This window comes from Salmo trutta, chromosome 23 (genome assembly GCF_901001165.1).
Source record: "Salmo trutta chromosome 23, fSalTru1.1, whole genome shotgun sequence".
Taxonomy (NCBI): domain Eukaryota; kingdom Metazoa; phylum Chordata; class Actinopteri; order Salmoniformes; family Salmonidae; genus Salmo; species Salmo trutta.
In genome coordinates, this window is record NC_042979.1 from 16,387,553 (window position 1) to 16,513,320 (window position 125,768).

At 43.7% G+C, this 125,768-nt stretch overlaps 4 protein-coding genes across 4 annotated transcripts; 3 read left to right on the forward strand and 1 right to left on the reverse strand.

Moving 5' to 3' along the window:
• The first annotated feature begins 32,089 nt into the window (after positions 1-32,089).
• ppp2r2ab (protein phosphatase 2, regulatory subunit B, alpha b) lies at positions 32,090-45,062 on the forward strand. Its single transcript, XM_029709240.1, has 10 exons — positions 32,090-32,250; positions 34,467-34,544; positions 41,890-41,987; positions 42,178-42,343; positions 42,458-42,570; positions 42,896-43,073; positions 43,208-43,372; positions 43,582-43,751; positions 44,109-44,200; positions 44,299-45,062. Exons 1-10 carry the CDS (start codon positions 32,244-32,246, stop codon positions 44,576-44,578), a joined length of 1,347 nt encoding a protein of 448 aa, XP_029565100.1. The 5' UTR covers positions 32,090-32,243; the 3' UTR covers positions 44,579-45,062.
• Positions 45,063-48,031: 2,969 nt separating this feature from the next.
• On the forward strand, positions 48,032-64,442 carry LOC115159484 (BCL2/adenovirus E1B 19 kDa protein-interacting protein 3-like). Its single transcript, XM_029709241.1, has 6 exons — positions 48,032-48,314; positions 59,717-59,969; positions 60,629-60,716; positions 61,114-61,217; positions 61,594-61,743; positions 62,775-64,442. The coding sequence occupies exons 1-6, from the start codon at positions 48,182-48,184 to the stop codon at positions 62,821-62,823; spliced, it is 777 nt and encodes a 258-aa protein (XP_029565101.1). The 5' UTR covers positions 48,032-48,181; the 3' UTR covers positions 62,824-64,442.
• Positions 64,443-74,599: 10,157 nt separating this feature from the next.
• Positions 74,600-100,904, forward strand: LOC115159485 (dihydropyrimidinase-related protein 2-like). The gene is made up of 14 exons (XM_029709242.1): positions 74,600-74,949; positions 84,073-84,161; positions 84,376-84,560; positions 85,152-85,316; positions 87,167-87,228; positions 87,984-88,064; positions 94,132-94,200; positions 94,300-94,420; positions 94,576-94,732; positions 94,901-95,042; positions 96,893-97,063; positions 98,040-98,219; positions 98,926-99,100; positions 99,256-100,904. Exons 1-14 carry the CDS (start codon positions 74,902-74,904, stop codon positions 99,345-99,347), a joined length of 1,737 nt encoding a protein of 578 aa, XP_029565102.1. The 5' UTR covers positions 74,600-74,901; the 3' UTR covers positions 99,348-100,904.
• A 10,532-nt stretch (positions 100,905-111,436) lies between these two features.
• LOC115159486 (alpha-1A adrenergic receptor-like) lies at positions 111,437-122,942 on the reverse strand. The gene is made up of 3 exons (XM_029709244.1): positions 122,654-122,942; positions 116,910-118,287; positions 111,437-112,418 (listed from the first exon to the last, which is right to left on the reverse strand). Exons 2-3 carry the CDS (start codon positions 117,841-117,843, stop codon positions 111,868-111,870), a joined length of 1,485 nt encoding a protein of 494 aa, XP_029565104.1. The 5' UTR covers positions 117,844-118,287; positions 122,654-122,942; the 3' UTR covers positions 111,437-111,867.
• Positions 122,943-125,768: the final 2,826 nt, after the last annotated feature.

The following is a 125,768-nucleotide window of genomic DNA, read 5'->3' on the forward strand; positions in this document are numbered from 1 at the left end:
CTGTTCATACAGACTGATATTTCTAGAAAATAATGCATTTACACATTGTGGTATACGGAGCCATTATCAAAGGACAAAATGCAAGTTCAAAGTTACCTGAACTACAACCTCATATTTGATGTCAGAGAGATCAGTTATTTTGTTGAAGGTTCAAGCAAGGTTCTTTAACATGATAAAAGTATGCCAGAGGTTCAAAGGTTTATCAACATTTTTTTTTGCAAACCGATCTGCAGCTTTCAGATTTCAATACATAATTTTCCCTTTTGTGTGGTTGGGTGGGGGTATTCAATTTGTTGCATCATTTTCCTTATTTAACATGAGGGTCTTCAGTTTCAGAAATCTACTGTTGTAATTCAGGCAGCTTTTTGGCGTATGTCTTTATTCCGTGTCTGGTTTATCTTTCTGGGTTGTTTCCCAGAACCATAAAACATGAGCAGTCCGACTGATGTATTATTGACTCTGTTTGACTCCATCCTAGCCGTTTCCTGGTGTGTTTCTTTCTGTCCTCACAGTTTCTCCCCCTGAAGCCTCAGATGTGTCTGCCAGTCACCCCCTCTTTGTCTTGGAGGCTCCAGAGCATGAATCAGTCAGTCTGGGCATCTGGACATCCATCTAGTTTGCACCCTCTGATCTCCCTCTGTGCCCCACTCTTCCTCTATGTCCACTTTCCTAGTCATATGGTTGAAGATAGATACTACTCACCCATATAAGCCATATGTTTTACTCCCCCCCCCCCCCCCACACACACACACACACACACACACACACACGGTTAGAATGCCATATAGCTCAGGCCACCAGTCTCCCATCTCACTCTGCTGTCACCACCAGAACCACGGATCACCAAACACAGAGAGTGTTGAGATGGGACAGAGTGACATAAATATGAACTAAAAAGGAGAGCAGAATTGATATTCATCTTCAACACTGCAGCAGCATAGGCTAATAAAGCAATGGGAGTGAAATTTAACCATTACAAAAAATGGGGAGAACCTGTTATGAAGAGGGATTGTAATGATGCTGTGATGTGTCAAGAGCAAATACTAACTAAATCAAATGTTATTTATTTGTCACATGCTTCGTAAACAGCAGGTGTAGCCTAACAGTGAAATGCTTACTTAAAAGTAATTTTCCAACAATGCAGAGTTAAAGATAAAAGATTTAAAAAAAGATCAAGATAAAAACTCAGTCCATGTCCTCAGAATCCCCCATACACAGTAAGGCTATCAGTCTCGTTTATTGATTAACGTGACAAATATTTTGATGATATTTCAAATGTTATTTGGAGAATAACACACCATCAATCAGACATAAAATTCAAAGTCTGGAGGAATAATTGCTAGAGACATTCTGTTGAACTCGTTGTTTTTTGGGGGGGGCACTGGACTGCTGTTTCTCATTTTCCTTATCGTAAATGGTGTTGCTCAGGGGGGAACATAAATGCAGGGGGTGAAAACAGACATCAAACGCACTGAGAAGCGTTCAGTCACGTCTGCCTGTGTGTTCTGCATTGTGCCAGGCCGCACTATCATGGCAAGGTCTCTCTCTCCAAACCACTGAGCGCTAACCTGCAGAATGAAGATAAAGAAATGGCTTCAATTTTTCCCATCAGAAAAAGTGTGGTTGTTAGAGCGGAGAATCCATCCTCATTTCCCTGGGACCTTTGATCAGGGATTACACAGGGAGCGTGGTGAGGATGGAGCTCATTGTTTGGCCTGGGAAAGCTCATGGAGGTGCCTGAGGTGCACTGTCAAAGCCTCTGAAGTGAACAGTGCAACGTCCACTGTGAACCAGTCAGGGCCAGCACTCACTTTAGTGGATCATTAAACAATTGCCAACTTTCTTGGGTTGGCAGAAAACGCAGTAAACTCAAATTTCTCTGGTAATAACCCACTGATGCTAGATGAGATTTTCAATTACATTTCCTTGAAATCTCTTGAATGAACTATTGGTAGCTTGGCTCTTAGAACTAATATAACACGTTTTCTCATTAAGCTGTTTCTCCTCTATTCTTCTAGAAATTCAGTGTTTACTGTGAGTTTCTGGTGATTTCTTATGTTTTTGTTTACTATTAGTCCCTTGACTCTGACAGCAACAGACAACAAAACTAGGTTTAGCTGATGAATCCCACACAAGATCTGCGATCTATTGTATTCACTGTTATCAGAGATAAGTGTATTGAACAGCAGTCAGAAGACAATACTGTAACGTAGACCAACATAGTAACCAAAGCCTGCCTCTATATTCCTCTGTATTATCCAGCACATCCCAGGAGAAGACTTGTCTGCAGTCAAAGAGGTAAAGGGAACACAAGTGTCCGAATTAAAAAGGTTAACCATCAGGTCTGTAGAGCTTTGGAGATGGATGGATTTCCACTGGCCCACAGGCACTTGTGAATTAAAGGTATGACGGTGAAAACTACAGTGTTTGAATGCTTCCACATGTACTGTGTTACTCCATGAAATCCTACACTCGAACGACAATGTCTGTGTATGTACAGTTGAAGTCGGAAGTTTACATACACCTTAGCCAAATACATTTAAACTCAGTTTTTCACAATTCCTGACATTTAATCAAAGTAAAAATTCCCTGTCTTCAGTCAGTTGGGATCACCACTTTATTTTAAGAATGTGAAATGTCAGAATAATAGTAGAGAGAATGATTTATTTCAGCTTTTATTTCTTTCATCACTTTCCCAGTGGGTCAGAAGTTTACATACACTCAATTAGTATATGGTAGCACTGCCTTTACATGTTATAACTTGGGTCAAACATTTCGGGTAGCCTTCCACAAGCTTCCCACAATAAGTTGGGTCAATTGTGGCCCATTCCTCCTGACAGAGCTGGTATACCTGAGTCAGGATTGTAGGCTTCCTTGCTCGCACACGCTTTTTCAGTTCTGCCCACAAATTTTCTATAGGATAGGAAGTATGCTTGGGGTCATTGTTCATTTGGAAGACCTATTTGCGACCAAGCTTGAACATCCTGACTGATGTCTTGAGATGTTGCTTCAATATATCCACATAATTGTCCTCCCTCATGATGCCATCTATTTTGTGAAGTACAACAGTCCCTCCTGCAGCAAAGCACCCCCACAACATGATGCTGCCATCCCCGTGCTTCGTGGTTGGGATGGTGTTCTTCGGCTTGCAAGCCTCCCCATTTTTCCTCCAAACATTACCATGGTCATTATGGCCAAACAGTTCTATTTTTGTTTCATCAGACCAGAGGACATTTCTCCAAAAAGTATGATCTTTGTTCCCATGTGCAGTTGCAAACCGTAGTCTGGCTTTTTATTGCGGTTTTGGTGCAGTGGCTTCTTCCTTGCTGAGCGGCCTTTCAGGTTATGTCGATATAGGACTCGTTTGCTGTGGATATAGATACTTTTGTACCTGTTTCCTCCAGCATCTTCACAAGGTCCTTTGCTGTTGTTCTGTGATTGATTTGCACTTTTTGCACCAAAGTACGTTCATCTCTAGGAGACAGAACACGTCTCCTTCCTGAGCGGTATGACGACTGTGTGGTCCCATGGTGTTTATACTTGTGTACTATTGTTTGTATAGATGAACGTGGTACCTTCAGGCATTTGGAAATTGCTCCCAAGGATGAACCAGACTTGTGGAGGTCTACATTTTTTTTTCTGAGGTCTTGGCTGATTTTATTTTATTTTCCCATGATGTCAAGCAAAGAGGCACTGAGTTTGAAGATAGGCCTTGAAATACATCCACAGGTACACCTCCAATTGACTCAAGTTATGTCAATTAGCCTATCAGAAGCTTCTAAAGCCATGACATCATTTTCTGGAATTTCCCAAGCTGTTTAAAGGCACAGTCAACTTAGTGTATGTAAACTTCTGACCCACTGGAATTGTGATACAGTGAATTATAAGTGAAATAATCTGTCTGTAAACAATTGTTGAAAAAATTACTTGTGTCATGCACAAAGTAGATGTCCTAACCGACTTGCCAAAACTATAGTTTGTTAACAAGAAATTTGTGGAGTGGTTGAAAAACAAGTTTTAATGACTCCAGCCTAAGTGTATGTAAACTTCCGACTTCAACTGTATGTATTTATTATTTTGTTAATCCAATTAACATTATGGTAAATTAGGCTGTACTATGAGAACGGGTAGCCTAACTACCTCATGAGAAAAATGATTGATCAGTTGGTCATGAGGGGAGGACATTTCCTTCCTTCCACCCCCCTCCGCTCTCTCTCCCCTCTCCCACTCCCCCTCTCCTCTCCGTGGATGCACGTTGTGATGTTATAGGGTTATAAATGGCTTCTCTGGCTGAGTTTAGATTAGATTTGTTTCTATGAGATTCATTTCAGCCCCAACTCTGGTCTCAGCGTTCTCGATACTTGTTTCTTTGATGAATACCTCCTGCCCTGTCAACAGCCATTTGCTAGATCCCTTTTCATAAACTCCTCCTCAGAGAGGCCAAAACTCTTCCTCTCACACTAAATGCCTCCGTCACTTCCACACATTCTCTTGCTACTTTTACAAAGGTAGATAAATACAGGACCTTGGAAGCAACAGTTATACTATAGCATGCGTGTAGATGTATTGTAATTGATAATTAAGAAGGGATTCATGCTCTGATGTATATATTTGGACTCTGTAATGGGACTAGGAGTAGTCTTTGGAGTGAGGCTATTTAATGCCAGTTGTGTAATGTAGAGTAAGTATTGATCAAAGGGGCCTCAGACTACTGTTCGCCACGCACCCTTAGGCCTGACAACATCCAGCATGCTTTAGTAAGATTTCAGTTATTCCCTCTAAGTGAAAGCCTTCTCCAAGATATTGGACAAGTATCTACGTTCTCTGATCTGCCTCAGGGTTGAGCAACATATGGGTTAGACACCCTGAAGGTTTCATCTTAAAGCAGCAGGTACTATACCCCTAATGAGTAAACTCTAACATGGTTTCAGGAAGATTCACAACAGGCAGAAAGATATCTCTACTGTATCAACAATGTTTCGTTCTGATACACTACATGACCAAAAGTATGTGGACAGCTGCTCGTCGAACCTCTCATTCCAAAATCATCAGCATTAATATGGATTTGATTTTGATTTATTAGGATCCCATTAGCCAACGCCAATGGTGACAGCTAGCCTTACTGGGGTCCGACATATTACAAAAAAGGCATTACAGACAAAAGACTTTACAATTCACATATAGTTGGTCCCCCCCTTTGCTGTTCTAACAGCCTCCACTCTTCTGGAAAGGCTTTAATCTAGATATTGGAACATTGCTGCGGGGACATGCTTCCATTCAGCCACAAGAGCATTAATGAGGTCGGGCACTGATGTTGGGTGATTAGGCCTGGCTTGCAGTCTGCGTTGGTCCCCCCCTTTGCAATTCATCCCAAAGGTGTTTGATGGGGTTGAGGTCAGGGCTCTGTCAAGTTCTTCCACACCAATCTTGACAAATCACTTCTGAATGGACCTCGCTTTGTACTTGGGGGCATTGTCATGCTGAAACAGGAAGGGCCTTCCCCAAACTGTTGCCACAAAGTTGGAATCACAGAATCATCTAGAATGTCATTGTATGCTGTTCCGTTACCATGAAAAACAGCCCCAGACCATTATTCCTCCTCCACCAAACTTTACAGTTGGCACTATGCATTCAGGCAGGTAGCTTTCTCCTGGCAGATTCATAACTCGGACTGCCAGATGGTGAAGAGTGATTCATCTCTCCAGAGAGCGCATTTCCACTGCTCCAGGGTCCAATGGCGGCGAGCTTTACACCACTCCAGCTGATCCTTGGCATTGTGCGTGGTGATCTTAGGCTTGTGAGCGGCTGCTCGGTTAACAGTTCTTGTGCAGACATTGCTTCCAGGGGTAGTTTGGAACTCAGTAGTGAGTGTTGCAACTGAGGACAGATGATTTATTCCAGCTACGTGCTTCAGCACTCGGCGGTCCCGTTCTGTGAACTTGTGTGGCCTACCACTTCGCGGCTGAGCCGTTGTTGCTCCTACACGTTTCCACTTCACAATAACAGCAATTACAGGGCAGCTCTAGCAGGGCATACATTTTATGAACTAACTTGCTGGAAAGGTGTCATCCTATGACGATGCCACGTTGAAAGTCACTGAGCTCTTCAGTAAAGGCCATTTCACTGCCAATGTGCTTGATTTTATACATCCGTCAGCAACAGGTGTGGCTGAACTAAACAAATCCACTAATTTGAATGGGTGTCCACATACTTTTGCACATATATCGTATGAAAGGATACAAAGGGGGATTGCTTGCCATTATGATTAGTTCAGAAAGTCCTGTATCAGTAGGCTCAGAGTCAAGGAGAGGCTAGATATTCTGTCTAAAAAGCTATTTTAGACTAATCAAAAGAGAAGGCAGATCGCTCACGAGTGACTTCAAAATTGGATGTCAATCCATGTCCTGTGGACATCGGGAAATGCCTTCAAAACGGTCCACTCGGGGTAACAGTGAGCGCTATCACCATCAAGTCTAATTTTGGGTTTAGCTAGGGAATTGTGGACAGGGGTCTGGATGGGCGTAATCCCATGACTCTGGATCAGAAGGTTGAGTGTTTTGTTTGTTTTAACCCTATCCCAAACCTTTACCTTGTAAATTTGACATTTGGAGCAACTTAGAATTTTGAGTTTTGGAAAAACAAGGATAAACTTCCATTTCTGCAGTGAGACTGTTTTAGCTTGTTGAAAAGAGCAGGGTAGAACAGGTTCTGGTTCACAGGAGGGGTTGGTTGAAACAGTGGTCATATTATAACAAAAAGTCTGGTGGGTGCTGTGAACTGATAAAATTGTATTGGTCAAGTACACATTTTGTAGATGTTATTGCTGGTGCAGTGAAATGTTTGTGATTCTAGCTCCAACAGTGCAGTAATACCAAACAATTACATACAAAGAAATATCAGGACGAGCAATGTCAGAGTCCGGAAAATAATATATATATATATATATACACACACTACCGGTCAAAAGTTTTAGAACACCTACTCATTCAAGGGTATTTCTTTATTTTTACTATTTTCCACATTGTAGAATAATATTGAAGACATCAGAACTATGAAATAGCAAATATGGAATTATGTAGTAATCAAAAAAGTGTTAAACAAATCAACATATATTTTAAATTTGAGATTCTTCAAATAGCCACCCTTTCCCTTGATGACAGCCTTGCACACTCTTGGCATTCTCTCAACCAGCTTCAAGTGGTAGTCACCTGGAAGGCATTTCAATTAACAGATGTGCCTTCCTAAAAGTTCATTTGTGGAATTTCTTTCTTTCTTAATTTCGTTTGAGACAATCAGTTGTGCTGTGACAAGGTGAGGAGTGGGGGGGGGGGGGGTATACAGAAGATAGCCTTATTTGGTAATTCTACAATGTGGAAAACTGTAAAAATAAAGAAAAACTCTCGAGTGAGTAGGTGTTCTATAACTTTTGACCCGGTAGTGTGTGTGTGTGTATAAATATAATATACATGTGACGAACGTCGTAATGAGGAGACCAAGGTGCAGCATGGTGAGTGCTCATGATAAATGTATTTTATCTCAGAACACTAAATCAAAACAATAAACAACAGAACACGAACGTCACGTTCTGCAGGCTAAACTGAGCTGTACAAAAAAAGATCCCACAACCCCAGGTGGAAAAAAAACCCTACTTAAGTATGATCTCCAAATGGAGACAATGAGGACCAGCTGCCTCTAATTGGGGATCATCCCAAACACAACCAACATAGAAATACCAAAACTAGAACATGAACATAGAAATACAAAACATAGAAAAACACCCCCTGTCACGCCCTGACCTACTCTACCATAGAAAATAACATCTTACTATGGTCAGGACGTGACAATACAGTTGAAGTCAGAAGTTAACATACACCTTAGCCAAATACATTTAAACTCAGTTTTTCACAATTCCTGACATTTAATCCAAGTAAAAATTCCCTGTCTTCAGTCAGTTGGGATCACCACTTTATTTTAAGAATGTGAAATGTCAGAATAATAGTAGAGAGAATGATTTATTTCAGCTTTTATTTCTTTCATCACTTTCCCAGTGGGTCAGAAGTTTACATACACTCAAATTAGTATTTGGTAGCATTGCCTTTACATGTTATAACTTGGGTAAAACATTTCGGGTAGCCTTCCACAAGCTTCCCACAATAAGTTGGGTCAATTGTGGCCCATTCCTCCTGACAGAGCTGGTGTAACTGAGTCAGGATTGTAGGCTTCCTTGCTCGCACACGCTTTTTCAGTTCTGCCCACAAATTTTCTATAGGATTGAGGTCAGGGGTTTGAGATGGCCACTCCAGTACCTTGACTTTGTTGTCCTTAAGCCATTTTGCCACAACTTTGGAAGTATGCTTGGGATCATTGTTCATTTGGAAGACCTATTTGCGACCAAGCTTGAACTTCCTGACTGATGTCTTGAGATGTTGCTTCAATATATCCACATAATTGTCCTCCCTCATGATGCCATCTATTTTGTGAAGTGCAAAATAGTCCCTCCTGCAGCAAAGCACCCCCACAACATGATGCTGCCACCCCCGTGCTTCGCGGTTGGGATGGTGTTCTTCGGCTTGCAAGCGTCCCCCTTTTTCCTCCAAACATTACCATGGTCATTATGGCCAAACAGTTCTATTTTTGTTTCATCAGACCAGAGGACATTTCTCCAAAAAGTACGATCTTTGTCCCCATGTGCAGTTGCAAACCGTAGTCTGGCTTTTTATTGCGGTTTTGGTGCAGTGGCTTCTTCCTTGCTGAGCGGCCTTTCAGGTTATGTCGATATAGGACTCGTTTGCTGTGGATATAGATACTTTTGTACCTGTTTCCTCCAGCATCTTCACAACGTCCTTTGCTGTTGTTCTGGGATTGATTTGCACTTTTTGCACCAAAGTACGTTCATCTCTAGGAGACAGAATGCGTCTCCTTCCTGAGCGGTATGATGCCTGTGTGTTCCCATGGTGTTTATACTTGTGTACTATTGTTTGTATAGATGAAGGTGGTACCTTCAGGCATTTGGAAATTGCTCCCAAGGATGAACCAGACTTGTGGAGGTCTACAATTTTTTTTTCTGAGGTCTTGGCTGATTTCTTTTGATTTTCCCATGATGTCAAGCAAAGAAGCACTGAGTTTGAAGGTAGGCCTTGAAATACATCCACAGGTACACCTCCAATTTACTCAACTTGTGACAATTAGCCTATCAGTAGCTTCTAAAGCCATGATATACATTAACATTACATTTACGCCATTTAGCAGACACTCTTATCCAGAGCAACTTACAAATTGGTGTATTCACCTTATGATATCCAGTCGAACAACCACTTTACAATAGTACATCTATCTTTTTTTAGGGGGGAGGGTAGGGGGGGGTTAGAAGGATTACTTAATCCTATCCCAGGTATTCCTTAAAGAGGTGGGGTTTCAGGTGTCTCCGGAAGGTGGTGATTGACTCCGCTGTCCTGGCGTCGTGAGGGAGCTTGTTCCACCATTGGGGTGCCAGAGCAGCGAACAGTTTTGACTGGGCTGAGCGGGAACTGTGCTTCCGCAGAGATAGGGAGGCGAGCAGGCCAGAGGTGGATGAACGCAGTGCCCTTCTTTGGGTGTAGGGACTGATCAGAGCCTGAAGGTACGGAGGTGCCGTTCCCCTCACAGCTCCGTAGGCAAGCACCATGGTCTTGTAGCAGATGCGAGCTTCAAGTGGAAGCCAGTGGAGTGTGCGGAGGAGCGGGGTGACGTGTGAGTACTTGGGAAGGTTGAACACCAGACGGGCTGCAGCATTCTGGATGAGTTGTAGGGTTTTTATGGCACAGGCAGGGAGCCCCGCCAACAGCGAGTTGCAGTAATCCAGACGGGAGATGACAAGTGCCTGGATTAGGACCTGCGCCGCTTCCTGTGTGAGGCAGGGTCGTACTCTGCGAATGTTGTAGAGCATGAACCTACATGATCGGGTCACCGCCTTGATGTTAGCGGAGAATGACAGGGTGTTGTCCAGGGTCACGCCAAGGCTCTTAGCACTCTGGGAGGAGGACACAATGGAGTTGTCAACCGTGATGGCGAGATCATGGAACGGGCAGTCCTTCCCCGGGAGGAAGAGCAGCTCCGTCTTGCCGAGGTTCAGCTTGAGGTGGTGATCCGTCATCCACACTGATATGTCTGCCAGACATGCAGAGATGCGATTCGCCACCTGGTTATCAGAAGGGCAAAAGGAGAAGATTAATTGTGTGTCGTCTGCGTAGCAATGATAGGAGAGACCATGTGAGGATATGACAGAGCCAAGTGACTTGGTGTATAGCAAGAATAGGAGAGGGCCTAGAACTGAGCCCTGGGGGACACCAGTGGTGAGAGCACGTGGTGCGGAGACGGATTCTCGCCATGCCACCTGGTAGGAGCGACCTGTCAGGTAGGACGCAATCCAAGAGTGAGCCGCACCGGAGATGCCCAACTCGGAGAGGGTGGAGAGGAGGATCTGATGGTTCACAGTATCAAAGACAGCAGATAGGTCTAGAAGGATGAGAGCAGAGGAGAGAGAGTTAGCTTTAGCAGTGCGGAGAGTCTCCGTGACACAGAGAAAAGCACTCAGTTGAATGACCAGTCTTGAAACCTGTCTGATTTGGATCAAGAAGGTCATTCTGAGAGAGATAGCAAGAGAGCTGGCCAAGGACGGCACGCTCAAGAGTTTTGGAGGGGAAAGAAAGAAGGGATACTGGTCTGTAGTTGTTGACATCGGAGGGATCGAGTGTAGGTTTTTTAAGAAGGGGTGCAACTCTCGCTCTCTTGAAGACGGAAGGGACGTAGCCAGCGGTCAAGGATGAGTTCATGAGCGAGGTGAGGTAAGGGAGAAGGTCTCCGGAAATGGTCTGGAGAAGAGAGGAGGGGATAGGGTCAAGCGGGCAGGTTGTTGGGCGGCCGGCCGTCACAAGTCGCAAGATTTCATCTGGAGAGAGAAGGGAGAAAGAGGTCAAAGCATAGGGTAGGGCAATGTGAGCAGGACCAGCGGTGTTGTTTGACTTAACAAACGAGGATCGGATGTAGTCAACCTTCTTTTCAAAATGGTTGACAAAGTCGTCCGCAGAGGGGGGGGGGGATTCAGGAGGGAGGAGAAGGTGGCAAAGAGCTTCCTAGGGTTAGAGGCAGATGCTTGGAATTTAGAGGGGTAGAAAGTGGCTTTAGCAGCAGAAACAGAGGAAGAAAATGTGGAGAGGAGGGAGTGAAAAGATGCCAGGTCCGCAGGGAGCCTAGTTTTCCTCCATTTCCGCTTGGCTTCCCGGAGCCCTGTTCTGTGAGCTCGCAATGAGTCGTCAAGCCACGGAGCAGGAGGGGAGGACCGAGCCTGCCGGGAGGATAGGGGACATAGAGAGTCAAAGGATGCAGAAAGGGAGGAGAGGAGGGTTGAGGAGGCAGAATCAGGAGATTGGTTGGAGAAGGATTGAGCAGAGGGAAGAAATGATAGGATGGAAGAGGAGAGAGTAGCAGGAGAGAGAGAGCGAAGGTTGCGACGGCACAATACCATCTGAGTAGGGGCAGAGTGAGTAGTGTTGGAGGAGAGCGAGAGGGAAAAGGATACAAGGTAGTGGTCGGAGACTTGGAGGGGAATTGCAGTGAGATTGGTAGAAGACCAGCATCTAGTAAAGATGAGGTCAAGCGTATTGCCTGCCTTGTGAGTAGGGGGGGACGGTGAGAGGGTGAGGCCAAAACAGGAGAAGAGTGGAAAGAAGGAGGCTGAGAGAAATGAGTCAAAGGTAGACGTAGGGAGGTTAAAGTCACCCAGAATTGTGAGGGGTGAGCCATCCTCAGGAAAGGAACTTATCAAGGCGTCAAGCTCATTGATGAACTCTCCAAGGGAACCTGGAGGGCGATAAATGATAAGGATGTTAAGCTTGAATGGGCTAGTGATTGTGACAGCATGGAATTCAAAGGAGGAGATAGACAGATGGGTCAGGGGAGAAAGAGAGAATGTCCACTTGGGAGAGATGAGGATTCCAGTCCCATCACCCCGCTGACCAGATGCTCTCGGGGTATGCGAGAACACGTGGTCAGACGAGGAGAGAGCAGTAGGTGTAGCAGTGTTTTCTGTCGTAATCTCTGTTTCCGTCAGCGCCAAGAAGTCGAGGGACTGGAGGGTAGCATAGGCTGAGATGAACTCTGCCTTGTTGGCCGCAGACCGGCAGTTCCAGAGGCTGCCGGAGACCTGGAACTCCACGTGGGTCGCGCGCGCTGGGACCACCAGCTTAGAGTGGCAGCGGCCATGCGGTGTGAAGCATTTGTGTGGCCTGTGCATAGAGGAGAGAACAGGGATAGACAGACACATAGTTGACAGGCTACAGGAGAGGCTACGCTAATGCAAAGGAGATTGGAAAGAAAATTAACTAAACAACTGGGGAAGCGAGAGAGCAGGGCCTCCCTCAATAACCATTCGCTGAAACACTCAAACACTTAAATATAACTATTCCAACTTCCACTTAGAAATTATAATTGATGTAAACTACAGTGGTTCAATGTTTCCAGGAATAGGCTCAAACTTAGTTTATTCAGCTAGATAACTTGGTACAGTATTCTTCCGTGAAACCCACCCAGTGCACCGTGTCTTATGTGTCTTATGACGCCGTAGCTAACTAGAATGCTAGCATCTAATAACACACGGTTAGCACCAATACTTGGTTACAACAAACTATCAATGGATCATTCGTGTCCGTGTTTAGTTCCTTTCATAACACAGAAGTAATTAAACGTTGGCTAGCTAACACAAAGTCAGTCCTGCTAGCTACACAAGTGGACTACACAACTCGAAAGCTTACATTGCAAAAATCTAATTGACTAAAAATGATACAGTACTGCTAGCTGGTAGCTGGTAGAGTTGGCTAGCTAGCAGTGGCAGTGTTTACCTTTATCTTTGATACAAAGACAACTATGTAGCTAGCTAACGTTACACTAATCAAATCGTTCCGTTGTAAATATAATTGTCTGGAATTATCCAAGCTGTTTAAAGGCACAGTCAACTTAGTGTATGTAAACTTCTGACCCACTGGAATTGTGATACAGGTGAATTATAAGTGAAATAATCAGTCTGTTGTCAGATGGTGGGTGTAGCTGGTGCATGAAGTCAGGCGCAGGAGAGCAGAATGAGTGGGCAACGTACTTTACTCAAAATAAAGGCACAAGGTAAACATACACTTGACCAACAATAAACGATAATCAATTATGCACAGGTGAAAACAGCACCCGTCGAAAACCAGTCACAACGTCCCGAATGAACATAGAAACATTCAAGCACAAAAACATGGGGGAAACAGAGGGTTAAATACATGAACATGTAAATGGGGAATGAAAACAAGGACAAAACACATGGAAAATGAAAGGTGGATTGGCGATGGCTAGAAGACCGGTGACGTCAACCGCCGAACGCCGCCTGGACAAGGAGAGGGACCGACTTCGGCGGAAGTCGTGACATCTGTAAACAATTATTGGAACAATTACTTGTGTCATGCACAAAGTAGATGTCCTAACCGACTTGCCAAAACTATAGTTTGTTAACTTCTTATGGCTCGATTTGACAACATCCGGTGAAATGGCAGAGCGCCAAATTCAAATTAAATTACTATAAATATTAAACTTTCATGACATCACACATGCAATACACCAAATTAAAGCTGCACTTGTTGTTAATCCAGCCAATGTGTCAGATTTCAAAAAGGCTTTACGGCGAAAGCAAACCAAGCGATTATCTGAGGATAGCACCCCACCAAACAAACACAGACAGTCATAATTTAACCTGCCAGGCGTGACACGAAACTCAGAAATAAAGATATAATTCATGCCTTACCTTTGACGAGCTTTTTCTGTTGGCACTCCAATATGTCCCATAAACATCACAAATGGTCCTTTTGTTCGATTAATTTCATCGTTTTATATCCAAAATGTCAATTTATTTGGCGCATTTGATCCAGAAAAACACCGGTTCCAACTCGCGCAACATGACTACAAAATATCTCATAAGTTACCTGTAATCTTTGTCCAAACATTTCAAACAACTTTCCTAACACAACTTTAGGTATTTTTTTACTAATCAATAAAATTTAAGACGGGATAAACTGCGTTCAACACCGGAGGAAAACAAAGTGGAGCGTGCTTTCAGGTCACGCGCCTCAACCACAACAGTACACTTCCCTCGACCCTCGTTCTGAACAGGGCTACTTCTTCATTACACAAAGGAAAAACATCAACCAATTTCTAAAGACTGTTGACATCCAGTGGAAGCGATGGGAACTGGAAGCAACTGCCTTAGAATTCTAGATTCCCATTGAAATCCCATTGAAAAGAGAGTGACCTCAAAAACAAATCCTGGATAGTTTGTCCTCGGGGTTTCGCCTGCCAAATAAGTTCTGTTATACACAGACATCATTCAAACAGTTTTAGAAACTTCAGAGTGTTTTCTATCCAACTAATAATAATATGCATATCCTAGCTTCTGGGCCTGAGTAGCAGGCAGTTTACTTTGGGCACACTTTTCATCCAGACGTGAAAATACCGCCCCTAGCCTAGAGAAGTTAACAAGAAATTTGTGGAGTGGTTGAAAAACAAGTTTTAATGACTCCAACCTAAGTGTATGTAAACTTCCGACCTCAGCTGTATATATATATATATATACACTACCGTTCAAAAGTTTGGGGTCACTTAGGAATGTCCTTGTTTTTGAAAGAAAAACTATTTTTTGTCCATTAAAATAACATCAAATTGATCAGAAATACAGTCTAGACATTGTTAATGTTGTAAATGGCTATTGTAGCTGGAAACGGCTGATTTTTAATGGAATATCTGCATAGGCCTACAGAGGCCCATTATCAACAACCATCACTTCTGTGTTCCAATGGCACGTTGTGTTAGCTAATCCAAGTTTATCATTTTAAAAGGCTAATTTATAATTAGAAAACCCTTTTGCAAATATGTTAGCACAGATGAAAACTGTTGTTCTTATTAAAGAAGCAATAAAATTGGCCTTCTTTAGACAAGTTGAGTATCTGGAACATCAGCATTTGTGGGTTCGATTACAGGCTCAAAATGGCCAGAAACAAAGACTTTCTTCTGAAACTCATCAGTCTATTCTTGTTTTGAGAAATGAAGGCTCTTCCATGCGAGCAATTGCCAAGAAACTGAAGATCTCGTACAACATTGTGTACTACTCCCTTCACAGAACAGCGCAAACTGGCTCTAATAGAAAGAGGAGTGGGAGGCCCCGGTGCACAACTGAGCAAGAGGACAAGTACAGTAGTTTGAGAAACAGACGCCTCACAAGTCCTCAACTGGCAGCTTCATTAAATAGTACCCGCAAAACACCAGTCTCAACGTCAACATTGAAAAGGCGACTCCGGGATGCTGGCTTTCTAGGCAGAGTTCCTCTGTCCAGTGTCTGTGTTCTTTTGCCCATCTTAATCTTTTATTTTTATTGGCCAGTCTGAGATATGGCTTTTTCTTTGCAACTCTGCCTAGAAGGCCAGCATCCCGGAGTCGCCTCTTCACTGTTGAGACTGGTGATTGTCATAAGTCTTGTGTCTGAGCCGTTGAGTTCTTACTCCACTTTGTCTCTGTGCTGTACTGATGTGGAGGGCATAGCTGATTTTCACTTTCACTCTGGAACAGAGTGGTTTGGAACAGAGTAAAAAGTGTCAAAAGAACTAGACCCTCATTCCCAAATTGTAAGATATTTTCTTCTCAGTGCCATAGCAACTGATAGAGTGAAATTACATCTTGTCCAAACACAGAACATTCTGTACACAATACAAGCAATCCTACGCTCTCTGCTTTATTGTTCCCTTATGACTGATGAAAAATAAAACCTATGATGGAAAATAACATCTGTGCATGCGGTGAAAAAATAAGATTCCATTGTGATGCCTCTGATTGCATGGAATAGATTAAACAAATCAAATTTTCACTGCAGAAAATGTATAAAAGATGGATAATGCATTTTTGATGTCTTGTCTAATAGCACGTCATATTTGATGCAAGGCGATGAGCCATATTAAGAAGAACCGTCTCTTTATGTTGGATGGGAAATGATGGTTACTAATATGAGAGTAGAGGTGAAGTTCTTCAACCCGTCTTGCATAACCAATGACACCTCTTATCAACGGCATGATGTGCATAATGACTGTCAGTGATGTGCTGGATTTAGTCAATCGTAAAAACATAGATCAGTCGTCATTGACTACAATAAAGTCACAAGACTGCAAAAATCGCATGGCTCAAATCAAACAGAGGGAAAAGACAGTTGTGTGGCTTGTAAGTTGTGGTTGTAATTATGATTTTCTCCTTGGTTTAGAAATTCTGTGTCTTTTCCAGAGCTATGTGTTTGCTGGCATGTGTGCCACCTGATTGGCTCTGTTGTGTTAATGAGGTTATGAGGGGCGGCCTGCCAAATCTCCATGTCTACGTGATGGCAAATAAAACATTTTCACCATGCTGACAGTATCTGAAATGTTGCAAATCTCATTGTCCCCAAATGGTTTCCTTTCTATTCTCCATCCCAATCTTACCCACTGAAATTGGATGGCATACCCTCTTAATATGATTGATGTCCCTGACAATCTTATATGAACTGCACCATAGTATAGTGTGTGTCTGCGCGTGCGCCATTGTTCCCTGACAAATGTTTGTTTACCACTAAGAAAATGCAGTTCACATATAACAAACACACACACACTTTGTGCTGCCTTCAAATATATGTCCAGAAGGCAAGACACAAATCCTTGATAATCAGTCTAGTTTATGCATCTGAAACTGAAGAGTCCCTTGCAACTGTATAATTTAACAAATGTGCAGCACAATGTTCAATTTAGACAAATTATACAGTTTATAATAAATGCAGTTTTGATAGGGGAAAACAAGCATTAGAACTGTGATATCTACTGAACAACAGTAAACAAACAATGCATAAAATATACAACTAGATGCATTTGAAGCAATTAGGAATAGCCTAGTCAAATAGTGGGATGAATCTCTACCAGTGTTGCATATTATTTTGTAGCATGTGGCTAAACTGGCTATCCTCCTCTTTTAGGTGATTTGCCCAGCTTGTCCAACTTGAATGATCTGTATGTTGCAGTTGATGAGATCAAATGACTAAGCACAGAGCTGACGAACTCTGACACCACAGAGAGCTCTTCAGCATCAGAACGTGGGATCAGTGACAATTGGATTTCTGTAGGAAAGCTCAAAATGGCATATAGAGCTGGGGGTTACAATCTAATAGGCCTCTTCCATACTCTCCCCCCTTGCAGAAAGCAGATCCCTGCCTGAGAAATAAGCAGCATGGGTAGGATGTTGGTTGCAGAAAGACCCTCAGAGAATGAAAGCATTAAGGTTTGTTCTTCTCTGTCTGGTGTCCCTAGGCCAAAACTCATCAAATGACATGGAAAGAGTGGGCTCAGAGATGGCTGAAAGAACCCTACAGTATATGACTCTTCATCTGTGTCACACCAATTGGCTCCCCCTCTATGTGTAACAGACGTCACACTGTTTGCTTAGTGAGTACCGCTTTCTTCCTGATTCGGCTCACAGAGGATTGAATCCAGGACCTCCATCGGCGACATTTCAAGCTAGCTGTGGAGTGATTTTACAGTATGTTCATAACACTGTTAGGCTACAAGTAGACAGATGCTCCCTCACATACAAGTTTTGACAACCTGAATTACATGTAGGATAGATAATGAAGATATTTATACTTTAGCTGTATTCACAGCATTGAATGATGAGGTATTTATATCCCTCACCAAGAGACTGGAGATGCATGTCATAGACAGTGCATTATCCCATAGACTTTATACAGCCAAAAATAAATTATCATAATCCAACAAATCTGATCCACAGAATATTCTCTGTAACCCTCTAGATCCTGACAGTCAACTAATCACTTCACTCTTACGGGAAAATATCCTCACAGGAATAGCTCTATGAAGGGTCTTTGTAGATTAAGACGTGTTAAGAATTCCTGTAAGTTTATAAGATCATTCATGCATACAAAAATAATTAACCAAGACTGAAATGCCCATTCGGGTATACGCTGGCCGTTGCGGACAAGCTATTTATACAGTCATGTCTTCATCTTGCCTTCACGAGTAAAGAGAGAACACAAAGAGTGCTTCTATGTTTACAGTAAATTGCTAATTATGGGTTGTGTGATCTACTACATATCGGTGAACTGTTTGAACTATACTCTCACTCTTGAGCCTATGCTCTTGAGACTACAAGGTGAGCTGCCTGTTCTAGAATGCTTATTGTGTGTGTTGTGCTCAGAGTCTTGTTTCAGTACCATTTAAATCTCTGGTAGGTACATCTAATATGGGCTGTTCCAGAATGCCTATTGTATTGTGCTTTCAGTCTTGTGTCGGTACATCTAAGGTGGGCTGTTTTCATTAACCTCGTCCGGTGCCATAAACGCATCACCACAAACGGGTCACCACTCAGGGGAGGTGATTAGGGAAAGGGGAAGGGAAAAGGGGGATACCTAGTCAGTTGTACAACTGAATGCATTCAACCTAAATGTGTCTTTCACATTTAACCCAACCCCTCTGAATCAGAGAGGGGGCTGCTTTAACCCCCTAAGGTTGATGTCCGTAACCGCACGGAAACCTAATTAGCATACTAAACAAATCCCCATAAAATCTGTCAGTTTAAGCTAGAGATATGTTTTTGGGGGGGCTCCCGAGTGGCACAGCGGTCTAAGGCACTGCATCTCAGTGCTAAATGTGTCACTACAGACTCTGGTTCGATTCCAGGTTGTTTCACAACCGGACGTGATTGGGAGTCCCATAGGGCGGCGCCAGGGTAGGCCGTCGTTGTAAATAAGAATTTGTCCGATCCTTAAGAGGTTACTGACTTGCCTAGTTAAATAAAGGTAAAAAAATGCTAAATGCTTTTTTTGCATTGGATGAGTCCCAATCTATCGCATCAGCTTATGTCACACTTCCGTATCTGCGGTGAAAGGTGTCAGAACAAGATCTGACCATGAGACATCCCGAAAATCGGTCTTCTCAAAAAATCATCTGTAGTGTCCGAACGGTTTGAAATACAAACTATTATTAATCAATGTCCACGTCACAGTGCCCGGGGAGCAGTTGTTGTTGGGGGTTAAATGCCTTGCTTAAGGCCAGAACGGCAGATTTTTCCACCTAGCCAGCTCGGGGATTCGAACCAGTAACCAGCCTAATGCTCTTAACCTCTAGGCTACCTACCTATTATACTCTAGCCTGGTTAATGGTCCTTACTGACAGCACTTAATGAAAATAAATGGAGGGCTGAAAGACTACACACAAGGAAGGAAGAGATTCTCCATCACTATGTGTTTCACCTTGTTTTCATGTTTAAGTAATCCCTTTTTACACTCAAGGGAATTAGGCCTAACACAAACAGAGTGATCAGATTACTATGGAACCACAGGGGAATCAAATAGTAGGTCCTAGGCATACAGTGCTTCCTTTCCTTTTTTAGCTTTCAATTGTACCACAGTGTGCTGGAGAAGGGCTTTCTTTAATGTGACTGTAGTAGAGACAATAAGGGCATCTCCAACACTTCATTAGTTTTCCATTATTATATTTTGCATTAGGCGTATCAGCCAGAGTGAGTGCAATGATTAAATTTGCTTATTTCCATCAGACATAAACAGACTGAAAAATTACACGAGTGGGGGGGGGGGTTCATTTGGTTAATTGTGACTTAACTTGCCAATCATCCTTGGATTGAATGGACACCATGGGCATGGTAATACATACGAGGTACATAAAAAGCAAGCACAACAACTTCTGATTTGCTTTTAGCCTTTTGTTTTCTGTCTCCTCTGTCTTCATTTCTGTATTCTGCTTAATGTACATGAGAAAATGTCTGTTGGCATAGCACTTAAGCTTTGAAATAGATGTATTCCTGTGTAATGAGTGTTGGAGGAAAAGTAGTAAGGGACTTCTGCAACAGATCTTCACATCAACTGACCTGCTTATGATAAATAAAGTCAGGCACTTGGCTAAACTGTTTGGGGATGATAAATAACAAAGTCAGGCACTTGGCTAAACTGTGACTATACCCTTAGCTAACACACCACCGGGTGACTCTCACAGTGTAATTAAAAGACATTCCCTTGAAATCCTGTCGACTAGGGAAGCTGTCTAAGAGATCATATGGGTGCCAGATAAACAACCCCTCCCTCAGCGAGCCTAGCTATGTTGCATCCTCTTCTCTCCAGCTCTCTTTCCTAACTACTCTCCTCTGCCAACCCCATCAATCGCTGTCGTTCCCACGCTCAACACCCCCCAAGCCCAACTTCCATCTCTCCCTCTCTTCTGCCCACACCCCAACAGCCCTGTGCATTATCTCATCCCTTCTCCCGGTCTGGTATAGTTGGGCAAGACTGCCCTCTAGTCATAACATTGGTTTCCTTCTTTCCTCTCGCTTGTCAGTCCATCCCCCTCCGTGCTGCAGTCCCCGTGTGTTTAGTTTGGTGGAGCCAACTGTGTCATGGAGAAAGACTGCCATCTACTGTCTTTAGTATTCTCTGGTTGTTTCTGAGCTGTTCTCTTTGCGATATGGCGTCAGTAAGGTAGGACAACACTGCCACCTGCTGCATTAAAATGTGACTAAAAAAAGTAGGTAGTCGTTTCAATTGAAAACCCCCATTTAGTGGCTCTGCTTGTGTTAAATACTTACCTATAGCTAGCTACACAATGTCTGTCTTCATGGGGCATGTTTCATTGCCTGTAGATATATTGTTGCAACAAACTTGACATGGATGTGATTCACATATGATAATTACATTGCTTTTTATGGAATATTTTATATCTTATGGAATATTTGCTTTCCATTATTATACAATACACTTACATAATTAGCCTAATCTGTAAAACATGTGCATCTTATTATAACTGTAGCTGCAAGACTCCCTCCACCCCCATCTCACTCTGTTTTTAGACTGTCACAGCTGTTCCTGACTTTTCTAAACAGCAGCTCACTCACACAGCTACACCTGTAGGCAGACACTCTCACACAGTGGTTCCATTAGTCTTCTCTTTATGTCTCCTTCTCACCATATCTCTCATATTTGTACTCTGACTCACATGGCTCTCTGCCTTCCTCCCACATATACAGTCTTATTCAATACATTTTCACGTAATCTCACACACACACAGACAGATGGGCCTATGTCAGAACTGGTAATACCCAGTGTTTATCAGTCTTAATCTACTTACATTGTGCTAATTAAAACATTGTTCATCGAGTGATATTTTGGTTCACTGTCAATTGATTAATCATTCTATAAACCACTGAGTTTTAATGAGCAATGTTGTGATTTCTGACAGTGAGATGAAAAGTTGTCCGAATGCTTAGCCTACATACCACAGCCATCAGGTGGGGGAGCTAGACCTATTTTGATTGTTGGCTGCTGGGAGCACTAAACAACAAACACCACTGATTGTCAGCACGCCCCACAAAATGGAATCCCGTACCCCCAGTCAGAGGCACATTACAGCTAGCGAAGAATGTGCCTGAAACAAGATGACTTGTGCACATTGGTATATGCGCTTATGCCTGGGAGGCCACCCAGTTACAAAACCAATGCAGTTCTGCTAACCTGGTGAACTTGTGTATGGGCGATTCCATGGAAGATGAAAATATTTTTTGTATCTCAGATTGTTCTGGCAATTCTCACATAAAAACTGAATTAGGAGGAAGGATGTTTGAAATACTTTTTTACATTTGTATCACAAATTCTTTTAGAAAATCATGATGAAAGTGGCCATTTTAGAACATTTTTAGACCTATGCATGTTTCCTGTAAGACCCAGACAACATATTGGTGTCATTGTACTCCTTATAGTGTGCTCTAAAATATGGAGTATGTCTTGATTCAAGAATTTAACACTTTTAAATACAAAATGTTTTGTGTTTCAAGCACAAATCCTTTAGTATTTAAAATGTGTTGTTTATTTGCTCAGTTGGAAATGTATGGGCCTATTGCAACCATCGATGACCAGATTAATGCCAGCTGATCTCTCATTACACCATCAATACGCGCTAAAATCAGCCGAACTGCTTCTTCCTCTATGGTATTATTGCGGTCAGAAAACAAATGATAGAGGTGCATGACTGTGAAGCTGCCATGTACTGTACTGGAGTGTGTAGTCAATCCCAGTTCACAGACTAAATGAATAAAGAAACAAGCATTAAGAAAAACTAAACATTTCACATTTTAGCAGACGCTCTTATCCAGAGTGACTTACAGTAGTGAATGCATACATTTCATTTCATGCATTTAAAAAAAAAAAAATGTTGTTGTATTGGCCCCCTGTGGGAATCAAACCAACAACCCTGGCGTTGCACACACCATGCTGGTGTTGCAAAGACCATGCTCTACCAACTGAGCAAGGTCCTACCTAATCCTGTACAACTAAGAAAATAAGAAAAGAGCTCTACTAACTTCAATCAAACCCTCCCCCATCACCCAAATCCCTTCCAACCAGATTTTCATGCGAATATTCAAAAATCTGCATAAAACAATATGCGCATTTCCCCACCAGAGTTTTTGCAGAAAAAAAATAACTTTTACAGTAAATTCTGATATACCGAATGAAAAATAGAAGTTAAATGGGTTTCCATTGCATTTTCAACTCCACTGATGGTTTTGTCACAAAAACTGTTGGGTTATATAGAAAATGTGCCCATTGTGGTCTTGACACATGCGCTCTAGTCAACAGCTCACAGATAAGAGCAATATTATTTGTAAGCATCAATCATCATGTCACCAGAATAATCGCACCATGTCGACGTAAATTTGGAGTCACGCGATGATATGATGTGTGGTCCTTCCACTACAACTCAGGAAACCATGCAGTTTATTATGAGGAGTTTGACAGCATGGTTTAAATGCATGGTGATGAGCTTGATGCTCCTTTCCAATAAATATTGAGGATCTTATTCTGGTGACATGATGATCGATGCTTGACTGCCGTTTGACAAATAAAGATATTTTTGCTCGTATCCATATTAATCTCATCGTGTAGACTAGCCAAACCACACATTTTGTTATTTAAAGCAACAGTTTTTGTGACAAAACTATCGGTAGAGTTAAAAATGCAACAGAAGCACGTTGAACTATAGATTTTTATTGGGTACATGAAAACTTAAGCAAAAAAGTACATTTTGTGTGCATTGTGTCATCACGCACTGATTTAAATCCACAACAAGTCCATTTGGTGGAAACACCAGTGTTGGGAAAATGAGCATATTTTCTTTATGCGGATTCTAGAAGATTCGCATGAAAATCTAGCTAGTAACCAGGTTTCCATTCAACCTTTTTATGGGACTAAAGTACATGATGGAAACAGAAAATGTTTCGGCAAACTATCCAAATGTCGACAAAACAAAATAATCTAGAGAAGGTGGGCTCTTTTTGTGTCTGTAGAATTAATTTTGAGAGAAACACCAGTGGAAACGCTTTTATGCGCAAATATTGATATACTGTAATAACCATCATATGGAAGTAAACTTGGAGTCACGCGATGACATGTTGTGTGGTCCTCCCACGACAACTCGTCAGGAAAGCATGCAGTTTACTAGCCTACAGATTAAATAAATTATGAACTTCACAGGGTGGTGAAAGTGCAATGTGATGAGCTTGATGCTCCTTTCCAAAAATATCGAGGGTCTTATTCTGGTGATATGATAATCGATGCTTGGCTGCCGTTTGACACATACAAATAATCTTGCTCTTTTGTCCATTATAATAACCTCATCATGTAGGATATACGTGCGTACTAGATTTCTTCTTCAATGAGTCGGATGCAACGGACATACTGCTCTTCACAGAACAGGCCCAAATCCACCCATCTGAGAAGAAAAAACCGACACCAAGCTAAAGATCGACTTACAGAGATAAATCCCCAGTGGTGCCCGTGAGGGGGTAGGATGAGCACCCCAGCTTGACGGACCAAAGGACACCGACACTTGGCAAAAGAATAATGACTACGAGTACAGAATGTGTTTGCGGGAAAGACTGCAAGAACCCGCGTGGCCTCAAGATCCACCAGGCTAGGATGAAATGCGTGCAGGTGGTGCATGAGACAGTGCACAGGAACCACTCTGGTGAGACGCAGGAGGAGTCATGGCCTGGAGTTACCCCACAGCAGTGGTGGAGTCACGGCTACGGCACAGCATGCTGGTGTGTACAGTGACTCCCGGAAGAGCAGGCCTTGGTAGCATTACAACACCATGCTACGACAAGGCCCAAGAGAAAGACAGGCGGAAGCTGGTGCAGGAGGAAGTGTGAGCAGTAGTCGAGGAGGAGGGAGCCAGCAGGATGGTCGGAATGTGGCAACAAGGCAATAAGATGGTCCGAGCTATGGAAGGCCAAGCCCTATCGCATCAAGTTCTTGATCCAGGCAGTCTACGATGTCCTGAAAAAGAAAATGAGAGCCGCTCTAGGACCTCAGATGCAATAGTTCATTAACCAACGTTTCAACAGCCAAGTTGTCTTCATCAGGGTATAGTCTATGATGTCCTACCAAGCCCATCTAACCTGTTCTGCTGGGGCAAGGTTATTTCACCATCATTCTCTCTGTGTCTAAAATGAGGAACACTTGAGTACATCCTCAGCTGTTGCTAAAAAGCCATAGGTGAGGGTCGCTATCGCTTGTTCTACAACTTGGTGCTTAAAGCCATAATGGATACCATTTGCAGTGGGATCAGCCACTGCAAGCACCTCCAACCAGCGAAGCAGGCCATCGCATTCATCAGAGCCAGGGAAAAGCCAACACCAGCTACCAGAACCTCCACAGGTCTTATCACAACAGCTTAAGACTGGGAGCTGAAAGTCGACCTGGGAGAGCAGCTCAAGTTACCAGACATCATCACAGCGATGACACTGAGGCCAGATATTGTGCAGCTTTCCGAAACCTGCAAGCAGGACATCTTATTGGAGAAATGACTTGTCCTATCTGGCCGGCCGACTGGTCCTATCCGGCCGGCTGGTCCTATCTGGTACTGGGCCGGTCCCATCCAGCAGGCCTCAACCGCCGGTCAACCGGTCACATCCGGTTGGTCGACTGTACCTATCTGGCCGGCCGGGAGGACCAGACCTACCTATCTATCTGGCCAGCCAGGAAGACCGGACCTACCTATATGGCTGGACCAAACCTACCTAACTATCTGTCTATCCGGCCACATAGTTAGTTAGGTATGGTCCGGCCAGCTGGCCTCACCTATCTGTCCGATCTGGTCGGCCGGATCTACCAAGCTCTCTGGCCAGACCTATCTGACCGACGGACCGGGCCTATCTATCTGACCGACGGGCTGGTCCTATCTATCTGACCAACGGCCGGGCCTATCTATGTGACCAACGGGCCCGGCCTATCTATCTATCTGGCTGGCTGGCCGGCCGCACCAGACCTACCTTCCTATCTGGCTGGGAGGACCGGACCCACCTATCTATCTGGCCGGCTGGCCACACCAGACCTACCTACCTATCTGGCCGGGAGGACCGGACCTACCTATCTATCTGGCCTTCGGCCAGGAGGACTGGACCTTTCTATCTGTCGGCAGGGAGGACCGGACCTATCTATCTGGCCAACCGGGAGGACCAGAGCTACCTATCTATCTGGACAGCGGGGAGGACCAGAGCTACCTATCTGTCTGGACAGTGGGGAGGACCGGACCTATCTATCTATCTGGCCGTTCGGGAGGACCGGACCTGTCTATCTGGCCGGCCAGGAGGACCTGACCTACCTACCTATCTGGCCGGACCAGACCTAACTAGCTCTCTAGTCGGACATATAAGACTGACCGTCCAGGCCTATCTAACTGGCCGGCTGGCCGGACCTACCTATCTGGTCGGCTGGCAGGACCAGACCTACCTAGCTCTTTGGCCCGCCGGCCAGATGGGAGCCACCTTACTATGTGGCCGGCAGGCTTGACCGGACATACCTATCTATCTGGCCGGACCGGGCCTAGGTAGGATCTACCTATCTTGCCGGCAAGCCGGACGGACCTATCTGGCTAACTATCTGGCCGAACCTACATATCTGGCCGACCAAACCTACCTATTTGTCTGACCGACTGGACCTACCTTTCTGGCCTGCCGGACATACCTATCTGGCTGGATGGCCTGCCGGACCTAGCTATCTCGTCGGCCGGACCTACCTTTCTGGCCGGCAGAACCTACCTATATCTATTTGGATGGCCGGACGGCTGGACCTACATAACATGAGATAATTAGTACAATTACCTTTCCTAATAAACAACTATGGAAAGGTACATCTCCCTTGTCTCACATACCCTTAATATATAAAACAATAAATCCCTAATATATACAAGACAATCACAATATGATAAACAACAGGCACCAAAAGACAGACCATATGCTATCTCGGGCATTTCCTTCTCATCAATGTAATATAATCTTACGACTCACTTTTGAGACATGCTACTATTTTTTCAGTGAGAACTTGAAACTTACCTATGGAGGTTATAAGATTCAAATTCTTCAGAAGACTATTCCAAAGAATGGCAGCTGAGTATAAAAAAGTGTATTTCCCCATACCACTTTTAAATCTAAAAGAAACAACATCAGTTTCACTCCTTCTAGTGGAATAGTTACTGTTATCCCGTACCAAGTTAAAGTAGTTACAGTACATAGGTACCTGGGGACCATACTGTGGACAATCTTATGTACAAGACACAATTTAATCTGAGAGACTCTTTCCTCCACTTTGAGCCATCTAAGGCTTTCAAAGTGAGAATGGTCAAAATGCGTAAGTTTTAAGTATAATCCTGACTAAAATGTCTGGAATTTATTTTTGAATATCTCGGGGGTGCTATTGTACCAGGAAGAGCACGCATAGTCAAAGCCATACCTATTGCTGACAGGTGTATAAAATTGAGAACGCAGCGATGCAATCTCCATAGACAAACATTGGTCGTAAAATGGCCTGAAGAGCTCAGTGACTTTCAACGTGGCACCATCATAGGATGCCACCTATCCAACAAGTCAGTTCATCAAATGTATGCCCTGTTATATCTGCTCCGGTCAACTGTAAGTGCTGTTATTGTGAAGTGGAAACATGTAGGAGCAACAACGGCTCAGCCGCAAAGTGGTGGGCCACACAAGCTCACAGAACGGGGCCGCAGAGTGCTGAAGCGCATAGTGCCTAAAATTCGACTGCCCTCGGTTGCAACACTCACGACCAAGTTCCAAACTGCAACTTCAGCAAAATAACTGTTCGTCAGGAGCTTAATGAATAGGGTTTCCATGGCCGAGCGTCAGCTGGAGTGGTGAAAAGCTTGCCGCCATTGGACTCTGGAGCAGTGGAAACACGTTCTCTGGATTGATGAATCACGCCTCACCATCTAGCAGTACGAAGGACGAATCTGGGTTTGGCGGATGCCAGGAGAACGCTACCTGCCCGTTTGCATAGTCCAAACTGTAAAGTTTGGTGGAGGAGGAATAATGGTCTTGGACTTTTTTTCATGTTCAAGCTAGGCCCATTAGTTCCAGTGAAGAGAAATCTTAACGCTACAGTATACAATGACATTCTAGATGATTCTGTGCTTCCAACTTTGTGGCAACAGTTTGGGGAAGGCCCTTTCCTGTTTCAGCATGACAATGCCCCTGTGCACAAAGCGAGGTCCGTACTGAAATGGTTTGTCGAGATCGGTGTGGAAGAACTTGACTGGCCTGCACTGAGCCCAGAACTTAACCCCATCGAACATCTTTGGGATGTTTTTGAAATATTTAGGACTAACTTATTTCTCGCTACCTATTCTGAAACTGACTGCAGCTCTTTATTCAATTTTGCAGTAATTTCAGTCGCTGTAGTAGCTGACCGTGTATAGTGTTGAGTCATCCGCATACATAGACACACTGGCTTTACTCATTGTGTCTCTGAGTAGTCGTAATGCTGCAGCAAATGTACATTATCCCAGGGGCGTTGAAAGTCACAATGTAAGTAACCTAATATTTGTCCCTCTAACTCCCCTGAATGCCTCTGTCGGTCCTATTGCTATTGCATACAGTAATCATGTGCCAATGAACCAGAGTTACACTGTTAGCACTGAGGCGGCGTGCCCTAGTAGGAAGTCCACTGTATGCAGCTCACCCTGCCCTATCAGCTCAAACATAAATAATATTGTCATGTCTACTTCTGATAACCTTCTCAGTAAAGCAATAAAAACAATCCCTGAAAACCAAAGTTCCAATGGCTGTGCCTAATATAGTGTATAAGAGGTCAAACAATAAGTTATGTAGTGATTCCTATGTTTATGATGTAAAGAATATTTGCTGGTCTGTGGTGTGTAATGAGGAGCACCAGGCGCTGCACTTGATACATTTATGAAATTGCTTATTCCAGTTACTAATAAGCATGCCCCCATTATGAAAATGACTATAAAAACTGTTAAATCCCTGTGGATTGATGAGAAATGTAAAAAATGTATGGTGGAGAGGGATGAGGCCAAAGGAATGGCAAATAAGTCTGGCTGCACAACCGATCGGCAAACATACTGCAATTGAGAAATCATGTGACTAAACTGAATAAAAAGAAGAAGAAACTATACTATGAAACAAAGATAAATTATATAAAGAATGATAGTAAAAAGCTTTGGAGCACCTTAAATGACATTTTGGACGAAAAGGCAAACTCAGATCCATCATTCAATGATTCAGATGGCACATTTTTATCACAAAACCCACTGATATTGCCAACTACTTTAATGATTTTTTTAATCTGCAATGACATGCCAGCAACTAACGCTGAAACGACACATCCAAGTATAACTGAACAAATTATGAAAGACAAGCACTGTAATTTTGAATTCCGAAAAGTCAGTGTGGAAGACATGAAAAACATATTGTTGTCTACCAACAATGACAAGCCACCTGGGTCTGACAACTTGGATGGAAAATTACTGATGTTCATACCTTCGCTTGGGTACTGGAACTATCGTGGACATCTTGAAGCAAGTGGGAACAGCAGCCTGGGATAGGGAGAGATTGAATATGCCCGTCACCACTCCAGCCAGCTGGTCTGCACATGCTCTGAGGACGCGGCTTAGGATGCCATCTGGCCCAACAGCCCTGCGAGGGTTAACACACTTAAATGTCTTACTCACGTCGGCCACGGAGGACAAGGTCACAGTCTTCGTGGGTGGCGGTGCCCGCGTCGGCAGCACTGTGTTTTGCTCGAAGCAGGCGAAGACGGTGTTAAGCAGGACCCAGATAGTGGGTGCACAGGAGCAGGCATTTAAATTCATGAATTTAATGTGCAGATACAGTATGTAGAAGACTAGCAGAGGAACTGTCAGTATACTCAGTTGAGAAGATGGCGATAGGACATTCAACCTGTCAGAATGATAGTATACTCAGATTCCCTGTCTGTATTGACTAGTTTATCATCTGGAAAATCTAATGGGAGTGACCTACTATTGGACACATTAATATTATTATGGAGAATTGAGAGACTGGGTGTAGTACTGAGATTCTGCTGGGTCGCAGCCCATTCTGGTGTGGAAGGGAAGGAAATTGTAGACCAGATAGCCAAAAGAGCTTTAAAATTAGATACATTTGATATTAATGTTCCACTGGGTAGAGGTGAGGTCAAATGTAAGATCAGAGCCATTTTGATAGATGTGTGGCAGAAGAGATGGGACTCTGAGCCCAAGGGCTGTCATTTATATGCTCTCCAAAGAAAGGTCGGTGAACCAAGATTCAAAGGTCAGATTAGGAAGGAAGAGGTGGTGTTTGCTCGATTGCGCTGAGGACATTGAACTCATCATTAGAAGTAAGTCGGGCTCTTTTTTTTCAGAAGTTGTCACGCCTGCGCCCGCTCCCCCTCTCTGGTGCTCGAGGGCGCCAGGCTGCCCATCATTACGCACACCTGTCACCATCATTACGCACATCAGTGCTCATTGGACTCAGCTGGACTCCTCCACTTTGTTGATTTCCCCTTCTATATCTGTCTGTTCCTCAGTTTGTTCCCTGTGTCAGCATTATTGTCGTTATGTTTTCCCCTGTTCAAACGCTGTCCTTGTTTGTTTCTTGTCAGTTATTTATTACATGTTCACTACCTGTACTTGCTTCTCATCTCCCAGCGTCTGTTCTTACACAAGTACCGAGTTAAGTAGGATGATTTAGAAATGTGGAGCTAATGTTGTAGACCGTGATTGACCACAAACTTCCAAAACAGTAGGTGACGGCAAGCACCTTTAACATTTGTTTGCGGACCACCATTATATAATAGAAGAATAAGAGGAAGAAGAAAAGGTGTTTAGCTTGTCTGGGAGCACAGGTGTCGGTGTCCACGACCTGGCTGACTTTCCCTTTGTAACCCGGGATTGTCTGGAGTCCCTGCCACATACGTTTTGTGTCTGAGCCGTTGAATTACAACACCACTTTGTCCCTGTACTGTTATTTTGACGGTTTCATTGCCTGGGGGGCATAGCTGGACTGTTTATACTCATCTATGTTCCCATAATATACTAATCAAGTTAAATGTCCTACCTGTGATTAGATGTTTTCCACACACTTAGAGCTCTAGCTACATTATGTGTAGCCTACTTGGACACCGGCTCCCCACAATTTCCATCTCTCCCATGCCAAATAGCCTGAAGCCACAGGGCTCTTCTTCCAGGCTCTATTTCCCTACGTGGGAGCATTTGCAACTGTAGATCGGGATTTATTACATGGTTACATGTACATTGAACATATATATGTGTATATCAAACAAATCAATGACAAAGTTGGCTCTTTTACACTGGAGGTCAATGGGAAATAATGCTTGTATTCCCCAATTGGTGGGCGTGGTCGAGGGAATTCCTTATTATTATGGGAATATCTACTCAGAGTATATAGTATTTGTTTACATTTACAATGTTTACAAACATTGGAGAAAAATAAGCTTATATTGTGGGTTCTCATGGGGTGTGAAAGTTGAACTAAGCTCATGAGGCATTTATAAGTTATATTCTTCAAGAATCAATTGGTGCATTCGGAAAGTATTCTGACCCCTTGACTTTTTCCACATTTTGTTACGTTACAGTCTTATTCTAAAATGGATCAACAACAAAAAAATCCTCATCAATGTACACACAATAGGGAAAGGGACAGGAAAAGGGGGATACCTAGTAAGTTGTACAACTGAATGCCTTCAACTGAAACGTGTCTGTGAATCAGAGAGGTGTGGGGGGCTGCCTTAATCCACATCCACGTCTTCGGCGCCGGGGGAACAGTGGGTTAACTGCCTTGCTCAGGGGCAGAACGACAGATTTTTACCTTGTCAGCTCGGGGATTCGATCCAGCAAACTTTCGGCTACTGGCGCATTTCTCTAGAATACCCCATAATGACAAAAACAGGTTTTTCGAAATGTTTGTAAATTTATAAATATAAAAAATAAAAATAAAACTTATTTACATAAGTATTTTGACCAAATCATGGTTTTAGCCGCCCCCAAAATAGGACGTTTTGAGTAAAGTGAAAATGTAAAATGTGCTATTTTTATAGGCACCCTTTCTGTTTTTTACAATCCATGATCTTGTCTGTCTAACTGATGATTTATGGTGCTTTCAAGACAACTAAGAACTCTGGGGAAAAAACGAGGTCAAATCATGACATCAGTGATTCTCAGATTGGAAAGTGGAGCTCTAGAGAGTGGCCTGAGTTTCCGAGTTGAAATTCCGAGTTGGATGAACTTTCAAAATATGATCATATATTTAAAGCCCATATGTAAACGTGACATACATATTCAAATATATGATCATATATTTTAAGAACATATATAATAATCACTTTGAATCTGATTTTGCCCGACCTCAATTCAACCTATCAGAAAACTGGGCTTGCCCATCTTGGTAAGGGGCCGGCCGTTGCCCACTGATCAGCCAAAGGCTCATTATAGATTGGGGCAATGGGTAAGGTTATGGACGTCACCAGGATGCTAAATAATATATATGATAATAAGAACCGTGCGTCCCATCAGTGGGTGTGTCCCCTCTGGTTATACGCCCACCGTTTCCACTCAAGAAGAGGCGGTTTATGATGATGTCATGTGGGATGCGATAGCGCCATTTTGAACTGTCTGTGTATGGTGGGTGTCGGAAGGGTGGGAAGACTTGTCGGGGAGGGTGTGAGTGAACAAGCCAGAACGTCTCGGGATTCAGTTTCTTCATTTGAGAGACCGCTTGCACGAGTCAAAACCTGACAAACAAGCCCGGGAATCCCTCTAGCCATGGCAGGTAAATGGAAATAGTAACGCGTTAGCTAACTAGCTGCTAGTAAATCTACCGGCGGTAATAACGTTGGCTAGCGACCTTAACCAGCTAGTTATATACAATGCTGTATTTAGACGTATATGTAAGTCTAGCTAACTCATTGTTAAAGCTACCTAACTCATGTGTCACTGGGCCTCACCAATCACCTTCGCTGGGGACGTCCAACTTCACAGGCTAACGTTAGCTAGATGTGGCTAAGTTATAGTTAGCCCCACGGTCCTCTCAGTCACATAATATTCATCGCTGTTATTTAATGCAAACTGTTAGTTTGAAGCTGTAACGTTAGCTACCTAACTATGCCAAAGCCCATACTTTCCTTTTAGTGAGTTAGCCAGCCAGCCAAGTAGTATTTCTGGTAATACTACTGGTAGCTAAATTATCCCTAATGTGGCACTGTCGCGCTAGCATGACCGGCGAGTTGAGCGGGAGTCTTGATGTGAAAGATGGTGGGGTGGGTGGATGATGACTGGCTTCTTCCGAACGGCACCTTGCACCTGTAACGTTACGATGTCCACCTTTAATGCCACACCACCAACATCATCGATTTAGCCATGAGTCACGGTTATATTGCTGGATGTGGGCTTTGCTTTAATATTTATGTGTGCTTGAACATGAAGATCACCGTGCCATTTCCCTCAGGCTGGGATTGCATTGCTAGGTGGGCCAATAATGACTTGGCTGAAATCAATGCTAACCATCTATGACTCAGTTTATGCATGAGATTCAGTGTGTCGAAAGTATACAGCGCTCTAAATATAGAATTGTCTACTTTCCAGCTTCTATTGCAGTGGTTGTCTAATTTATTGTATTTAACCTTTTAACTAAGCAAGTGAGTTTTTTTTTTTTGTTTTTTTTTTTTCACCTTTATTTATACAGGTAGTTAAGAACAAATTCTTATTTACAATGACGGCCTAACCCGGACGACGCTGGGCCAATTGTGCGCTGCCCTATGGGATTCCCAATCATGCCCGGTTGTGATACAGCCAGGAATCGAACCAGGGTCTGTAGTGACGCCTCTAGCACTGAGATGCAGTGCCTTAGACTGCTGCGCCTCTCAGGAGCCCTAATGATGGGATAAGGCATTACTTGTTGACAGAGGGCTCCATGGTGCTTGTATCACTTTTTGCAGATGACAACCTAATTTAGCACTCTTACAATTGTGATCACTTGTAGTCAGCCAATTTACAAGCTAGATGTATGAGGTTTCCCATTGTCTTTTATTGATGGGACATTTAGGCTTCACCCTCTACATTGACAACATTCTAGTCATACCTGCTCCTCCTGCAGTTAACACACACCCAACCACACTACATCCCAGACATGTTTTATCAACAAATCTAACCAGTTCCATTGTGCAATAACATAAATTATTACTTGTGGAAATGTACAACTCAACATGTTTCACTGTGCAGTTACTGTTTATTATTATCGAGAACCTGTCGGGATGCTTTACCTATAATAACCCAGCCAGAGAGACGGGCTAGCACTAGTTAACCTGTTTCAATGGTTATATATGCCTCTGTGGGAAATGTCTATTCCTTATCCATTATATAGTACTGTAGTAGTATTTCCCCAGCCTTGACCTAGTGTATGATGTTTGACGTTAACAGCTGTTGAGGGTGGCAGGTAGCCTAGTGGTTACAGTGTTGAGCCAGTAACCGAAAGGTCGCAAGTTCAGATATCCGAAACGACGAAGTGAAAAAGTTGTCAATGTACTCTTGAGCAAGGCACTTAACCCTAATTCCTCCAGTGTTGCTGTTGATAATGGCAGACTCTGGCCTTGACCCCACTCCGAGGGTTTCTCAGGGTAAGTTGGGATATGCAAAAAACAAATTTCTTGTAGGGCAAATAAGCACCCACGTAATTATTTATTATCTTATTAAGCTGTGCCTGAGAGGGGTCTCTCTTAACAAGTGTATTATCAAGAGACTGTGGAAGTACAGTCATAGGTCTCCAAGGACTCCTAAGGCCCTTGGTGTTCATTTTGACTGTTGTCAGTCCATGTAGTATCAGATGTTATGAAAGACAAATGAGCTTAATGCACAAGATGGGACCAAGACACCTCATTTTGTGTCTGTCTGTACACAGAGTTTTTCGTGGCAATAGTCAGGTCACTGTCAGATTTGTAACATAACCAGTCATGAAATATCTCGATCAGTAAATGTAATTCTGCCATTCAGGAGCTGGAGGTGGGAGCAGTGATGTGCAGTGGTGCTTCTCACAGGTGAAGGGGGCCATTGATGACGACGTTGCCGAAGGTAAGAGCTCTTCACAGGTCATAGACAGTGGCAGTAGTTGTTGCAGAATCATCATGGCTTCCTAGTATTTATTCATATTTCACAATAAGTTATGTTGTGCTGGATAAATAGTACTCAATGCAACACGCTTGTCCAGTTATCTTTCATTCCCTGGCGGTCACCCATGACTTCTCTTCTCCCTAAATGTTACACTGCTAGCCTCGCAGACAGTCCAGTGCTATATGTAAGAGTGGCTGCGTAGTCAATTTCTGACACAATGGCTTGCTTGCTGCTTTCTCTTGTCTTTTGTCCTGTAGCCTCATGCTGACATAGTCTTTCTGAACATCCAGTATGGTGCACTGTACGCTAGGGCTGGAAATTGCCAGAGACCTTACAATGCGATATTGTCACGATACTTAGGTGCCAATGGGATATGTATTGCGATTCCATACTGTGATTTCTATTGTGATTCGATGTTCCAAACACATTGCTTACCATATGTCTGCTGCAGAGGGACAAGAGAGCCTTGAGAAAACGGGTTTTGATCAGTCAATGAAATAAGTGCAGAAGAAAAATTGGCTCCCTATTTAAAAAGATGGAGAACAAGCTATGAAGGGGAGAACAAGCTATGAAGGGGAAAACACTGGAGTTTTGGTGCAGGCACAGCCAAGTAGTGGAAAAATAACATTATGTTATATTTGAGATTCTTCAAAGTAGCCACCCTTTGCCTTGATGACAGCTTTGCACACTCTTGGCATTTTCTCAACCAGCTTCATGAAGTAGTTAACAGGTGTGCCTGTTAATTTATGGAATTTCTTTCCTTAATGAGTTTGAGCCATTCAGTTGTTGTGACAAGGTAGGGGTGGTATACAGAAGATAGCCTGATTTGGTAAAAGACAGAGTCCATATTATGGCACGAACAGCTCAAATAAGCAAAGAGAAACGACAGTCCATTACATTAAGACATGAAGGTTAGTCAATCCGGAACATTTTCAAGAACTTTGAAAGTTTCTTCAAGTGCAGTCGCAAAAACCATCAAGCGCTATGATGAAACTGGCTCTCATGATTACCGCCACAGGAAACGAAGACCCAGAGGTACCTCTGCTGCAGAGGATAAGTTCATTAGTTACCGGCCTCAGAAATTGCAGCCCAAATAGTTCAAGTAACAGACACATCTCAACATCAACTATTCAGAGGAGAGTGTGAATCAGGCCTTCATTGTCGACTTGCTGCAAAGAAACCACTACTAAAGGACACCAATAAGAAGAGACTTGCTTGGGCCAAGAAACACGAGGAATGGACATTAGACTAGTGGAAATTTGTCCATTGGTCTGGAGTCCAAATTTGAGATTTTTGGTTCCAACCACTGTCTTTGTGCAATGCAGAGTAGGTGAACGGCTGCTCTCCGCATGTGTGGTTTCCAATGTGATGCTTGGTGGTGTGGGGGTGCTTTGCTGGTGACACTGTCTGTGATTTATTTAGAATTCAAGGCACATTTAACCAGCATGGCTACCACAGCGTTCTGAAGCGATATGCCATCCCATTTGTTTTTCAACAGGACAATGACCCAAAACATACCTCCAGGCAGTGTAAGGGCTATTTGACCAAGAAAGAGAGTGATGGTGTGCTGTGTCAGTTGACCTGGCCTCCACAATCACCTGACTTCAACCCAATTGAGATGGTTTGGGATGAGTTGGACCGCAGTGAAGGAAAAGCATCCAACAAGTGCTCAGCATATGTGGGAACTCCTTCAAGACTGTTGGAAAAGCATTCATCATGAAGCTGGTTGAGAGAATGCCAGGAGTGTGCAAAGCTGTCATCAAGGCAAAGGGTGTCTACTTAGAAGAATCTCAAATATAAATATAGTTTGATTTGTTGAACACTTATTTATTTTTTTATTTTTGTCAGGGGATTACTGTGTCATTCCATGTTATTTCAAGGTTTTGATGTCTTCACTGTTATTCTACAATGTAGAAAATACTAAAAATAAAGAAAAACCCTGGCACTGGGCATATGGATGGATGGCAGGGATCAACAACTAGATTAGCCACAGGGTGAAATTTTCACTGGTCAGGGGCCCGGAACATGATTTGTCAATTATTTGTAGACTGCAAATTGACCGAAGAAGCCCAAACAGATATATTTGACTAAAACAATAATTTCAAACCTTGAGGTGGCACCGGAGGAGAAGGCAGACGTTTAAGTGCCCCTGCCGATTTGTGTTTTAAAGATATATATTTTGTTTTGTTGCATTTTACTTTTTGAACTTATTTTGTACATAATGTTGCCGCTACTGTCTCTTATGACTGAAAATAACTTCTGGACATCAGGACTGCGATTACTCACCATGAACTAGCAGAATCCTTATTTTAAAAAAAAATTTAAAAAATGTTTATTCCTTTCACGACTTTGACGAGCCCGACGTGAAGGATATACTGCTTCCTCGGGAACAGACCCCAATCCTGTGATCTGCATGGAGACAGAAAGAGGGGCCGAAGGGCGGGCTGCCTTCTGAGGAGTAGGAGGCGATCAAATGAACACCCCACTTCCCTCCATTCTGCTAGCAAATGTGCAATCTTTGGAGAATAAAATCGACGAGTTACGCGGAAGATTAAACTACCAATGGGACATTAACTGTAACATCTTATGCTTCACGGAGTCGTGGCTGAACGATGACAATATCAACATACAGCTGGCTGGTTATACGATGTGCCGGCAGGATAGAACAGCGGCGTCTGGTAAGACAAGGGGCGGCGGACTATGTATTTTGTAAACAGCTGGTGCGCAATATCTAAGGAAGTCTCGAGCTATTTCTCGCCTGACGTAGAGTATCTCATGATAAGCTGTAGACCACGCCATCTACCTAGAGTTTTCATCTGTATTTTTTTTGTAGCTGTTTTACGTACCACCACAGAGGCTGGCTGGCACTAAGACCGCGTTGAATGAGCTGTATTCCGCCATAAGTAAACAGGAAACCGCTCACCCAGAGGCGGCGCTCCTAGTAGCCGGGGACTTTAATGCAGGGATACTTAAATCAGTTTTACCTCATTTCTAACAGCATGTTAAATGTGCAACCACCATTACTCTACACACAGACACGTACAAAGCTCTCCCTCACCCTCCATTTGGCACATCTGACCATCATTCTATCCTCCTGATTCCTGCTTATAAGCAAAAATGAAAGCAGGAAGCACCAGTGACTAGATCAATTTTTTAAAAAGTGGTCAGATTAAGCAGATGCTAAGCTACAGGAGTGTTTTGCTAGCACATACTGGAATATGTTCCGGGATTCTTCCTATGGCATTGAGGAGTATACCACATCAGTCATTGGCTTCATCAATAAGTTAATTGATGACATCATCCCCACAGTGACCGTACGTATGCTTCTGGTTCTACGTACCAGAAGCCATGGATTTACAGGCAGCATCTGCACTGAGCTAAAGGCTAGAGCTGCTGCTTTCAAGGAGCGGGACTCTAACCCGGAAGCTTATGAAATCTGGCTATGCCCTCTGACGAACCGTCAAACTGGCAAAGCATCAATACAGGACTAAGTTCGAATCGTACTACACCGGCTCTGATTCTCGTCTGATGTGGCAGGGTTTGCAAACCATTACAGACTACAAGGGGAAGAACAGCCGAGAGCTGCCCAGTGACACGAGCCTGCCAGACAAGCTAAATTGCTTCTATGCTCGCTTCGAGGCAATGCAAATAACACAAACATGCATCAGAGCACCAGCTGTTCCGGACGACTGTGTTATCACACTCTCTGCAGCCGATGTAAGACCTTTAAACAGTTACATTCACAAGGCCGCAGGGCCAGATGGATTACCAGGACGTGTTCTGCGAGCATGCGCTGACCTACTGGCAAGTGTCTTCACTGATATTTTTCATCCTCTCCCTGTCTGTAATACCAACATGGTTTAATCAGACCATCGTAGTCCCTGTGCCCAAGAACACTAAGGTAACCTGCCTAAATGACTACCGACCCGTAGCATTCACATCTGTGGCCATGAAGTCCTTTGAAAGGCTGGTCATGACTCACATCAACGTCATCATCCCAGAAACCCTAGACCCACTTCAATTTGCATACCACCCCAACAGATCCACAGATGATGCCATCTCTATTGCACTCCACACTGCCCTTTCCCACCTGGACAAAAGTAACACCTATGTGAGAATGCTAGTCATCGACTACAGCTCAGCGTTCAACACAAATGCCCTCAAAGCTCATCAATAAGCGAAGGACCCTGGGACTAAACACCTCCCTCTGCAACTGGATCCTGGAATTCCTGACAGGCTGTTCCCAGGTGGTAAGGGTAGGTAACACTTCCGCCACGCTCATCCACAACATGGTGGCGCCTTAGGGGTGCGTTGCTCAGTCCCCTCCTATACTCCCTGTTCACTCTTGACTGCTCGACTCCAACACCGTTACATTTGCCGACTACACAACAGATGTTGGCCTGATCATAGACAACGACGAGACAGCCTATAGAGAGGAGGTCAGCGACCTGGCCGTGTGGTGCCAGGACAGCAACCTTTTCCTCAATATGATTAAGACAATGGAGACGATTGTCGAGAGGTTTGAGCACGCCCCCATTCTCATCGATGGGGCTGCAGTGGAGCAGGTTGAGGGCTTCAAGTTCCTTGGTGTCCACATCACCAACAAACTAACATGGTCCATGCACACCAAGACAGTTGTGAAGAGGGCATGACAAAACCTATTCCCCCTCAGGAGACTGACAAGGTTTGGCATGGGTCCTCAGATCTTCAAAAGGTTTTTTTTTTTTTCTATTTACCTTTTTTAGATTTTATACATTTTGTTACATGCTTAATTGAAAAATGTGCACAGGTTCTAAATAAGGTACTTACTCATTTGATTTATTTTATTTGTTGAGTAATTCAAAGTAATAAGAAATAGGCCTTTACATGTGGTCATTTTATATAAACTATTTATTCATTGAATTTACAGAAATATGCTATATTGTGCTATGTATCGTTATCGGGATATGAAATGACCTATATCGGGATATGAGATTTTGGCCATATCGCCCCGCCCTTCTAAAGAGGGTAGTGCGTTTGGCCCGATACATCAAATCAAATCAAATCAAATTTATTTATATAGCCCTTCGTATATCAGCTGAAATCTCAAAGTGCTGTACAGAAACCCAGCCTAAAACCCCAAACAGCAAGCAATGCATGTGAAAGAGGCACGGTGGCTAGGAAAAACTCCCTAGGAAAAACTCCCTAGAAAGGCCAAAAACCTAGGAAGAAACCTAGAGAGGAACCAGGCTATGAGTTGTGGCCAGTCCTCTTCTGGCTGTGCCGGGTGGATATTATAACAGAACATGGTCAAGATGTTAAAATGTTCATAAATGACCAGCATGGTCAAATAATAATAATCATTGTAGTTGTCGAGGGTGCAACAAGCACGTCCGGTGAACAGGTCAGGGTTCCGTAGCCGCAGGCAGAACAGTTGAAACTGGAGCAGCAGCATGGCCAGGTGGACTGGGGACAGCAAGGAGTCATCATGCCAGGTAGTCCCGAGGCATGGTCCTAGGGCTCAGGTCCTCCGAGAGAAAGAAAGAAAGAGAGAATTAGAGAGAGCATATTTAAATTCACACAGGACACCGGATAAGACAAGAGAATACTCCAGATGAAACAGACTGACCCTAGCCCCCCGGCACATAAACTACTGCAGCATAAATACTGGAGGCTGAGATCACTGGGGCCAAGCTTCTGCCATCCAGGACCTCTATACCAGGTGGTGTCAAAGGTCATAAAAATTGTCAGACTCCAGCCACCCTAGTCATAGACTGTTCTCTCTGTTGCCGCACAGCAAGCGGTACCGGAGTGCCAAGTCTAGGTCCAAGAGGCTTTTAAATACCTTCTACCCCCAAGCCATAAGACTCCTGAACATCTAGTCAAATGGCTACCCAGACTATTTGCATTGCCTCACCCCCTCTTTACACCACTGCTACTCTCTCATCTATGCATAGTCACTTTAATATCTCTACCTACATGTACATACTACCTCAACTAACCGGTGCCCCCGAACATTGACTCTATCGGTACCCTCAGTATATAGTCTCGCTATTGCTATTTTACTGCTGCTCTTTGATTACTTGTTACCTATTATCTGTTATTCTTATCTGTATTTTTCTGAAACTGCATTGTTGGTTAGGGGCACGTAAGTAAGCATTTTACTTTTACTTTTACTTTTTTTTTTTTTTTTCACCTTTATTTAACCAGGTAGGCAAGTTGAGAACAAGTTCTCATTTACAATTGCGACCTGGCCAAGATAAAGCAAAGCAGTTCGACAACATACAAAAACACAGAGTTACACATGGAGTAAAACAACATACAATCAATGATGCAGAAGAAAAAATAATTACTAAGGTCTACACCTTTTGTATTCGGCGCATGTGACTAACATTTGATTTGATGACATTTCTATTAGGCGTGGGAATAGTTTGAATGGATTTCCAATTAAAATCACTTGGAGCTGGTGTTTTTAGTCTGTCTAATACCAACAAACAAAAAATTGGAGGTAGCAAATAAAATCACTGGTGGCGATATCAATATTCACCATTATCGTGGTTCTATATGTATTGTGATTCGATATTCCAAACATTGCTCAGAGGAACCAGAATGTCATGAGAAAACAAGTTTTGATCAGTCATGGAAATAAGTGCTGAAAACATGTTGGGGTTCAGGGCATTAACAACGTGGTGTGTCCATGGCCTCCTTAAACACGATACACACACTTATATGCCCCAGGGGGTTTAGCCCAGTCTATGGCCTTCTGCTGCAACCTTTCTCAGCATTGTCTTTCTGCTCGAATGGGCAACAATGGGTTAAAGTGTCAGCTTTTGTCTAAAAAGCCTCCATACTGCTGTTGGGGGAATGTGCTGCAGCCTGTAGGAACTTGGTTACTGATCATTGTCTGCCATCACATCCTCAGTGGAATGCTATGGCCTACATCCACTCAGATACTCATCCAGCCCTAAGACTCCAGCTCCTGGATAGCCGATAGACCTCTAAACAAATCCAATGCTAGTAATGTTAAATGCTAACTGCCGTCTCATGCTAACTGCCGTCTCTGTTGTGTTGGGTAGAATTTGTGTTTTATTTAACTAGGCAAGTCAGTTAAGAACAAATTCTTATTTACAATGACCGCCTAGGAACAGTGGGTTAACTGCCTTGTTCAGGGGCAGAACGACATATTTTTACCTTGTCAGCTTGGGGATTCGATCTAGCAACCTTTCAGTTACTAGCCCAACGCTCTAACCACTAGGCTACCATATTTTGATTTTCTCATGACTTATAAAAGTCAAATCGAAATTAATTGCAGCTGTTTTGTGTTCAGCCGACATCATATCTACCGTGGAGTTCAACCACTCAGGGGAGCTGCTAGCCACAGGAGACAAGGGTGGCAGGGTCGTCATCTTTCAGCAGGAAATAGAGGTAAGACTGGAAGTCCGGAAGTTTGGAGTTTTTAAATTCAAAATCAGCATTTTATATTTTTATTTGCTTTTGAATGGAAAGGAGTTGTGGAAAACAAATGAAGCTAACATTTTCTACCCTCCCCTCTGCCTCCTCCATTCCTTACACCTTTTTCTTTCTCTTCATCTATTCCCTTTCTCTCCCCCAACAGAATAAGAGTCAGCCACAGTGCCGTAGTGAGTACAATGTTTACAGTACTTTCCAGAGCCATGAGCCCGAGTTTGACTACTTGAAGAGTTTAGAGATCGAGGAGAAGATCAACAAAATCCGCTGGCTGCCCCAGAAGAACGCAGCTCAGTTCCTGTTGTCCACTAACGGTCAGTCGGTTTTCACTCTGGTAAACTTTCACTTTTATACGTGCATGCCATCACATCACTGAGCTTTGTTTATCTGTTAAATATATTTATCTAGTCCCGTGTTCTGATTGGCAGACAAAACCATAAAGTTGTGGAAGATCAGTGAACGAGACAAGCGACCAGAGGGCTACAACCTGAAAGAGGAGGATGGACGCTACATAGACCCCAACACTGTCACTGCACTTCGAGTACGTGCTTAGCTAATTACATGCCAGGGGCTAAAGTTGGGGCCCTGTGTTCTGCGCAATCATGTGACAGTGTACATTTTTTTTAAATTATTTTTATTTTTTATTCTGTATTTTAAGATATCAAGAAATGAGTATTGCACGCACCAACAACAAAAAATCTGAGGATGGTGCTGGACCAGCTGACAAAAATAAAGGGGGACATGTCAAATAATTGCTTAAAAAAAAAAATAGGGCCCTAGTTATAGTATAGAGAAACACTAGTCACTGTGGGTGTAGTCTATACCCTTAGAGCCTCACCCACTGACTACCCTCTGTACCCTTGCAGGTGCCTGTGTTTAGACCCATGGACCTCATGGTGGAAGCGAGCCCTCGCAGGGTGTTTGCCAATGCGCACACCTACCACATCAACTCCATCTCCATAAACAGTGACCATGAGACATATCTATCCGCAGACGACCTGCGCATCAATCTCTGGCATCAGGAGATCACCGACCGCAGCTTCAGTATCCTCGACCAGCTGTTAATTATAGGATGGTTGAGGGAAGGGACAGAGGTGTGTGTTTACGTTTACCCCCGGTGTGTCCCAAATCTCTTCTCAGTAGGTGTGCTAGTCCCCCTTGACTCTAGCCCCTCCCAGACATTGTGGATATAAAGCCAGCCAACATGGAGGAGCTGACAGAGGTGATTACAGCAGCTGAGTTCCATCCACACCAGTGCAACACCTTTGTCTACAGCAGCAGCAAGGGCACCATCCGCCTCTGTGACATGAGGGCATCAGCACTATGTGACACGCACTCCAAATGTGAGTACCTAGTGGCCACTGCAACAACCTCTGTATAAGGGGTTTTCACATCTGACCATTAGAAAATGGCTTGACTGAATTCACATCGCTGCATAGTTAGAGATGTGGGAATATCTTTTTCACATTAGATGGGGGGGGCTAGCTAGCACAGCAACATGCACCTTATTATCTCTAATAGCAGTTAACTTGAACTAACTTGACCTCTCCAGTGTTCGAGGAGCCGGAAGACCCCAGTAACCGCTCCTTCTTCTCTGAGATAATCTCTTCCATCTCAGACGTCAAGTTCAGCCACAACGGGCGCTACATGATGACTCGGGACTACCTGTCTGTCAAGATTTGGGACCTGAACATGGAGAACAGGCCCGTGGAGACGTACCAGGTGAGACTGGCAGAGGGAGTGTGGAGACTTGAAGTTTGAGAAAGTCAACAGGCTGTTTTAGTGCACGTTTTTATCAGGGACTGACCACAACTCATTTCCTGCATGTAGCTTCAGATAATGTCCACTAGGGGGACTAAGTCTGTTCTTGCCAGACTGCTGCACTATCACACCCTGAAATGAGAAGCCAAAAAAATGTGTTTTACTTTGAACTTGTTTTGTAGGCCATTTCAATCATCTTAACGCTCCTATTCAGAATATTTTACCCAAAATAACTCATAAATACCGAGTTGACCGCTGAGGTTAGTGTATGTGACACCATGTTGATTAGCTCTGGCCTGTCTTTTTCCCTCATGGCAGGTTCACGAGTACCTCAGGAGTAAGCTGTGCTCGCTCTATGAAAACGACTGCATCTTTGACAAGTTTGAGTGCTGCTGGAACGGAAATGACAGGTTAACGTTCATTGCCAAGTTCTCAAATTGTATTCATAAAAATAACAAGCCCTAGGTTTTTCGTTTCCTTGTTTTAATCCTCTCATTTTCCTTTCCAGTGTGGTGATGACGGGCTCATACAACAACTTCTTCCGGATGTTTGACCGGGGCCAGAGGCGGGACGTGACCCTGGAGGCGTCCCGGGAGGGCAGTAAGCCATGGCAGGTCCTGAAGCCCCGCAAGGTGTGTGCCGACGGGAAGCGGAAGAAGGACGAGATCAGTGTAGACAGCCTGGACTTCAACAAGAAAATCCTCCACACCGCCTGGCACCCTCAGGACAACATCATCGCCGTGGCAACCACCAACAACCTCTACATATTCCAGGACAAAGGGAACTAGGTGTTTTCCGTGAAGGCAGACATCCACTACCTTCAGCCTTTAATTTTAGTCAAGAACAAAATGTGTGACAACATCGCCAACAACAACTAACCTGTTATTGGACAAAACAGACTTTGCCAAGTTTCCAGGTATGGAAAACTGAAACCATATTCTTGCCCACCATCAGCCTCTGTGGCACAGTGACGCTCACTCACCATGATATTTTGGTGGTGATGTGCCAATATCTGTGCGTCGCCGGCCCAGTATCGCCCAGCCCCAGGGCAACTCGTTTAATTTATATGCATGTCTGACAAGCACGCTTTCTTTGGGGGGGGGTCGAGGGCTAGTAGAAAAACCAACACACCAAGAACCATCCCTACCCCTTCAGTACCTCCTCTCATTGTCTGGTGCCATAGTCATATTTTTTTATTAGTCAACTGCCAAACTGTTCTGTTTTAATTCAATTACAAGAACTGGTGTTCTGTTTCTATTGTTTCTCATACCACATACTTCTCCAAGAGCCTCCATCTCTTACATACACACACACAGAAATATTCAGACACACATTTATCAAAGAGCCTAGCTGTTGCTGCTGTTGGTGTACTGCTGCACCTCAGAGGAACAGTCTAAAACATCTATTGAGAGCATGTAGTATGACTGGTCCTACACTACATGACCAAAAGTATGTGGACACCTGCTTGTCAAACTTCTCATTCCAAAATCATGGGCATTAATATGGAGTTGGTGCTATAACGGCCTCCGCTCTTCTGGGAAGGCTTTCCACTAGATGTTTAACATTGCTACAAGGACTTGCTTTCATTAGCCACGAGCATTAGTGAGGTCGGGCACTGATGTTGGCTGATTACGCCTGGCTCGCAGTCCGTGTTCCAATTTATCCCAAAGATGTTTGATGGTGTTGATCAGGGCTCTGCCGGCCCGTTAAGTTTTTCCTCACCGATCTCGACAAACCGCATCTGTATGGACCTCGCTTTGTGCACGGGGGCATAGTCATGCGCAAACAGGATAGGGCCTTCCCCAAACTGTTGCCACAAGTTGGATGCACAGAATTGTCTAGAATATCATTGTATGCTGTAGCGTTAAGTTTTCCCTTCACTGGAACTAAGGGGCCTAGGCCAAACCATGAAAACAGCCCCAGTCCATTATTCCTCCACCACCACCAAACTTTACAGTTGGCATTATGCATTAAGGCAGGTAACATTCTCCTGGCATCTGCCAATCCCAGGGTCGTCCGTCGGACTGCCAGCTGGTAAAGTGTGATTCATACTCCAGAGAACACGTTTCCACTGCTCCAGCGTCCAATGGTGGCAAGCCTTACACCACTCCAGCATTGCACATGGTGTTCTTAGGCTTGTGTGCAGCTGCTCGGTCAAGGAAACCCATTTCACGAAGCTCCCGACGAACAGTTCTTGTGCTGACATTGCTTCCAGACACAGTTTGGAACTTGTGAGTGTTGCAACCGAGGACATACGATATGTACGTGCTTCAGCACTCGGCGGTCCCGTTCTGTGAGCTTGTGTGGCCTGCCACTTCGCGGCTGAGCTGTTGTTGCTCCTAGACGTTTCCACTTCACAATAACAGCACTTACAGTTTACTGGGGCATCTCTAGCAAGGCAGACATTTGACAAACTGACTTGTTGAAAGGGTGGCATCCTATAATGGTGCCACGTTGAAAATTACTGAGCTCTTCAGTAAGGCCATTCTACTGCCACGTTTAAAATCACTGAGCTCTTCAGTAAGGCCATTCTACTGCCAATGTTTGTCTATGGAGATTTGCTCGCTGTGTGCTCGATTTTCATATACCCGTCAGCAACAGCTGTGGCTGAAATGGGCAAATTCACTTATTTGAAGGGATGTCCACATACTTTTGTGTGTGTGTGTGTCTGCACACACTACTAGATCCACAACCAGTCTGTCTGGCCCAGTGAGGACTCCTTACAACTGCTTGGGAGAGACTTTACTGAGTCTGGCAACCAGGGAGTTCTTGCTGTCTCTTTTTAAAAAATAAATTTAGAAAATCTTGGTTTTCTGTTGTCAGAGACATTCTGAGATTTGTCATATTTATAAATGGAACAAATGTAATATCCGTTTTATTCGTTCTCTTTTTAAGGTAAAGTGAAATCTCTCTTGACGTATTTTATATTGTCGGGAGTATCCCCTTTTCATACCTCGCTTAGTGATCTTTCTATTGCAGAAAAGCAATACTTCATTATAGGAAAACCTCAATCATTCCAAGTGCTATACAGTGTCGTACTTGATCTGTGTCATAGTACTCCCAATATTATACAGAAAATTGCATAGTGAAACGCTAAAGGTGTGTGTAGCATTTCATGAAGAACTGCCATGAATGTGGCAATGTTCAAAAAAATGATCTGAATCGTAGTGAAGTGGAACTCACTCACCAATACCATGCTCTGATTTTGCTCATCAACTTATGTCTACACACAGTGCAATTTGACAGTTTAAATCACAATGCCTCCAATCATGTTTGACAATAATTACAAATATAATACAGCTGTTGTAAATCTATAGTGACAATGACAGGAATAAAGTACTTTTTTTAATATATTTTTTACTAATGTGTCACGCCCTGGTCTTTACATTTTAATAGAGAGCAATAGTAATGGCGTATTTTTGTAGGCACTAACTGCCAGGGTTCGTCTATGTTTTGGATAAATGCTGAAAATGAGGTCTATGGTAAACACAGGCTTTGGAGATCATGTTTTGTTCTATGACGATCTTCAACTGTCTCTTTTTGTGAATTTTTAAGTGTTTGTAGTCAAAACAAGCACAAAGGCTTTCCTAATTCATAAAGATCACGTTAACAGATATATAACATATAAGATCGCCTAAACACTGAAATAAGGTCTAAAAGGTTATCCCAAAACCCTATTAATTCCCCACCTCCCCCATAGGAATGGCCAAACAAGCAGAGGTAACTCATATTCATGCCCTTGTTTAGTCCAATGTTGACATCCCTCTGATAACACCCACTTTGAAATAGGAGTGCTGGCTATTTATGCCCCAGGTACATAAAGTTCTTGACATTTTTATTTTTTTATATAAACAAGTGCCAAACTGTTAAATAAGTGTGAGGTGAACTTAAGTTGTTTTGAGGGTCTTATTGCACAATGCAACATTATATCCCCATGCATAGGAGTATCCTTTGCTCTACTACACACAACTGGGTATTGAGGATTGGCATTGGCATCTTGGGGTACGTGCCGATGTGCGCGTTCTCAAATGAAGATTTTCTTTCACGTCTTGTAAATATACAGATGATGCCTTTACAGAGTTGTGAAATTAGTGAACTACAATTTTATAATTTATTCCAGTTATTTTCTCACGATGTGGTGTCACTGAGGTATAATACGAACGGGGGTGGTCAATTTCCAGCACGTTACGTAATGTTAGTCTGCCTATGCTTTTTGCCTGCCTTTGTTACTAAAGAACTGGCTCATTTGACGTCATCACAGAGCTCCAGGAAGATTGCAGTGCTCCTAACCACTGGTTCCAGATCAGCTAACAGAACACATATTTTAACTGTGTTGGCGGTAGCTATTCTGCAACAAAGTAAAGGCGACTCAGGTCAGTTTTGGTACGCGGATGCGCGCACGTCCGAATGTTTGGAGGGAGTGTGCGTGTTCGATTGACAGTCATATGCAAGCCACCCTGCACACAGGCACGATGTCTGAAGCTGCTGCTGTAGCGGAGAACAACGGAGACGCTGGACTAAATGGTATGGTTCGTCGAAATGTTTAGCTATATTTTACTGTTATTGTTTATTAGAAAACTTGTCAGGTAATTTGAATCATTGTCTTTTGATACTTTACTATTTGGCTTTGAGTGCATAAACAATATCTAGTGAGTTTTGGGTTGGTTTTCTATGTAGTCATGGAGAAGGGTTGTGGAAGGACCTACATTGTGCTATTTCTGTTTTCTGTATTGACAGTATCATGGACCAATGTGATTTTAAGAGGCGGTATAAACCGTAAGATTGACCAACAGTAAAACCAATGGTTGATGCACGTGGTGCTGAATAGGCGGGATAAAGTGGATGTCAACAAGACGAGATGGAAGAAGTCTGAGAGCTCAAAAATGGGGTTAGGTTAGATGTTCGTAAATTAACATTTTAATGCACATACCCGAGTTTTGAGGAAAGAAGTATTACGAAAACCTAACGAAACATACTTGGAATATATGAAGTGTTTTTATTGAATGCATAGTCAGCCAATTGTGTAACAGTGTAATAGATATGTCTTCTTGCCGTCGATGTAAACATAGCAAACTGGCCTAGTTAATCTGAGTGTGGGTTTAAATATAGACCAGCAAAGAGTAGCCGATAAAACTACGCGTGCACCTCTAAACACACCTGCTGCACTCAGTCTGGTCAATTTGTATATAGCAGCCTGATACTTCTGGAGAGCCTGCTACTGTGAAAATAATAATACAATATGATCAGTCTAATGAACTGTTATACCAGGTATATGGTAATTTACTTGATTATAGGTGTATTCACTATCAACCCCTAACAACAATGTAAACACAATTTAGTGCTGAACAATTTAGTGATATTTTGGGGGGTAGATCGGTTATTAAAACATAATCATGGTTTTCAATTTTGTTTTATTTTTATACATTCAATGTATTATGAAATAATGGAAATTCCAAAGAACAAAATAATGAACATTCAATTACCAGTACATTACAACTACTCTATTGCCTCTGTCAGGTCCACATTAGGTAGACATCAATAGAAAAATATGAAATTACAATCAAAGAAAATATTCTCTTAATTCTTCTTGGAAAGTTAGTTTTGCTGTATCGCGCAAGTTAAATGTGCCGCTGCTCTTGTTTTTTTGGGTTGCACCTTCCCAGGTGCTGGTAGGGTAAGCAAAACTCTGAGTTGTGTGTACTGTCAGTCTGTCACCCAACAGCCTGTGACCTATGGGTCAGAGTGCAAAATTCACCCTCCAAGGATGTGTGACAGCTCTCCTCTACCAAGCCCTTTTATCGGAGGATATTGGGATTCCTTGTCTTGTGCTGATTTAGCCCACCAGCTAGTGTGTGTGTGTTGGCCACCGTAGCCTGGCGCTAACCTTTTCAAGATATCCGCCACTGCTTTGCTCGTTATCAAGGCCACCGGGCGCTAGTCATCCTTCAACTATTTAAAACTCAACCGGGTCACTTCCCTAGATAACCGCGTCTAAGAAGGTTGTTAGCCTAGCCAGCTATAAAACATGCGGTTCGGATTGCATCCCTCTCCCCTAGCTTGTTTACCAACTCCACCTAGCTGTCACTGTGTGTTGTCAGCTTGGTTTACCATAAATAAGCCTACGTTTAAACATCATTTTCCTGCTCCAGCCCTGTGGTCATAGCTAGGCTCACCTGAAATGATTTGTGGGTGCTGTACAACTCCCACCAGATTATTGTAGCTCTCTACCTTTACTGTGTATTGTGGTAGTTGTTGTAATACATTCTCCAATTACTATTGTTAGTTAATTTGATTAATCAGTATATTGCATAAGAAATGTTATATTAATGTCCTTTTTAACCGTCATGTTCTGAGCTGAGAGAACACCGCATCACCATGATGCTGGGCGTTCAGGGCTGTTCCTCTTGTGGAGCTGAACTACAAGTAGAAGATGGTCATGACCTGTGCCCTGCTGCCTACTCGTTGGCCAGCTGTGTGAGGCCCTTTTAGACCTCTGCATTAACTGCGCCATCCTGCCTGTGAGGGAAGTGCGGCTAGGCAGAGTTGAGGCATCTATACCGTTCAGTGTGCCACCTTCACCGGCTTTTCTTACAGAGCTTCAGAGATGCTGGGCCAACCCATGGGCTCTCGCCCACCACACCAAGGATAGTAGGATGCTATCTGCCATGCGCGATGCAAAACATTGGCTGGACCATATGCCTAAAGTGGATGAAGGCATAGCAGAGCTGATGCTCTACCCCAGATGAATCCCTGAAGGATGATGCCCGCTGCCCCAGACCTCCGTGCAAGGATGAGCTACTGTCATGGGTCTACGACACAGCTGCCCACATTTGGAACTCTCTCTGTGTTTATGCTAGCACAGAACAGGATGCTCCAGCTAGACCATGCAGACCTGAATCTCTGCAACCTGAATGATGCATTGCATCAAGCTTTTGCGTTCATGACCAGAGAGCTAGGCAGACTGATGTTCACCCTAGTTGTGACTCGTCACCAGGTCTGGCTCGCTCAAACAGGTCAATGTTTTCCTAAAAGTTCTTTCACATGTTGCGGATGGTTTATGCTTTCCAGACCGTAGCCGCAGGGGAATGGTTCACGTCCCTGGATTTTAAAGGATACTTACTTTCACGTTCCTGTGTTAAAGGAACACAGGTGTATTTTGTGGTTTGCCTTCCAAGGCCAGGCATACCAGTTTGTGGTATTATCCTTCGGCCTTTCCCTGTCTCCTTGCATCTTCACAAGATGTGTGAGCGCAGCCCTGAGCTCCCTCCACCTGCAGGGGATCTGCACCCCCTCTTGAGAGTATGCGGCCGAGGGCACAACGCTGACACTGACACACATCACCACACTGGCTCTTAATGTGAACAACGAAAAGAGCAACTTCACACCAAGCTAAAAGGTCACCTTTATTGGCATGGCTCTGAACACCTGCACTATGAGGGCATGTATAACACCTCAGCGTGTGGACAGCATTCTTCTGCAAAAATTCCAGTTGAACGCATTGGTGAAAGTACAGATGGCCTCCGCGGTTACACCGTTAGGTCTACTGTCTTTAAGACCACTACAAGTCTGGCTCAACGACCTCCCCCTTGGACAGAAACATCAAAATACGGGTGACGAGGGTGTGCTACTCTACTCTGCTGCCGTGGAGGAAGAGAACCTACCTGACTACAGGTGTCCGCCAAGGCAGGACGTAGTGATGACCGACATTTCAGTAACAGGCTGGGGAGCAGTGTGGCAACACAGGTCTGTACGAGGAGAGTGGTGCCCCCGCTGGAGGAAAGAGCCCATCATCGTTCTAGAACTTCAGACAGTTTACCTTGCCCTGAATCACTTTCTGCTGGTTCTCAAACACAAACATGTCCTGATATGATCAGACAATACATTGAGTGTTCCACATCAACCATCAAGGGAGAACGAAGTCTGTATCCTCCCTACAGGTGGCCCAACAAGCCATACGAGCCATTCATCTCTCAGGCAAGTTGAACTAGGTGGCGGACTTCTTGTCGCGAGAGAAACCAGCCCCGCGGGAATGGAGACTTCATCCGCGAGTAGTGAAGTTGATATAGCAGCGGTTTGGAACAGCACATGTGGACTTGTCCGCCTCAGAGCAAACATCCCACTGTTCCCTCTGGTTCTCTCTGGCAGAGTCCAAGTGCTCCCTGGGCATGGATGTCTTAGCCCACACATGGCCAGAGGGCCTACTGTATGCTTTCCCTCCGACCTCCCTGATCTTAGCAACGCTGCACAGGGTCTCTCGGGCTCAGCACAGGCTGCTGCTTGTAAACCCCAGATGGCCAGCGAGACCCTGGTTTCCAACCCTCCTCTGTCTTCTGGCGGGAGAACCATGGCAACATCTCAGACAGAACCTGCTCTCACAGTTGGACGGCAGGATATGGCATCCCAGACCAACTACAGTTATGAGTGTGCCTCTGAAGAGACGGATCCTCTACTGATCTGCTGTGATCTTGCTATTATCGAGAGGTTAAAGAAAGCCAGAGCACCATCAACCAGGATGATGTATGCTTGTCGCTGGAAGCTGTTTACCGAATGGTATTCTAATAGGGTGGAGGAACCGGTGTCCTGCTCTGTACCTGTTAAACTGAGCTTCCTTCAGAAACTACTGGAGTCAGGTCTCTGCCTCTACCTTGAAAGTGTATGCCTCAGCCATATCGGATAACAATTTACACATTGTTGGGAAATGGTCAGGGGCCCACTACCTCATCTGCCAGTTCTTATAAGGTGTCCGCCGGCTGCATCACCCCCAGGGCTGTCCGCGTGGCATCCTGGGATCCGCCACTAGTATTGGAGGCTTTGATGAAACCTCTCTTAGAGCATACAATGGAGCCGTAAACAACTTTCCTCTTAGCTATTTCATTAGCGAAATCTGTGAATGACCTCCACGCTGTCTGAGTCCTGTCTGCCTACGATGGAAGGCAGATGACCTAGGTGGGACCTTATTGCCCCCCCCCCCCCCACACCTTTCCAGAATGTGGAGGAGGAGCGAGCAAATTTCCTGTGTCCAGTCCATTCCCTCAAATGCTATATGCAAGCCTTGGAGCACTACAGGAAATCAGACCAGCTATTTCTGTGCTTTGGTGGGAGGTCAAAAGGCCTTGCCTTGTCTAAGCAGAGGCTTTCACACTGGGTTGTGGATGTCATTGCTCAGGTCTACCAGGGTGTAGGGCTCCCTGTCCCAGAAGTTTTGATAAGTCACTCGGTCCTCTGGGCCTCGCTGAGAGACATCACCCTGAATGAGATATGTGCAGCTGCTACCTGGTCATCACCATGCACATTTTCAAGATTTTACAAGGTCAACATCGTATCCAGCCATACCATGGGGTCTGCCATTCTTCCAATGGCACTGGCGCATTCAGGTTAGTTGTGCTATTCCTCCCGACCTTGTTGGTATGAGTCATCCATACTTTCAACCGTACTGACGGTCTGAAAGGTATGAAGTAGAACGGAAGTTACGAATGTACAGTTGAAGTTGGAAGTTTACATACACTTTAGGTTGGAGTCATTAAAAAAAAAAAAGCAACCACTCCACAAATGTCTTGTTAACAAACTACAGTGAGGGGGGGAAAAGTATTTGATCCCCTGCTGATTTTGTACATTTGCCCACTGACAAAGAAATGATCAGTCTATAATTTTAATGGTAGGTTTATTTGAACAGTGAGAGACAGAATAACAACAAAACAATCCAGAAAAACACATGTCAAAAATGTTATAAATTGATTTGCATTTTAATGAGGGAAATAACATTTTTGACATGTGTTTTTCTGGATTTTTTTGTTATTCTGTCTCTCACTGTTCAAATAAACCTACCATTAAAATTATAGACTGATAATTATAGATGGCATCACGAGGAAGGAAAATGATGTGGCTATATTGAAGCAACATCTCAAGACATCAGTCAGGAAGTTAAAGCTTGGTCGCAAATGGGTCTTCCAAATGAACAATGACCCCAAGCATACTTCCAAAGTTGTGGCAAAGGTCTAAGGACAACAAAGTCAAGGTATTGGAGTGGCCATCACAAAGCCCTGACCTCAAGCCTATAGAAAATGTGTGGGCAGAACTGAAAAAGCATGTGCGAGCAAGGAGGCCTACAAACCTGACTCAGTTACACCAGCTCTGTCATGAGGAATGGGCCAAAATTGACCCAACTTATTGTGGGAAGCTTCTGGAAGCCTACCCAAAACGTTAGACCCAAGTTAAACAATTTAAAGGCAATGCTACCAAATACTAATTGAGTGCATGGTAACTTCTGACCCACTGGGAATGTGATTAAATAAATAAAAGCTGAAATAAATCACTCTACTATTATTCTGACATTTCACATTATGAAATAAAGTGGTGATCCTGACTGACCTTAGACAGAGAATATTTACTAGGATTAAATGTCAGGAATTGTGAAAAACTGAGTTGATATGTATTTGGCTAAGGTGTATGTATACTTCAACTGTAACTATGATTCTACGAACACCTGGAAGACCGTCAGTACTTTCCTGTCACTTGTAATCTGTTTACGAGAAGATTCTCAGAGACAGTTCGTGGTCTGACGTACGGTTTTATATGAACCGTGGGCACGTCGTCCCATGCTGTCACATCACAGGCGTGACTTTGTTGTTAATTTTACTCGACCTGCACGGAGCTCAAGGGATATACTGACGTTCTTTCAGGTATTTGTACAACCATAGATACATTCGTAACTTCTGTTCTTCAAAGTAGATAAGGTATACTTTCACAAACTGTCTCTGTCCCTCTCGTCATTGTGTTGTGTACATTCCTCTCTCATGCAGTCTGGGTGTGTAACGGCCAAGATCCTTTTAAAGTGTAAATTTGGCTAGCCAAGCTTGCTTCACCTTCATGTTGGTGCTAGCCTGCTTGTTAGTTGCTATGCATCAAAAGCCAATTCAGTAGGGCCTGGAAACGATAGTGAACTTCGATTGGTCAATAGCAACGCAATGTTGCGGATTATTTGCATAATGTTCAGCAATGGGGCTCCGTTGTTTAATCGCCCCCAATGTGTTAGGTGGATTTCCGGTTTAGTCACAAGCTCTGCTTGTTGGCTACTGCAACATAGCAGGCTTTCTACGGCAGACCAGGTCTTTTGGCACTATGTCAATTACTATCGCCAGAACGGCCAAACTTATTTATATTTTTTATGGCAGTTTCGGGGTCTAAAATTATTTGATTATGATCAAGTTAGATCCACACTCAATTATTTTAAAGTCACTACAAATCGAGATATTTAGTTAAATAGTGATCCATTCTGACTACTAAATTTGTTGTCACACAGGAGCACGTGCTGTCACAGACCAATCACGGACCGGCAGGCTAAAAGTAGTCTCCATAGACTTTTTTATTTAACCAGGCAAGTTAGTTGGGAACAAATTCTTATTTACAATGACGGCCTAACCTGGATGACGCTGGGCCAATTGTGCACCGCCCTTTGGGACTCCCAATCATGGCTAGTTGTGATACAGCCTGGAATCGAACCAGTTTCTGTAGGGGCACCTTCAGCACTGAGATGCAGTGCTGCACCAGAGTCAGATTAACTTGTGGAGGCCATTTTAATGTGTCTCTGCAGTTTGAAGGGAATTGCAAACTAGCACTAGCACAACTGGAAATCTATATGTAACACTAATTAGCATTGGCTCACAAAACTACTTCTAACCTCCTTCATACTGGACACATAAGAAATGGCATGCATGAGTTAATCTGACTCTGGGGAAGTAGATAAATGGCCTCATTGCTAAAACCCTGAGGTTGACACTCAGGCAGGGTGAAAACGACTACATCGACCATGATCCTTCGCTAGTTACGCTCACTTTCACCATGATCCTTAGCGTTAATTATTATTATTTTTTTGTGCCATTCAGCCCCATTCAGCAATATGGCACGCTTCAAATTCAAATACTTCCAGCTTCGTGCGCCATCAAAGTTTTTTTCATAGGAATACATAGAATTGTAGAATAATAGTGAAGAGATCAAAACTATGAAATAACACATGGAATCATGTGGTAACCAAAAAAGTGTTCCAAAAATATATTTTAGTTTCTTCAAAGTAGCCACCCATTGCTTTGATGGCAGTTTTGCACACTCTGGGCATTCTCTCAACCAGCTTCATGAGGTAGTCACCTGGAATGCATTTCAATTAACAGGTGTGGCTTGTTAATTTGTGGACCTCCACTCCCATACCCCCTCCTCCCCTCCCCCCACCACCATCTCTACCGTCCCCTCCAACCCACCCAAAACATGCGCCAAACAACCAACAAAAAGAGAGGAAAAACAACAATGCAAGAAACAATAGACATCAAGGAGAACGCACATCTAAATAGCAAGGCCAACTGTATGCGTTTGAGTGCATGTGTGACACTGTGTTTGTTTGTACATGTACCTGCGCGGCATCAGCCTCAGGCAAACAGGCATTGGATGTAACAGCGTTCCCCCTTTTGTCATTCAAGCTAACTTTTTTAATTAGATTTAGATTTTTTTTATGGTCATTGTAGTTAAGCACCATGTTTCTGCACTGAACTCGGTGTTTTAAAATTAGTAGAAATGTGTCGTTTTCACATGTAGACACTGATATTGTGCTGGCGATAAGGAAAATGAGGTTGAAAAGTGGTAGAATTGCCCTTTGCATTGTGATCTTCCTTTGTCATAGCCTTCTAATCAACTTTGTCATTATGACTGTCTGTATGGATATATCCTGTTAGCAAATATTGATGGAGTATGTGCTCAGTCTGGAATGAACTGAGGGATGTATATTTAAAGACCTCCGTGTGCATGGGTTGCAAAGGGAGCAAAAGGCATGTTTATCAGTGTCACACATACAATGCCTCTAGAGGAAGTACACAGTCAGCACTGTGTTGACCTCCCTTTATGGGGACTGCTGGGTATGGGCAGATGTGATAGAGCATTACCAAGCCCTGAACTGAGTGAGTTGGCATGCTGTGCTATTTATGGACACAGTGACATGTGGAAAGTGCAGAACGTTTTTCAGGACACAGTAGGGTGGAGTAGGAAAGTGAGGGTGAGGATCAGGAGCCTTTCATTCGGACGTTTGAGCGTGCATGTTGAGTCAGTTACATTCCAGCTGCAGTGCTAGCCAGGGAGGGAACAAGGTTCGTTATTGTTAGAGACAGCTTACTCACTCAATAAGTAGATACTAATTTTTGCTGTGTAATTCTCAGAATTGAGTAAAGCTTTATGTCCACTGCAGTGTCATTGTCTTGGATAGAATATCTCAGTCCCATCCACACAATGGGTATATTCAGTTTACCTTACTCTTCTTTGGTGATTATGTGAGTCTGGAGCCGTTGGTTAGGCTATACATACTGGTTTTTATTACCATAAGATATGTTTCCATACAACAGCTGATAACAGCTCCACGACAGAGCGAGGAGCAGCCAGAATGTTCGGCTCACCACTGGCGTCATGGCAACCTTGTTTAGGCCATGGAGCACGGACAATGGACTGTTGACAGTGGCTTTGCTCAGGCCACTGTGTAATCCTCGGGATGAGCCTGGGGTGCTGAATTGGACTTGGGGGAGGGGTAGGGGCTGCTGTCATTCAATGTCTGGCCAGTGAAACCGACTGAGAGACTGTGTCACATGACCAGTGTGTTTACTCTCTCTGCTATGAGATCATGTGCTCTGCTTGTGAACCCTAGCTTCCTAACTTCTGGGAGTATGTGAGACATTTTAAGATGGGGAATCCAGAGTGAGAAAGAGACTGGATGTCTCCAGTGTGACTCCCTATAATTTGTATCCTAGCTGTGATTGGCAGTCTCCCCTGTAGCGAGTCCCTGCCTGGGCTCATGTAGTAACATGGATCAGCCACGCTAGGCCATGGCTCGTATATTACAGCAGGTGCTGTAAACTGACAGCACAAAGAGCTATTCACTATCCTGTCATCATGCAGTAAATAGAGACTAACAGAACCACTGGCTTAAGGAGGGGTAAAGGTCCAATGCATTATCTTAATATGAAATAATTTCTGGCTAACAATTAAGTACCTTACTGTGATTTAAAAAAAAAAAAAAACATTTTTAAATGGTCAAAAAGAAGCAAAAACCTTCTTAGCAAGGACCAATTTCTCAAGCAAGAACTTTGCTGTCTGGCTGGAAGTTGTCTGAGTGAGGGGCCTAATTCGACAAGCTTAATGGGAGGCATATGTAAACTGAACTAGCTGTTTTTGGCAGAAAGGTTTGAAACTCTGTTATTGGTCTATTAACTTACTTGTGGCCATGTAACGTATGTGGACAGCCCTTCAAATGAGTGGATTCGGCTATTTCAGCCACACCCGTTGCTGGCAGGTGTATAGAATTGAGCACACAGCCATGCGATCTCCATAGACAAACATTGGCAGTAGAATAGCCCGTACAGAAGGGCTCAGTGACTTTCAACGTAGCAGCGTCATAGAATGCGGTGAGTTCGTCAGTTCGTAAAAGTTCTGCTCTGCTAGAGCTGCCCCGTCAACTCTAAGTGCTGTTATTGTGAAGTGGAAACGTCTGCCGCGAAGTGGTAGGCCACACAAGCTCACAGAACGGGACCACCGAATGCCGAAGCGCGTAAAAATCGTCTGTCCTCTGGAACTGTTGTAAGTGTTGCAAAAAACTGCCTCTGGAAGCAACGTCAGCACAAGAACTGTTCGTCGGGAGCTTCATGAATGAGGGTCCATGGCCGAGCAGCCGCAATCAAGTCTAAGATCACTATACGCAATGCCAAGCGTCGGCTAGAGTGGTGTAAAGCTAGCCACATTTGGACTCTGGAGCAGTGGAAACGTGTTCTCTGGAGTGATTAATCACGCTTCACCATATGGGTTTGGTGGATGCCAGGAGAACGCTTCCTGCCCCAATGCAAAGTGCCAACAGTAAAGTTTGGTGGAGGAAAAATAATGATCTGGGGCTGATTTTATTATTTTTATTTTTTTGTGGTTCGGGCTAGGCCCCTTGGTTCCAGTAAAGGGAAATCTTAACGCTACAGCATACAATGACATTCTAGACGATTCTATTCTTTCAACTTTGTGGCATCAGTTTTGGGAAGGCCCTTTCCTGTTTCAGCATGACAATGCCACCGTGCACAAAGCGAGGTCCATACAGAAATGGTTTGTCAAGATCGGTGTGGAAGAACTTGACTGGCCTGCACAAAGAGCTGACCTCAACCCCATTGAACACCTTTGGGATGAATTGGAACACCGACTGCGAGCCAGGCCTAATCGCCCAACATCAGCGCCTGACCTCACTAATGCGCTTGTGGCTGAATGGAAGCAAGTCCCCGCAGCAATATTCCAACATCTAGTGGAAAGCCTTCCCAGAAGAGTGGAGGCTGTTACAGCAGAAAAAGGGGAACCAACTCCATATTAATGCCCATGATTTTGGAATGAGATGTTCGACAAGTAAGTGTCCACATACTTTTAGTGTATATCGCCTGGTGATGTCACCAGGCAGGCCAAAACTCCATCCCACCTAGACAGACACATTTCAGGCGGTCTTTTCAAACAGCTCTTACACTTAAAGGGCATTATCATTTTCATGGTGATAATTCACAATTATTCCAACCTGGAAATATACATACAATTTTTGTAAAACAGGATAATCAAGTTTTTGATTGCGCTGGGCCTTTTTAAACTTTGTGGTTGTGTGTCTCTGCCAGTCTCTCTGACTGTGTGTTTCTTTATCCCCCTCATCATATCATTCTAGGTATAATGTATTTTAATCATTAGGCTATTAGTTCAGCATAGAGGCACACTTTCCCATGGACTACAAAACATTTTGACAGAAAACATACTAGATATACAAAAACATGGAAAGTAATCATGTACATATAAGTGGTAATAAGTTGTGAAGTTTGATAGATTCGCTAAGTATCCTAACTGACAAATGTGACCAATGTCATGTTCTGTATGTACGTGTCCTGCAGGGTCCTGGGTGGAGTTGGAGATGAACAGAGCTGCGGCCGCAGCTGCGGCGGGGTTGTCCCAGTCTACCTCCACCGTTGGCCAGGCTCTGGGTCTGCTCCCCCTGCCTCAGGTGGAGGAGGAGGAGGTGGTGGAGGCCATTGTGGGGGGCTTAGAGCATGTGCCCTCCTCATCCTCCATCCATAACGGAGACATGGAAAAGATTCTACTGGACGCTCAGCATGAGTCTAGCCGCAGCAACTCTTCCTGTGACAGGTAGGGGGTGCTACAATGAGGAAGAACACAGTTCAGCTTGGCCTTGAAAAAACTAGGTACAGATAATACTAAAAATCTAGAACAATTCTTAAAAATCATCTAACTCTTTTCAATTCACTGTTGAGGTCACATACTAGCCCAAAATAAATGTAGATTTAATCTCTGGATTGATATAGTACTGTATGCTGTTATGGCTCTGTAAATATAATCCGTTTGCAATAGTAAACAACATCTTCATCACCTGTGTGTGCACAGGGTGAGGTCATTGGACTTAAATCCACTCACACCTCTGCTTTCCCTACCCTCTGAGCCATGTCGCCCGGTCAGCTGAGTCCGTCAGCTGTCAATGAGTCACCTGAGAATGTTTACCAGGAGTGTTTCTACAACAGCCTACTAATGGTAGAGCTCACAGACAGACTCATCCATCCACTTTGAGGTTGCAGGCTGACAGGCAAAGTGAAAGCCTAATAGAGGCATGATTCATATGCACATTGAGCCATCAGAGGCGAGGTCTCTTGCTTAATGCATTGGGAATTTGAGCAAGCCCCAAATCTTCAACCTGGTTACTGCATACAAGTGTACATTCCTATGCACCAAGGGAGAGAAGACTTGGAGTGCATAAATACTGTTTTTATTTTGTTGTTTGATCCTCCCCACAGTCCTCCCCGGCCTCCTAGTCCCCAGGAGGATGATCATGATGGACAGATCATCTTTGATGTGGACGTGAGCAGCAGAAGAGACGGCCAAGTAAGAGTTATTACTCAGTGTGCCTGTGCTACCTACGTCACCTATGTTTCCATGGTAACATAACCTGCTGCTTCCCTCAGTCTCTTGTGAATGACAACCGTAACCTTTGTTACAATGGCGATGGCGACAGGAAACACTAACCCGGTGGGTTTGAATCCATGGACACGGCAGTAGCCTCAGCTTTAGGTTCCATTACAGTTACACACACACACTCTGTCAGTGGATGACATGGCAAAGCCACATTTTTATGTTGACGACTGACTCTTTGTGGCTGTAACCATGGCAGCCTCACACAGGGTTTATTGTATTGTATGGGCGGTCAGCCATATTGTCTCTGCCTCCCCCTGTTGTCTGTATTGAGATCAGTGTCCTAATGCGCAGCATGTGTCCCTTGCAGTCAGAGGAGGATACCCTGGAGAAAGAGAGGGACATGGATATCCTGATGAAGGACTCAGACTGGGTAGCAGACTGGTCAAGTCGGCCCGAGAACATTCCTCCTAAGTGAGTGATGTACACAGTCCCATTGCCACTAAAACATACAAGTCTTAGTGTATCTGGTCTTCTAGGTAAATCCTAGTGTGTTGTGCATACAGTAATACTACTTATGGCTGAATATTTCCACATGATAAGGAGAAGATGAATAATACTGTAATGAATCCACAGGAGGCTGCTGAGAGGAGGACTACTCATAATAATGTCTGGAACGGTGCACATGGAATGGCATCAAACACTTTGGAAACCATCTGTTCGACGTATTTGATACCATCCTCCCCAATTAGGGTGCCACCAACCTCCTGTGGGACAATGTTGATGAGGAAGATGGTAAAGTGGATGGTGACGTTACTGTATGATAACCATAATTTGTCCTTGCCTGTAGGGAGTTCCATTTCCGCCACCCCCGGCGTTCAGATACACTCAGCATGAGAAAGACGGGGGCGATGAAGAAAGGAGGTGTCTTCTCTGCAGAGTTCCTCAAAGTGTTCATCCCCTCACTGCTACTATCACACATCCTGGTCCTGGGACTGGGGTAAGAGCAAACCTAGGACACTTTTGCGAGCAACCTTAGTTAGGCAATCATTTGTGTTATAAGTAGGATAATAGCACTTTTTTTATGGAAGTGAAAAAGCCAAGTGATGACATTATGGAAGGCTTGTTTCAACCCATCAATGGATCTGCTGGGAGAACAACATTTTCATTATTTAGCCATTAGCTGGCTAAGTAAACACTTCCTTCACAGATTAATGTAGACAATTCCCACATGGAATCTCCTGAACAGCTTTCAATTTCCTTCTGTTTACATACAATTAGAAGAACCCCAATCAGATCCAATATATCATGTCGTTTTGTTTACTAGGAATCAGATATCCCTGGAACAAACTGCATGTACAGAAAATAATTAGCCACTCTATATTTATTTTACCTTTATTTAACTAGGCAGGTCAGTTAAGAACAAATTCTTATTTTCAATGACGGCCTAGGAACAGTGGGTTAACTGCCTTGTTCAGGGGCAGAACGACAGATTTGTACCTTGTCAGCTCGGGGATTTGAACTTGCAACCTTTCGATTGCTAGTCCAACGCTCTAACCACTAGGCTACCCTGCCGCCCCGTATATGTATATATATGCACACTTCCATGCATATTTCTCTCTCTGTGTGTGTGTGTGTGTGTGTACATGCATACATACATACATACATACATACATACATACATACATACATACATACATACATACATACATACATACATACGGGGCAGCAGGGTAGCCTAGTATATGTGTATGCGCACACTTCCATGCATATTTCTGTATAAACCAGCAGAGGGCGTGTGGTAGCATCAGACAGTGGGCAGCTGCAATGCTGGAGCCCTGTGTATAAGTCTGGGTCTAGATAGTAGAGCAGCTGCTGCTGGGATGGATAGACACCTGCTGCACCACACCCTTAACACACACTTTGACAGCACACATGACACGGCAGGGACAATCCACAACTCCATCTATCACTTATCAGCCGACTAGTTAATGACTCGGGGTGTAACTGCTCTCACTCTCTCCCCCTCAGGGTGTACATTGGGAAGAGGTTGAGCACGCCCCCTACAAGCTCTTTCTGAGCAAGAAGCTGAACGAGTGCCTGCGGGAAAAATGACGCTGTTGTATGAAGAATGCCCCTCTCTCCTCAAACTATCCCTTTCCTTTTCCCCCTCTTTCTCTCTCTGCTCTCTCCCACCTCCTAAAAAATGTCCACCTCCTGTAACCTGCGCGGACCTGAAACGTGCTGTGTTCTCAGGACCGATGCGTTGCCTCCAGCCCCCCCCTTCCTTCCTCATTTGTATTAGCTTTTCAAGGAAAAAGTGAGGTCATGTTCCCTTTTCCTCCTGTTTTGGGTGTAATTGTTTATAAAGGGTGTTTTTTGGGGGAGGAGGCAAAGCATAAAACCAAACCAAACTCTTCTACTCACTAGCTCCAGCACTTTGTCATGCCTGGTACAAGAAAGAGCTGTCTGCCCCACAGATTTACAAGATAGAAGTAGCCCAAGATTGTGCCATCTACAACAGTGGTTGGGTGAATCTCTCAAGCCTGTCACTTGACCCTGAAAGGGTCTAACTAATTTCAGAAAGAAAGAAGCTAACCTGAAAATGTGAGCATGCCTTTGAAAGTAATCATTTTGTCTATAACTATAAATACAATTTACTGTAGATGTTATGGTCTTTTTTTGAAATATTTTTACCACCATAATAAAGCCTGAGTTTTGATTAAGGGTGTTACCATTGTGGCCATGTCAAATCCACAACCACCAGACGCTGTGCATTGGAGAGAGTCTGCTTGGCCTGCCAGATGAGATGTGTCCAGTATGTGTCATTGTCTTGTTTCTGTCTTGAGTTCTTTACAACATATCATGGGCCTAGTTATTTAGGCCTGGTTCAATGGGTAAACCTCCGATATGCCTGCACAACTGCGATAGGTCATCTTACCACCTTACACACTTGTACAGCATGCATGCAGACATTTAAGAACCAGTTTATGTAGGTTGTTAGTCCAGCTGGAGATTAACCCTGATGTTTCACCACACTGATAGCTGGAGTTGGAATGGAGTCCAGAGGCAGATTAGTTTTAGAGGCACAACCACATGGATAAATTCAAGCATGCTCTGAATGTCACTGTGACCTACAGTATGTCACAGTGCTCAAAGAGGGACCGCAGTGTTTCAAAGTTGAGATTTAAGATTAACTTAAGATGGGGCTGTTTGTACTAACACTCCACCGTTGGATATTGCTGACATCAACCTCTTTATTTCCCTCTACACAACTGCCAAACGGAACTGAGGTCCACCTTGAACCTCAACTCTTCTCAGTAACCACGTGCCTCACCTCTGTTCCCAAGACTCCATTGTGGTTCTGTTGGTCAGTGTCTGTCTGTGATCTGACACCGGGGCTACTCTATGGTTTGTTTCAGTGAGTTTTATTGTCTGTATTGTGACATTGGAGTCTGAACACACAGAGCAGGAGGTATAGCTATGATAAGACTGAAATCATCAGGGATTTAATGAAGATTATGTTAGAAATATACACTTCAAAATGGGCCCTGCAAAGGAAAGTTTAAAAATGATTCCCCTCAGACTGCTATGGTAACAATAGTTATTGTAATCATACACATCATTTTGATTTATTTTTGTTTTTTCCCCTCATTGTAAAATGGAAAAAGGTTTTGTCATTAAAATTTCCTCAATCAAGCTGAATTGTTAAGAATTCTTTTGTATTAGTTTCACTGATTAACTATGCAAAGGGAAGGGATCACCTATTTCCCACCAAGGTGCATGAATTGAGGAAAAAAGTGGATAGGAGATTCAGCAACTCTTGCAGGACAATGGATTTTTTTTTTAAGCGCATTAAGTAGAAACAACATGAAAGGCTTTTGGCCTTCAGGGTTTTTTACCTGAAGAAGGCCAAAAGATGTATTGCGTTGGTTCTACTTTTGACTGATTACCCAGAAACACACACAGACTAAAATGCATAATCTCACACTGCATCAGATCAGAGCCAGCAGGGAGAAGGGAGGGTGGTAATGGCTACTAGCCAGTCCTCATACCTCAGCCTATAACATGCAGTCAGTTCTCATATTCCAGAGCCTTAAAACACCAAATGTTTAGCCGAGTGTGTGCCTGCACAGTCATTTGTCATGCAATGGAGCTTGTCCTGTCACTGAATGTCCCCAGGGAGGCCACAGGCCTGGTTCTGCTGACTGGCACTTCAAATCAAACATTATTTGTCACATGCGCCGAATACGACAAGTGTAGACTTTACCGTGAAATGCTTACTTACAAGCCCTTATCCAACAGTGCAGTTCAAGAAGAAGAAAATATTTACCAAGTAGACTAAAATAAAAAGTAACGAGTCTATATTCAGGGGCACCGGTACTGAGCCAGTGTGCGTGGGTACAGGCTAGTTGATGTAGGGGGTAGATGTTGGGGGTAGAAGCTGTTGAGGAGCCTTTTGGTCCTAGACTTAGCGCTCCGGTACCACTTGCCGTGCGGTTGCAGAGAAAACAGTATAACTTGGGTGACTGGAGTCTCTGACAATTTTATGGGCTTTCCTCTGACATCAACTATTGTATAGGTCCTGGATGGCAGGAAGCTTGGCTCCAGTGATGGACTGGGCCGTTCGCACTACCCTCTGTAGCGTCTTACGGTCAGATGCCGAGCAGTTGCCATACCAGGCGGTGATGCAATCGGTCATGATGCTCTCGATGGTGCAGCTGTAGAACCTTTTGAGGATCTGGGGACCCATGCCAAATCTTTTCAGTGTCCTGAGGGGGAAAAGTTTTTGTTGTGCCCTCTTCACTGTCTTGGTATGTTTGGACCATGATAGTTTGTTGGTGATATGGACACCAAGGAACTTGAAACTCTCGACCCGCTTCACTACAGCCCCATCGATGTTAATGGGGGCTTGTTCGGCCTACCTTTTCCTGTAGTCCATGATCAGCTCCTTAGTCTTGCTCATATTGCGGGAGAGGTTGTTGTCCAGGCACCACACTGCCAGTTATTTGACCTTCTCCCTATAGGCCGTCTCATCGTTGCAAACTTAATGATGGTTTTGGAGACGTGTTTGGCCACGCAGTCGTGGGTGAACAGGCAATACAGGAGGGGACTAAGTACACACCCCTGAGGGGCCCCAGTGTTAAGGATCAGCGTGGCAGACGTGTTGTTGTCTACTCTTGCCACCTGGGGGCGGCCCGTCAGGAAGTCCAGGATCCAGTTGCAGAGGGAGGTGTTTAGTCCCTGAGTCCTTAGCCTAGTGATGAGCTTCGTGGGCACTATGGTGTTGAATGCTGAGCTGTAGTCCATGAACAGCATTCTCACATAGGTGTTCTTTTTGTCCAGGTGAGAAAGGGCTGTGTGGAGTGCAATTGAGATTACGTCATCTGTGGATCTGTTGGGGCGGTATGCGAATTGGAGTGGATCTATTGTGTCCGGGAGGATGCTGTTGATGTGAGCCATGACAAGCCTTTCAAAGCACTTCATGGCTACCGACGTGAGTGCCACGGGGCGGTAATCATTTAGGCAGGTTACCTTTGCTTCCTTGGGCACAGGGACTATGGTGGTCTGCTTGAAACATGTAGGTATTACAGACTCGGTCAGGGAGAGGTTGAAAATGTCAGTGAAGACACTTGACAGTTGGTCAGCGCATGCTTTGAGTACACGTCCTGGTAATCCGTCTGGCCCAGCGGCTTTGTGAATGTTGACCTGTTTAAAGGTTTTGTTCATCGGCTCCCGAGAGGGTTATCATACAGTCATCCAGAACAGCTGGTACTTTTGCCTCTTCCTGAGGGGGTGTACTACAAAGCAGGATCAATAAGTTAGCTTGCTAACATGCTTAAATATTCTTAAATAACTTTACATTTTTTAGAAAGAGAAGCTTTCATGGTGTAATTGACTCAACAACCAATAACACATATGTTTAGCTTTCTTAATTTCTTAATGAACCAGAAAATCAATAGTTATTTCTGGTTGTTTATTAAAGTTAGCTGCCTAACTCATTGAACCTACTTTGTAGTTTACCCCTCTGGACAATATCCCACTCATGTTGTTTCTCATATCGCTGTGTTGATGCTTGTAACATGATTGTGGATCTCTTTTTAAGCTCCATGACTGTAAGATAACTACCCTGAGACCTTCAAAACTCAGATACTTTCATGCCCCCCCTTCTCTTTCTCTCACACACACACACATACTCACACACATCCTGTCTGTCACTAAAATGATTGGACTTAAATTATCCAGCCTGGTCTCATAGACTAGATGTAACATATTTAATGTAACTCCGGGACACTCAAATTAGTATGAAATGTAACGCTTGGTGTGGTTACATAAGACAAAAGGAGGGTGGTTGGTTGGGGTGGATGAGTAGACATATAACACGAACGTCTAGCAGCAACTCAAGGTTGCGTGTTCAAATTTCATCACAGACAACTTTAGCATTTTAGCTGAATAGCAACTTTGCAACTACTTGCTACTTAGCATGTTAGCTAACCCTTCCTTTAACCTAACTCCAAACCCTAACCCCTAGCCTAGTTAACGTTAGCCACCTAGCCAACGTTAGCCACAAGAAATTGAAATTCTTAACATAAGTTTTGCAAATTCGTAACATTTTGTACGAGTTACAATTCGTAGCATATTGTACAAATTTCAATTCGTAACATATCATACAAATGGATGAAGGACAAATTAATACATACCATATGAAAAGTAAGATCTCATACTAATTGGATTGTCCCAGATTTACGTTTACTATGTTACGTCTACCCAGGTTGAATTATCAATCAGTGAAACCCTGTTAGTGGCCTCTGGCTTCCTGTAGGCACAGCACAGATATAGAGATCTCACCAACAACTGGTGAACAACACTCACCAAGAGCTGCTGTCAGTCAATACCCCATGCTCCTAGCTCAGTCATTCTGACCTTTAACCCCACGGCCATGATACTTCCCGGCATGTAACTGGAATAGAACCCCTGCCTGGGACACCAATGGGAAGCATTGATTTTGTGCGATTTGAAGCAGCTCACGGATGCCACACAGGAATTAGCTGTCTCGGTCTGCATGTGGTTTAGCAATAACTCAGGAATTAAACAGCTCCAGTGACAGACGTTTGATTTGTAGCTCAGACTAAGCTGAGGTTTACATCATTTCTTGTTCAGTCCCTATAAAGAATAGCTTGCTGTCCTCTAGTGGTGAAGATATATATGAGGCATGCCTGTGCTTTGTGTGTTTGGGAAGGCTGGGGACGTGTAGTGTGTCTATGTATGCTTGTTACCTATATGAAATCAATGTTCAATAGAAATTACTTCTATGTATCCAGATGGTTAAGTTATGCAATCCTTGTACACTCTGACAATACAAATGACACAGACACTGAGAGTCAGACTGTAAGGTGCAGTGTAACTTGATCTTAACACAATTGCACTGAACCCGTTGATCCTCTGTCTGGCATGTGGCAAAGTGGCTGAATTGGATAAACAGTCAGGATGGCTAAATGAGTCAGAATGCTGTTGAGCAGTATCCAAGAAAAGTCCACCCTCACTCCCATTCCTCTCTAACCAGTGGGACATGGGGCAGAACAGTAATTGATGGTAGTCAATGAAGGGGGGATTTTGTTTGGCATTCCAGAGATACAAATAGAGATTATCCTAGAATTTAGTTCTGCATGCTTTGTAATGATGCATGCATACACATCATTAGTCATTCAAAATGTGCATGTACATCCTCCTCCATTTTTTTATTTAGATAATATCAGTAAAAACATGCATGAATGTATTTTGAGTATGTTGTATGAAGTCTGGTCTGTTGAGATGGGGAGGGTTATGTTTTTTTTCACTGGAGAAGGACACACAGAGCCGGCCACCACCCTATAACCCATGGTAACGCCACAAGCTGCAATGGGAGGAGCTGAGGAACTTGCCGCCTCTGGATTGGCTGGAAGCAGGTGTTCTGAGGTTCTGTATGGGGAAGGAGGAGAAGATGGGATGGAAAAAGAGAGTGTGTGTGTGTGTGTGTGTGTGTGTGTGTGTGTGTGTGTGTGTGTGTGTGTGTGTGTGTGTGTGTGTGTGTGTGTGTGTGTGTGTGTGTGTGTGTGTGTGTGTGTGTGTGTGTGTCTGTGTGTGTGTGTTTTTACACCAAAAGAAAGCTGTGCACTACCTGTTAATCCAGACACAGAAAATACATTCTCTAACCACTGGGGGATTGGATGCAAGTGCATCAACTTCAGAGTTGTGTTTTCTGTGACAGTGTAAGGAGCAACAGTGCATAAAATGGATTTACTACTCTTTGAACCCCATCTGTTTCGTAATGCCAGGACCAGAAGGCAGACATGGGTCCAAGTGGCCGTCTGTTTTTGGGCAACTTCGTTATAGACCTAAAAGTTCAACATGCAATTAGTCTTCAGAATCTAGTTGAGTAATGTTTTTTTTACATGTGTGAGCAAGGGAGAAAGAATTCAGAACATGAGCAACTCCTGCGGCAGACTTGCCCAGTCACACAGAATGGGGTGGTGCTGAAAGGATAGCTCCCTTCATTGTTGAGCTGGGTGTGAAGTAGCAATCTGTGAGATATGCTCTGACTGCCTTTTGACCCCATTCTGCAGACTTGTTCAGAATTAAAGTTTTCATTTAGCCACAGTTTAACGCAATACAATAGTTACATTTATTAAAGTCGTTTTCTCACCACTAACCTCTCAGGTGCAAATCATAGTAGGAGGCTTTTGATTGACACCATAGTGACCATACCCCTCTAAGTAGTAGGCTACACTTCATCGATAGGGGCAACAGATGAGCTTTGATGAGATTTGATTGACAAAGCATTGTCCTATGCCAGTGAGTTCACTGTTCATTTTTGGGCATCACTTCCAGACATATGGCTATACTCTGATGTCCTCCAGCCATATCTGAGCGCCAGTCACTGTGGAGGAGTTTGCTTGCAGCTTAAAGGTATACCTTCTCAGCATCTCTCAAACACATTGCCCATTGGGATAGGTTAGTGAGAAATTAGGCTATACTAGGTTGGGCACATTATAGGATCATTTGTTCATGTTTTGCATTTAGGCTACATTTTCTATCTACATGAGTACAGGTAGGCAATTATCTGAGTGTAACAGACTACACCTAGTCTCAAAATCGTATGGTGCTATGAAAATGATAGAAGCTGGTGAACATGTTGTGCAGTCTGAATGTACTGTATCTCTGAGTCATTGCTTGAGATGAGCTAAGCAAATAATTGTACTTGAAGATTTTTTGTTTTTTACAGATTAAATCATTTCTAATTTATTATGCATGTTTGTCTCCCTTTCAACACTGCATACAGATACAGCATTTTCATTCAGCACTGATGTCACAGCTGTCTTCAGAAAAGGACCAAAATGCAGCAGAGTTAGTATTCATCCTTCAATTTAATTAGAACGAACACTATACAAAAACAAGGAAACTGACAGCCAACAGTCCTGTCAGGTGCAACCACACTAAACAAGAAACAATTACCCACAACCCCAAAGAAAAACACACACTCCTATATAGGACTCCCAATCAAAGGCAACTCAACACACCTGCCTTCAATTGGGAGTCCTAATCACCAACACAACCATTCACACACACAAAAACCCTGCCACTTCCTGACCAAAACTAATCCAATTGCTCCCTCTGCTGGTCAGGATGTGACAGTACCCCCCCCCCCCCCCAAGGTGCAGACCCCGTAATGCACCTTACAAAAAGAAAATACAACAAAAAATCCCCAATACCCCAACAAAACCAATAAACAATAACCCCTAAACAATAAGGGAGGGAAGGGAGGGTGGCTGCCGTCAATGACGGCACTGTGCTACACCCTCCCTCCCCAACCCACCTATCCTGGAGGTGGCTCAGGTGCGGGACGTGGACCTCTCTCCACCTTCGGCGTCGCCCACTGGGCCGGAAGACAGGCGGGCCACTCGGGCTGGGCCGGAGGACAGGCGGGCCACTCGGACAGTCGGGCCACTCGGGCTGGGCCGGAGGGCAGTCGGGCCACTCGGGCTGGGCCGGAGGGCAGTCGGGCCACTCAGGCTGGGCCGGAGGGCAGTCGGGCCACTCGGGCTGATCCGGGCAGTCGGGGCACTCTGGCGACTCCTGACTGGCAGGCAGCTCTGGCGACTCCTGACTGGCAGGCAGCTCTGGCGACTCCTGACTGGCAGGCAGCTCTGGCGACTCCTGACTGGCAGGCAGCTCTGGCGACTCCTGACTGGCAGGCAGCTCTGGCGACTCCTGACTGGCGAGGCTGGGCTGACACAATAGACGCCTGATGCGTGGGGCTGGTACTGGACGTGCCAGCCTGGAGACACGCACCTCCATGCTAGTGCGGGGAGCTGGCCTGGGGCTCCATTCTTGCCCCGCAAAACTGCCCTTGTGCCCCCCCAAAAAAAATTCTTGGGGCTGCCTCTCGAGTTTACTAAACTCTTCCATAGCCCTGGAAACGCTCCTCCTTATCTCTGCCCACATCCATCCTTCCTCCTCGTTCCTCTGCTGCTTGGTCCTGGTTTAGCGGGTAATTCTGTCACAGCTGTCTTCAGAAAAGGACCAAAATGCAGCAGAGTTAGTATTCATCCTTCAATTTAATTAGACCGAACACTATACAAAAACAAAAACAAGGAAACTGACAGCCAACAGTCCTGTCAGGTGCAACCACACTAAACAAGAAACAATTACCCACAACCCCAAAGAAAAACACACACTCCTATATAGGACTCCCAATCAAAGGCAACTCAACACACCTGCCTTCAATTGGGAGTCCTAATCACCAACACAACCATTCAGGCCTACCACCGTCGTGTCGTCTGCAAACTTGATGATGGTGTTGGAGTCGTGGGTGAACAGGGAGTACAGGAGGGGACTAAGCACGCACCTCGGAGGAGCACCTGTGTTGAGGGTCAGCATGGCAGAGGTGTTGTTGCCTACCCTCTCCACTTGGGGCCGGCATGTCAGGAAGTCCAGGATCCTGTTGCAGAGGGAGGTGTTCAGACTCAGGGCTCCAAGCTTTGTGATGAGTTTTGAGTGGACTATGGTGTTGAATGCTAAGTTGTAGTCTAGGAGCAGCATTCTCACATAGTTATTACCCATCTTTTCCAGGTGGGAGAGGGCAGTGTGAAGTGCAATTGAGATTGCGTCACCTGTGGATCTGTTGGGGCGGTTTGCAAATTAGAGTAGATCCAGAGTGTCTGGAATTATGGTGTTGATGTGTCATGAGCAGCATTTAAAAGCGCTTCATAATTACAGATGTGAGTGCTACAGGGTGATAGTCATTTAGACAAGTTACCTTTGAGTTCTTGAGAACATGGACAATGGTGATCAGGATGAAACATGTTGAGATTGGTACAAAGAGATATTGAAAATGTCTGTGTAGACACTTGCCAGCTGGTCTGCGCATGCTCTGAGAACATGCCTTGCTATTCTGTCTGGCCCTGCAGCCTTGCACGTGTTAATCTGTTTAAAATCTGTACTCACATCAGCCACGGAGAGCAAGATCACACAGTCATCAGGAACAACAGGTGTTTTCATGTAGGATGGTTTTGTTTTCCTTGAAGGAAGCATTAGTAATTTAGCTCATTTGAAAGTTTTTATTCATTGGGCATCTCACAGCTGGCTTTCATTTTGTAATCCATTATCGTCTGCAAGCCATGCCACATCTGACGAGCATCGGAGCCTGTATAATAAGATTCTAGCCTTCCTCCTATATTCTCCTTTTGCATGTTTGATGTATCGTCGAAGTTCGTAGCGGGCTTTCGTGTATGCGTCCGGGTCCCGGTCTTTGTAAGTGGAAGCTCTACGGATATTGCTTGTAATCCATGTTTTTTTTATTTGGATAAATTCCTATAGTCACTGTGCGAACAACTTCGTCTATGCACTTATTGATTAACCTCTCTTGGGGAGGTGGGACGCTAGTGTCCCACCCACGGTTCACACTATTCAACAGCCAGTGAAAAATCAGAGCGCCAAATTCAAAACCACAAAATGTCATAATTCAAAATTCTCAAACATACGACTATTTTAAAGATACACGTCTCCTTAATGTAACCACATTGTCCGATTTCAAAAAGGCTTTACGGCGAAAGCATAAAGTTAGATTATGTTAGGACAGTTCCAACACAAGAAAAACCACACAGCCATTTTCCTAGCAAGGACAGGCGGCACAAAAAACCAGAAAACCAGCTAAAATTATGCACTAACCTTTGACGATCTTAATCAGATGACACTCCTAGGACAACATGTTACACAATACATGCATTTTTTGTTCTATCAAGTTCATATTTATATCCAAAAAACCCATTTTACAATGGCGTGTAATGTTAAGAAATGTTTTGCCTCCCAAAACTTCCGGTGAATGAGCACATCAATTTACAAAAATACTCATCATAAACGTTGATAAAATATTAAACTGTTATTCAAAGAATTATAGATGAACATCTCCTTTATGCAACCGCTTTGACAGATTTCAAAAATGCTTCACGGGGAAAGCACACTTTGCAATAATCTGAGTACTGCGCTCAGAAAAAGACATCAAGCAATACAGATACCCGCCATTTTGGAGTCATCTAAAATCATAAATAGCATTAGAAATATTCACTTACCTTTGATGATCTTCATCAGAAGGCACTTTCAGGAATCCCAGGTCCACCATAAATGTTGTTTTGTTCGATAAAGTCCATAATTTATGTCCAAATAGCTCCTTGTTGTTTGCGCGTTCAGTAAGCTTCTCCAAGTGTAGGAAGCGCGGCCAAAATGTCACGACAAAAAGTCAAAAAAAGTTAGATTTACGTTCATTCAAACATGTCAAACATTGTATAGCATCAATCTTTAGGGCCTTTTTAACTTAGAACTTCAATAATATTCCAGCCGGACGATTCCAATGTCTTGAAAAACGTTTTGGAACACAGCTACCCCTCATGTAAACGCGCGCCAATGAACTCATGTGCTTTCCTGAGTCAACAACTTCCATGTCCTCTTGTTCGCTCTCTGTTCACCATAGACGCCTCAAACAACGTTCTAAAGACTGTTGACATCTAGTGGAAGCCTTAGGAAGTGTCAAAATGAACCCTAAGTCACTGTGTGTTGGATAGGCAATGACTTGAAAGGACTTCAAGCGCCAGATTTCCCACTTCCTGGTTAGATTTTTCTCAGGTTTTTGCATGCCATATGAGTTCTGTTATAATCACAGACATCATTCAAACAGTTTTAGAAACTTCAGAGTGTTTTCTATCCAAATCTACTAATAATATGCATATTCTAGTTCCTGGGCCCGAGTAGTAGGCCGTTTAATTTGGGTACGTTTTTCGTCCGGCCGTGAAAATACTGCCCCTACCCAAGAGAGATTAAACCCGCGACTGATGTGCCCTCCAAATATCCTCTGATTTACCTTCCATTTCCTGAGTAGACTAACACACTTATTTCTGTTAATCCCTTATTGTATAGGCTACAATCAATGGTTTATCAATATTAAGGGATTTAATAAATCTAAAGTATAATTCTTTATATTGTTCATTAGCTATTACGTAATGTTATAAATGTATGGTGTTTTTATACCTATACATCGCTTCAGGATTGATCTATGATTTTTGTATGGTTATCATGACGTTTTTAGGCCAAATTCTTCAATGACGACATAACCAAAATAACTCAAGGAAATATGACGTCATACCATAGAGAATCAAAAGCTAAACCGTGCACATGCCGTGGAATTTATATTCAGGGGAGGCAGCAGGGGTGTAGCTGTAGCTGTAGACTACTGTACTCCCTAATTCAAGGTTGAGAAATGCATAGCATCGTGCCATGATTTCTCAATGGATCAGGGCGGGGCTCTACGCATGCACGTAGAGCTTCGTCAAGAGGGTCTGTCCCTCCCTTCCTCCGTGTGTGAGTCAGTCTGGCAAGGTTTGGCGCATCAGCGGAGAACAGGAGCGAGAGAGGACGTGCTTTGGAGCTGCAGTTCTTTCCCTAGATTCTGCGAGCGGTGGCCTCCGCCTTTAGGACGCACGACTCCTTTTGGAATTGTACACTCTCTTGGCTGCTAACTTCTCTGCCTATTCCACACCGGCCTTATCCACCCGGCAAACCGCACTATTCTGAACACCCATTCCATTGATAGCGGTCCATTAAGCGCAGCAAGAACAGAACAGCGAAGATGTCTGGGCAAGGCTATCAGGGCAAGAAGAACATTCCCCGCATAACAGTGAGTTAGGAAAACATGTATTGATTCCATTGAACATTGTGCATGTATTGCTACAACTATCCGTTCACCAGTCAGGCAAAGACGTGCATCGCTAAAATGAGGCTTGTGATCCGAATTAGTTGAAGCTCTCTCGGGTAGCTTTAGGCTACAGCTCAGAGGTGAACGACCTGTTTGCATAAACTGTGAAATGCATTCTGCACGAGCTCTTAGTAATACTTGTGTAATTAACGGGGTCTTTAGGATTAACATGGCTAGAGGCCACATTTTTTAGACTATGTAAAGAAATTATCTTTCAAATGACAGTGGGCTAAAATAGGCTACTACAGTTTTGCTTATCTGGTCAACACGCGTGATCGTTCAGAGCATAGGTTATCTTTCAAGGACTTAATGTATCTCAATTGTCTTTATTTGACAAGACGAGAACCTGAGGCTAGCTGTCCACCTTTGGATAGGCCAAATCACATTTGGCTCTCGTAAGACTCTCCTTGAAATCAATGTTGTCCTTGAATCATTTCCACATCTACAGTAATTCAGTCGCACGGCTGTGGTTTCGCCCTCGCGCATTATAGGCTACATTTCCATGCGGATCTTCTTTGTTAGAGAACGGTATCTGGCCGGTTATCACCGTTCGCCAACGGGTGGAGCAAATGCATTAGCTTTCTCGCCTGTGCCCATCCGCCGCAATGTCGGGTTAGTTTTTCTGGACAATTCCAACTCCGGTAAAATTGTTATTTATATATAGGCGGGTGTAGGACATATAGCCCGTTATTGTTGACGGATTTTGTGTGACTTTGGGCGAGGCAGCAACCATGTCTTGCACCAGATTTTAAATCATGGCGAAGAGAGAATATCATAGGATAATGGAATGAGAAGGAGAATGAAAGGGGGGCGGCAGAGGCTCCAGTTTCCTGCCTTGTCTCTCAGCCTCGTCTCTCAGCCTCCATACTAATGAAGGGGCAAAAACGACTATAGACTCCCGCATGTGTTTCCATATTTCTATTGCTGAACTGGATCATTTATAGGTTTTCGTCTCCAGTGGTCTATATGAACTCCCCAACTATTCATCCAACCCTCATGCTTCCCAACCACATTGCAATGAACCTATGCTTCAATACACATTTGAAAAACACGTTTAGGCCTTTGTCATAAAACCACAGGCCTACTTCTCCATGTAATGGATGTCCTGAAGATCTATAATAGTCTAAGCTTTTATGGGGAAAGTGCCTCTCTCCTCATTGCATGTGCATGTGTGCTTTTTTTGTGGACAAAGAAAGCAATTTGAAAGGGGCTTTGGCTGGCATCCCGGGTTGGTTACTCCAGCAGGCTGGCTGAGTCTGACAAAACTGATGCAGGTTTGGCCTAAACCCTGTCACATCCCACAGCCTGCTCATATGGATACGGCAGCCACCAGCCATGACCCGGTGAAGGGAGCAGGCTAGGGCTACCCCACCTAATGATCTATTCACATAGTCACACACACACACACACACACACACACACACACACACACACACACACACACACACCACACACACACACACTATCATTCTGCGGTGCTCAGGCCCTTCTACTGAGCATGCACCCTTCCTGTCCTCATCCCTCTCTGAGCTCCTGTTGCTAAACTCAGCCATTGCCCAACATGAGGATGACGGGAGAGACAGCGAAAGAATAGAGGTACGCCTAAAGTAGCCCATCTTTCAGACTGTAAGAGATGAAAGAGCAACATGGATAGACAGACAGATAAACAGGGGTGACTGGGAGTGCAGTACCAAGGGTGACTGAGAGGGCAGTACCAAGGGTGACTGAGAGGGCAGTACCAAGGGTGACTGAGAGGGCAGTACCAAGGGTGACTGAGAGTGCAGTACCAAGGGTGACTGAGAGTGCAGTACCAAGGGTGACTGAGAGTGCAGTACCAAGGGAGCAGCCGCAGTGTGTGTACGTGTGCCACACCCCTGTGGCAGGGAGCAGTAAGCACACTGTGTTGTCTGTCTGTCTGTCTATAGACAGCCTGTCATACACACATTTATGGAACCAAACAATCCCCTTACAGTCCAACAATCTTCTGCTTATCCAGGTCATATCCTTGTTATTTCATGCATTTATCAATTATCATAACATAGGATCAGCAGCCAGGGAGTGTCACTGTTTCAAGGCAGATGTATATCATATGTGTGTGAATGTGTTTGCGGTTTTATATCAGTTTATCATCCTCACGCTCCAGGCTTTGCTCTGTCTTCACCCAGTCCTGGAGTAGATTCCGTGAAGAGCGTAACAGTTAGTGTTAGATCAGAGGATCAGGAGCCGTAGTAGCCCTAACGGGGATGAAGCTAACTCAGAAATAGAACATATACTCTGTACCCGGGAAAGAGAACATGAGGGCAGAGAGAGAGAGATGAATGAAAAAGAAACAGAGAGAGTAAGAACAAAGTACAGTCCATCTAACATACAGTCCATCTAACAATTCACTGTATAACCAAACACATGATCACTATAGATACACACAAAGAATGTTCTTGTATGCTACTTTCTGTCTTTCAATTTAAGTAAATTGTGATTTTTTGGGGGGGGATTATGACAAACACCCCCACAGAAACATAGGCGTACACACACACACACACACACACACACACACACACACACGCAGTTGTTGAGATTGGAAAGTCAAAGAGCAGCAGGCAGGCTGCAGTACGATGCTGTCGTCACCAGCTGGAGTGGTCAGCTGCAGACTAGGAAGCAGCACACCTCAGAGACGCCTCATAAAATATGAATGTCATCCTAAAATCACCACCTGGGGCTGCATTCAAAAAATGACTCATCCAACTCTCTCATGGATATGATTAGGTTCATTTACAGTCACACACTCACTCACTCAAAGTTACCGTTGGAAAATGCGCAAACAGAAATAGATTTTTGGATTTATTGTTATTTAAGGGGAGGACTCATAAGGGTTCCTGTATAACACTGATGGACTTAACTGCAGGATGAACATATCATGAATACTTTAATGAGAGAGGTTTTCCTGTTGTTCCCAGGCTCTGGGGTCAAGAGTTCAGGAGCCAGTGGAATACCTGGTATTGGCCACCGTGGATGCCATTTTATCCAGAAGCCTCTGGCCGTGTCCGAATACCCCTACCAGCATTCTAAATAGTATGCATTTTGGGTATGCGAAAATACAAGTTACAGTATATAGAATGTGAAATTCAGTGTGCTTTAAATGCCATGATTTCATACTCATTTCGGCTTTTAATTTAGTTGAATTTGCTGCACGTTATTGAGGAAGAGAATCGTCTTTCAAGACTCACGTGTTTTTGACAACCGCCGATAATCAGACAAAGGGACGCAATCTACCAAAATGAACAAATGGTGGGATTCAATGCAATTGCACATTATATGACACCTTCACAGTATGGAAGAGCCTAGTATGTTGATATTTGTGTGTACTGCATTCGTTTTTTACTAAACGGTACGTTCTAAATAGTACGATTAGTACACAGTATGCAATTGAAGTAAGCAGTAGGCAAGCCAGATTTTAGACACAGCCCCTGTTATCTTCCTGTTAGATCAGTCTCTTTTACTAAAGACAGTCCAGCCTGGCACTGCTCATCTCCAGCCCGCCATTCTCCCACAGTAATCCCATAATGCACTGCGGCCCGGGGAATTCCGTGTTCACACATTACACAAAGCACACTCTTAGTTCTAAGGGACACCGACTGCCTGCCAAGAACGCTTTTTTTCCTTCTACGCTGTGAGATATAATCCAGCATATCCCCATTCATAATCCCTTCAATGTGAGATGGTGTTTATTTATGTCCACTTCAGCAGCTGGACACAGGAAGATAGGGGAAGGAATGGTGCCCCAGTGCAACCTGGGATTTCTCCCTGACAAGCGAGATTTCCTTTTTCTTTAAGAGGATCCGGCGGCCGCTACACAGTACATATTCAGCCAGATTGTTGGCTCAACAAAATCCATGCTTCTAAATTGGAGCGTCTGTACAGTAGCAGTCATAGTCTGTGTGTCTTAAACCAGACAGCCACCCAGCAGCTCCTGCAGTCTTTGATCAGGGGGGGCTGTCTGGCTATTCCAGGTCCAGGAGACATAGAGCTGACGGGGCTTGAGGGCAGTTTCCTGTTCACCCGTCCACTGGAAAGAAACTATTGGATCAGTAACTATTTGGATTAGGCGTGCGTGCTTGATGCTTCTCCACCCCAGCTCCAGCTCATGTTCCCTGGGAGTTTTCCACTGGGAGAGAACAACACATGCTGTTCCTTGGTTACCTCATTTGACAGCATTTGTCTTCGATCGAGGAAGGTTGCTCAGGCCCTGTCTATTGCTTCCATGCAATGTGTGAATAACATCTTTGCCTAATGGTGTCAATTGTAACGTTTGATGTCACGTCTTTAACTACACGTCAGTAGTCTTTAATTCGAGCCCTCTAAAACATGATACATTGGATTGATCTGCCACACAGCGTGGAGAGAGGATGGATCAATGCAACATCAATCCACCAGTCTATCTCTCTGATTGACCTCTAACCTATCCAGGCTCTAGTTTGGTGCTGGGCTTGGTTCAGATTTGTTTTTGCAGTTTAGGGAATTTCTGAAAACGCCTTCTACACTTAAATCTCAATTGAATAAGTTGTATTAGGGCTGTATTAGTTGGTCAGAGATGGATTACCTGTTGTTGATATTAAACGTTGACCAACACCCTAGGCATATTATTTGTCTAAGAGTTAAAACCTTGTTCAATTGAGTCAACATCCTGTTTGTGTGTGGTTCTCCTCCAGGGAAGGTCACTGTCATGTTTGGCTCAGGTCCAGAACAATCAAAAGATAGATGCTCTCCAAAACCATGATGCCTGATTGACGATCACAGGCCAAGCAGATTGGGTACTGACTTTGACCTGCAAATGCTTCTTTAAAAACAAGAACCGCTAAGTAGGTTAAAATAAGAAGAAACATGAAATAGGCACATTTATAAACTGAAATAGTCCACAGTAGATTGAGTTTAAAAGCACTTGACTGTTATCATTGGACCTTTACTAAGAGTGACAGAGAATGACTTTCATTGTAATCCTGACACAGTACCACATTATTCTGTAACCTTTCTTGACGTTTTTGGTAATGTACGAGTATCTAAAAATGTAATTAAAGTTTTTAGATCATGGCTGTCTCACACATAGTTGGATGAATGTTTATGAATGGATTTCTGTAAAGGCCTCCAATTTACAGTGCATTTGGAATGTATTCATACCCCTTGACTTTTTCCACATTATGTTACAGCCTTATTTTAAAATGGAATAAATTGTTTTTTTCCCCCTCATCAATCTACACACAATACCCCATAATGACAAAGCAAAAACAGGTTTCTACAAATTTTTGCAAATGTATATATATATATAAAAATGATATTTCACATTTACATAGGTATTCAGACCCTTTGCTCAGTACTTTGTTGAAGCACCTTTGGCAGCGATTACTGCCTTGAGTCTTCTTGGGTATGACGGTACAAGCTTGGCACACCTGTATTTGGGGAGTTTCTCTCATTCTTCTCTACAGACCCTCTCAAGCTCTGTCAGATTGGATGGGGAGCGTCGCTGCACAGCTATTTTCAGGTCTCTCCAGAGATGTTAGATCAGGTTCAAGTCCAGGCTCTGGCTGGGCCACTCAAGGACATTCAGAGACTTGTTCCAAAGCCACTCCTGCATTGTCTTGGCTGTGTGCTTAGGGTCGTTGTCCTGTTGGAAGGTGAACCTTTGCCCCAGTCTGAGGTCCTGAGTGCTCTGGTGCAGGTCTTCATCAAGGAAATCTCTGTACTTTGCTCTGTTTATCTTTCCATCGATCCTGACTAGTCTCCCAGTCCCTGCCGCTGAAAAACATCCCCACAGCATGATGCTGCCACCACCATGCTTCACCATAGGGATTGTGCCAGGTTTCCTCCAGACATGAAGTTAGCATTAAGGCCAAAGAGTTGAATCTTGGTTTCATCAGACCAGAGCATCTTGTTTCTCATGTCCTGAGAGTCCTTTAGGTGCCTTTTGGCAAACTCCATGCGGGCTGTCATGTGCCTTTTACTGAGGAGTGGCTTCCGTCTGGCCACTCTACCATATAGGCCTGATTGGTGGACTGCTGCAGAGATGGTTGACCAAGGCCCTTCTCCCCCGATTGCTCAGTTTGGCCGGGGCGGCCAGCTTTAGGAAGAGTCTTGATGGTTCCAAACTTTTTCCATTTAAGAATGATGGAGGCCCCTGTGTTCTTGGGGAACTTCAAAGCTGCAGACATTTTTTGGTACCCTTCCCCAGGTCTGTGCCTCGACACAATCCTGTCTCGGAGCTCTACGAACATTTCCTTCAACCACATGGCTTGTTTTCTGACATGCACTGTCATCTGTTGGACCTTATATAGATGTGTGTACCTTTCCAAATCATGTCTAATCAATTGAATTTACCACAGGTGGACTCCACTCAAATTGTAGAAACATCTCAAGGATGATCAATAGAAACAGGATGCACCTGAACTCAATTTCGAGTCTCATAGCAAAGGGTCTGAATACTTATGTAAATAAGTTATTTCAATTTTTTATTTTTATGCATTTGCAAAAAAAAAAACATTTCAAAACCTGTTTTTGCTTTGCCGTTATGGGGTATTGTGTAGATTGATGAGGAAAAAAATCAGGTCGCAATTGTAAATGAGAACTTGTTCTCAACTTGCCTACCTGGTAATATAAAGGTGAAATAAAACAAATAAAAAATAAAATGTTTAGATTAAGGCTGTAACGTAACAAAATGTGGAAAAAGGGAAGGGGTCTGAATACTTTCCGAATGCACCGTATATGTGAAATGGCACTGTCAGTGTCCGTGTAGTGGAGATGAGAAATAGAGTCAATCGCAGGACACCGAACTGAGTAAAATATACGTATTTACTCCAGAAAAGCTCATCATACAAAATCCACACAGGGATAAAACAATAATTACGAACACAACTAACACGACCAACAGTAAAATAATAACACACAAAACATCATGATAACCAGAGGGTTTAAATAGGGAAATAATCAGAATGAAATGGGAACCAGGTGTGAACAATCAAGACATAACAAATGGACAAAGAAACATGGATCGGTGGCAGCTAGAAAGCCGGTGACGATGACCGCCGAACGAACAAGGAGAGGCACCAACTTCGGTGGAAGTCGTGACAGGCACGACAAATAATGATATAGTGATAGTCAACCACATGATTTTTGTTCAATGAACAGTTGCCAAAACAGGATGGAATCATGTAGATGTGAGAATGGACTGGGTTCATCACTCCTGTCACACGAGTTATTAAAAATGTCCTGACATAGTCATCACTAACAATACATTCTTTGGGGGTTTGTTCGAAAGAGAGGAGAGAAATGTGTGTGCGCATGCGTTTCTGCGTGTGTCTTTGTTTTATAGAATCTTTGTCAGTTGGCAGGGAACAAGTAACCACTTTTGTTGGGAAAAAATATACCAAAGTATGTCAATGTCATAGAGATGGGTTTTCTATTCTTTAGTCCAAATGCATTTCGGGCGGGGCATTGTGAACCCCGTTGGAAAGCATTTCTTCTTGAGGCCAGGGCTTCCAGGGAAACACGCTAGAGGCTGAAACTCAAACAGAGCAACCTTTGTTTTTGGAGGGGGCTAAATGCCTCGTGACCAGAATTGTGCCTCTCCACTTTTGGAGAGTAGGCCGTCGCCACTGGGGCAACACAGGGAGGTGCCAGGGGGCCGGGTCTCCCCCCTCTCAGTCTCGCACAGAAACAAGTGGCCTGGTGACAGAGGTATGGATGACTGATTCCCAGTGAGGATGCCGGAGGGGCGTGTCCTGTGACATGCTCTGCTGCTTGTCGTTGTTTCATCAGTGCATTCCTCACCCTCATTTTGAGCCATGCTGGTATCATCCTACCTAGTAAATTATCCATTCAAAGATGCATATTCCGTATGTTGTTCCTGGTCACGACGTGCTGTATTCAGCCATCTATAATAAGCACACTGTACATCTGTGTTCCCTTTATCCCTTCCTGTATTAGGATGTGCATGAAGCATTGATCACGCAGTCTCTCTTTAAGACTCTGTCAAAGCAGTCATCCTGCTTTCATTCCAGGCTGCTGCTCAACTCAGATCCACCCCCGCTGCTGTATCTCTGTGTCTTTGGTTCCTATTTAACTCCCGTTCCCTCTCTCCTATTGCTCTGCTTCTCTATCTCTCTCCTTTATTCTTACAATCCCAAACACTTTCTGTCCCATTCTCTGTCTCACACACATACTGTAATGGTTGAACAAGCTTCACCCAAGACCTGGTGCTGATCCAAACGATCCCTGCATGGAACTGCTTATTCCTCTGTGGTGTGTGTGTGTGTGTGTGCGCGTGAGCGTGTGTGTGTGTGTGTGTGTGTGTGAGAGAGAGAGACTTAGAACACAAACCATCCATAATCAAATAGATCATGCCAGCTCAACACAACCAGTTGGGGCAACCATAAACATTGTGGGAGGATAAGTTGTTCCTTATCATCACAGAACTCACTTGGACAAAGCCTAATATCCCCATGACGCAACAAGGCAGAACATCAGATAATGCTGTGATAGTGACACATGATGTGACACTGCCCAAAACAGCAGAGAGGCAGTCGGAACGTCCCGCCATGGTGGGGGTGATGGAATGGCAGGGACATGTAAGGGGGTTAAGTCTTTTGGCTTGTCTTTAGTATTTTACGTGTCTGTATTTAGTATATTAATAGCACAGTGTTAGCTGATGCTTCCTGTAAAGAAAGTGGCTGGTACTGCGGTGGTGCCAAATACAATACTCACCATCATGAGCTCATTTTCAAAAGGCCATATAAATGCCCAGGACGTTTTTTGTGCGTTACATTCTGGTGTCTGCTTTCCCACACTGACATTAAAGGCTTTTCCTAAAGGAACGCTTACTTCACTGTGTTTAACTCTGTGAGGATGAAGAGAACGGGACATGTGTATACTAACTAATGAATGAATGAATGACAGTTGGTAACCTGTCCCTTACAGGATTAATTGACACATAAAGAAACATTACCATGATTCACAGCGAATTCTTCATCTAACAATACATTTTTTTAAATGATCTTGTAGAGCGATCGTCTCCTGATCAAAGGGCCGATAATCGTGAACGATGACCAGTCCTTCTGTGCTGACATCTACATGGAGGATGGTCATATCAAGTGAGTTTCGCGACGACGACTACATGCTCTACTTCTCAGAGGTTAACTACCTCTGCACCATCCTTACCATGCGTTGACTTTTAACACTGGTCGTTGTTTGCTTTTGCAGACTAAATTGCAGTCGTAATGATAACTCTATAACAACGCTCTCTTTTTTTCTCTTTCTCACTCTCTCTCTCTTGCTTTCCCTTCTCTCTCTTCCTCTGACTGCCAGACAAATTGGCGAGAACCTGATAGTGCCCGGTGGGGTGAAGACCATCGATGCCCACGGGCGCATGTTGATGCCAGGGGGCATTGATGTGCACACACGCTTCCAGATGCCCGACCGGGGCATGACCTCGGTGGACGACTTCTACCAGGGCACCCGCGCCGCTCTGGCAGGGGGCACTACCATGATCAGTATGTACACTACCACCTACCCACTTTCTGTCCTCCCCCTCTCAAGAGTCATGGGCAGGGCACAGTGCCAGCTCCATCTATGGCAGCACCAGGTCCTGAGCCCATAAAGTCTCATCTGCTACAGACTAGCGTGCCACCAAGTGCTGCTGAGTGCTAGGGAGGACGTTCAAAACTGTTTTCAAGTTGTTTATCCACTCTCCTCCTAATTGCTCAGTAATAGCATGGCCTGCCTGTAGCGTTCCTAGAGTTCTACTGAATATCCTAGCTGCCTCAGTAAAGGTCCATCTCCCTGCTCAGCCGTTACACAGACTCCTGAAGAGTAAGGTGGCTTTATCACATCGGGCAGAATGCTGACTCCTGCTGACAGCACTGCAGAGTCCACAGAGCCATCTCTGTAAATGGGTCACGTCACGAAACAGAGGCTTACTGGGTCACAGTGCAGTACAGTACAATCTGGTTGAAGAAACATGATGCAAGATCCTGATCTAGGCTTTTAATCTGACCTATTGCATTTCGTAGTTGAATGCGACCAGAACAATAAGAATGAACCAATTTACTAAACAATTGTGTGTGTGTGTGTGTGTCCACTAGTTGACCACGTGGTTCCGGAACCCGGGGTCAGTTTGCTGTCTGCCTTTGAGCAGTGGCGTGAGTGGGCGGACAGCAAGTCGTGCTGTGACTACTCTCTACAGGTGGACATCACTGAGTGGCACAAGGGAGTCCAGGAAGAGATGGAGGCCCTGGTCAAGGACCACGGTACAGACACATCCACATTAACATCTCATGATGTCATATAGTACATTTTGATTGGTTGTGTTCATGTTTTCTCTTTCTGTATGGTTGCTAGATTTCCTACATGTACAGTACCAGTCAAAAGTTTGGACACACCTAGTCATTCAAGGGTTTTTCTTTATTTTTGCTATTTTCTAAATTGTAGAATAATACTGAAGACATCAAAACGATGAAATAACACATATGGAATCATGTAGTAGTCAAAAAAGTGTTACAAATATAAAAATATATTTTAGATTTTAGATTTTTCAAAATTGCCACCCTTTGCCTTGATGACAGCTTTGCACACTTGGAATTTTCTCAACCAGCTTCATGAGGAATGCTTTTCCAACAGTCTTGAAGGAGTTCCCATATATGCTGAGCACTTGTTGGCTGCTTTTCTAAACTCTGCTGTCCATCTCATCCCAAACCATCTTAATTGGGTTGAGGTCAGATGATTGTGGAGGCCAGGTCATCTGATGCAGCACTCCATTACTCTCTTGGTCAAATAGCCCTTACACAGCCTGGAGGTGTGTTGGAACATTGTCCTGTTGAAAAACAAATAATAGTCCCACTAAGCACAAACTAGATGGGATGGTGTATTGCTGCAGAATGCTGTGGTAGCCATGCTGGTTAAGTGTGCCTTGAATTCTAAGTACATCACCTACAGTGTCACCAGCAAAGCACCATCACACCTCCTCCATGCTTCACGGTGGGAACTACACATCCGTTCACCTAGTCTCACAAAGACAGGACGGTTGGAACCAAAAATCTCAAATTTGGACAATTTATACTCATCAGACCAAAGGACAGATGTCCACCAGTCTAATGTCCATTGCTCGTGTTTCTTGGCCCAAGCAAGTCTCTTCTTATTATTGGTGTCCTTTAGTAGTGGTTTCTTTGCAGCAATTGGACCATGAAGGCCTGATTCACGCAGTCTCCTCAGAACAGTTTATGTTGAGATGTCTGTTACTTGAACTCTGTGAAGCATTTATTTAGGCTGCAATTTCTGAGGCTGGTAACGCTAATGAACTTGCCCTCTGCAGTATATGTAACTCTAGGTTTGCGACTGCACTTGAAGAAACTTTCAAAGTTCTTGAAGTTTCCGTATTGACTGACCTTCATGTATTAAAGTAATGATGGACTGTCTCTGTTTCTCTTTGCTTATTTGCACTGTTCTTGTCATAGCCATATTTGGAAAAAGTCCATACTATCTTCTGTATACCAACTCTACCTTGTCACAACACAACTGATTGGCTCAAATCCACAAATGTACTTTTAACATTTACATTTAAGTCATTTAGCAGACGCTCTTATCCAGAGCGACTTACAAATTGGTGCATTCACCTATAATATCCAGTAGAACAAACACTTTACAATAGTGCATCTAAATCCTTTAAAGGGGGGGGGGGTTAGAAGGATTACTTTATCCTATCCCAGGTATTCCTTAACAAGGCACACATGTTAATTGAAATGCATTCCAGGTGACTACCTTATGAAGCTGGTTGAGAGAATGCCATGAGTGTGCAAAGCTGTCATCAAGGCAAAGGGTGGCTACTTTGAAGAATCTCAAATCTAAAATATATTTTTTATTTGTTTCACACTTTTTTGACTACTTCATGATTCCATATGTGGTATTTCATAGTTTTGATGTTTTCACTATTATTCCACAATGTAGAAAATAGTAAAAATAAAGAAAAACCCTGGAATGAGTAGGTGTGTCCAAACTTTTGACTGGTGTACTGTATGTTCATATGTTACTGGTCTCTTCGCCTCTCTTTGTTTCTCATCCCAACTCTCTGTACCTTCCTTTGACACGTGCTCTCTTTCCTCAGGTGTCAACTCTTTCCTTGTCTATCTGGCTTATAAGGATGTTTTCCAGCTTACTGACTCTCAGGTATGACTTACCTTATCATATCGTAGCTTTTTTTAACGTTGGCTCCCTGTTTGTCTTACAGGAAACACACATCGATCGCTACCGCCACAAAGGACATGAATGGTTAAAATAATCTTTAAGAAATAAGTATGGAGGGAATTCACCTCTTTTGGGACGAAATCATACTGAATGCTCAATTACATGCACTGTAAGACTTTATATACTGTAGCTCTCCAGCCTTCCCCTCCCAGCATATCCCATGGCCTGCTCTGGGCTGAGTTGAGGAGGGAGGGTGGGGGAGGTTGAGGCATTAATTGTGTGTCTCCAGTGGGAGTAAGGGATGATGAAAGAATGCACCAGTCCAAGTCTTTGTGTCTGACTCATGGTTAACAGATTCATCTTGGACTGGGGGCTCCTTTGAAAACGGCCCGCATTGGTCTTTGCACCTGTGTGAGGAATGCATTCAGGCTGCTTGGCCAGAGCATTTCATTCTATTTTGTGCAGGTCTCCCAAGGCAACCTATGGTAGCTCTTTATTATATTTCTGGCTTTTGGGAGATGACTCATACAAGACTCACACATCGCTCATACATCAGTAACAGGTTCTCCTCTACCACTGTTGTATTTGAGACCTTCAGAGTGAGTTTTGCATGGTGTGAAATTGGCATTATTGTTCACTTTGCTCAGCTATCAGAGTATCCTCAATGAACTTTACCTGGTCTGTTCTATGACCCATCTGTGGTTGTCTGAGGCTGCTGACATGGTTATTTCCTGTAGGTCTATGAGGTGTTCAGTGTGATCCGGGATCTGGGGGCCATCGCTCAGGTCCATGCTGAGAATGGAGACATTGTGGCTGAGGTAAGACCTGAGGCTAATAGGGTTGAGCGGTTTTCTCTCTCTAAAATGGCGCCGGAAGAAATGGCAGCAGTTTTACGGGCGCCCAATCAATTGTGCTTCTATGTGTTTTTTTCGTGTTATTTGTAACTTATTTTGTACATAATGTTTCTGCAACCGTATCTTACGGCAAAAAAGAGCTTCTGGATATCAGGACAGCGATCACTCACCTCGGATTAGACAAAGATTTTTTCTTCAACAAACTGGACATTCTCCGAACACCCGACAAGGCCAACATCCCAGTTATTGGCAAGAGGAAGAGACGCAGGTATAGAGGACACAGAGTGTGGTGCCTCGTAAGGATTCGCAAAAGGCGAGTGGGAAAGCTGCCATTACCGTCAATGTTACTCGCCAACGTGCAATCATTGGATAATAAATTACACGAGGTACGATCACGAATATCCTGCCAACGGGACATCAAAAACTGTAATATCCTATGTTTCACGGAATCGTGCCTGAATGATGACATTTATATTCAGCTAGCGGGATATACGCTGCACCGGCAGGATAGAACAGCACACTCCAGTAAGACGAGGGGGGGCGGTCTGTGCATATTTGTAAACAATAGCCAGTGCACAAAATCTAAGGAAGATTTCTCTAGATTTTGCTCGCCTGAAGTAGAGTATCTTGTGATAAAATTCAGACCACACTATTTGCCTAGAGAGTTTTCAGCTATACTTTTCGTGGCTGTTTATTTACCACCACAGACAGATGCTGGCACTAAGACCGCACTCAGTCAGCTGTATAAGGAAATAAGCAAACAGGAAACCACTCACACAGAGGCGGCGCTCCTAATAGCCAGAGACTTTAATGCAGGGAAAATTAAATCAGTTCTACCTAATTTCTATCAACATGTTAAATGTGCAACCAGAGGGAAAAAAATTATAGATCACCTGTACTCCACACACAGAGACGCATTCAAAGCTCTCCTTCGCCCTCCATTTGGTAAATCCGACCACAATTCTATCCTCCTGATTGCTGCTTACAAGCAAAAATGAAAGCAGGAAGCACCAGTGACTCGGCCTATAAAAAAGTGGTCAGATGAAGCAGATGCTAAACTACAGGACTGTTTTGCTATCACAGACTGGAACATGTTCTGGGATTCTTCCGATGGCATTGAGGAGTACACCACATCAGTCACTGGCTTTATCAATAAGTACATCGAGGACGTCGTCCCCCAATGACTGTAAGTACATACCACAACCAGAAGCCATGGATTACAGGCAACATTCGCACTGAGCTCAAGGTGCGGGACTCTAACCCAGAAGCCTATAAGAAATCCTGCTATGCCCTCCGACGAACCATCAAACAGGCAAAGCGTCAATACAAGGCTAAGATTAAATCATACTACACCGGCTCCGACGCTCGTCGTATGTGGCAGGGCTTGCAAACTATTACACACTACAAAGGGAAAACCAGCCGCAAGCTGCCAAGTGACACAAGCTGACCAGACGAGCTAAATAACTTCTATGCTCACTTCGAGGCAAGCAACACTGAGGCATGCATGAGAGCATCAGCTGTTCAGGACGACTGTGTGATCACGCTCTCCGTAGCCAACGTGAGTAAGACCTTTAAACAAGTCAGCATTCACAAGGCTGCTGGGCCAGACAGATTACCAGGACGTGTGCTCCGGGCATGTGCTGACCAACTGGCAGGTGTCTTCACTGACATTTTCAACATGTCCCTGATTGAGTCTGTAATACCAACATGTTTCAAGCAGACCACCATAGTCCCTGTGCCAAAGAACATGATGGCAACCTGCCTAAATGACTACAGACCCGTAGCACTCACGTCCGTAGCCATGAAGTGCTTTGAAAGGCTGGTAATCGCTCACATCAACACCATTGTCCCAGAAACCCTAGACCCACTCTAATTTGCATACCGCCCCAACAGATCCACAGATGATGCAATCTCTATTGCACTCCACACTGTCCTTTCCCACCTGGAAAAAAGGAACACCTACGTGAGAATGCTATTCATTGACTACAGCTCAGCGTTCAACACCATAGTACCCTCAAAGCTCATCAATAAGCTAAGGATCCTAGGACTAAGCACCTCCCTCTGCAACTGGATCCTGGACTTCCTGACGGGCTGCCCCCAGGTGGTGAGGGTAGGTAGAAACACATCTGCCACGCTGATCCTCAACACTGGCGCCCCTCAGGGGTGCGTGCTCAGTCCCCTCCTGTACTCCCTGTTCACTCATGACTCTATGGCCAGGCACGACTCCAACACCATCATTAAGTTTGTAGACGACACAACAGTGGTAGGCCTGATCAACGACGAGACAGCCTATAGGGAGAAGGTCAGAGACCTGGCCGGGTGGTGCCAGAAGAACAACCTACCCCTCAACGTAACCAAGACTTAGGAGATGATTGTGGACTACAGGAAAAGGATGACCGAGCATGCCCCCATTCTCATCAACAGGGCTGTAGTGGAGCAGGTTGAGAGCTTCAAGTACCTTGGTGTCCACATCACCAACAAACTAAAATGGTCCAAACACACCAAGACAGTCGTGAAGAGGGCACTTCAAAGCCTATTCCCCCTCAGGAAACTAAAAAGATTTGGCATGGGTCCTTCGATCCTCAAAAAGTTCTACAGCTGCAACATCGAGAGCATCCTGACTGGTTGCATCACTGCCTGGTACAGCAATTGCTTGGCCTCCGACCGCAAGGCACTACAGAGGGTAGTGCATACAGCCCAGTACATCACTGGGGCTAAGCTGCCTGCCAGCCAGGACCTCTATACCAGGTGTTGTCAGAGGAAGGCCCTAAAAATTGTCAAAGACCCCAGCCACCCCAGTCATAGACTGTTCTCTCTACTACCACATGGCAAGCGGTAACGGAGTGCCAAGTCTAGGACAAAAAGGCTTCTCAACAGTTTTTACCCCCAAGCCATAAGACTCCTGAACAGGTAATCGAATGGCTACCTGGACTATTTGCATTGTGTGCCCCCCCAAACCCCTCTTTTACACTGCTGCTACTCACTGTTTATCATATATGCATAGTCACTTTAACTATACATTCATGTACATACTACCTCAATTGGCCCGACCAACCAGTGCCCCCGCACATTGGCTAACTGGGCTATCTGCACTGTGTCCCGCCACCCACCACCCGCCAATCCTTCTTTTACGCTAATGCTACTCTCTGTTTATCATATATGCATAGTCACTTTAACCATATCTACATGTACATACTACCTCAATCAGCCCGACAAACCGGTGTCTGTATATAGCCTCGCTACTGTTATAGCCTTGCTACTGTATATAGCCTCGCTACTGTTATTTTTCAATGTCTTTTTTACTGTTTTTATTTCTTTACTTACCTATTGTTCACCTAAGTAAGCATTTCACTGTTGTATTCGGCGCACGTGACAAATAAACTTTGATTTGATATTGTCATACCGACCTTCTCAGTATTACCGGCTTAGTACACAAGGGGGCGCCAAAAAACACAGAATGCTAACAAAATTAGCACAAGTAGTACCGAATTTCCAAGGGGGTTGCTAGCTAAATATGCTAACGAGCGAAAACGAAAATAAGCGAATTGCAAAGACAGTCAATCCAGCTCATATATATATATATGTGTATGTATGTGTAATTTTTGTAGAGTTTGGACATTTAAAAGTGAATGTGAACAAGAGACATTGTGCAAATTGTGGCAGCCCAGGGGAGTCAGAGATGAAACACAATAAATAAAACAGCGAGAGTCGGTTTTGCAGTGCTTAAACAAAAGTTGTTCTTTAATAAAGGTTGGGGGGAACGGGGAGGGGAGAAATACAACTGAAAGGCTTCTCATGTAACGGGTGGGTCACTGTGTCCAGTGTGGCTGTTCCTCGGACCGCCTGTGTTAATTTTTACATTTAACATTTTTATTTCACCTTTATTTAACCAGGTAGGCTAGTTGAGAACAAGTTCTCATTTGCAACTGCGACCTGGCCAAGATAAAGCAAAGCAGTTCGACACAATCAACAACACAGAGTTACACATGGAGTAAACAAACAAACAATCAATAATACAGAAGAAAAATCTATATACAGCATGTGCAAATGAGGTAGGATAAGAGAGGTAAGGCAATAAATAGACTATGGTGGCAAATTAATTACAATATAGCAATTAAACACTGGAATGGTAAGATGTGCTGAAGATGAATGTGCAAGTTGAGATACTGGGGTGCAAAGGAGCAAGATAAATAAATACAGTATGGGGATGAGGTAGATTGGATGGGCTATTTACAGATGAGCTATGTACAGGTGCAGTGATCTGTGAGCTGCTCTGACAGCTGGTGCTTAAAGTGTCCATATGAACAAAAAAGAGAGCGAGAGTGATGAGTCTGGGGTTTCAATACTTGCGCCGGGAGTCGTTGTGTCTGGGAATGGGTCCTCTTGCTTTGGGCCCAAAGAAAAGGAAGAGAGAAAGTTGAGTCAAACATTACCTAGTATCTTCTTTGTCGTCTGATCGAGGTGCTTATCATACTCACTGCTGTTCTTCTGGGGTCTAGGAGTACCCTCTGCCTGTCTACCCAAGCGCCCGAGTGACTGCACCTCTACTTATACCCATTTGGGGTAACGAGGGAATGGTGGGACCAATTCCAGGTCCAATTGGTTGCAACACCTGGACTAGGTAGTATGGGTGTTGAATCACCAGCCCCAGTCGGTGCCTGTAGAGCTGTCCATGGTGCTGACTCACCTTGGCCTCTGGAGCCCTCTGGAGCTGACTAAGGTCCTGCTCTTTGCTTGTAGCTCCCTGCTGGCAACCGGGTTGCTACAAAATGAACAAAGTTTTGACGCATGCTTGTCTAAAGGACAAACTGTACTTGTGTACACACTGTGTCTGGAGTTGCTAGGGCAATGGGCCTGTCTGCTCAGAGAAGAGGGGGGGTAGCTGACGGAGAGGAGAAAAAAATGCAAGGAAATTAAGATAACTCATCCAAAGGGCTTTGACTTCTCAAACACGGCAGAAAGCTAACAAGAGGACCCATGATACCCCGTCACCTTATTAATTCAGCCACTTACTTAGATAACTAGCAAGTTAAACTTAGGGGTCGCATTAACTCAGAATTCAGCATTTTTCACGCAGAAAGAAAAGATAAAACACAATAAATATATTGCTGCGTTTTGTAAGTGCACATCTAAAATGCTTCTTATTGTAATTTCTGCTCGGCATCTGACAAATGTTGTGCTTCAGTTGCACTTCTCTACTCGGATGAGAATTCACAAACAGGCATTCTATCACCAGACAGCACCGACTGATGTGTAGCTACTTTTCTCCGGTACTTTTCTCTGTGTAGACAAGTTTCACTTTAAACAAAACATTAGCAAATGTACCTGGCTACATTCTTTCTATGATAAACATTAGAAGTATAATGGCCATGCATCGTTTTTGCAAAACATACCTTGTTTTTTCATTGTAAGCTTATTTACTTGTGTGGCTGCCAGCCAAATAGCTTTGCACTTATGTTGTCATCTGATGAAAATGAAGCTATATTCTGCCGAATGTGTTGCACTAATGTATTTTTTGTTAAGGAAAACTATTGTTGCACGTCCCTGATCACTCTATTGAAGCAAAAAAAACACTGTTGACTTTCAAAATAAAACACAACCCCTGTCAATACACAGCCCGACTATACAGCTGGGCTCACCTGCACCCACTTACATTTTACATTTACATTTTAGTCATTTAGCAGACGCTCTTATCAAGAGCGACTTACATTTCATACATTTCATTTTTTTTCGTACTGGCCCCCCGTGGGAATCGAACCCACAACCCTGGCGTTGCAAACACCATGCTCTACCAACTGAGCTACAGGGAAGGCCGTTGTGCTATTTACAAACAAACAGGTGACTGGCTTTCAACGGTATTGACGGTATGGAAAAACCATCCCGTGGCTATTCCCAAGTACCCCGGTATATGGTATATACAGTATACCGCCAAAGCCCAGCTAACAATACACCATTTACTGGACTATCAAAACCCGATCTAAAATACCTAACAGTGGACATTTTTTAAAGCGTGCCTGTTCTGTCCATTCAGGAGCAGCGTCGTATCCTGGAGCAGGGCATCACTGGGCCTGAGGGACACGTCTTGAGCCGTCCTGAAGAGGTATAATGCATCAGCATTTGACCTCAGAGTTCTTACCTCTATTTTCAAAATGCATCCTTGCATGGTCACCTTGACCTCTGAACCCTGGGTGTCTTTCAGGTGGAGGCAGAGGCTGTCAATCGTTCTGTGACAGTAGCCAATCAGACCAACTGTCCCCTCTACGTCACTAAGGTCATGAGCAAGAGTGCTGCTGATGTCATCGCTCAGGCCAGGAAGAAGGGTGAGAGACTGTTGCTAGGCTGTTGCTAGGGTATAAACATACAGAAAGATGAAGGGAAGATGCACATGTGTGAGCCAAAAGAAGGGAGAGGCACCATAATAGGTCAATAACATCATTCATTTGTTATCACATGATGTTTCTGATTGGCCTTGCAGGCACGGTGGTGTACGGGGAGCCAATCACTGCCAGCCTGGGCACAGACGGCTCACACTATTGGAGCAAGAACTGGGCCAAGGCCGCCGCCTTCATCACGTCCCCGCCCCTCAGCACAGACCCGACCACGCCCGACTATCTCAGCTCCCTGCTCTCCTGGTGAGAGTACTAACTCAGCACAATTACACTGGATTGGGCCATATGGACAAATATCCATATTCATATGGTGTAAACTGTTATCATGGTGACAATATAGAGTAGGACAATCATCCCACTCTGAGTCCAGGTGGCACAGTCTAATCTCTTGTCCTGTGCCTTCCTCTCCAGTGGAGACCTTCAGGTGACTGGCAGTGCCCACTGCACCTTCAACACTGCCCAGCGCGCCGTGGGCAAAGATGACTTCACCCTCATCCCCGAGGGTACCAATGGCACTGAAGAGAGAATGTCCCTCATCTGGGACAAGTGTGTGGTGAGAGACTACATGTTATTATATAATGTGTATATATATATGTATATAGAACAGTATACTCATATACAGTACATAGTATATACAGTAGAACATACAGTGTACGTCATGTGTAGAATTTGTATGCATTGTGTGAATTTGCACATTCACATAACAATTGCGTACACACTCATCTACAGTGAGGGAAAAAAGTATTTGATGCCCTGCTGATTTTGTATGTTTGCCCACTGACAAAGAAATGATCGGTCTATAATTTTAATGGTAGGTTTATTTGAACAGTGAGAGGCAGAATAACAACAAAAAAATCCAGAAAAACGCATGTAAAAAAATGTTATAAATTGATTTGCATTTTAATGAGGGAAATAAGTATTTGACCCCCCTGCAATACATGACTTGGTACTTGGTGACAAAACCCTTGTTGGCAATCACAGAGGTCAGACGTTTCTTGTAGTTGGCCACCAGGTTTGCACACATCTCAGGAGGGGTTCTGTTCCACTCCTCTTTGCAGATCTTCTTCAAGTCATTAAGGTTTCGAGGCTGACGTTTGGCAACTCGAACCTTCAGCTCCCTCCACAAATTTTCTATGGGATTAAGGTCTGGAGACTGGCTAGGCCACTCCAGGACCTTAATGTGCTTCTTCTTGAGCCACTCCTTTGTTGCCTTGGCCGTGTGTTTTGGGTCATTGTCATGCTGGAATACCCATCCACGACCCATTTTCAATGCCCTGGCTGAGGGAAGGAGGTTCTCACCCAAGATTTGACGGTACATGGCCCCGTCCATCGTCCCTTTGATGCGGTGTTGTCCTGTCCCCTTAGCAGAAAAACACCCCCAAAGCATAATGTTTCCACCTCCATGTTTGATGGTGGGGATGGTGTTCTTGGGGTCATAGGCAGCATTCCTCCTCCTCCAAACACGGCGAGTTGAGTTGATGCCAAAGACCTCCATTTTGGTCTCATCTGACCACAACACTTTCACCCAGTTGTCCTCTGAATCATTCAGATGTTTATTGGCAAACTTCAGACGGGCATGTATATGTGCTTTCTTGAGCAGGGGGACCTTGCGGGCGCTGCAGGATTTCAGTCCTTCACGGCGTAGTGTGTTACCAATTGTTTTCTTGGTGACTATGGTCCCAGCTGCCTTGAGATCATTGACAAGATCCTCCCTTGTAGTTCTGGGCTGATTCCTCACCATTCTCATGATCATTGCAACTCCACGAGGTGAGATCTTGCATGGAGCCCCAGGCCAAGGGAGATTGACAGTTCTTTTGTGTTTCTTCCATTTGCGAATAATCGCACCAACTGTTGTCACCTTCTCACCAAGCTGCTTGGCGACGGTCTTGTAGCCCATTCCAGCCTTGTGTAGGTCTACAATCTTGTCCCTGACATCCTTGGAGAGCTCTTTGGTCTTGGCCATGGTGGAGAGTTTGGAATCTGATTGATTGATTGCTTATGTGGACAGGTGTCTTTTATACAGTTAACAAGCTGAGATTAGGAGCACTCCCTTTAAGAGTGTGCTCCTAATCTCAGCTCGTTACCTGTATAAAAGACACGTGGGAGCCAGAAATCTTTCTGATTGAGAGGGGATCAAATACTTATTTCCCTCATTAAAATGCAAATCAATTTATAACATTTTTGACATATGTTTTTCTGGATTTTTTGTTGTTGTTATTCTGTCTCTCACTGTTCAAATAAACCTTCCATTAAAATTATAGACTGATCATTTCTTTGTCGGTGGGCAAACGTACAAAATCAGCAGGGGATCAAATACTTTTTTCCCTCACTGTGTATCCACAAAAATGTGATTTTCTCCCAAAGTTAACTGCCCCATTTTCTATGTTCCCCTGGCTCATTCAGGTGACAGGTAAAATGGATGAGAACCAGTTTGTGGCGGTCACCAGCACCAACGCTGCTAAGATCTTCAACCTGTACCCCCGTAAGGGCCGCATCGCTGTGGGCTCTGACGCTGACTTGGTACTCTGGGACCCAGACGTCACCAAGATCATCTCAGCCAAGAGCCACAACTCGGTCAGTCAGTCACACACTCACTACGCACAAACATTATACCTTCAGAAAAGCGCAATCTACTGTATATCCAGCCGTATGGTATTACACATGTGGTATTACACCACAGATTCATCTTTGGGAAACTGTCCAAAATTAAATAGTTAAACTTTGAACATTCAAGTGTACTTGAGGTTAAATTGCAATGGTTCTATGAAATTACCATATTGGTATTTTTATGGTCATCTGACTCCTGACCACATATGATTGGTTGGGTTCCCCAGTTCTAGGGCGTGGGCCTTATAGTAACTCAGAGGAGTGATGTCACCCCCAAACTCTGCCAGAGTACGGGAACATGTCATTTCTGATTGTTAGCAGCCAAATCACAGTGTGCGTGCGTGTGTATGTCCATGTGCCTGTGTGTGCTTTTGCAGTCTAATTGCTCTACCTCTCTGTGTTCAATGGTTTCTTTCTTTCCATTTGGTCAAGAAATTGAGTAATGTACATGGGGAAAATTGGTAATTCAGAGAGGCATAGTGTGTGTGTGTGCTGGGTGGTCCAGCCTCTTGGTGATCTCATGCTTTTTCTAAGCCCTGTGGAGCCCACTAAATTGCCATGACCTCAGTCCTAGTCAGCCAGTAGTTTTTACGAGGGTGGTCACACTCCACACTGCTTTCCACTGCCCACACCATCCTTGTAAGAGCCTGGTAACTCTGCTCCTCGCTGCCTGGCTAAATCAATGGTCTGTGATGATCAATGATGCTATCTCAGGAGGGGTTTTCAATTGCCATTTATCTAACCTTTGAAAAAACCCTTAGGGGACACTTAATAATTTGAACATTGGCCTACTATAAAACAGCAGCTCACTGGCAAAGGATGGAGGAGGAGGGAGGTCCACCACACTAGTACTAAAACCAATCAACTCACACAAATCATAAGAAAAATAATCTATTGTACAACATTCTGCCTCTCCTCCTCTCTCCCCCTGTCACTCTTCCAGAATGTGGAGTACAACATCTTTGAGGGTGTGGAGGTGCGTGGCGCCCCCCTGGTAGTGATCAGCCAGGGTAAGATGGTCCTGGAGGACGGGAACCTCCACACCACCGAGGGGTGCGGCCGCTTCGTGGGCCGGAAGCCCTTCTCTGACTACGTCTACAAGAGGATAAAGGCCCGCAGCAGGGTAAGGCACTGTTTTGGAACTGTGTCATCGTGGTGTGCTGTCTTTTGTATTGATGTGTTTTATTTCCAAGGGTGGGTTTCCTTTTCAAATACCCTGTATTATGTTAAGCTGTTGACTCATGATAAGATGAGGGTATTTTCTGACAAGTTAGTGGAACGCAACATCTATCAGTAGCAGGGTAAAAGTTCTGTCACTGCATCGGATTTCCATCATATGGATTTTTTGGTTTTACAGTAGTTATTATATATTTTTTAAGGTGTGTATATATATCTTCTTTTTTTAATCAAATTGAAAAGGACTGGAGCTGGTCAAACTTGCAGTTTAATGTACAAAATGATCCTCTTTCCCTAAAAGCTTTTTACATGAAAGGGGAAGTTAATTTACAAGAAGGGGAGGTTAATTTACACGAAGGGGAGGTTAATTTACATGACATGGGAAGTTAATTTACATGAAGGGGAGGTTCATTTACATGACATGGGAAGTTAATTTAAATGAAGGGGAGGTTAATTTACATGAAAGGTGAGGTAAATTTACATGAAAGGGTAAGTTCATTTACATGAAAGGGTAAGTTAATTTCGCCCGGCAGACAATCGATCTGAGATCGACTTAAGTTTTAGTCATGGTTTTTTTTCGGGGGTTTAACCCATGCAGTAGGTTCGGGTTGTTTGATCTTGACTCTTGATTCTGCCTCCTCCCTGTTCTCCAGCTGGCTGAGCTAAGGGGTGTTCCCCGGGGGCTTTATGACGGGCCTGTTTGTGAGGTGTCAGTCACACCCAAAACTATGACTCCTTCCTCCTCTGCCAAGACCTCTCCAGCCAAGCAGGCAGTAGCCGGCGCCCAGCCTGTCCGCAACCTGCACCAGTCAGGGTTCAGCCTATCTGGTGAGGAGCACTGGGGTGGATCCCTGGATCCATTCACTAGAGATAACTGACATTATACCTATCATAGTTTTGATGATAAACTATGATATGTTCATAACAATGAAAATGTCATAATACAGTGATATTGACTTCCTCCTCCTCTTCTGTACTTGTAGGTGCTCAAGTTGATGACAACCTTCCTCGGCGTAACACCCAGCGCATTGTGGAGCCACCTGGTGGCAGGGCCAACATCACCAGCCTGGGTTAACCCCTCCCATTGGCCACCAGGGGAAACGAGGGCTTGAGGAGAGGGGTATCAGGGACTAGGGGCCATTCCACCAGGAGCCAAACCAATTCTCCCCTCCTCAATCTCTCTCCCTCATCTGCCGCTCCCTACATCTCTCCCCCACTCTCTCTCTATAAAAAAGATTTGCCTCATTTGAAGAAAAAAAGAGACGAAAACAACAGCCCTTATTTGAGCACTTTTGATTGTATTATTTAGTGTTCTCTACTGTACTTTCTTCCTGCCATGTATCATTCAGTTTAGTTTCTGATGTTCATGTTATAGTAGAGGGGTCAAGTAGACTGAGCAGTTTTAAAACGGCCAGAAGGTCAAGACAGTGCATGTCGCATTTGCATGGAGGGAGTCCAATCTGTTTCCGTTCGTCTTTTTTCATTTTCAATGTAGGGTAAATGAAGTATGGAGACACATGGGTAACATGTTCTACATCAGATTAGTTGTACTAACATTATGTAGTGAACAAACATGGAGGAGATACGTTGCTTATGCTTTCCTCAATATTGATCTTTTCATCTTTTCACTGGTTTGTGTTTGTTCTCTACTGTTTATACAGCCTTGCCCTCCACTGTGCTTTTCATCTCTCACACTGTTAAGATCAGTACAGCACTGGCTACGATCAACACAATTTATTGACTTGTCCATTGTTATTGTTTAAAGCTGGTAGTATGCTATCCTCGTCCTCAGGTTACGGGATGAGGCATGAGATTAGTAGTAAACTGAACCACTGTTGAAAACCTTAAAGGAACTTCTCACTGGTGCTCATCTCATGTCATCCCACCAGTAGCTTTGTTTAAAGGAATAAATGGAATGAAAAAACATGGTCCATATTTGGAAGCTGCTGGTGAGCCAGGAAAGTCAAGTAGATTAGGATAAGGAGTTTTGGCAGGCGGTGAATAGAGCGGTGTATTAAGTCTCCCAGGGAGAGGCCATCATGGAACTTAACGGCCCATGAGAGGAGATGTGACTCAAATTTAGGATGTTGGGAGGAGTGTAACCGGGCGGCAGCGAAAGAAGGAAGATTTGTCAGAATACTAGGGAATGCCCAATTTGTCATAGCCTCATTCAACTCACCCTCTTTGCAAGATGGTGCCACACTCGTACTCAGCTAAGCTATAGTACAGTATGTGCCCATATACCTCGCCTGAAGGGGATTGTGATCTATCACTGTAATGGGATCTTTGAGATTCATACACCATTTAATTGACAGTGTTGCAGGCAGCATCCCCTCCCTCTGTTCTAGAATGTTCCAGTACCAACCAGTGCATTCAGAAGACTGAATGTCTTTCTGCTCCCGGCCTCCTCTTTTTAATTCATGCACTCCCCCTTTTCCTTTTTAACTCTTTATGTGCCTGAACCCACAGAAGTTGTACTGATAGTTCGATTTTGTATTATTCTTATTATGGTAAGAGAAGGATGTAAGATAAAAATGTAAAATAGTCGATGTTAACCGATACAAAGGTGCCAGATTTAGTTATTTCGTATTCCACTGATGGTGCTCCTTTAAAAACAACAATGCTTACTTAATATGTTCTAATGTTTTACTTTTTAACTGTTGTTATTGCTATTTAGTGTCATTCTGTAAGTAGTGTCCTGAGGCTGAACACTTCATTTGAGCTTGAAAGTAGACGTGGAGTAATGTATATCTAACTAGTGTGCAGTGTTAATGTGTAAGGGATGGGACACACACTGGTCCCAGTGCACCACTCCTTGGGTCTCAGACCTGGAGTACTGGTAATGGCCCTTCGTTTTGCATGGTCTGGTTTTCATTAAGGCAAAGCAGTCTGGCAGCTGTTTTTCTACCTTCACTCGCATGTCAGCGAGTTCCTGGCCTAAAAGTCGCTGTTCTGCAGTGTTCGCCTTTTCCTCTCCATGACTCAACCCAGAGCAACACACTCACTCACACTGTTACAGACACACTCACTCACACTGTTACAGACACACTCACTCACACTGTGACACACTCACTCACACTGTGACAGACACACTCACACTGTGACAGACACACACACTCACACTGTGACAGACACACACACTCACACTGTGACAGACACACACACACTCACACTGTGACAGACACTCACACTGTGACAGACACACACACTCACACTGTGACAGACACACACACTCACACTGTGACAGACACACACACTCACACTGTGACAGACACACACACTCACACTGTGACAGACACACAAACTCACACTGTGACAGACACACAAACTCACACCGTGACAGACACACAAACTCACACCGTGACAGACACACAAACTCACACCGTGACAGACACACAAACTCACACCGTGACAGACACACACACTCACACTGTGACAGACACACACACTCGCACGCATGCACTCACAGAACAAGTGGTGTCTGTATGTCCTTCCAGCACTGTGCTGTGGCTTGGACCCTTCGTTTTCCTGGCTGTGTTAAGGTCTCATAGGAAGCCCTTAGAAGGTAGAGTCTCTTTCAGGGTAGTAATGGTATCTGTGTTTAAGGAATCCATAGCAGGGGAATGAAAGTTTGACACTTCAGTGTGACTGCCTACAGGGAATGAGATTAGACAGGGATGGGAGTGAGGACTGCTTGTTAGTGTTCAATCACTCAGGTGAAAGGGTCACTCCAGTCAGGGTTTGGATGATCTAATGCAGCCAGATGACTAGATCTCAGAATTGTGCATATGCATACAGTACCAGTCAAAAGTTTGGACACACCTTCTCATTCAAGGGTTTTCTTCATTTTTACTATTTTCTACATTGTAGAATAATAGTGAAGTCATCAAAACTATAAAATAACACATATGGAATCATGTAGTAACCAAAAAATATATTTTATATTTGAGATTATTCAAAGTAGCCACCCTTTGCCTTCTTGAAAGTTTTGCACACACTTGGCATTCTCTCAACCAACTTCACCTGGAATGCTTTTCCAACAGTCTTGAAGGAGTTCCCACATATGCTGAGCACTTGTTGGCTGCTTTTCCTTTACTCTGCGGTCCAACTCATCCCAAACCATCTCAGTTGGGTTGAGGTCGAGTGATTGTGGAGGCCAGGTGATCTGATGCAGCATTCCATCACTCTCCTTATTGGTCAAATAGCCCTTACACAGCCTGGAGGTGTGTTGGGTCATTGTCCTGTTGAAAAACAAATGATAGTCCCACTATGTGCAAACCAGATGGGATGGGATATCACTGCAGAATGCTGTGGTAGCCATGCTGGTTAAGTGTGCCTTGAATTCTAAATAAATCACAGTGTCACCACCATGCTTCACGGTGGGAACCACACATGCGGAGATCATCCGTTCACCTACTCTGCGTCTCACAAAGACATGGCAGTTGGAACCAAAAATCTCACATTTATACTCATCAGACCAAAGGACAGATGTCCACCAGTCGAATGTTCATTGCTTGTGTTTCTTGGCCCAAGCAAGTCTCTTCTTCTTATTGGTGTCCTTTAGTAGTGGTTTCTTTTCAGCAATTTGACAATGAAGGCCTGATTCACGCAGTCTCCTCTGAATAGTTGATGTTGAGATGTGTCTGTTACTTGAACTCTGTGAAGCATTTATTTGGGCTGCAATTTATGAGGTTGGTAACTCTAATGAACTTATCCTCTGCAGCATATGTAACTCTGGGTCATCCTTTCCTGTGGCCCTCATGAGAGTCAGTTTCATCATAGCGCTTGATGGTTTTTGCGACTGCACTTGAAGAAACTTTCAAAGTTCTTGAAACTTTCCAGATTTACTGACATTCATGTCTTAAAGTAATGATAGACTTGTCGTTTCTCTTTGCTTATTTGAGCTGTTCTTGCCATAATATGGACTTGGTCTTTTACCAAATAGGGCTATCTTCTGTATACCCACCCCTACCTTGTCACAACACCACTGATTGGCTCAAATGCATTAAGAAGGAAATACATTCCACAAATTAACTTTTAACAAGGCACACCTGTTAATTGAAATGCATTCCAGGTGACTACTTCATGAGGCTGGTTGAGAGAATGCCAAGAGTGTGCTAAGCTGTCCTCAAGGCAAAGGGTGGCTACTTTGAAGAATCTCAAATATAACATATATTTTGATTTGTTTAACACTTTTTTTGGTTACTACATGATTCCATATGTGTTATTTCATAATTTTGATGCCTTCACTAATATTCTACAATGTAGGAAATAGTAAAAATAAAGAAAAACCCTTGAATGAGTAGGTGTGTCCAAACTGTACTGTCTGGCACGTAAGATTAAGGCTGGGACAAATCTCCGTCCTCACATGTGAAGAGTAGGCTACATGGCTGAGCAAAAACTCTCAAAAATGTTCTCTTTGCCTCTTCACTTTTTTATCTTTCTCATTGAGATATTATGGTCATCATTATTCCGATTTTGGTTATTATCGTGGTTATTTTTGTCATTATTATTTTACTATGATGACTAACAATATTTAAGATTTTAGATTCTCCAGTTGTTCTTCTCGATCCCATGGAAAACCCTGGCCATTGTATTGGTATTTTTTCAGCGTGAGTCTCCCACTTGCTTGCTTGGTGTTGGAATGCATTTCTCTCAAACGGAGGGGGACGCAGGGTTAAAATGATTCATACCTCTTTTCCCATAGACTGGAGGGTGGAGCAAGGGGCCTGCCAAAGCACAAATAAGATCTGTCAGCCAGGAGTGCATGAGTCCTCCTGAGACTCAAAGTATGTCTGCTCGTTTCTATCTCTCTCTCTCTCTCTCTCTCTCTCTCTCTCTCTGGCTCTCTCTCTCTCTCTCTCTCTATCTCTCTCTCTCTCTCTCTCTCTCTCTCTCTCTCTCTGGCTCTTCCATTGTTGCCCTCTGTTGCCTTGACTACGAGGCCCTTGAGTCACCCTAGGCCCCGATTTTTGTTTGTCATGGCAACACTTGTAAGATCGGAATTTGCCCATAGCAACCCCTCCGGACCTGGTGCTACTAGAAGAACAAGGTGTCCGTGGCAGACTAGCTGTATGGAAGCCATGCACTCTATAGAACTCCTTCCACACACACGTTTTCTTCCCTACCCTGCTTTTCTAAAATGAACTGCTTCTGCAGAATCACACTGTTTCAGTGTGTCACCGTCTGTATATAAGCTTTTGGTTAATTGGGTGGGATCCACATACCTCTGCTGACCCAGGATTCGTTGGCCCTTGAGTTGCGTCTTTAAGAGAGCACCACAAGCTTCACATCAATTACGCAGAGCTCCTCTACAAGGCCACAGATATCTACCAATCACCCAACGTTGTGGTGGAGCACCCATGCCTAAAGCATTGACTCTGATATTATAAACCAGCTGTCAACGCTGGCGCTGCCATCGTGTCCCCACAATATACTGTATACACACAAGCCCCGTTTATACCTGGTTCTAACTTTTGTCCTTTGTCCTGATCTTGTACACATTCAGATTGTGCTCACATTTTTTTATATCCAGGTGTCTGGATATCTTACAAGTGTATACAGATCTAGACAGGGAAACCATTTAAATAATTATTCCGCCCTCTAAAATCATTGACAGTTGGCAGCATTGACTGATTACATCAATGTGTCGTACAATAAATACATATTATTTTTAAAGAATAGCTGTGGAATAATTTGCATAAAGTAAGGGACCAGGAAATCTTGTCACAATGCAGACACAGTGGACGGATAACAGACACATTGTAATACCATGTGTAGACACATGTCTGGAAATGTGGGCACAATCAAAATGTAGACAAGATCAGGACAAAGCACCATGTTAGCTCCAGGTATAAACAGGGCTGTAGACACACATGCAAGCATTCACACAGACACACATTCCTTCTTCTTGCTCTGTCAGTTTGGATGTTTTTCTATGCCACGCTAATATGTGATGTAAGCGAAACGCAGATTGTGAGTTTTAGGTTGGAGGTTGATAATGCTGTTGAAATCCCACCCCACACCCCCGTCCACCCCCTCCACCTAACCCCTCCGGTTGTGAAAGGGAAACTGTGATGGTGTTTGTCTTGATGGCTGTGGGGCTTTGAGGATGCTTGCTCTCTATGGAAAGTGTCAAATCCCATGGATGGTGATGTAAAAACAATAACCAAAACAAATAAAGATCAAAAACAAAACTCAGCCTCTGGCTTTTTTGGTGATTGTTGTGTGCTGACCTTAGGAGGTAGAATGGGTCCCCTCTCTCCACTCCTCACCCTTGGTAATAGCGCATCACATGGCCACTGATCATGTTTCACAAAACATGTTTTATTTTTATTTAACTAGGCAAGGCAGTAAAGAACATATTCTTATTTACAATGATGGCCTAGGAACAGTGGATTAAATGCCAGGGATTTGATCTAGCAACCTTTCGGTTACTGGCCCAAAGCTCTAACCACTAGGCTACCTGCCGCCCCGAGATTTGATTTGTGTGTAGTGTTTAAGTCTAGCCCTATAGTGCCCTGTGTATTAAGGTTACTGCGCCCCCCAATATTAACAACAATATTAAAACCTTTGTGTAGGAAAGACCATATGAATAGTAAGGCTAAACATCCAAATCGGTCAAACAATTCCAAACAATTATACTGTAAATTACAGTGCATACAGAAACATAACTGAATGTTCAATACTCTCCAATGGGCCTCTTGCAAAGATACAGATGTCAATGTTGCCTCTACTTATTCAGCTCATGTAGGACGTCATTGTCAATAATAATTTGTTCTTAACTGACTTGCCAAGTTAAATAAAGGTTCAATAAAATAAATAAATGTAATGTAGGCCAGGTTTTCCCAAAGTCAGTCCTGCCCCGTGCACGTTTTAGTTTTTGCTGTAGCACTACACAGCTGATTCAAATAATCAAAGTTTGATGATGAGTTGGTTATTTGAATCAGCTGTGTAGTGCCGGGGCAAAAACAAAAACGCCCCCGGACCGACTTTGGGAAACTGCTGTAGGCTCATCATTAAATCCCCACAGAAAAAATGGTCTGCTGAGTCCTATGAGCGCAAGTACACTCTCATGACACAGGATGGCAGTATGTCCCCTAGTCTGTTTACAGTTTTTTACGATTGCTTACACATTAAAATGTAACTTTTCCCACAAAACCTTACACTCATGGAGCAAAACACAAGGCTAGATTTGCACAACTGTAAGCACATTGTCAGCTTCACACTATTTGCAAAACATTACACACAGTGATTTTCAAAACACTAAACACACTTGTATACATCAGACACAGAAGTATATCATGATGTCACTTCCTTGCAATTCCAAAGCACTGACTGTCAAATTACCACACCTATGAGCCAATCTGTTAAACACAGCCATCAGGTGCACAAACACATGATTGCTAAATTGTAGACACACCAATCAGGTTTAAGCACTATAAAAATGCAGCAGGTAGGTTCATCTGCCTTCAACCAAAATGGAAGGAGTCAGAAGAAGAGTGAGGGTGAAAGGAGGAGAAGAACACAGAGGAGAAGAACACAGAGGAGAAGGAGGTAGAGGAGAAGGAGGTAGAGGAGAAGGAGGTAGAGGAGAAGGAGGTAGAGGAGAAGGAGGTAGAGGAGAAGGAGGAAGAGGCAGAGGTGGAGGAAGATCTGAAGCTGGAGGAGAACGTGCACAAAGAAGAAGAGGACCAAACTTGTCAAATGACATTCGTGCAACACTAGTGGACCATGTTGTGAACCACGGATTGACGCTGAGGGAGGCTGGACTGAGAGTTCAGCCTAATCTTAGCAGATATACAGTGGCATCTGTCATAAGGACTTTTCGACAGGGAAACAGGTAAAAGATCTGTCTAGTTACAGTAATCAGCCGCTTATTGTATGCACCAAATCAGCACTTGTGATACCCCTTCCTGTGACATTGTACAGTAAGTTACATGTATTATTCTCTACATAGGATTGAGGGTCGGGAACGACAAGGAAGAAGGGGGCCCATATTCACGCAAGAACAAGAGAGAGATAATAAACATGGTTTTGGCCAATGCTATCAGGCTCAGAGAACTACAAGCCAACATTATCGGTGACCATGCCATTTTCAATAATGTCCATCAGGTCTCTCAGTCAACACTGGCACGCATCCTGAAAGACATCAGGTTCAAATGAAACAACTTTATCGAGTGCCTTTTGAGCGGAATTCAGAGAGGGTCAAACGGCTGCGGCATGAGTATGTGGAGGTTTGTATTGTTCACTTTAGCACTGTGATGTTGCATACTGCACACATGACTTGTTTACATTGACTGTATACTAGACCTATCCTGAACTACACAATCTTGTCTTTCACTGTATTTCAGGGCGTTTTGCAGATGGATGCTGAGGAAATCCTGCATGGATTCATATATATTGATGAGACAGGGTTCAACCTCACAAAAGCAAGAAGGAGAGGCAAAAATATCATTGGCCACAGGGCTATAATCAATGTCCCAGGGCAACGTGGGGGTAACATCACCCTTTGCGCTGCCATTTCACAGCATGGGGTTCTCCTCCGTCATGCCAAAATGGGCCCTTACAACACAACTCACATTCTCGCAGTTTTGGACCGATTGCGTCACAGCAGGTAATGAAATGCACCAGAAGCAATACACTGTCATCTGGGACAATGTGTCATTCCACCGCTCTGCTTTGGTCCAGAACTGGTTTCAACACCATCCACAGTTGACAGTACTATACCTTCCACCATACTCTCCGTTTCTAAACCCTATCGAAGAGTTTTTCTCTGCATGGCGGTGGAAGGTTTACGATCTCCAGCCCCAGGCTCAGGTACCCCTCATTCAGGCCATGGAGGACGCCTGTGACCAAGTCGACGCCGCAGCTGTGCAAGGATGGATTCGACATTCAAGACGGTTCTTCCCACGTTGTCTTGCTAATGAGGATATTGCTTGTGATGTTGATGAAATTCTCTGGCCAGATCCAGCTAGGCGAAGAGATAATATATAGTATGTTTACTGTAGTATTTTCTGTACAACATTGTCAGTTTTTTTCAGATTATTTTTTGTTTGTTATTTACTGTAATGTAACCTGTACTGGATACAGTATTTTACGTTTGTCTGTTTGCTGAGCTAACAGTGTTATGCACACTACTGTAGTAGCATGAAAACTGGGACGTGTTTTGTTGTGATTCTCCATGTTGACATGTTGACTGATTTGGGTATATGGAGAGAAATAAATTATATTTTCCTCAGTCTGCAGCATTGGTCTTGTGTAGTGTTTGTATAGTTGCACTTTCTCTGAGTACTTCATTTACAGTACTCTAATCACTGACAATTAGACTTGCTAAAAGTGTTTTAGGTTAGCAACAGCAGTGACTGGTTCAAAAAGATTGAAGTCATATGAAATGTGTTTCGAAAGGTAACAAAATATAGTTTTTATGAAGTCGTGTATAGTTTGCCTTCCCTGTGGTTCAGTTGGTAGAGCATGGTGTTTGCAATGCCAGCATGGTGTATGCAACACCAGGGTTGTGGGTTTGATTCCCACGGGGGGCCAGTACAAAAAAAGTGCATGAAATGTATGTATTCACTACTGTAAGTCGCTCTGGATAAGAGCATCTGCTAAATGACTAAAATGTAGTTTTGACAAGTGTTCCATTTTGCAAATGATCTGAAGTGTTGTGCTAATTGCGTGTAGTGTTTTGACAAACCGGGTCCTTTTTTTCAAGATTGTGCTTAAACTAATGGAGTAAAATACCTATCCAGGCGTTGTCATCCTATTGTGTTTTATCATTTAATCTATTTTTATTGGATAATTTGTCATTTTTGAGTTTCTCTTTTCCATATCACTTTAGAATCTTATCTGAATTAAAATCATTAACCAACCCTGGAACTGTGTGACTAACAACTAGATTGTGTATTAACGAATGCTATGACCATTACAATCAAATCTCAAGTTGTTTATTGGACCGATTGGATTAATGGGAAATAAATTAGAACCTACCTTTTATTTTGGCATCTAACAAGTGGCTATATGGATATTTGAAGTCATAACATACTAAATAAACTGAGTGTACAAAACATTAAGAACACTTGCTCTTTCCATGACATAAACTGACAAGGTGAAAGCAATGATCCCTTGTCACTTGTTAAGTCCACTTCCATCAGTGTAGATGAAGGGGAAGTGATGAAGGGGAAGTGGACTGATGAAGGGGAAGTGGTAGGTGCACCTGGCACCTACTACTGCACCCCTACTACTGCACCCCGTTCAAAGGTACTTCATTATTTAATCTTGCCAATTCACCCTCTGAATGCCACATATACACAATATATTTTTAAGCCTTGAGACAATTGAGACATGGATTGTGTATATGTGGCATTCAGAGGGTGAATTGGCAAGATTAAATAATGAAGTACCTTTGAACGGGGTATGGTAGTAGGTGCCAGGTGCACCGGTTTGTGTCAAGAACTGCAACGCTGCTGGGTTTTTCACATTCAACAGTTTCCCGTGTGTATCAAGAATGGTCCACCACCCAAAGGACATCCAGCCAACTTGACACAACTGTGGGAAGCATTGGAGTCAACATGGGCCAGCATCCCTGTGGAATACATTCGACACCTTGTAGAGTCCATGCCCCAACGAATTGAGACTGTTCTGAGGACAAACGAGTTGGGGGGATGCAACTCAATATTAGGAAGGTGTTCCTAATGTTTTGAGTTCTATGTATTGAGGGCTGACTAACAGCTAAAAAGGCCATGCATTCCTGATTATAATTATTCATCACACAGGCAAAACAACAGGTGACATGTCTAATTTTCATTGAGGATTGGTGCAGATACAGTGAAATATTCAAATATGATTGGAGAGAGGCATAATAATAAAGATTTTCTGTATTTTACACAATTTCCATTGCATTTAAGATTGAAATGGTTTATACAGATGCTTACAGACTTTATCTTTACTGATCAATGAACTAAAACATCCTACAATGCATAGCAGCTTTTGGCTCATTCTCTGGGTCTAGTGTGTCGGAGTATCTAGCTGTGCATGTGTTTGATGGACATGTTCTTCTGCTATTTGAGTAGGTAAAGAAAGAGACCACTGTCACAAGACACAAGCATACACACCAGCAGCACAGTAGCTACTTTACATAGTAAGAGCTGAGCACGCGTTACATTTTTTCAGTACAAAGCACCGTGAAAACTGCACATGTCAGATGGTAAGCTTGTCATAAATATTGTCAAAAAAACATAGCAGTATGGACTGTAAATTTAACCAATGTATGGACATCATTCGGTGACCTGAAAGCACATTTTCATTCAGTCTCTGTCGGGGTTGGGTAGGTTACTTTCTAAATGTAATCTGTTACAGTTACTAGTTACCTGTCCAATTGTAATCAGTAACGTAACTTTGCGATTACCCAAACTCAGTAACGTAATCTGATTACTTTCAGGTACTTTTGGATTACTTTCCCCTTAAGAGGCATCAGAACAAGACAAAAAGGATCCATCAAACACATTTGGTGTGTCATCATAGTAGTCTCTAACTTGTGGTCAGACTCGCTCAGTTGGAACGATCTTAAACTTGTACCTTTTTATCGATGCTGAATTGAATGTCAGAGGAAGGCCCTAAAATGGCCAAATACTCCAGCTACACCAGTCATAGACTGTTCTCTCTGCTACCACACGGCAAGCGGTACCGGAGTGCCAAGTCTAGGTCCAAAAGGCTTCTTAACAGCTTCTACCCCCAAGCCATAAGACTGCTGAACAGATAATCAAATGGCTACCCGGACTATTTGCATTGACCCCGCTACTCGCTGTTTATAGTCTGTCCAAAAGTCACTTTACCCCTACCTACATGTACATATTACCTCAATTACTTCGACTAACCTGTACCCCCGCACATTGACTTGGTACTGGTAGCCCCTGTATTTACCGCATTATTGTTATTTTATTGTTACTCTGGTATTTTTTAAACTTTAGTTTATTTAGTCAATATTGTCTTATTCTTATTTTTCTTAAAACTGCATTGTTGGCTAAGGGCTTGTAAGTAAGCATTTCATTCGGCGCATGTGACAAATTCAATTTGATTTTATTTTGATTTGAGAAAACAGAAAGGTGTCATGATGTATTTTTTCGCAAACATCCTTTCTGAATTTAAAAGTAATCCAAGAAGTAATCTAGTTTTTCTAAAGTATCTGTAATCTGATTACAATATTTCAGCTGGTAACATAATTGATTGCAGTTACAGTTTTTTGTAATCAGATTGTGTGTAACTGATTACATGTAATCAGCTACTCCCCAACCCAGGTCTCTTTACTGACTCAGTACTCTTTATTCAGTTTCTGTACTGACACTGTGTATCCTTTTGATTCATACTGTACATCAATCTACAGTGCAGCAAATACTGTACAGTACATCTCTACCTCCAGGTGTGTGTACTCTCTCCCATTTCCCAAAACATGAAGACACATCAGCATTATGTCAATAGCTGGACTGACTGATTCCAGCAGATCTCGAGAGATGTCTTAACTTCATGCCAATAAGTGACACATCTTTTCCCAGAACTTGGGGGAATTTTAATTACCCAGAATCCTTTCGTTTTCCCAGTCAGACAGCCTCCCCTCTTGATCCCAGGGAGTGGCAATGGACTTTCGTTTGACATGTAGCACCAGGGGCTGAGGGGCTCAGACAAGCAGCACCCTGTTGGGATGGGTTCTCCCCCGCTGCAAAACACCACACCTTCAGCAGACTTTTACTGTGAACCCGGGTACTTTGGGTATGGCCTGGCACCCCCACAGAGGAAGAGGAGCCAGAGAAGGTCCTCCAGCAGCCAGAGGAGGAGGCGTGAGCATCTGGGGAGGCGGCTCTGCATGGCTGGGTGGAGGGGGTGGAGGAGCTGGAGGAGGAGGGGTGAGGCTGGGATCTAATAAGAGACGATGGACCAGGACTGGGAGCATAGGAAGGAGCAAACCCCAGAGACTTGGAGCTCCTGCCACCCTGTCTGAGGCAGCGTCCATGCAGAATGTTGAGGAAGGCCCTCTGGAACTCCTGGCTGAAGCAGGGATAGATAATGGGGTTGATACAGCTGTTGAGGTAGCCCAGCCAGAAGGTGATCTTAAATATGGTGTCAGATGGCCTGTACAATGGGAATATGGAGCCTGTGGAAAGAACACAGACAGAAATCACACACAAACACACAGACGGATCTGTCAATATAGCAAGTACAGCAGTTCACAACGTCTATATGAATCATGAATCATTTGCATGTCCTATTGACCCTTATTTGTATTGAATAACAGCAATAGGATGAGCATTGGCAGCTCAGACATTCTGGTGTTCACTGTGTACATTCAAGGTTATCTGATAAGATGTATGTAAGACCAACATACACTACCAGTCAAAGGTTTTAGACACACCTACTCATTCAAAGGTTTTTCTTTATTTTACTATTTTCTACATTATATAATAATAGTGAAGACATCAGAACTATGACATAACACATATGGAATCATGTAGTAACCCAAAAAGTGTTAAACAAATCAAAATATATTTTATATTTGAGATTCCTCAAATAGCCACCCTTTGCCTTCCCTGTGGCTCAGTTGGTAGAGCATGGTGTTTGCAACGCCAGCATGGTGTGTGCAACGCCAGGGTTGTGGGTTCGATTCCCACGGGGGGCCAGTACAAAAAAAAATAAAAAAATGCATAAAATGTATGCATTCGCTACTGTAAGTCGCTCTGGATAAGAGCGTTTGCTAAATGACTAAAATGTAAATGACAGCTTTGCACATTCTTGGCATTCTCTCAAACAGCTTCACCTGGAATGCTTTTCCAACATTCTTGAAGGAGTTCCCACATATGCTGAGCACTTGTTGGCTACTTTTCCTTTACTCTGTGATCCAACTCATCCCAAACCATCTCAATTGGGTTGAGATCGGGTCATTGTGGAGGCCAGGTCATCTGATGCAGCACTCCATCACTCTCCTTATTGGTCAAATAGCCCGTACACAGCCTGGAGGTGGGTTGGGTCATTGTCCTGTTGAAAAACAAATGATAGTGGGACTAAGTCCAAACCAGATGGGATGGCATATCACTGAAGAATGCTGTGCTAGCCATGCTGGTTAAGTGTGCCTTGAATTCCAAATAAATCACAGTGTCACCAGCACAGCACCCCCCACACCATCACACCTCCTCCTCCATGCTTCATGGTGGGAACCACACATGCGGAGATCATCCGTTCACCTACTCTGCATCTCACAAAAACATGGCAGTTGGAACCAAAAATCTCAAATTTATACTCATCAGACCAAATGACAGATGTCCACCAGTCTAATGTTCATTGCTCGTGTTTCTTGGCCCAAGCAAGTCTCTTCTTCTTATTGGTGTCCTTTAGTAGTGGTTTCTTTTCAGCAATTTGACAATGAAGGCCTGATTCACGCAGTCTCCTCTGAATAGTTGATGTTGACATGTGTCTGTTACTTGAACTCTGTGAAGCATTTATTTGGGCTGCAATTTCTGAGGCTGGTAACTCTAATGAACTTATCCTCTGCAGCAGAGGTACCTCTGGGTCTTCCATTCCTGTGGTGGTCCTCATGAGAGCCAGTTTCATCATATCGCTTGATGGTTTTTGCGACTGCACTTGAAGGGAACTTTCAAAGTTCTTGAAATGTTCCGTATTGACTGACCTTCATGTCTTAAAGTAATGATGGACTGTCGTTTCTCCTTGCTTATTTGCACTGTTCTTGTCATAGTATGGACTTGGTCTTTTACCAAAGAGGGCTATCTTCTGTATACCCCCTACCTTGTCACAACACAACTGATTGGCTCAAACACATTAAGAAGGAAAGAAATTCCACAAATTAACTTTTAAGAAGGCAGACCTGTTAATTGAAATGCATTCCAGGTGACTACCTCATGATGCTGGTTAAGAGAATTCCAAGAGTGTGCAAAGCTGTCATCAAGGAAAAGGGTGGCTATTTAAAGAATCTCAAATCTAAAATATATTTTGATTTGTTTAACACTTTTTTGGTTACTACATGATTCAATGTCCAAACTTTTGACCGGTAGTGTATCTCTCTATCTGAAGAGCTTTGTCTCTAAAGGTCTAAAACGTTCAACTCTTTCATTCCTATAGTCTGAGAATCTCAGGGGCATTAGCTTTGACATTGAATATTGTGCTCGCAGGTCTGAAGTTCTGTTTCTATTGAAATGCATGACTCCAGTAATGCTTTGCTGCCTTGGAAAGATGAAGGGTGATTGTGGGGCGCCGGCTTACTGCGCACAACGTCGTGCCCTTTATGCTTGTTGTTTATAATGGCTTTGGCATAAAAGAATGAATAGTGTTTTTGTTCATTTCATCTCTTCCCTGAAGTATAACCCTATACGGTTCAGCACTGGTATTTCATTTGCTCGGCTTCTCCATGGCAGTAATTGAATTCCTGATGTACAACTAAAGAAAACACAGACAAGTATACGGAGCATTCAAGAGGGGAGACCAGGGTCGTAGACTCTGTTGTTATACATACAATAAAACACAAATAAATCAAAAGGCTATTCCAACATCGGACTCATTGAATTTCCATCAAGAAATTGTGTATAAATGAATTCTAAAGTAGGATTAGAAGTGCACATAATCTGAATGGATTCAGCTACACTTCCCAAGACCAAAGGAGGTGTATTCGGAACCAGACCATCAGCAGGCCTTTTGATAATCTGTTCATTTACAGTAAATTAGTTCAACCCCAATCTCCATATAATCTTGAATTACAGATCTGTCGGATCCTTAATCAAGGATATTAAAGTCTGCGTAGCCATTATACGGCATTTCATTAATCACATTCTCACAGGCTTGTGGGGGTATTATGTTGATGACAGCTGTGAGGCAATGTTGGGTTTGACTGTACATCTATCATCACATGATCATATGTACTGAGTGTACAAAAACATGTTTTTTTTTGCCCTCAGTACAGCCTCAATTCGTCAGGGCATGGACTCTACAAGGTGTCGAAAGTGTTCCACAGGGATGCTGGCCCATGTTGACTCCAATGCTTCCCACAGTTGTGTCAAGTTGGCTGGATGTCCTTTGGGTGGTGGATCCTTCTGTGGAATTTGTTGAGTGTGAAAAATCCAGCAGCATTGCAGTTCTTGACACAAACCATTGCACCTGGCACCTACTACCATAACCTGTTCAAAGGCACTTAAATATTTTGTCTTGCCCATTCACCCTCTGAATGGCACACAAAAACAATCCATGTCTCAATTGTCTCAAGGCTTAAAAATCATTCTTTAACCTGTCTTCTGCCCTTCATCTACACTGATTGAAGTGGATTTAACAAGTAACATCAATAAGGGATCATAGCTTTCACCTGGATTCACCTGGTCAGTCTATGTCATGGAAAGAGCAGATGTTCTTAATGTTTTGTACACTCAGTGTATAGCTCTTATCTTTCAAATCACTGAACAACTGTTATATGTGACTCATCCCATGGCCATGCTAACACCAGTGATTTTGTAGCTGAATTTCTATAATAGTAGAGGGTTGCATTTGTTTACGGCTCCTAACATTGTTTTTGGTGCACTGTAGCAGGAAATATGCAGAAAATAGGTCCTGTGGCTTATTCCCCCTCTTTCAGTCTCAAAAACATTAATTTCCATTCAATTTTGTGCTTTTCCATTGAGAGGTTAAGATTTACATTTCACAGTTCAATAGAGTTGAGTAGTGGGGTTGATTTTTAAGAGATTTGGAAAGGAAGCTTCCCTGACTATAAAATGACACATTGTGAGTCAGGCATTGGCAATCACACTCTATCCAGTAAAGGGGCTTCATATGCTGCTATGGGAAATCAGTTCCAGGGATTATTTTCTTGAGAAAAATGCAAATTCATTCAGTGATGTTATTCTAGTGATGGGGGAAAAAAATATATACAGTAGAGTATCGCAAGATTATTTTTGACGATATTATATTGATTCTATGACTCCAAGTATGTACAAAAAAAAGAGGTAGGTAGTTAACATTAGCTAGCGCTAGTCGGCTGTACAGATGTATGATCGTAATTTGATCTCCCTGTTGCAGGAGAACTTTACTGCAATGCAGGACCTAAAACTTGTAGTGTATTTGAAGGCTTATGAAGTTTGTGATTTTCATTTTGAAATTTCAGACTTGATTTTCCCTTACGTATCAATTTCAAATCTCAGGCATTTCTTCTTCTCTAGCTTCTCATTCATCTTCTTTTTAAATGGTGAGCCAACATGTTTTTAGCGCTTTTATTTCCATGACTGATCAAAACTTGTTTTCTCATGACTCCTTCTTGTCTCGCTGAAGCAGCCATGGTGAGCAATATGTTTCGAATATCAAATTGCATAAAATCGTAGTATCGAATCGCAATACATATAGAATTGTAAGAATCGTATCGGCACCTTAGTATCGTGATAATATCGTATCGTGAGGTCCCTGGCAATTCCCAGCCCTATGTTACTCCCTATGATACTGTTATTCAGCAGTTGATTAGACTTACGTTTTTTCATATTAAACGTCTCTGTATCTGCTTTCGTTTTCATATGGCATTCTCTTTTTCATTTCCATGCAATTCAAAACAAAGGCATGCATCAGCAGATAGGGAGAGCAAGGAAAGGCATTGTGGGATACCCACCAATGGGCATAACCAGGAAGAAGGGCAGCCAGCAGAGAACGAAGCAGCCAACCACAATGCCCAGAGTCTTGGCTGCCCTCTTCTCTCGGGAGAATTTCAGCAGGTGCATGAGGGCGAAGGTGGTGCGTCTCCGCCTCAAGATGCACTTCTCTCCCTCCTGCTCTTGCCTCTCTGGCTTAGCAGGGGCATTTCCCCGATGGATCCTCAGTGTCACTCCCTCTCCCATCATGTCCATCCCCCCCTCCCTCTGCCTGCCCTCCCTCAGGTCCCGAGTCTTCCGCTTGGCCACCACATATACCTTGCAGTACATGGCCAGGATGACAGCTAGTGGCACATAGAACGACCCCAGGGCAGAGAAAATAGCATAACCTGGTTCCTCTGTGATACGGCACTCAGTCTCGTCCTCTGGGTCGGGCTCCTTCCAGCCAAAGAGTGGACCTACGGATATGGCTGCCGAGAGGCCCCAGAGAGCTGCCACTGCGACCAGGCCACGCCTCCCAGTGGCCATGGCAGGGTAGTGCAGCGGGTAGCTCACTGCTAGGTAGCGGTCAACAGAGATGACACACAGGCTGAGGATAGAGGCAGTGCAGCAGAGAACATCCAGGGCGGCCCAGGCACTGCAGAAAGACCGGCCAAACACCCAGCGGCCTAGGACCTCCGAGGTGGCAGAGAACGGCAGCACGGTAGAGCTCAGGAGCAGGTCGGCCGCTGCCAGGTTGGCGATGAAGTAGTGTGTGACGGAGCGTAGGTGGTGGTGGCACACCACAGACAGGATAACCAGGATGTTACCGAGAACCCCGAAGATGACAAACACCCCCATCACCAGGCCCAGGGTCACCGCCTTAGTGATATCCACCTCAGCGAAGGAGGAGGAACTGCAGTTGGGACAGCTTTCTGACACAGGGAACGTGATGTTCTCATCTGAGGGAACCATTTTGGGTTTATTTACGGTTCATTCACTAGTTGAATGTCTTTGGGATTGACTGTTATGTTTTGTTAAATCAGAATTCAGCCATGCAAACTTCAGCACAGGCGTTGGGAGTCCATAATTTGTATCGCCCCTTCTTGTGACTCAAGACTGGAGAAGTTGGTACCTCGTCAATCACAGATCTTTGATGCTAGGAGGCATGAGCCCTTGCCAATGCCTGCACAAATCACATGTCTTTGGCTGCAACATTTAAAAACACTGAGAGGTCAGGATAGTGAATCTTCAGCACTGTCACTGCTTGTTGCGCCATCTGTCTTTGGAGTTTGCCTGCAGGGCTTTCTGGGTCACGAAGTCAAGATCCAATATGTTTATGGTGTCTTTTTCACGATGGGACTGAAATGGCATGATAGAAACTTGCTGGAGGGATGTTTTCATTGAACAGAAGTCCCACTAAAAACATAGTAGAAAGAGAGCAGTTAATAAAAAAGCCATCCCCCAGGCTCCATCCCTGTTTTACAGAATGGCAAAAGCTAAATGTAGTCACTGTTGCAAATAAGACTTAATAAGCCTGAGACTGAGTAAGCATTCGTCATAGCACAGCCATATGCCAGGCATCCATTACATTAAAGGATATTCAACATTTTGATAATAATCCTAAATAAAACCACAACACAACAAAATATATATATATATATAAGATGATGGGCGTGCTTTAAATATGCATTAGACTGCCAAATATCTTCTTCCTCAAGAGTGAGGTTCTCTGTAAAGATTTCCTCACCTCACACATCATTACAATGCCGCCAGAGTAAACAAGAGGTCCCGCTTCAAGAAACACCGCATTTTCTATTTACTTTTCATCCAAATAACATCGCCTCCTGATACATAAAACCATTAACTTCAAACACCAGCTCCACTGACACAGAATCATTGGTAGTCAAGACATAAGTTATGAGGGAAACCAACAAAGCATAGAGGTTAAGAAAATAAATAGATATATAAAACAAAAGCACATTTTCATAAGTCAGGCAACAAAATGTGCTGGTCTCTGTAACGGGCTGTGTGTGAGTACTGAGACAGGCTAATTTTCCCACACAGCTCCTTACAGTTACTCAGCAGCTAGATGACAGGCCAGGGATTGAACTGCACAGAGGGCAGTGCATTAAAGTTCTGAAGGGCAGCGGACTGATAATTCCACTCAATACCACTCTGGGTGTACGTGTCGGAGATTTCGCATGTCATTGGATGAGATAAATGTTGGTGTAGCAGGAAAGGGGATAATGATAGAGCCATCGCAATGCAATGCCGGTCAAATGGTCCAGCAGGATCAAAGACAAGCAAAGAGATGGGTTGTTATGCCAGGTTCACTAATATGGAATGAGTATTGTCATTTTTCTTTGAGCTGTTGGACTTAATAAGTGTCTGGTTCTGACAGTTCGGGGAGTTGGTACAGTATGCCTGCCTGCTCCTTAGTTTGGCGCCCGATCTGGGTGTTGGCAATAGAAGGCTGAGAGGTGGGCCAAAAGAGGTTGTTTTGATGCCCAGACGGTTTGATATCAGATAAAAAGCACTGGCTGTGGATCTAAAGCTGGCTGTGCCTTAGACGGATGATTACATGACCATACATATGGGAGACCTAACCTACCTCTAGGTGTGTGTATGACTCAGTATGACTCAATACGAGGATGACTGTCATGATCATGAAGCAGTCTGTAGAACAATACATACTACTGGTGTATCCACAATGTACCCTTACATATACGGTACAGTATATTTAAAGAACTGGAGTTAAAACAGCTAAAGGACAGCTAAACATTCAAAGACAGTTGATGTACAGTAAAGATGATTGATTAACCCGAGACCCACAAACACTAAAGACCATTCAATGTAATCTCTACTCACTAGAGAAATGCAACCTTATATCTTCAGGGACTTCAGGGCACCATTTCAAACAAAGACCACTGAAACGTCTAGTTGTGTCCTGTTCATTGCTCCCAATCGCAACATTTCTTCAGTTATCTTATTACTTGTGAACTTCCAATACATTTCATAAGGCTGTCACATATTGCTGAATTCTCTTGTGCTATAGTAAGATTAGCATCTCACATTATTCTTTACATAAATCTAGGTTAACTAGTTGGCTAATGTTAGCTGGGTTAGGGTTAGGGTTAAGGTTAGGGTTAAGTTTAGGAGTTAGGTTAAATGTTTAAGGTTAGGGTTAAGGTTAAGGTTAGGGGAAGGGTTAGCTAAAAAGGTTACATTTAGGGTTAGGGGAACGGTTTGCTAATATGCTAAGAAGTTGCAAAGTAGCTAAAAAGTAGTAAGTAGCTGGAAAGTTGCTAATTAGCTAAACTGCTGAAGTTGTCCGTGATGAGATTCGAACTCGCAATAGGTCTCATGGGACATTCAATTTATTGGTGGATGAATACATGGCTACTAGCAGCGGATTAGCAATCTAGTTATGTGTTTTAAGTTTACACTTCCTCGGGTGTCCAACCCCAACATAAATGTACATAAAGATGTAATTCATCTCGATTGAAGAAAAAAAATCTGGAAATTATGAAGTCCTAAAATATAGCAACTATAGTCTAATTGTTAAACCAACATTCCTGAAAATCATTGGATCAGGTTGCATATCAAAATATTTGAACCATGCATTCCTGCTTGGACGTGTTCGATGAAAAAATGTATTTCTTGAATACCTCAGTAGTTTAAATATTATACTTCTTAATAAAGCACTTTGAATGACTTTATAAGATGATTAGTCATGATTTGGGTCCGACCAAATCATGGGCTGGTGCCACCAGCTGTAAAGTAAGTGGCACCAGTGACACCAGGGAAATAGGAGGCAAACAAAATGGCTAGAGACGAGTTGTATCTCCAGTGGTGTTTTTACATGTTGTATTTGTTTTAGTTGACGTCGGACTGTGACGTGGGCAGGTGTGGATGAAATGCCAGGGCCGAATTCTTGTGACTCTTTGTGAAGCAGGATATCAAACTCTGCTAGACAGCTAGTGCTGACGAGTGGGCAACGTCAATCTCCAAATAATTATCCTTAGACACTACCTGAAAATACATGCATGTTCACAAAATATATGTCCTCAGTATCATTTGAGTGCCAGTCTGTTCTATCATGTTAACTCTGCCACTCATAGTCATGCCAAATGTTTGACATGACAATTCCATAAGTAGTTGTCAAGAGAACAGAAACAAACTAGCACTGCACCCAGGCTTTATAGAATTTAAAGTTATCATCATGGAAGTTATTATTATAGGCCTATGTTTCATTTTCCTGTGGCCATATGTTGTTTTGTCAGCTTCCTTTGTCCAGGCCAGCATAATGATAAGTGATCCCTATGCAATAAGTGCATATTCAGCAATCTTTATTTATACTAAGCGTCTAAGTGCACGCACCTGGCACTTATGAAACACTTGGCAAGTCACTTTTTGGTGCTCTTTAAACTGTTTGGAGACGCATATTTCCTTTGTTCCCTAGCCTACTACTTTGTCTTTGATGCAAGGTGAAATATTAAATCAGAGCCTGATCATCGATTGAGCCTTCCCACTGGGCACAGAAGTCAATTCAACGTCTATTTCACGTTGGTTCAACGTAATGTCATTGAAATACATTTTATTGGCATGTATTTCATTGAAATTACATGAAAACAACATTGAGTCAATCAGTGTGTGCCTAGTGGGTTTGAACTTTCATTGATTGGGATTGTTATCATTGATTTGACAGATCTTCCCACTTTAGTCTTCATAAAGAAAAATATTAGCATGTCAAACAAGCATCAGGTGTTTTGCTATTCTGCACATGCCTATCAGTGAATATTGTAGCCTTCATTTGCTGCATCTACACAGGCAGCCCAATTCTGATATTTTGCCCAAATATTGGCAAAAGAGCTGATCTGACTGGTCAAAAGACCAATTAGTGGAAAAAGATCAGAATTAGGCTGGCTGTGTAAATGTAGCCTGAGACTATTGTGTGCACAAACAATGGTTTGAGCTATTCAGTGCTATTGAAAAATAATTGTTTTGGTGATGCCACCAAAGCTCTCATAGCCCAGGAAGTCCTCATAGTTGACTGATTGTCTTGTAGAAATATTACATATTGAATTGTTTTTGGTACATTATAATTGATTGATTGATTTATTGCATGTTTTGAGGAGCAATTGTGAAACAAATTCCACATATAGGAGGAGTAAAGTGATGTGCAAAGTGATGTGCTTCTTAGGCAGTGTTCTGATTGTTTATAGTCTGCTAATGTCATGCCTATCTCATAGCATTTTCAAAGGTTTTTGATTGGCTATTTATAAAAGTCTCACATTTTTTTACATTTTAATTGAAAGCAAGTAGATGTGAAATGATGCAGGACATTTGAAAATGCAAATGACTGAGGGCAGACCGTGAATTCCAATTATAGTCAACAGGTCTCATTACATTTCCTCTCAAACTGTTAAAATAAAAACGAAAGTTATAACTTCTTTCAATAATGTATAACCATTATATTTACATGTTACAATATAATAGACAAAAGGTAGACACATTTAGTAGACAAAAAGGACAGCATAATTATTAAACATTAATAAGTAGGCTATAGACATAATTAAAGCAAATGATAGGTACATTGCTTTTCATTTATTTATCTGAGACTGGTCTCTGCACTAGTCTCAAATATCCAATAGGTACAGGCAATTGTTGAATTTAGTTAGAAATAACGGAGTTCACTCACATTCCCACCAGCTCGTTTTGAATAAGAATTCAAGAACAATATTTCATCAAATTCATTTCATGCAAAATGGGAATGGCTTACCTTGTTATCCCTAAATGCCTCCCAAATGAGTACCGTTCTTTGACAGTACAAGTATGATCTAAGCAAATATATTTTTCGTATGGACTGGACAAACTATTCAGACGGTAGGCTATTTATGGCTGTTATGTCGAGACGCACACACCCGGTGTAGCTCCCTGAGGAATCTGTCTGCTGCTGCTGCCCTCAGAGAAATGCACCAGCTAGAGACGCGCTTCACCTGATATTCAACACTGTGTGAGACAACACCCTCCTTTCTTTCCCACCCCTACACTCCACCACCCAACATCTCCTTTTTACATTTCATAGTCTACAGTCAGTAGCATAGGCTTTTTAACCTTTATTATATCAGGGAGTCATACTGAGACCAAGGTGTCTTTTACAGATGTGCCTTGGATTACATAAATTACAGAAAATACACACATCAATATAAATACAAAATGGTCATAAAAAGCAAACACATTCATCAGGGGCGGCAGGTAGCCGAGTTAGTGTTGGGCCAGTAACCGAAAGGTTGCTGGATCAAATCCTCGAGTTGACAAGGTAAAGATCTGTCGTTCTGCCCCTGAACAAGGCAGTTAACCCAGTGTTCCTTAGCTGTCATTGTAAATAAGAATTTGTTCTTAACTGACTTGCCTAGTTAAATAAAGGTTAAATAAAATAAGTAATAAGGTCCTCAATCAGCTTTCTGAATTGCCCTAGAGGCATCAAATTAAAGAACATTTTGAAGATTGTTCCACAAATAAGGTGCAAGAACTCAGTAGAGACCAAAGGAATTCCCAGAGTTAACCATCCCTGAGACCGGGGGTGGTAACTCCTATGTCTAAAGTAATGATGTTAGATACAGTGGGACTTTTTGCAAAAGGACTTTATAAATGAAAATATAACAATGTATCAACCTACGTGACATCAAAGAGGGTCAACCAACTTCCTGGTAGAGAATGCAGTGATGAGTACAAAAAGTGTCGCCCAAAATAAAGAGCAGTGCGATCTGATAAACTGCATCTAATCGCTTTAATGAAATGGCAGCTGCGTTCATACAGATAATGTCAACAAAGTCTAGGACCGATAGGAACGTCGACTGAATAATCTGCTTTCTACTATTTAGTGAGAGGCAGGACCTATTTCTATAGAAGTCCATTTTTATTCTCAGCTTCTTAACTAACTCCTCCATATGCTTTTTAAAAGACAGCTTTCATGTATCCAGATGCCCAGATATTTTTAAGCAGAGATACGATCAATATGGACACCGTCCAAAGTACATTGTTATGTGCGCTAGAGAACAACATATACTTAGTTTTACCTGCATTCAATACTAATTTCAGGTCAATAAAGTAGTTCAGATAGAACTTGCTTAGGCAGGGAAGAAGATAAATGTGTACGCTTCAGTGCATTTACTGTTTTCCAAACTTTAGAAAGATCACCAAAGTCAGAGATAGAGCTTAACAATAGTTTGATTTAGCTTTCTTAATTGAAATACTACATCTGTTTCTCAATTGTCTGAAAGATTGCCAGTCCACTACAAAGTCAGTTGTCCTTGCTTTGGCCCAGGCCTGATTTCTCATCTGAATGAGCTCAGATAGCTCAGAAGAAAAAAAACAAGGGTTAGCTCTCATTCCCATAAGAGCTAACAGGCATAGGCTCATCTGCAGCTATTTGTTGAGTGAGCTGAGACTTTGCCTTGGGTCCCTTGCCAACCACATGAGAGCAGAGTAGACTGAGCATTTGACAGACCTCCCTCAACTGGGAGAGCAGTGTTGGCAGAGTTCAGTCCGCCCTGATGAAGCTCCCGCCAAAGGAATGGAGCTGCTGGAGGGGATTGAAGTGGCTGCCAGTGCTCCATTCGGGATGTGCACAGGAGGTCTTGGTGTGGCTCCTGTTGCAGGGTTGGAGCTGCTATGGTGGGTAGCAGTGTCTCAGGCCTGTCCTGGGGATGGGAGTAGGATTGGTAACCAAAACTAGCCTGGGATGGAGGTTGTGGGGGGAATTGAGGAGGGTGGTGTGGAGGGCAGTGTGGCTGACAAAGCTTCAAACTCTCAGCATATGAGGGCTGATGAGAAAGATGTGGTGCACTACCCTCAACAGTATTTTGCCAGACTCTAGGGTAGTGGTCGATGCTGTGTAGAGCTGGGCTGTGATGGGTCGGGTCTGGTTAAGCTGTGCTGTGATGGGTCGGGTCTGGTTGAGCTGTGCTGTGATGGGTCGGGTCTGGTTGAGCTGTACTATGATGGGTCGGGTCTGGTTGACCTGTGCTGTGATGGGTCGGGTCTGGTTGAGCTGTGCTGTGATGGGTCGGGTCTGGTTGAGCTGTGCTGTGATGGGACTGGTCTGGTTAAGCTGTGCTGGGATGGGTCGGGTCTGGTTGACCTGTGCTGTGATGGGTCGGGTCTGGTTGAGCTGTGCTGTGATGGGTCGGGTCTGGTTGAGCTGTGCTGTGATGGGTCGGGTCTGGTTGAGCTGTGCTGTGATGGGTCGGGTCTGGTTGAGCTGTGGGCCTGGTCTGGAAGCATGGAAGGGAGGTTGTAGGGGGAATTGAAGAGGGGGGTATGGAGGGCAGTGTGGCCGGTGATGCTCTAAACTCTGCACTCTTTGACAGCATACAGCTGGGGCATAGCTCAGTGTATCTGCATGCAGTTCCTGGTAGAGAAGTGGTGGAGGGTGGTGTGGGGGGCAGTGTTGCTGGCTGTTCTCCAGTCTCTGTGAGGCGCCATGCAGGTCTTAAGGAGTGTCTGATTTGTCTCAGGGTTCTGTTGCTACTGTGGGGTGAGGTGGACTGGCCACCCAGAGCAACATCCTTTAACGTCCTGGCAAAAGTGGGGACTGCCTCTTTGTACAGCTGTACATTGTCATAAAAACAGTCCAGGCTGAGGATGGGATGGTGGGCCAGGTATACAGGTATAGGTTAGGCCATACTCCAGGTGTCACGTGTGAGAGGCATGCTCAGGGCTGTGTCTGCTGCAGGCGAGGGAGGGAGAGGGACACTGGAGACTACATATTGAGGCACAGAGTGAGTAGAGACTGTTGTATGTAGTGACAGTGGAGAGGTTTGAAGTTTAGCAACAAATTGTTCCAGACTGGCCTCCGAACATTGAACCATCACAGTGTCGTTATTATAAAT

Coding starts and splice junctions, on each gene's coding strand:
- ppp2r2ab (XM_029709240.1), top strand. Junction 42,344..42,457: donor GTTCCTGTTGTCCACTAACG/GTCAGTCGGTTT, acceptor TCTGATTGGCAG/ACAAAACCATAAAGTTGTGG. Junction 43,373..43,581: donor ATGTGACACGCACTCCAAAT/GTGAGTACCTAG, acceptor TGACCTCTCCAG/TGTTCGAGGAGCCGGAAGAC.
- LOC115159485 (XM_029709242.1), top strand. CDS start 74,902: ATGTCTGGGCAAGGCTATCAGGGCAAGAAGAACATTCCCCGCATAACA. Junction 94,201..94,299: donor TCTTGAGCCGTCCTGAAGAG/GTATAATGCATC, acceptor GGTGTCTTTCAG/GTGGAGGCAGAGGCTGTCAA. Junction 94,421..94,575: donor CGCTCAGGCCAGGAAGAAGG/GTGAGAGACTGT, acceptor TTGGCCTTGCAG/GCACGGTGGTGTACGGGGAG.
- LOC115159484 (XM_029709241.1), top strand. CDS start 48,182: ATGCGCGCACGTCCGAATGTTTGGAGGGAGTGTGCGTGTTCGATTGAC. Junction 59,970..60,628: donor AGCAACTCTTCCTGTGACAG/GTAGGGGGTGCT, acceptor TCCTCCCCACAG/TCCTCCCCGGCCTCCTAGTC. Junction 61,218..61,593: donor CCCGAGAACATTCCTCCTAA/GTGAGTGATGTA, acceptor CCTTGCCTGTAG/GGAGTTCCATTTCCGCCACC.
- LOC115159486 (XM_029709244.1), bottom strand. CDS start 117,843: ATGGTTCCCTCAGATGAGAACATCACGTTCCCTGTGTCAGAAAGCTGT. Junction 112,419..116,909: donor CTTCCTGGTTATGCCCATTG/GTGGGTATCCCA, acceptor TTCTTTCCACAG/GCTCCATATTCCCATTGTAC.